The sequence below is a fragment of the Pan paniscus genome, chromosome X (assembly GCF_029289425.2).
Source record: "Pan paniscus chromosome X, NHGRI_mPanPan1-v2.0_pri, whole genome shotgun sequence".
In the NCBI taxonomy this organism is placed as follows: domain Eukaryota; kingdom Metazoa; phylum Chordata; class Mammalia; order Primates; family Hominidae; genus Pan; species Pan paniscus.
The window spans coordinates 68,274,172-68,417,994 of record NC_073272.2 but is presented as its reverse complement, the minus strand read 5'-3'; the positions used below and the strand labels follow the sequence as shown (position 1 = coordinate 68,417,994).

Genomic DNA, 143,823 nt, shown 5'->3' with positions numbered 1-143,823 from the left:
TTTTAGATCAATGCATCTGATTTGCCTCCCTAACTCCAGGAAGGAGTGAGACATAAACAGAATACAAAAAATGACCATGATAATGTTCCCTTAAGTTTGTTTTTGGGCTTTGCATAAGCTAAGAGGAGATACTATTTGTGGCTAACGGAAAAGAGGGAAGACAATCCTTCTGTGTCCAGCTAGCCCCCCATAATCCTCACAACAACCCTGCCAGATATATTGTTATCTCCACCTTGCAGAGGAGGCAACTGCGACTCAAAGAGGTAAAGGGCTTTATCTGAGATCACACAGCTAAAACGTGAGCAGCACAGAAAATCAGACCAAGACTAATGAGTCTCTAAGCCATCAAAACAAATCATAGGAATCTCTTCAACAAATGGTACCAGGAAAACTGGATAACCACATACAAAACATAAACTTGGCCTCCTACTTCACTGCAGATGCAAATATTAACTCAAAATGGTTCAACGGCCCAAATATAAGATCTATATTGCTTGGTGGCTCACACCTATAATCCCAACATTTTGGAAGGCCAAAGCAGGAGGGACACTTGAGGCCAGCAGTTTGAGGCCAGCCTGGGCAACATAGTGAGACCCCATCTCTACAAAAAAACCCAGAAACATTACCGGGCACGGTGGCACGCACCTGTAGTCCCAGCTACTCAGGAGGCTGAGCCCAGGAGGTTGAGGCTGTAGTGAGCTGAAATTGCACCACTGCACTCCAGCCTGGGTGACAGAGCAAGACTCTGTTTCAATTAAAAAAAAAAAAAGAGCTAAAACTATTAGGCGGACACATAGGGGCATATCTTCATGAGCTCAGATTTGGCAAACAATTCTTAGATTTGGCACAAGAAAGCATGAGCAACAAAAGAAAACTATAGGCCAGGCACAGTGGCTCATGCCTGTAATCCCAGCACTTTGGGAGGCTGAGGCGGGTGGATCACAAAGTCAGGAGTTCGAGATCAGCCTGACCAACATAGTGAAACTCCATCTCTAGTAAAAATACAAAAATTAGCCAGGCATGGTGGTGCACTCCTGTAATCCCAGCTACTCAGGAGGCTGAGGCAGGAGAATCACTTGAACCTCGGAGGCAGAGGTTGCTGTGAGCCAACATCACGCCACTGCACTCCAGCCTGGGCGACAGAGCGAGACTCCATCTCAAAAAGAAAAATATATAAATTGCACTTCATCAAAATTAACTTTTGTACATCAAAGGGCACCATTGTGTAAGTGAACAGACAACCTACAGAATGAGAAAATATTTGTGAGTCATATATCTGATAAAGATTTAGTATCCAGAACATATATAAAGAACTCTTATAATTCAACAACAAAAAGTCAAACCAATTCAAAACTAGGCAAAAGACTTCAATAGACATTTCTCTAAAGAAGCTATACAAATTCCCAATAAGCACATGAAAAGATGTTCAACATAATAGATCATTAAGGAAATGCAATTCAAAGCCACAATGAGAGATACAACTCCACACCCACTGGGATGGCTATAATAATAAAAAAGGAAAATAACAAGTGTTGACAAGGATGTGGAGAAACAGGAACGCTTGTACGTGGCTTGTGGGAATGTAAAATGGTACAGCCACTGTGGAAAACACTTCGGTGGGTCCTCAAAAAGTTAAACAAGGCCAGGTGAGGTGGCTAAGACCTGTAAACTCACCACGTTGGGAGGCCAAGGCAGGCAGATCACCTGAGGTCAGGAGTTTGAGACCAGCCTGGCCAACATGGTGAAACTCCATCTCTATTAAAAATACAAAAATTATCCAGGCGTGGTGGCGGGTGCCTGTAATCCCAGCTACTTGGGAGGCTGAGGCAGGAGAATTGCTTGAACCTGGGAGGCAGAGGTTGCGGTGAGCCGAGATCGTGCCAATGCACTCCAGCTTGGGTGACAGAGCGAGACTGTGTCTCAAAAAAAAAAAAAAAAAGTTAAACATAGAATTACCATATGAGTCAGCAATTTTATTCCTAGGTATATGCACTAAAGAATTAAAACAGGTACTCAAACAAGTACTTGTTCACAAATCTTCATAGCAGCACCATTCACAATAACCAAAAGGTAGAAACAACTCAAATGTCTATCAATGGATGAATGAATAAACTAGTTGTGGTATAACCATACAATGAAATATTATTGAATCATAAAATGGGCATGAAGGACTGATACACACTAGAACCTGGATGAACCTCAGAAACATTAAGTGAAAGTAACCAAACACAAAGAGCCATATATTATATGATTCCGTTTATATAAAATATTCAGAAAAGGCAAATCCTAGGGACAGAAAACAGGTTAGTAGTTTCCAGGGAACTGGGGGAGAAGGGAATGGGGAATGACTGCTTAATGGACATAGGGTGTTCTTCTGGGGTGATGGAAAAATTTTGAAACTGGAGAAAGATGGTGGTTGTACAACATTGTGAATGCACTAAATGCCACTCAATTATACACTTGAAAATGGTTAATTGTATGTTATGTGAATTTCACTTTTAAAAAAATCATGAGAGATCACAGCTGCCCATCTCTACACGAGACATGCCACCTGAGTAGCCAACTGCTAGATCTAGTATCATGTGACCTCTGCTGCATGAGAACACATTTTCTATACGTTCAGAGCTTAGCTTGATAATCAATAGCAGCACAAAGTGCAAATAGTGTCCTTTAGTTAATCAACTGGCTTATATTCAATTCACAGTAGGAAAACTAGGGAATCCCTCACTTCATGACTTTCACTTTCCTATTGGAGCCCCAATTTTGTTGAGGTACCCACCCTCCTCTGTTTGGTCATGTGTTTCAAAGGTAGGTTCTGATTGTTCTAAGCCTACTGCAGAGGAGTAGGCTTAGAACAACCCCTGGCCTGTGATTGGCTTCAGATTGGGCATGCGACACATTTTAGGCTAATGAGCCAACAAAATGCTGATCCTTCTGCAGTAACAGCAGCCAGTCTTGAGTGGTGACAATATTATTCTGCTTTGGGACTTGAACAGAAACCTCAGCTCTTCTCGAGTCTCGAGTCTACTGGCTTTTAGACTGGAGCTTACACCATGGGCTCTTCTATTTCTCAGGCCTTTGTACTTGGACTAGAACTACATATTAGCTCTCCTGGGCCTCCAGCTTGCCAACTGCAGATCTTGAGACTTCTCAGCCTCCATAATCATATGAACCAATTCCTTATAATAAATCTCTTTCTTTCCATACGTACATCCTGTTGGTTCAGTTTTCTGAAGAATCCTGACTAATACACTTGGAGGACACTTATTTACTCCAAGACATAGAGTTCCTTTCACCTTGGCAGTCTCAGAATTTAGAATCAGGAGACTTGGATTCAGATCCTGGCTCTGCCACCCTTGTGAGGTCTGGGCAAGTCATTTACCGTACATCACTAGCTTCAGTAGTTTGGTCCGTCCGTAAAGAAAGAAATAACAATACCTGCCCTGAAATCTTGCTGGGTTGTCAATGCAGCCAGCCATAAGATAACGGTAGACTCATAATAAAGGAAAGTTTCCACCTCTCTATACCCACCTTTTAATCAAGGGAGAAATTGTTTTTTCCTAGTAGAACAAAAAAAGCCTTGAAGCCTTGAAGCCAGATGCTGGAATCTGGCCCTTCCTCTATTACTATCTCAGTGGGTGGCCTTGGGCTGGGACATTCCCCACTCAGGGGTTGTCTTGTGGATATAGTTAAGAGGGTGGTCAAGAAGAATTGGACCATTCTAGGAACCTAAGAGACACTGAATCACAGAAAGGGCAGAGCCATTTCCACAGTAGATTCCAAGATTCCTTTCATAGAACCATCTCCCAGGGACTTGGGCCCAGAACTCTTTAAGCTTCAGCTGCCAGAAGATTGTTTAGCTTTGGGTTTGGCAAGCAAGCAGCTCTGATCCTGTTTTCCAAATCTCTCTCTCTCTCTCTCTCTCTCTTCAGAGAGCACATTTGCTCAGCCCTGCTGTTCAGAATGAGCCAGGCAGTCCAGTCTTTTGACTTGCAAACCTGTGAATGCAGAATATTTCAGGCAGCCTATTTGTTAATAGTCCTTTGTGCAAGGTTGTTCTTAGCTTGTAATTGCCAAGATTTCTTATCTGGCTATTTCTTATTAAAGAGACAGGTTGTTTGACACCCAGCAAGATCTGGCTCCCATGAGCCTTGAAGGTATTTCTAACACTCTGTTCTTCTCCTTCTCTTCCCTTCTATCTCTCTCCCTTTTTCTCTTCTTTCCTGGATCCTCTCTTCTATCCCTTGTAAAAGATGTCCTTGGCATCCTTAAAACAAGAAAGTCAAGCTGCCCCAGAGTAGCAAGTGGAAGGAGACTCCCCACATGAAGAGAAGTGGCCACATCTTCTTTGCTGAGACTCACTTTCTCCTTGGGGACCTCTCACTAATTTCTGCTGCCTCTACTCTCCCCAGACTCCATATCACATTGGCACTACCCATTTAATGCTTTGGACTATCGGGGGGACCTAGGGCCTTTTGCTTAATTTCCTGCCCTTCATTTGGAATGTATAACTAAGATGTTCTTATGCACACATGAATAAATAAAAGGGAAACAAACACAGAATAACGTGAAATTACATCTTCTGGCTTACAAAAGAAAACATCCTCAAGGTCCATGTCAGTCCTATCCCAGCTTGTAGCCTACCTCCACTGTGCAGTTGCCACCCAGAAACCCATGTCTACATATCTGGCCTTTGCCAAGTCTAGACCCCAAGAGCCCAGGGCTCCAACAGAGATAAAGAGGTTATTTCCTACCAAAGGGCAACCTCTCTCAGTTTATGTTTCTGTGTGAGGTCCTGCCTCTTCCCTAGGGAAGGGCACACCCACACACAGAGTGCCTGAATGCAACTCAATAATCCCACCACTCATACGCACAGTGTATGTATTCAGTAGCAGAGAGAGATGTCCTTGCATTTCTTTCCTTTCTTTCTCTCCTCTGTCCCTCTCTTCCCTGCCACCTCTTTCCCCAATCTTCATCCTTCTTTCCTTTCACAACACAAGATCTTTTCTGCTTCTGGTTTCTGATGGCCTTCCCAATGCCAGGGTGCCAAAGTCTTCCCTAATGTTCTCTTCTGCCCTCAGTGGATGGCCCAGGTGGGATGGTTGCGTGCACCCCTTTTTCCAGGGCCACATTTCTGCCCTGCTTAGCTGATATTTCCAGTCATTCATTCAACAAGCATGGGCTGAACCCCTCTCGGGCCAGGCCCTGGCTAAATACTGGAGACTCTGGGAGAAAGAAGTTGTGGTTCCTACCTCCCAATGATACATAGTTAGTTGAGAAGACAGCCACAAAAATCAGTGATGAAAATGCAGTGGTGTCAGTGCTACGTGAGGAAAGCACAGGGGCACCGACCACAGACTGAGATTGGGGAAGAAGATCAAGGAAAGTTTCCTGGAGGAATTGAGGTCTGACTTGAGATCTGAAGGAGGATAAGAGCTAACCAACCAAAAAGGAAAGGGAAAGACATTCCAGGCAGAGGGACCTGCACATTCAGAGTCTAGGAAGACAATGACATCATGGCACATTCCAGGAACTGCAAGAAGTCAAATCTGGCTGGAACAAATGATGTAAGGGAGTGTAGCGATAGACAATGCAGCACAGGGGCAGGAGCAGGTGAATGTGAGATTTTATTCCTAAGGCCTGAGGCAGACTTTGAAGGGCCAACTTTGACTTTGGTCCCAAGACAGAGAGAGGAAATGGCCCTTGAGAGTTGCACAGCCATCTCACATGGCAGCATGACCTAGAGATTAAATATTGGGGCTCTGAGGCCAGACTGCCTGCACCTGAAACCCTGTTCTGCCAGTTCGTACATGAGTGATCTTGGACAAATTCTTGAACCTCTCTAGACCTCAGCTCCTTTGTCTATAAAATAGGGATAAGTATAGTACCAACCTCAGAGGGCAGTTATATTAAATGAAATAATATATGCAAAGCACCAGGTGCCTAGTAAATACTTGATATAAAATAGCTATTCTTTTTTATTTATTAAACACAGAAAGTGGGCCAGGTGCAGTGGCTCACGCCTATAATCCCAGCACTTTGGGACACCAAGGCAAGAAGGATCACTTGAGGTCAGAGGTTCAAGACCAACCTGGGCCAAAGAGCAAGACCTTGTCTCTACAAAAAAGTTTTTTTAAAAACTTAGCCAAGCATAGTGGCCTACTTGTAGTCCTAGCTACTTGGGAGGCTGAGGTGGAAGGATGGCTTGAGCCCACAAGCTCAAGGCTACAGGGAACTATGATGGCACCACTGCACTCCAGCCTGGTCAATAGAGCTTAGACCCAGCCTGAAAAAAAAAAGAACACAATAAAACCAACACACACATAACACACACAGACAGAGAGAGAGAGAGAGAGAGAGAGAGAAAGCTCTCACTATGTGCCAGGCAGTGTTCTAGTTGTTAACTAAATATTAACTCATTTAATCCTCACAATTTCCCTATGATATGGATGTTATTATTGCCATCCCCATTTTACAGATGAGGAAATTGAGGCATGAGAGGTTAGGTAATTTGCCCCAAATCATGCACTAAGTGACAGAGACAGGATTCAAACCCAAAGAGCTGGCCTCTAGAGGCCGAACCCATATCTACTAGAGGATACAACCTGGTGTCATTATAATCATTATTATTTTTCTCCCTTGCTGCATCTTACTTTAAAGCCATTCTCAGTGCCATCTAGGGAGCTCCATAGAGATATTCACTTTTAGTTCTGTGTTTACCTAGCAGCCTGAAATACCATCTCCCTTCAGGAAGCAGAGCCTCCCAAGAAGAGCTAGACTTAGTTTGCACTGGAGTATGGGTGAAGGCAGATCCAGTGCTGAGCAATACTTCAAAATGTTCAATTGATAACATGAACAATCTGGGTAAGACATCACGAAGAACTTCCTGACAGAGTTGTGAAAGACAAATGACAGAAGCTCATCTGCCTGGAGACAGAAGGAGGTTTGGGGTTTTTTTGAGCCCAACCATTGGAGGAGACACTAAATGGACCCCAGAGGTAGCTTACTGGTCATTGGCAGTCGGGGGGCAGAATCTGGGAGCCTTCCTCTCTGACCTTAGGGTCTGTGCTCTCCTGCAACCTCTCAGGGCTGCGTCTCTCCCACCCCAGCAGCAGCACTGGGGAGATCCTCTTGACTGCTCTGCCCAGAGCCTCAGAAAGGTCCCTTGGGTCTCAGGCAGCGTGACAGTTCTGAGAGTACCCGGACCCTGCAGAAGCTCCTGGGAAGTGGCAGATGTCTGGGTAGAAAAAGCCACCAAAGCCTCTGAGAAAAGAAGACTGAGAAGCACAGTGGTCAGCCTCCCTCAGCAGAGTTCTCACAGGCATGGGAGGCCGGGGGTAGTGACACACTCCCTTGAGAATAGGAGAAGGTTCTGGTTGAATCAGTGGTGTGTGTGTGTGTGTGTGTGTGTGTGTGTGTGTGTTGGGGGAAATGGGGTGTAAATGAGAGACAGTGCCCTGTGCCAGGCCAATCCCCTCCAGCTGCAGAGCCAGCCTGGCTTGTGGGAGCCCATGACCCAGGAAAAATGAGAGGAGCTGTGGAAGGGTCTAGTGCGAAGACTTTTGAGCTCTGGCAAGAAGTCCCCTCTATACATAAACTGGCAGGGCCTGGTCTGAATGAGGGGGGAATGTGCACCCCTAGCCCCGTCCCCTTTTAAAGGGGTCAGTTAAGAAGGCCCAGCCCGGGGAGCTGTCTGGGCCAACACCTCATTTCAGCCTGGAAACCACTGCCCTCCCATCTCCTTCTCCTCTACAGCTGTCAGCAGATGGCATCTTCAGGGTAGGCTGACCACAGAACTGAGCTGGAAGACCAGGCTCCATCCCTTCCCCTCCCAGTCAGGCTGCCTTCTTCCCTTACATGGCAAGTTTCTGAGGACAAAGACACTCCCAGGGCCATGCAGAGGGCACACAGAGCAGTGCCAGCCTACCATCTAACCCCACATAGGCCCGGTTGCCCCTGCCTGTGGGGCTGACTGCCACATGTGACTCAGCCCTGGGTGGTCAGTGGCTGGGCGCAGGCCCAGGTCTTTCCTGCCCAACTCTAGGAACCTCCTGCATGATCAGCACTCCCAACTCCCAGACAAGCAGTTCATCCCATCTCTTGATTTTGTTTGTTTTTTTGTTTTTGAGATAGGGTCTCACACTGTCACCCAGGCTGGAATGCAGTGGCATGATCACGGCTCACTGCAGCCTCAACCTCCTGGTCTCAAGTTGTCTTCTGGGCTTAAGTGATCCTCCCACCTTAGCCTCCCAAGTAGCTGGGATCACATGTGTGTGCCACTGTGCCCAGCTAATTTTTATTTATTTACCTTTTTGTAGAGACAAGGTCTTGCTATGCTGCCTAGGCCGGTCTTGAACTCCTGGACTCAAGCGATCCTCCCACTTCAGCCTCCCAAAGTGTTGGGATTACAGGATTGAATCTACGCACCCAACCTCATCCTGAATTTTGCAGAGCTGTAAATGCCTGCAGGCCTTTGCCCTTGCTGTGTGACTGGTGGGCCTCCTACATCGCCAGATTCCAGCAGAGGCTGGGTCACCAGGATACCCCAACAGCCAAGGTTACACAGCCACTAAATGAGACAGGGAAGGGATGTATGCTAGAGACTCCTGCATGGCTGTACATGTGCACCTGTGTGTCTTTGTGCCATGGTCTGGATACATGCCTTTGTGCCCCGGGTCTCTATGCACAACAGTGAGAACATTTTCAGGACCATTCTGCTGGAGCCACTGCACAAACTATGCCCAGATGGCTGTGCTCCAATGTAAAATCATCGTGTTCTTATTATCAGATGATAGGCTCCTATGACAGCCCTGAACAGCCCCCCTCACTCCTAAACTCCTCCATCAATCTCCATCACATCCAGGGTCACCAATAGAGTGAGGTTAAGTGGGGGAAGTGAAGCTGTCCTTTTCAAATAGCCCTAGATAGTAATACTCATTTTTTTCAAAGCTGAAAGTTTAATGGTTTAATTTTAGGCCTATAAAAATCTCTTTGTGTCAAAACCACCCCATTAAAGCAATCAGAACAAAATGTTCCTGGTGTCCAAATGGATGCATCAAAGTTGCCAGGTCAAAATGTCATGTACTCGTGTGTGTTAGCACGCCTCTAATTGAATATACAAGGGCCACTAGCTACATGTTCCCTTTTATGAGCATTTTGGCCAGCCCAGGTCTCTGTAGGCCTGCGGCCTTTGTTCAGTCTACATTGTATGTACCTATGTGAGAAAAGGTGCCCACCAGCATTGCCCACAGAAATGGCTTGGCAGGGGGGTTGCACCTGTGACCTTGACCCCACACTTTACCCGGGTGAGGAAATGAGGCTGATCCATGGGAGAAGAGCTGCTATTTGCACCTTCCTCTAGCTGAGACTTCTCCCTATTCCATTTCACTGCTTCCATCAGTCTAGCTAGCCTTTCCAATGAAGTCTCTCTAGTGAGAAATCATAAAATGCTTCATAAAAGAAGAGGAAGCCTGGGGGCAGGCCCGCCCAGGCTGCACATCCATTAGGGAGAAATGAATTGAGGACTGTGGGCTTCATGGAACCCCAGCCTTTCCAGATTTCAGGGTGGAGAGAGGGCAGGAACCCAGCCTCCTCAAGTGCCAGTACTGGCATCACGGTCAGGTTGGAGAAGCGGGGACTGGGAGGCTGGAACAGATCTGGGCTGGGAGAGTGCAGGGACCAACCTAGGGTGAAACTGGCCTGATCAAGGGGCTCAGTTCTTGAATATGGGCAGGCTTCAGGGTGCATTGACTGAGCCCAATTCAAAGACGAGACAGGCTCCAATGCCATGGCCACCCATGCTGCACCCTTGCTATGTGCAGGACTCTCATTTCTCCTGCCTGGACAATGGCAGTAATCTATTTCCCCATCTACCTGCTGCTTCTCTCTCCCTCTCCAGTCCACAACCCACACAGCATCCAGAGGGAGCCTTCCGAAACATAGGCCCAATTGCATCAGTCCCAGCCTAAATCCTTCTGCTGGGTCCCTAGTGTTTATAGCAACATTTCTCAAACTATGTGGCCTGGGATGATCACTGGGATCCGGTGATAAAGAGTTCCCAGGGCAAATAAGTTAGGTTAATGCTGGGCTCAACAAAGTAAAACAGGTGTCTTGATTGCAGGACATATTAGCATCTTTACTATACTAATGTGCACTGGGGTTTGCCAAGAAGAAGGTCAATCACAAGCCTGTTGCCCCACTTATTTGACACCAGACCCTCCTGCATCCTGTCTTTCTCCTAGAACATTAGCCTTCAGCAAGACCCTGTTTGGGAAACACTGGCTTGATATGCCATATGCGACTCTTTAGGACCTGGTACCTCCATATAGCTCCAGTTCTTCATCTTCCCTCATGCTGTCCCTTCAACAGGAATGCCTGCCTTACTTCTCCCCATTGCCTGCCTCATTACTACTGACTTTTCAATACTTTTTTTAAAACTTACTTTTCTTTTTTGAGACATAGTCTAACTCTGTTGCCCAGGCTGGAGTGCTGTGGTACGATCATAGCTCACTGCAGCCTTGAACTCCAGGCTCAATTGATCCTTCCACCTCAGTGTCCCTAGTAGCGCGGACCACAGGCATATGCCACCATGCCTGGCTGATTTTTGCATTTTTTGGTAGAGACAGGGTATTGCTCTGTTGCCCACGCTGGTCTCAAAGTCTTGGGCTCAAGCAATCCTCCTCCTTCAGTCTCCCAAACTGCTGGGATTACAGACATGAGCCACTACCCCCAGCCCCTTTCAGGACTTTTAGACTGTGCCTCCTCCAGGAAGCCTACCCTGGCTTCCCCCACTCACTATCAATCCCTTACTTTCCAGGGTGGACTCAGGTGTGTGTTCCTCTCACACTCTGTGCCTATCTCTGACTTGTTAGTTAACACCGTGTATTGAAACTATTTCAATATTTGTCTTCTACGTGAGATTTTGGGCTCCTTATAAGCAAAGTCTGGATTTTATTCAGCTCTGGGCCCAGAGCCCAGGACTGGGCCTGTCAGTTCTTAGTGAATGCTAGATGGAGAGATGGAAAAGAAAGGAGTAGGAAAGAAAGAAGGAGAAAAAGAGCTTAAGAAAGAGAGGGATATAGAAAGAAGAAATGAAACAGAAAAGCAAGTATATGGAGGCTTTTGTCAGGTATCTCTTAGAATGGCCTAGGTTCTAGGTGTCAAGCTATGGACTTGAAATTGAACAGCTGTATATTATGCAAGATACTCTATATAGCTTCAGTAGGAATGGCTGAGCTCTTGGATTATTGGCATACAGGCTGTAGCCCACACACAACAGCGAGGCAGGCACATTGGGCCAGGCCAGCCTCCAATTCAGAAGTGCTCCTTAATTTGATAGAAACAATGTGCTAAAAAGCTCAGATGGCCCAACCTCTAAGCCAGGTGGCCCTCCTGTAGCCCTCATGCAGCATGTGAAGTGTCAGGGTTCTATTATACTCCACTGGGCCCTGCCCCTGGGGTCAAACTGGGAGGTAAAGGCCTGGGGACTCACCCACGTTCACAAGAGGGTGCTGGGGTGTCCTAGCCCTGGTCGGCCTCCACCTGGATGATGCACCTCTTGTTTCCCTTAGTCTGTTTTCTTCTTCCCTCTGATGCTCAGAGTTGGGAAATCGAGAAAGAAAGAAGCTAGAGAGAAAGGCCAGGGTTAAGGTTTGGATGGGCTTCCTTGAGGGCAAAATCCTGGCACTCAGCATTGAACCTGGCATATAATAAGTGCTCAATAAATATTTGTTGAATAAAGGAACTTGGGGTAGGGAGGGTGAGCTTGGGGGCTGGAGTGTGACTCAAGTGGTCCCTAAAGCCCTACTTGTTCCGGAAGAGTAGCTCTTGGAGCCTGCTCCACGCCCTGAATTTTTATCAGCACAGTTTCATCCTTGGGGTTGAAGCACTGCATCTTCAGGGGACTCCTTTGAAATGTAAACATGGGACCACTAAGGAGAAACCAGTATTTGGTCACCTTATATGTGTCCACCACCTCGCCCTAGTGTCTGTTCATTGAACAAACACTGACACCTATGAATTGCCAGACCCTGCATCAGTTGGGGACAGCCCTTGCCCTGTTGGACTCGTGGCCTATGTTGGAGATTCTCCCACCTCAGCACCAGCCTAACTGAAGAGGGGGTAGAGTTTCCCAGAATGATTGGAAGGATTTCCCCGCTGACTCATTCAACGTTTATTCACTGAGTGTATACTAGGTATCACCCACTGTGTTTTAGATGCTGGAGATACAGCAGAGACCAAACTTGTCATGAATCCCTACCCTCGTGGAGCTTCTACTCTAATGCAGGAGATGCAGATAATGATCATAAATACATACATTACATAGTAGGTCAGAGGGTGATAAAGTAGGAAGATGGCATAGGGAATGCAGGGCTACGGATGGGGGTATATGCTGCCATTCTAAATAGGTGGTCAGGGAAAAAGCCTCACTGACTTTTGAGTAAGAACCTTAAAGAGGTTAGGGAGCAAGCTGTGCAACTACATGAGGAGACGAGCAGTGCAAAGACCCTGAGGCAGGAGTATGCCTGGCATGTCCCAAGAATAGCTAGTGTGGCCAAAGCAGACAGTATGAGGGAGGAGAGTGGTAGGAGATGTAGTCAAAGAGGTGGCAAGGGGCGAAGTTGGGTAGGGCCTTGGAGACAGTCATAAGAACTTAAGTGAAATCAGAAGCTATTGGAAAGTTCTGAGCTGGGGATTTTTCTGCCTCCTATTTTCAGCGTGGATTGTGAGTGGCCAGAATTGGAAGCAGGGAGGTCAGTCAAGAGGCCGCTGCAATCATCCAGGTGAGAGATGATATTAGCAAGGACTAAGATAGGAGCAGTGGAAGTGGAAGGAGTGGTAAGGTTCTGGGTGTATTTTGAAGGGTGAACAGAACCTGGGCAGGATGCGTGGTATGAGGGAAAAATAGAAGTCAAGGATGGCTCCAAGGCTCTTGGCTTGTGCAACTGGAAGGATGGAGTTGCCACTTACTGTTAGACACCACAGATGATCAGACCCAAGCTTCACAGCAAGGAAAAAGCTGACCAAGTTCCTCCAAAGTTAATTAACTGCCCCCCTCCTCCTTGCAGGCCCCCAGTGCAGGTCCCACTTAACTTGGAGAAGCCCCATGTGTTTTGCTGGAAAGAAGGAAATGAGGTCTCTGGCTGACCCAGGTAGAAAGTCTGGAACTTGGGAGAGTCAGTGGGGCCTAGGACAGCTTTGAGAGACCTGGTTCTTTCCTTGGGTCCTGGGCTTCTCTGGTGCCAGAGAGTATGGGACACTATGAGGTGCCTCAGCACCCTTCTGTGTTCATAGCTTCCTTTAGACAATTCAATCCACTCCATCACTTCCAAGGCTTTAGAGGGCTTGTGGGAACTGAGAAAGCCGTGAGGGCTAGGTTTTCTGGAAGGAGCCTGGGGCTGGTGGGTGGGGTGTAGGGATGAGGCTTAGGGTTTGGAGGATAGATAAACTTGGAACTGCTCAGCTTTTTGGCTGGGGAGTGGGACAGATGGGGGCCATTTACAAAACCAATAGCCATTGATAGAATGAGCACCCAGCCCAGAAAGAACTAGAGTTTGAGGTGACCTTGGTATTTTCTTTGGAACCCATGCCAGTTGGCCACTGGGTATAAGCTCTGGTTGGGGGTTGTTCAGCTCCCAGTTGTAAATGACCCTATATCCAAGATTACCCTTGTGTCCGGTCCCTGAGATCACTGGTCAGGCCTGGAGTGACGTCTATCACCTCTGTCTACCCCAGATCCTACCAAGTCCTCCCTTAACAAAGATGACGAAGGCATTAGTCCCCACTCTTGCTCTAAGGACCATGACTGTGAGTTGTGTCTCCAGGAAGAGAATATGCTGCCAGAACTATCTCCACCCTCGCACCTGCTGGCCTGGCAATCCTGGGCACCAGTGAGTTGGCTGGCCCCTTTGGGGGAGTTGTTCTTGTGAGAAGGCAATAGGACACTGTAGAGGCTACAGCAACTCCATCTAGGAGTCTCATCCACCATGTTGACTTCTCATTAACCCCAGTTCCAGGAATGCCTCCAACATTTCTATTTTATCTTCTGTTCCTGATGTAAGAGAATGTACTTACCAAATCTTCGCTTAAGTCAAAACAACCCTGATGTTATTGTACTTACCATAAATCCTGCCCTGAAGCAATTGTCCTACATATACATTTGAAGCACGCTTACCATTTTCCTATAGTATATGAGCCCTGAGGCTGAGGGGGTAACAGTAACAACATGGAATGTGTGTGGGCGGGGCATCTAGCATCTCAACTCACTGCTGTCTGAGACATGGCTTCTGTTCCTAAGTCCCTATTAAATATTTATTTCTGAAACATTGAATTTGTCAGCCTCTTTCTTCTGCCTCTTAGCTTCCTTGGCCTTTGAGCTTAGGTTTGCATAGACCTGTTCACCAAGCAGCAGACACTTTAAGGCAAAGGGAACTTTTACAAAAAGAACTGTTTCACAGAAGGACTCACCAGAGAATGAGGTCTGCGTGTTTCATGACTAACTGGGAATTTACCGTGTGTTTCTCTCTTAAGTTAAATTCACTCTTCAGAGGTTGCTTTTCCACTCAAGCCAGCCCTCCTGGAGTCTTCAGAACACCCACTGCCTGGGTAAACCCCAGGCCCAGCCCTGTCCATGCCCCTAACTCTGCTCTGTCCTTTTGGGCCTTTCTGCTCCCACAGCTTCCACAACTCCATCTGCTCACTGACTCCACAGCTCTTTCAAGACCTTTCCTGCATGGAGTGGCTGTGAGTGGCTTCTTTCCCTCTGGGGGTACAGTGGAGACGAAGGGGAGTCAAGAAAGGGACTCTGAGCATCTTAGTCCATTTGTGTTGCCATAACAAAATACTACAGCCTGGGAAATGTATAAATAATAAAAATTTATTTCTCACAGTTTTGGAGGCTGAGCAATACAAGATCAAGTGCCAGCATGACTGGTGTCTGGTGAGGGCTGCTCTCTGCTTCCAAGATGGCACCTCGTTGCTGCATCCTCCCAAGGGGAGGAACTAGCCCACGTCCTCATATGGTAGAAAGGGTGGAAGGGCAAGGGGGCGCTCTTTTCAACCTGAAGCCCTTGTATGAGGTGCTAATACAGAGCCTGGATCTTGTGCACACTCTGTCTCTCTTGCTGTAAGTAAACACTGTGCCACTAGAGCCTGATGTACATGTTGTCTGTTCTCACGACCTTGACTCATGCACTGGTCTCTTCTGTGGGGGGTACTTATACAACTTTTAACCTTGGTCATACAGCCTGAGTACTCAGTGAATGGTAAAACAATAAGACCAGTTCACACAGCAGTTGCTGGGAGTCAACCTTTGTGTTTGGATAAATGACAATAATGCAAGGTTGAAGGTCTGGCAAGGCCCAGGTAAAGAGACTTTACCTTGGATGTTCACAAACTTTTTGGCCCCATTGTCAGGGCAACTCTGTGACACCTTCCTGAAGGCTGTTCAGGATGAGAGCAACAGTCTGGGGAAAAGCAGATTGGAGACCATACCTCTGGTCACTCCCCATCGCAGAGCTACGGCTCTTGCCTGGGTAGTTCCCACCTGCTGTTCCCTCTTTGCTGAGTAGTCTTCTCACAGGGTGCTGGACAACAATAATCTCATCCAGCTGCTGCTGAACCCCTTTCTGGGGCTGAATTCCTTGTACTTTCTGTGAGTTCTTGACCCTGTCCTCTCTTCTCTTCTCCTCACATTTGCTCCAGCCAGGGAGCAAAGGATCTGAGCTCTATGTCTGTCTCTGTATGTGCTCCTCTGTCCACACATGAGCATGCATATATGGTGCACATGTCTGTGGGTATGTGTGTGTATGCATAGGCCTACTTGCACACAGGACAGGGACAGAGGTTTCTTCCAGACAACAGGGGCCAAGAACTCCCCAAGTCCAACCCCTGGGACTGATGTGGGATGTGGACAACTGGCCCTAGTTCCACTCCCTAGACCATGTCTCCACTTCCACTGGATGGACTTTGGGGAAGAGCAGCGTAGGGGATTTTGCTCTCAGTTCACAAGCAACAGAGTTGAGACAGGATCCCATGGCTCCTGATTCTCAGATAAGTATTTTTCCTAGTGCCCTAAAGAATAGAGAAGAACCTTCATCCTGCCTCTCATGGAGCATTCGGGAAGCCCATGTAAGCCAATAAACAGAGCAATGCTTGGTTGGGTGTAAAGGGCCATGCGGCAGTGAGGAATGATTCTTCAATATTTTGTCTCCTTGGCATGGCTGGCATGATGTTGAGCCCCTGGAAGGAGCTCAGTCCTATCTGCTTGCTTGCCACCCTCTGAGTACCTGCTGAACAATTCTCTCAGCCACATGCCTGCCTTGTCTGTCTGTATCCAGATGCCCAAGCTGAACTGGCCATGAAGCCCTCTCCTTCAGAGCTCTGGGAATATGGCTGTAGTGTACATAGTTCCTCATATTCCTTGTTTCTTCTTCCTTTGCCTTCTCACCCTTGATCCCTGGCTTGAGGAAACTTGGTCCTATTGGTCTTGGCCAGTTAACTTCAACTGCAGCTGGAAGGATATGAGTTAGACCAGGGTTTTTCAACCTGGACAGCTGTACCCATGGACTGGTCCCTAGAAGAGGAGCTCAGCACTGCTGTTTGCCAAGGAATTTGAGTCCTTGCATGTTCTCCCCAAATTCTGGCGCTACCTCCTGGCCTTATGGGAGTTATTTTAGATAGCCCTTTGCCTCCAAGCAAGATGCTGCCAGATAAGTTTGTGCTTTAGTGATCCATAGAATAAGGAAGTTCTTCCTAATGTTTACGTCAATTTCTCCAGCTGCTCCCTAAACCTACCTTTTCTCTTTCCTCCATGGACATGGAAAACCACTTCTCAACAGCCTCTGGGTGAAGACTAAGTTCAGTCTTTTGTTGCTATGTCTCTGACTATGCTCCATTTTCAGTTCCTCTAACTCTGTTGAGTTTATCCCACTGGTTCGAATGCCCAGCATCCTGCCCAATCCCAATCTTTCTTTGGTGTTTGGAGTCTGCCAGACCAAGCTTCAAATGCAGCCTCCCTCATTTGCTAGCTCTGTGAAGGTAGGTCCCCTCATCTCTATGGGTTTCAGTTTTTCTCATCCATAAAATGGAACTACAATCATGTATCACTTAACCACAGGGATACGTTCTGAGAAATGTGTCATTAGGCGATTTTGTCATCGTGTGAACAACAGAGAGTATACTTACACAAACCTAGATAGCTTACTATATACCTAGGCCCTATGGTATAGCCTATTGCTCCTAGGCTACAAACCTATGCAGCATGTGTACTGAATACTACAGGCAACTGTAACACAGTGGTAAGTATTTGTGTATCTAAACATCTAAACATAAAAAAGGTACAGTATAAATATGGTATCATAATCTTATGGGGCCACCATCACATATGAGGTCCATCATTGACTGAAATGTTGTTATGTGGTACGTGACTATGTTAATAATGGGGTCGTTGCAAAAGGAAACAAGCTGATGAATAAAAGGCACTCAATCTATGCCTGGCATAATAAGTGCACAATAAGTGTTAGAGCACTGGTCCCCAACCTTTTTGGCACCAGGGACAAGTGTCGTGGAAGATCATTTTTCCACAGATGAGGCCTGGAGGTGGGAGAAAGAGGGGTGGTTTGGGGATGAAACTGATCCACTTCAGAAGATCATCAGGCATTAGATTCACATAATAAACGTGCAACCTAGATCCCTCGCATGCGTAGTTCACAACAGGGTTCGTGCTCCTATGGGAATCTAATGCCACTACTGATCTGACAGGAGGCAGAGCTTAGTCAGTAATGCTCACTCGCTGCTCACCTCCTGCCGTGTGGCCCGGTTCCTAACAGGACATGGACCCCTACCGATCTGTGGCCTGGGGGTTGGGGACCCCTGCATTAGAGGAGGAAAGGCATGTGAAGTTGGTAAGCAGTGATTGGTATATTGTAGGCACTAAATAAATGTTAGCTACTATGCTGATACCCGCCCCAGGGTCATTTGGACACAAATCAAGTGCACTTTTTTGGAGGCAGTGCAGAGACTGACCTGGCTCCCAAGATGGGTGAAATCATGAGAAAAGGCACTCTCATCTCACTCGCCTCTGACCTCGCCACCATCACCTCACTGACTGGTCTTTTCCCACCCACCCAATACTTTCAAGTCACCCAGACCTAATTTGTTTAAATCTAGCTTCATCACTAACTAGCTGAGTATAACGTTAGGCAATTTCCTTCCTTCATCTCTTGGAGCCTGTTTCTGCACCTCTAAATGGGGAATTCAAAATTCTACCCACCTGCAAGGTTTTGTGAGTATCTAATGAGAAAACAGGTGGGCGAACTGTATCAACCACTTTGGAGAGTTTTTATTTCTGTGATTCCTCCTCTTTTTCCTGGGCCCAGCACCCCGCCTCCCTTCTTAGCACCTTGCCCTCTTACCCCCTATCTCATTCCCCATCTCTACCTCCTCTGCTTCCCCTCGTCATAAAGTTGTGACAAGCCAGGACATGGTAATTTCCTGCGCCTACACAAGCAGTGGTTATTTATTCTGGTGTTCTTCCGTGACCTGGACAATGTGTTCCACTCTATGGACAAGCTGGAGCCACAGATTCAGCTGCCTATCTCTCCACCCCCACCCCAGGGGTGCTGATTGAAAGGAGGCCAGCCTCAGGCTGGGCCCAACTCTTCTTCTTCCCCTGAGAAGAAAGGAGGCTGGGAGCCCTGGGGATCGCTCTCCCTAGAGCCGCCTCAGGCCTTGCTCCATCCTTTCGCAGTCAGTAGCCCTGTGCCATAAATGGCTCTCATTTGACAGTGATAAGCTTGCCCAAGGTCATAAGAGCCAGTTAGAGGGCCTAGCAGGAACTTGCTTGCCTCTCTGGACTAGAATATGGCTGCAGTGGAGTTGAGAAATGAGGAGTCTCTACACTCACTCCATCAAGGGAGGCAGCAAGTGTTGCTGTGGTCACAAGTGTGAGCTGCACTGAGTGTACAGACAGACTTCCAGCTGCCCAGGCCTTAGTGCCTCTCTCCCCTGGGCAGGAATGTTTTCACTCTTTTGCAGTCTCTGTGCTGGCCTCTGCCAGGGCTGATTTATCATCATTAGGCATAGTAGGCCCAACACCTAGGGCTCACAGAAATGTTTTAATTTTAATTTATTTTAATATTGGAAGAAGAAATAATGAATATATTAATAATATATGATGATTGATACAGCCTGGACAATATTTGTCATTATATCAATGCAGTCATATAATACAATTTTAATATTGTTTATGGAGGAAGGGGCCCACTAAAGCAAAAGTACTTAGGGCTTATGAAAATTCATATGCAGCCCTGATTTCTGCTCAATCCCAGGCTCATCACCATCGACCTGTTTTACAGGTGCTGCAGCAGCCCAGGGCTACCCTAGTGCAATTCCTGACCATGGCCAGAATCCCAGAGGCAGGGCAGAGAAGGCTGACTCCCAGCAGGCCATCAGAGTGGGCTGAAGTGGATGAAAGCAGCCTCTATGGACTGCTGTGAATCCTAGCAGCCCTGCCCCACTTCCTCCCTCCGGCTCTCACTTCTCTTCAGCCAGCTTTCCTCCAGCGCCCTTATTCAAAAGCATTTCCTCGTTTGTTCAACAGCTCTCACACCTACCACTCCTGCTTCCCTCTCGACTCTCTCCCCTACTCCTGAAACCATCAGCAGGAGGTAAAAGTCGCCTCTCCCTTTGCACTGGGCTGCCATGGAAAGAAGACAGGCTTGGGAGTCTGGGTTGAAATCCCAGTCCTTTGCCTCTCGGGCTCTCAGATCTCCATCCAGGAAAAAGGGGTGCTAACACCTTATGGGGGATTTTTGAGGTTCACATGACATCTTGTCTGGGAAAGTACATGGCATGGTGCCTGGTGTACAATGTACACTCAGTATCTATATGCACTCCCTCCATCCCCAGGGAAGGGAAGGGTTTTTGATGTCATCCTCACCCACCCTTCCCCAGTTTCTTTGGTGTTCCAGTGTCCCCTTCCATCTCCACAACCCCTGCCTCGTATCCTCTCATGTCTCCCTGTTCCTACACACAAATATTTAACTGCATCCAGTGCACACTCCTTGACCTCCTTAAGCAGTGGCTCTTCTAGACCAGACCCTGTGATGTACACTGGGGCCAAAGAGATGACTCTCACCTGGCCCTGTCCTTAATGTCACAGCTTAGGCCAAGAGACTGGCTTATATATTTGAGGTTAGTTTGATGTGACAAAAATCCAGTTGAAAAAGTGCTTCACAAGGCCAGGCACAGTGGCTCAAACATGTAATTTCATTGCTTTGGGAGGCCAAGGTGGGAGGATAGCTTGAGCCTAAGAGTTCAAGACAAATCTGGGCAACATAGTAAGACCCTGTCTCTACACACAGTTGTTTTTTTTTTTAACTAGCCGAGCATGGGTGGTACACACCTATAGTCCTAGCCACTCAGGAGGAACTCTTGAGCCCAGGAGCTCGAGGCTGCAGTGAAATATGATCATGACACTGCACTCCAGCCTGGGCAACAGAGGGAAACTCTGTCTCTTAAAAAATGCTTCAGGAGCTCGGGCGGGGGTGGGGGTGGGGGTTAGTTAGGGAAGGGCGGTTGAGGCTTGAAAGGTGTGAATTAACTCAAAGAAGGGAAAGAAGGGCTTGCCAAGTGGGGCCCCAGAGAAAATGAGCCAACATGATGAACAGTGATTAAACACTCATGTTATGCCTGTGACTTTACTGGGCACTGTGATAAGTGCATACCACACATTTTACAGGATCTTCTCAACACTCTAGCAAGGTAGGCACCTGTATTAGTCTGTTCTCATGCTGCTAACAAAGACATACCTGAGACTGGGTAATTTATAAAGGAAAAGGGTTTAATTGACTCACAGTTCAGCGTGGCTGGGGAGGCCTCAGGAGACTTACAATTATGGCAGAAGGGGAAGCAAACACGTCCTTCTTCACATGGCAGCAGGGAGAAGAAGAATGAGAACTGAACGAAGGGGGAAGTCCGTTATAAAACCGTCAGTTCTCATGAGAACTTATTGACTATCATGAGAATAGCATGGGGTAAACCACCCCCGTAATTTAATTACCTCCCACCAGGTTCCTCTCATGACACATGGGGATTATGGAAACTACAATTCAAGATGACATTTGTGTGGGGACACAGCCAAACCATGCCACCAACCCTGCACCCATTTCACAGATGAAAACACTGAGGCTCCAAGATTGAAGTGGTTTGCTCAAGATCATACTGCTAAGAAGTGGCAGAGCCAGGGTTTGAACCCACCTCTGTGTGACTCCAGATGCTTTTCATTAGGCCTCCCTACCTCCCTGAGCTGGACACTAAGAAGGGCTCAGAGATGAACCCTGTGAGGATCGTGACCCCAGATGCTCACAGAGTAATGGAAATGCTGGTAATGTGATTGTTATCCAAAGGACTCTAAGATGAGGCATAAACAAAATGGAGGCCTTGAAAGAGATGCCAAACACAATGACAACTCAGAGAGACAAATGATATCTTGCCGGAAGCTTTCAGGATGAGTGATTTAATGATGGAGGCATATTAGAGTTGAGTGTTGTCAGACCAGTGGGGGGTTAAAATATAGTAAGCCCTGGGTAGGGTGATAGCACTTTGCAATAAATAATCTACATTGCTAAGTAATCCATACATCTCTCTGAGTCTCATTTTATGCATGGGGAAACTGAGGCCCTGAAAGGTTAAATAATTTGCCCACAGCCCCATAGACAAGAACTGGCAGAGCTGGGACATGGAACCTGGGTTCTCTGAGCCCAAGAGCAGTCCTACCTCCACTCCTGGCAGAGGGACCTAAAAGAGCATATTCAGGACATGGCTGGAGAATGAATATGAAGGAGAAGAGAAACTTGCTGGATAGGCCAAGGCCACATAGTGAGGTCCTGAATACCACAACTTAGTAGTCAGTTGGGGGAGGTGGGGGCATTGATGGGCTTTAAGCAGAAAGACATACAATGATACTTATCGTTAGAGAGATTCACCTGGCACCAGTATAGCTGGAAATGAGCAGGAAAAGACAGAAAGGAGGTAAGGGCCTCTCCCTGACATCCAAGTGGAAAGGAATGAAATGGGAACTAGAGTGCTGGAGACACTGGGGCAGAGGCTGGGTACAGGAGATGCTGCAGAGATGGAGTAGACAGGACTTGAACAGTTCCTTATTGGGGCCTACATGATCTGGTCCTACCTACCTCTTCCACCCCATCTCCTACTGCTCTTCACTTGTTCCCTGCACTTCAAGCACACTGACTGCTCACCCTTGAAAATACTAATCATGTTCCCACCCCAGTGCCATTGCACGTGCTGACTATTTAGATCTTTGCATAGCCGATATCTTCTTCTCATTCAGGCCTTAGCTCAAATGTTACTTCCTCAGAGAAGGCCTCCCTGACCACCCGATTGAATAACCACTCAGTCGCTATTACTTCATCCTGCTTTGTTGCCTTCATAGCTCTGGGAATGGTGGAAGGTAGCTTGTATGTGTGTTTATTTATCATATACCTCCCTCAGCTCATCCATCTACTAGAGGGGGCTTGAAAAGAAGGTAGGAGCCTTGTCTGTCTTGTTCACCTCAGTATTCTCAGCACCTCAACAGAGTCCGGCATATACTAAACATTCAATAATTACTTGTGGAATGGAAAAATGGATGGAAACATATATGCATAGGTTGTAGGGGAAGGCAAGAGGGACTGAGGAGTTATGGTTGATTTGGGGATCTGAGCTGAGCAGCTGGGGAGATAAGGGCACCACCAACAGAGACAGAGCAGGGGAGCAAATTGTGTGTGGGATGAGCTTGGCTTGGGTCTGTTGAGCTTGATATGCATGTGGGGCCTCCAGATGGAACTGCCCACTCATGTAGTGGGAAATACTGGTCTGAGCTCAAAGAGATGGAGACTCTGGGTAATGATGTAGGAGGCATCAGCACAGAGGCATAAAACTGAAACAATGACTATCAACAAAGTCCTTAATGAGCAAGGTGAAGCAGGGAGAACAATAAAGAAGAACTTTGAGGAATTCCTGAGGTTGGGGCAAGGCTGAAAGAGAAGAGAAGTGACAGGTAGCAAGGAAAGAAGGCCAAGGAGCTGTGATCAAAGAATTGAGACAAGGTCTTGGAGTGTGGAGGAAGGAAGGGTTCAAGAAAGAAGATATGGCCATGGGGCTAAATTCTCAAGGAGGAAGTAAAGTGAAAAACAATTCATTAGTTAGGGTGCAAAGAGGCCACTGGGATGTTTCAGGGCTGGGGAAGAGGTAGGTGTGTCCAGTATGGTGGAGGCTGAGGCTGTGGGGGTCTGGGGGACGAGAGGGTAGATAGAGCCTTGGATGCCAAGCATAAAATGATATACATAGTTGCACACCCAAAGTGGGAGTGCACACCCTAAGCCCTGCTTTTCTTCGAACACCCACTCTTCTTTTTTTAAAAAATATTTTTTATTTCAATAGCTTTTGAAGTACACATTTTTTTTGTTACATGGATGAATTGTATAGTGGTGAAGTCCAGGACTTTAGTGCACTCATCACCCAAGTGGTGTACGTTGTACCCAATAGGTGGTTTTTCATTGCTCACCCATCCCACTCTCCCTATCTCTGAGTCTCCAATGTCTATTTTACCGATCTGTATGCCTTTGCAAACCCATAGCTTAACTCCCACTTATAAGTGAGAACATGTGGCATTTGGTTTTCCATTCCTGAGTTACTTCACTTAGAATAATGACCTCCAGTTCTATCCAAGTTGCCACAAAAGAATTTATTTCATTCATTTTTATGGTTGCATAGTATTCCATTGTGTATATATATATAATGAATTCCATATATATATATGGATTCCATATATATATATATATTCCATATATATAATGAATTCCATTATATATATATATATATAAAAGAAAAAGTATATATATGTATATACTTTTTCTTTTTCTTTTCTTTATCTATTCATTGGTTGGTAGGCATTTAGGTTGGTTCCATATCTTTGCAATTGTGAATTGTGCTATGATATACATACATTTGCAGGTGTCTTTTTGATATAATGACATCTTTTCCTTTGGGTGGATACCCAGTAGTGGAATTGCTGGATTGAATGGTAGACCTACTATTAGCTCTTTGAGAAATCTCCATACAGTTTTCCATAGAGGTTGTACTAATGTACCTTCCCACCAGCAGTGTATAAATGCTCCTTTTTCACCACATCCACTCCAACATCTATTTTTTTTTGTCTTTTTAATAATGGCCATTCTTGCAGGAGTAAGGTGGTATCTCATTGTGGTTTGAACTTGCATTCCCCTGATTATTAGTAACATAGAACTTTTAAAATATGTTTGTTGGTCATTTGTATATCTTTTTTTGAGAAATCTTTATTTATGTCCTTTGCCCACATTTTATTTTATTTATTTTTTATTATTATTATTATACTTTAAGTTTTAGGGTACATGTGCACAATGCGCAGGTTAGTTACATATGTATACATGTGCCATGCTGGTGCGCTGCACCCATTAACTCATCATTTAGCGTTAGGTATATCTCCTAAAGCTATCCCTCCCCCCCCGCCACCCCACAACAGTCCCCAGAGTGTGATGTTCCCCTTCCTGTGTCCATGTGTTCTCATTGTTCAATTCCCACCTGTGAGTGAGAATACGCGGTGTTTGGTTCTTTGTTCTTGCGATAGCTTACTGAGAATGATGATTTCCAATTTCATCCATGTCCCTACAAAGGACATGAACTCATCATTTTTTATGGCTGCATAGTATTCCATGGTGTATATGTGCCACATTTTCTTAATCCAGTCTATCATTGTTGGACATTTGGGTTTGTTCCAAGTCTTTGCTACTGTGAATAGTGCCACAATAAACATACGTGTGCATGTGTCTTTATAGCAGCATGATTCATAATCCTTTGGATATATACCCAGTAATGGGATGGCTGGGTCAAATGGTATTTCTAGTTCTAGATCCCTGAGGAATTGCCACACTGACTTCCATAAGGGTTGAACTAGTTTACAGTCCCACCAACAGTGTAAAAGTGTTCCTGTTTCTCCACATCCTCTCCAGCACCTGTTGTTTCCTGACTTTTTAATGATCGCCATTCTAACTGGTGTGAGATGGTATCTCATTGTGGTTTTGATTTGCATTTCTCTGATGGCCAGTGATGATGAGCATTTTTTCATGTGTTTTTTGGCTGCATAAATGTCTTCTTTTGAGAAATGTCTGTTCATGTCCTTCGCCCACTTTTTGATGGGGTTGTTTGTTTTTTTCTTGTAAATTTGTGGGAGTTCATTGTAGATTCTGGATATTAGCCCTTTGTCAGATGAGTAGGTTGCAAAAATTTTCTCCCATTTTGTAGGTTGCCTGTTCACTCTGATGGTAGTTTCTTTTGGTGTGCAGAAGCTCTTTAGTTTAATTAGATCCCATTTGTCAATTTTGGCTTTTGTTGCCATTGCTTTTGGTGTTTTAGACATGAAGTCCTTGCCCATACCTATGTCCTGAATGGTAATGCCTAGGTTTTCCTCTAGGGTTTTTATGCTTTCAGGTCTAACGTTTAAGTCTTTAATCCATCTTGAATTAATTTTTGTATAAGGTGTAAGGAAGGGATCCAGTTTCAGCTTTCTACATATGGCTAGCCAGTTTTCCCAGCACCATTTATTAAACAGGGAATCCTTTCCCCATTGCTTGTTTTTGTCAGGTTTGTCAAAGATCAGATTGTTGTAGATATGCGGTGTTATTTCTGAGGGCTCTGTTCTGTTCCATTGATCTATATCTCTGTTTTGGTACCAGTACCATGCTGTTTTGGTTACTGTAGCCTTGTAGTATAGTTTGAAGTCAGGTAGCATGATGCCTCCAGCTTTGTTCTTTTGGCTCAGGATTGACTTGGCGATATGGGCTCTTTTTTGGTTCCATATGAACTTTAAAGTAATTTTTTCCAAATCTGTGAAGAAAGTCATTGGTAGCTTGATGGGGATGGCATTGAATCTGTAAATTACCTTGTGCAGTATGGCCATTTTCACGATATTGATTCTTCCTACCCATGAGCATGGAATGTTCTTCCATTTATTTGTATCCTCTTTGATTTCCTTGAGCAGCAGTTTGTAGTTCTCCTTGAAGAGGTCCTTCACATCCCTTGTAAGTTGGATTCCTAGGTATTTTATTCTCTTTGAAGCAATTGTGAATGCGAGTTCACTCATGATTTGGCTCTCTGTTTGTCTGTTATTGGTGTATAAGAATGCTTGTGATTTTTGTACATTGATTTTATATCCTGAGACTTTGCTGAAGTTGCTTATCAGCTTAAGGAGATTTTGGGCTGAGACGATGGGGTTTTCTAGATATACAATCATGTCATCTGCAAACAGGGACAATTTGACTTCCTCTTTTCCTAATTGAATACCCTTTATTTCCTTCTCCTGCCTGATTGCTCTGGCCAGAACTTCCAACACTATGTTGAATAGGAGTGGTGAGAGAGGGCATCCCTGTCTTGTGCCAGTTTTCAAAGGGAATGCTTCCAGTTTTTGCCCCTTCAGTATGATATTGGCTGTGGGTTTGTCATAGATAGCTCTTATTATTTTGAGATACGTCCCATCAATACCTAATTTATTGAGAGTTTTAGCATGAAGGGTTGTTGAATTTTGTCAAAGGCCTTTTCTGCATCTATTGAGATAATCATGTGGTTTTTGTCTTTGGTTCTGTTTATATGCTGGATTACATTTATTGATTTGCGTATATTGAACCAGCCTTGCATCCCAGGGATGAAGCCCACTTGATCATGGTGGATAAGCTTTTTGATGTGCTGCTGGATTCGGTTTGCCAGTATTTTAATGAGGATTTTTGCATCAATGTTCATCAAGGATATTGGTCTAAAATTCTCTTTTTTTCTTGTGTCTCTGCCTGGCTTTGGTAGCAGGATGATGCTGGCTTCATCAAATGAGTTAGGGAGGATTCCCTCCTTTTCTATTGATTGGAATAGTTTCAGAAGGAATGGTACCAGTTCCTCCTTGTACCTCTGGTAGAATTCGGCTGTGAATCCATCTGGTCCTGGACTCTTTTGGGTTGGTAAGCTATTGATTATTGCCACAATTTCGGAGCCTGTTATTGGTCTATTCAGAGATTCAACTTCTTCCTGGTTTAATCTTGGGAGCGTGTATGTGTCCAGGAATTTATCCATTTCTTCTAGATTTTCTAGTTTATTTGCATAGAGGTGTTTGTAGTATTCTCTGATGGTAGTTTGTATTTCTGTGGGATCAGTGGTGATATCCCCTTTATCATTTTTTATTGCGTCTATTTGATTCTTCTCTCTTTTCTTCTTTATTAGTCTTGCTAGTGGTCTATCAATTTTGTTGATCCTTTCAAAAAACCGGCTCTTGGATTCATTAATTTTTTGAAGGGTTTTTTGTGTCTCTATTTCCTTCAGTTCTGCTCTGATTTTAGTTATTTCTTGCCTTCTGCTAGATTTTGAATGTGTTTGCTCTTGCTTTTCTAGTTCTTTTAATTGTGATGTTAGGGTTTCAATTTTGGATCTTTCCTGCTTTCTCTTTTGGGCATTTAGTGCTATAAATTTCCCTCTACACACTGCTTTGAATGTGTCCCAGAGATTCTGGTATGTTGTGTCTTTGTTCTCGTTGGTTTCGAAGAACATCTTTATTTCTGTCTTCATTTCGTTATGTACCCAGTAGTCATTCAGGAGCAGGTTGTTGAGTTTCCACGTAGTTGAGCAGTTTTGAGTGAGTTTCTTAATCCTGAGTTCTAATTTGATTGCACTGTGGTCTGAGAGACAGTTTGTTAAAATTTCTGTTCTTTTACATTTGCTGAGGAGAGCTTTACTTCCAACTATTTGGTCAATTTTGGAATAGGTGTGGTGTGGTGCTGAAAAAAAATGTATATTCTGTTGATTTGGGGTGGAGAGTTCTGTAGATGTCTATTAGGTCCACTTGGTGCAGACCTGAGTTCAATTCCTGAGTATCTGTGTTAACTTTCTGTCTCGTTGATCTGTCTAATGTCGACAGTGGGGTATTAAAGTCTCCCATTATTATTGTGTGGGAGTCTAAGTCTCTTTGTAGGTCACTAAGGACTTGCTTTATGAATCTGGGTGCTCCTGTATTGGGTGCATATATATTTAGGATAGTTATCTCTTCTTGTTGAGTTGATCCCTTTATCATTATGTAATGGCCTTCTTTGTCTCTTTTGATCTTTGTTGGTTTAAAGTCTGTTTTATCAGAGTCTAGGATTGCAACCCCTGCCTTTTTTTGTTTTCCATTTGCTTGGTAGATCTTCCTGCATCCTTTTATTTTGAGCCTATGTGTGTCTCTGCATATGAGATGGGCTTCCTGAATACAGCACACTGATGGGTCTTGACTCTTTATCCAATTTGCCAGTCTGTGTCTTTTAATTGGAGCATTTAGTCCATTTACATTTAAAGTTAATACTGTTATGTGTGAATTTGATCCTGTCATTATGATGTTAGCTGGTTATTTTGCTCATTAGTTGATGCAGTTTCTTCCTAGCCTCGATGGTCTTTACAATTTGGCATGATTTTGCAGTGGCTGGTACCGGTTGTTCCTTTCCATGTTTAGTGCTTCCTTCAGGAGCTCTTTTAGGGGAGGCCTGGTGGTGACAAAATCTCTCAGCATTTGCTTGTCTGTAAAGTATTTTATTTCTCCTTCACTTATGAAGCTTAGTTTGGCTGGATATGAAATTCTGGGTTGCGAATTCTTTTCTTTAAGAATGTTGAATATTGGCCCCCACTCTCTTCTGGCTTGTAGAGTTTCTGCCAAGAGATCCGCTGTTAGTCTGATGGGCTTCCCTTTGTGGGTAACCCGACCTTTCTCTCTGGCTGCCCTTAACATTTTTTCCTTCATTTCAACTTTGGTGAATCTGACAATTATGTGTCTTGGAGTTGCTCTTCTCAAGGAGTGTCTTTGTGGCGTTCTCTGTATTTCCTGAATCTGAATGTTGGCCTGCCTTGCTAAATTGGGGAAGTTCTCCTGGATAATATTCTGCAGAGTGTTTTCTAACTTGGTTGCATTCTCCCCGTCACTTTCAGGTACACCAATCAGACATAGATTTTTTCTTTTCACATAGTCCCAAATTTCTTGGAGGCTTTGTTCATTTCTTTTTATTCTTTTTTGTCTAAACTTCCCTTCTCGCTTCATTTCATTCATTTCATCTTCTATCACTGATACCCTTTCTTCCAGTTGATCGCATAGGCTCCTGAGGCTTCTGCATTCTTCACGTAGTTCTCAAGCCTTGGCTTTCAGCTCCATCAGCTCCTTTAAGCACTTCTCTGTGTTGGTTATTCTAGTTATATATTCGTCTAAATTTTTTTCAAAGTTTTCAACTTCTTTGCCTTTGGTTTGAATTTCCTCCTGTAGCTCAGAGTAGTTTGATCGTCTGAAGCCTTCTTCTCTCAACTCGTCAAAGTCATTCTCTGTCCAGCTTTGTTCCATTGCTGGTGAGGAGCTGCATTCCTTTGTAGGAGGAGAGGCACTCTGCTTTTTAGAGTTTCCAGTTTTTCTGTTCTGTTTTTTCCCCATCTTTGTGGTTTTATCTACATTTGGTCTTTGATGATGGTGATGTACAGATGGGCTTTTGGTGTGGATGTCCTTTCTGTTTGTTAGTTTTCCTTCTACCAGTCAGGACCCTCAGCTGCAGGTCTGTTGGAGTTTGCTAGAGGTCCAATCCAGACCCTGTTTGCCTGGGTACCAGCAGCGGTGGCTGCAGAACAGCGGATTTTCGTGAACCGCGAATGCTTCTGCCTGATCGTTCCTCTGGAAGTTTTGTCTCAGAGGAGTACCTGGCCATGTGAGGTGTCAGTCTGCCCCTACTGGGGGATGCCTCCCAGTTAGGCTGCTCAGGGGTCAGGGGTCAGGGACCCACTTGAGGAAGCAGTCTGCCTGTTCTCAGATCTCCAGCTGCGTGCTGGGAGAACCGCTACTCTCTTCAAAGCTGTCAGACAGGGACATTTATGTCTGCAGAGGTTACTGCTGTCTTTTTGTTTGTCTGTTCCCTGCCCCCAGAGGTGGAGCCTACAGAGGCAGGCAGGCCTCCTTGAGCTGTGGTGGGCTCCACCCAGTTCGAGCTTCCCGGCTGCTTTGTTTACCTAAGCAAGCCTGGGCAATGGCAGGCGCCCCTACCCCAGCCTCGCTGCCGCCTTGCAGTTTGATCTCAGACTGCTGTGCTAGCAATCAGTGAGACTCCGTGGGCATAGGACCCTCCGAGCCATGTGCGGTATATAATCTCCTGGTGCGCCGTCTTTTAAGTCCATCGGATAAGCGCAGTATTGGGGTGGGAGTGACCCGATTTTCCAGGTGCCGTCTGCCACCCCTTTCTTTGACTAGGAAAGGGAACTCCCTGGCCCCTTGCGCTTCCTGAGTGAGGCAATGCCTCGCCCTGCTTCAGCTCACGCATGGTACACTGACCCCACTGTCCTGTGTCCACTGTCTGGCACTCCCTAGTGAGATGAACCCGGTACCTCAGATGGAAATGCAGAAATCACCCGTCTTCTGCATCGCTCACGCTGGGAGCTGTAGACCGGAGCTCTTCCTATTGGGCCATCTTGGCTTACCCCCCTTTGCCCACATTTTAACGGGATTTTTTTTCTTGCTGATTTGGTTGAGTTTCTTGTAGATTCGGGATACTAGTCCTTTGTCAGATACACAGTTTGCAAATATTTTCTCCCATTCTGTGGGTTGTCTGTTTACTCTGATGATTATTTCTTTTGCAGAAACTTTGTAGTTCAATAGATCCCATTTATTTATTTTTGTTTTTGTTACATTCGCATTTGGGGTCTTCATCACAAATTCTTTGCCTAAGCCAATGTCAAGAAGAGTTTTTCCTAGGTTTTCTTCTAGAATATTTATGGTTTCAGGTCAGATTTAAATCCTTGATCCATCTCGAGTTGATTTTTGTATAAGATGGGAGATAAGGATCCAGCTTCATTCTTCTACGTGTGGCTTGCAGGTTTGCCAGCAACATTTATTGAATATGGTGTCCTTTCCCCAATTTATGTTTTTGTATGCTTTGTCAAAGATCAGTTGGTTATAAGTACTTGGCTTTTTTTCTTCTTTCTCTGTTCTATTCCATCGATCTATGTAACTACTTTTATGCCAGTACAATGCTGTTTTTGTTACTATGGCCTTGTAGCATAATTTGAAGTCTAGTAGTCTGATACCTCCAGATTTATTATGTTTGTTTAGCATTGCTTTGGCTATTTGGGCTCTTTTCTGATCCCATATGAATTTTAGGATAGTTTTTTCTAATTCTGTGAAAAATGATGTTGGTATTATATTTTGATAGGAATTACAATCTGTAGATTGCTTTGGGCAGTATAGTCATTTTCACTATATTGATTCTTCCAATCCATGAGCATAGGATGTATTTCCATTTGTTTTTGTCATCTATGATTTCTTTCAGCTGTGTTTTGTAGTTCTTATAGAGATCTTTCACTTCATTAGCTAATATATTTCTAGGTATTTTTTGTAGCTTTAGTTCTTAATTTGACTCTCAGCTTGGTCATTGTTGGTGTATAGCAGTGCTACTGGTTTGTATACATTGATTTTGTAACCTGAGAGTTTACTGAATTCATTTATCAAATCTAGGAGTCTTTTGGAAGAGTCTTTAGGGTTTTCTAGGTATAAGATCATATTATCAGCAAACAGAGATAGTTTGACTTCCTCTTTTCCAATTTGGATGCTCTTTATTTCTTTCTCTTGCCTGATTGCTCTGGCTATGACTTCTACATCCACTCTTCTGTCCCCTAACCTGCCTTCCCTATTTCCATCCCACCCATGGGACCTTATCACACTTCCCAGAAGACCAGGAGCTGGATTAAACATGATAGCAAACTTTGGAGTCAGATAAGCCATCCATCTGCAGCTCTATTCACATGCCTCACACTGAGTGTGTTGGAAGGACATGAAGGTTTCATCCATGTCGTGCACCTGTGTAAATTGCTTCAGTTTTTTTATTAAAAATAGAAACAGGCTGGCCAGGCACAGTGGCTCATGCCTGTAATCCTAGCACTTTGGGAGGCTAAGGAGGGGGAATCACCTAAGGTCAGGAGTTCTAGACTAGCCTGGCCAACATGGCAAAACCCCGTCTCTACTAAAAATACAAAAACTAGCCAGGCATGGTGGCTCATGCCTGTAATCCCAGCTACTCAGGAGGCTGAGGCAGGAGAATCGTTTGAAGCCGGGGAGCTGAGGTCGTAGCGAGCCAAGATTGTGCCACTGCACGCCTGGGTGACAGAGCGAGACTCTGTCTCAAAAAAAATAAAATAAATAAAATAAAATAAAATAAAATAGAAACAGACTGGGGTGTAGTGGGACAGTTATAGCTCACTGCATCGTTGAACTCCTGGACTCAAACAATCTTCTCACCTCAGCCTCGCAAGTAGCTAGGACTATGGGTGTGTGCACCACATGTAGCTAATTAAAAAAAAATTTTTTTTTAAGAGATGGTGTCTCACTATGTTGCCCAGGCTGGTATCAAACTCCTGGACTCCGGTGATCTTCCTGCTCCAGTCTCCCAAATCGTTGTGATTACAGGCATGAACCACCACCCTTGGCCTATGCTAGTTTTATTGAGGCTGACTTCTTCCTGGCAGTTGAGCACTGCCTCCCAGTTTCTGCTCACTAGGATGGTCTTCTTTATATCTGGCCCTCCAAGACCTGACACACTCTGTCTTCACACAGCTCATGTCTTCACCTACTTCACCTCTGTCAAATGTCACTTTCTCTATAATCTCCCTATTAAAATGACAGAGAGCACTCCCAATCCCCCTTCCCTGCTTAATTTTTTTCTAAAGCTCTTGTCACCTTGAAACACATATGTCATTGAATTATGTTTGCTCCTCCCTCCTGAATGCTAGCTCAATGAGGGTAAGGATTCTTACTTATTTTGTTCACTGCTCTATCCCTGGTATCTATAACAGTGCCTAGCACATAATAAACACTCAGTAAATATTTGTTGAACCAATAACTGGCCCATTAGAAAGGATACCCTTGGATCCAAACAGACCTGGGTTCCATCCCAGAACTGCCTCTTCTCTCCTAGTGACCTTGGGCAGGTCTCACTGATGGTCTATGTCTTTTTTCTTTTCTTTCTTTCTTTTTTGTCTTTTTTTTTTTTTTGAGACAGGGTCTCACTCTGTCACTCAGGCCAGAATACAGTGGTGCAATCATAGCTCACTGTAGCCTTAACCTCAGTAGCTAGGACTACGGGTGCCCACCACCATGCCTGACTAATTTATTTTATGTTTTGTAGAGATGGGGTCTCGCTTTGTTGCCCAAGCTTGTCTCAAACTCCTAGGCTCAAATGAGCCTCTTGCCTCCCAAAGAGTTGGGATTACAGGAGTGAGCCACTGTGCCTGGCCACACCCTGTCTTCATTTGTTCAATCAGGAGATGAACTAGATAGTGAATCTCAACTCGGAGAGAAATTCTCCCACCCCAAGGGACCAGTGGGAGGAGGAAAGGAGACAGAATTTTTAGGGCTCTGTAATGGAGAATGGCAAGATCTGAGGGGTGAGGAAGCTGAGGGAACAGGGAAAGGAACAAGATCTGGAAGACCCTGTGAAGGAAAAGGGGCAGAAACTGGGGAACACTGAGAAGACTTGGAGGCGGGGGCAGATGCTGGGGTTGAGTCCCAGTAGCTTCCTGTTGCCTGTGGCCCATCTTCCCACACAGAGCAACAGTGCCCCCTTGTGGGCCCTGCCAGGGCCTGGCTGTTTTGGGGTTGACGCTTCCCCTCCACGCTCTAGCGCCAATTCTCACAAGGGCTTTCTTTATCCCAACAATTTGTTCTAGTGCTTCCAAAAGTGTGCACAATGGCAAGCCCACCATAGACAACATCTCTTCCTTTGAGAACCTGCTGCTTCACATATGTGTCTGGGTTATCGCCTGTGCCACTGATATAGTTAGGCTTTGTGTCCCCACCCAAATTTCATCCTGAATTGCAATCTCCAGGTATTTAGGGAGAGACCTGGTGGGAGGTGATTGGATCATGGAGGCAGTTTCCCCCATGCTGTTCTTGTGATAGTGAGTGAATTCTCATGAGATACGATGGTTTTATAAGACAGTTTTCCCTGCTCTTGCTCGTTCTCTCTCACCTGCCATGTAAGACATGTGTCTTCCCCTTCTGCCGTGATTGTAGATGCGTTTTCCCCTTCTGCCATGATTGTAAGTTTCCTGAGGCCTCTCCAGCCATGAGGAACTGTTAGTCTTTATAAATTACCCAGTCTCAGGTATATTGTTACAGCAGTGTGAAAGCAGACTAATACAGCTACCTACCTGGGAACCTTACTCAGGTGTGCATGCACACCTGCTTAGTGTCCGAGCACAGCCCACATGCCATGGTCTTCAGTGCCTATTCTGTGATGACAGGGCAGCACTGGGGTGGGGAGGGGCTGGCATATGCAGGAACTGAGCCCAAAAGTGATGGGATCCCTGGCCATAACCCTGGAGGGAAAGTCACATTTTGTAAATGTTGTTCTAGAGTAGAGGGTGCAAACCAGTTGGCTATTCATGTGTGCATGTTGAGCCTGTTGCATGTTATGTTAAAATCTTTTCACCAACATTTTTTTTAATCTTTATTTTTTTCAGAGACAGGATCTCTCTCTCTTGTCTAGGCTGGAGTGCAGTACTGTGATCCTACTCCCAGGCTCAAGCGATCCTCACCTCAGCTTCCTGAGTAGCTGGGACTACAGACACATGCCACCATACCCAGCTAATTTTTTTTTTATTTTTTGTGGAGATGGAGTCTCACTGTGTTGCCCAGTCTGGTCTTGAACTCCTGGTCTCAAGCAATCCTCCCACTTCAGCCTCCCAAAGTGCTGATATTACAGACGTAAGCAACCACACCTGGCCACCAATATTTTAAAAGGGTAGATTTCACATAAAAATCTGGATTTGGGCAAACGTGGTCGTTCATGCCTATAGTCCCAGCACTTTGAGAGGCCAAGGTGAGAAAATTGCTTGAGCTTAGGAATTCGAGGCTAGCCTGGGAAACATGGTGAAATCCCATTTCTACAGAAAATACAAAAATTAGCTGGGTGTGGTGGTGTAAGCCTGTAGTCCTAGCTACAGGAGGCTGAGGTGGGAGGATCACCTGAGCCTAGGAGGCAAAGGTTGCAGTGAATTGAGATCATACCACTGCACTCCAGCCTGGGTGACAGGGCCAGACCCTTTCTCAAAAACAAAAACAAAAAACAAACAAACAAATCTGGATTTCTGGATTCCCTGGAAAAATCAGAAGATGTAGCTATCCATATCTGGACCCACATTCCTGCCTGTCCATAATAGATGAGAAGGGAATAGCTGCTGCCCTCTTTAGATGGGGTACGAACTCTGCAATCATTATGATCTTTACCCAGTATGCTTTGCTTATCTGTGCTAACTGCCTGGTTCCTGTAGGAATTTCAGTTTGAGATTCCTGTAGTTTTCAGGAAGAGAATTGACAGCATTGTTAAAATGAAACACAAGCCATCAGGGTCTGAGCAGTGGAAGATCTTGAAAGGAGAGTCTCAGAGGGGAAGAGCCTTAAAGTCAGAGACCAAGTAGTGATATAGCTTGGAGCCAGAGGATGGTATGGCAGAACAGGCAACCTTTCTGTCCTCTTCCACAGACCCTCCTTCCCGAGCTCATCTCTGCCTAAACCTAGCAGTGGGCTCTGTACTGCGTAACAAAAGAAGATGTGCAGTATTACTAACAAGATGAATAGCAGGTGATTTGCCACTTTGAAACTACCCACCAAATGCTAGAAACAATCAAGTTGACTACTCATAACCTCCTTATAAGGTAGTATCATTCCCATTTTAAAGATAAGAAAACTGAAGTTCAGGGAGTATAAGTAAGCCATGCAGCTATAATAGAAAGTGGTAATGCCTTTGAGCCCTGAGTCCCTGGTCTGCAGGGACTGAGGGGGAGTTCAAACATCTTCTGCTTTGAATTCAGTTGAATGAAATTTATGTCATCATAATCAACCTCCTCACTCTATAGATCACTGGTTTTCAAAGTGTGATGCCTGAACCAGCAGCATCACCATCACCTGACATCTTGTCAGAAATGCAAATTCTCAGGCTTCTCCCCAGACCCGTTGAATCAGAAACTCTGGGTGTGGGGCCTAGCAGCCCATGTTTTGACAGTCCACTAGGGTGATGCTGATGCCCACTGAAGTTTGAGGCCCACTGGAGGAGTTAGGAGCACACACTCTGGTACGAGGCAGACTGAGTAACTAGCTATATGGCCACCTGGGTTACTAGCTACATGACTCCTTGAGAAGATGACAGAGTTACAGAGATAGTAAGTGATGGTGCTGAATTTGAATCCAGGCAGTCTGGCTCCAGAGCCCATCCTATACTCTTGTGATGTGATGGATCCTAACTTGGGCTTCCTGATTCCTGAGATGTGGCAAATGTAGTGGTCTGCAAGCTGTTTTTTTTTTTAAACTTTCAAATGCCTAAGGGAAAGCAGGTTTTTATGTCCGGTGCCTTCAACTGCCCCAGATAACAAATTCTGGTTGTTTCATGTAATGAATCCCCAAGGGCCCCTTTGAATTTTGCTCTCTCCCCACCAACCCCAGGTTTTAAGTGATCCCATCAATAAAACAAACAAAAACATTCTTTAAAATTTTTTTAAAACTTTTGTAGGTACATAGTAGGTATATATATTTACGAGGTAATTGAGATGTTTTGATACAGGCATGCAATGCCTAGTAATTGCATGAGGATAAATGGGGTATCCATCACCTCAAACTTTGATCCTTTGTGTTACAAACAATCCAATTATACTCTTTTAGCTATTTTTAAATGTACAATTTAGTTGTTACTGACTATAGTCACCATGTTGTGTTACCAAATAGAGGTCTTATTCACTCTTTCTATTTTTTTTTTGGTACCCATTAGCCATCTCTACCTCCCCCCACCCACCCCCTTACTACCCTTCCCAACCTCTTGTAACAGTAACCATCTTTCTACTCCCTCTATCCATGAGTTCAATTGTTTTGATTTTTAGATCCCACAAATAAGTGAGAACATGTGATGTTTGTCTTTCTGTGCCTTGCTTATTTCACTTAATATAATGATCTCCAGTCCCATCCACGTTGTTGCAGGTGACCGGATCTCATTCTTTTTTTTATGGCTGAATAGTACTCCATTGTGTATAGGTACTACATTTTCTTTATCTATTCATCTGTTGATGGACACTTAGGTTGCTTCCAAATCTTAGCTGTTGTAAACAGTGTTGCAGCAAATATGGGAGTCCATATATCTCTTCAATATACTGATTTCCTTTCTTTTGGGTATATACCTAGCAGGAGGATTGTGGGATCATATGGTAGCTCTATTTTTAGGTTTTTGAGGAAACTCTAAACTGCTCTCCATAGTGGTTGTACTTAATTAAATTTCCACCAACAGGGTACGAAGGTTCCCTTTTCTTCTCATCATCACCAGAATTTGTTATTGCCTTTTATATATAAGCCATTTTAATTGGGGTGAGATGATATCTCATTGTATTTTTGATTTGCATTTCTCTGATGATCAGTGATGTTGAGCACATTTTCATACGCCTGTTTGCCATTTGTATGTCTTCTTTTGAGAAATGCGTATTCAAATCTTTTGCCCATTTTGATTAGTTTTTTTTCCTATAGATTTGTTTGGGCTCCTTATATACTCTGTTTATTAATCCCTTGTCAGATGGGTAGTTTGCAAATATTTTCTCCCATTCTTTCGGTTGTGTTTTCACTTTGTTGATTGTTTCCTTTGCTGTGCAGAAGCTTTTTAACTTGATGTGATCCCATTTGTCCATTTTTTGCTTTGGTTATTTGCTTTGGTTACCTGGGCTTCTGGGGTATTACTGAAGAAATCTTTGTCCAGACCAATGTCCTGGAGAATTTCCCCAATGTTTTCTTGTAGTAGTTTCACAGTTTGAGACCTTAGATTTCAGTCTTTAATACATTTTGATTTGACTTTTGTATATGGAGAGAGATAGGGGTCTCATTTCATTCTGCGTATGGAGATCCAGTTTTCCCAGCAGCATTTATTGAAGAAACTGTCTCTTCCTCAGTGTATGTGCTTGGCACCTTTGTCAAAAGTGAGTTCACTGTAGGTGTGTGGATTTGTTTCTGCATTCTCTATTCTGTTCCATTGGTGCTGTGGCCCCTTGGGCAACTGCCATGGCAACAATGGCATCTGCTTTCCTCTCCAGCTTGATGCACGTGCAAGTTCAGCTGCCCGGGGCTATTCCACTCTACCAGTTTCTTGAGTGAAGATGGGGACATAATGGGCAGGGGCCAAGCTGCCAGCTTCCTGACCAGTTTATCTGGCCCTTGATGAAGCGGAAAGTGTTGCTCTGATTGCCTCCTTGGCACCTGGTGGGTAGCTAATATTCAGACCCTGCTACCAACTGGCTCACGAGTGATTTTCTCCCCAGAAAGCATTGCATTGGTTGCCAGCCCCAAGCCACTTTCTGAGACATTTTTCCCTATTGACTGCAGCTTCATGCAATGGAGTCCCCATGCCCGTCTCTGAGTTCTACTGTTTGCCTGCCCTGTTGATGGCCCTGATTGCTGACTCCTCTCCATCACTGGGTGAGGGCCATAAGCTATTGAAGTTCCCTGGATCTCCATAGCCCCAGCCCTATCCCCTGTGTTATCTCCATGCCAGACTGCCCTGGGCTTTTTTTCATCACCGCCCCCCACCCCCCCAGGCCTTGAGCAAGGAACTCGGAAGCTTTGTTACGAATAGATGTAAAGCTCCTGGCTGTCATTGCCATCATCTTTGCCTATACCAGTATGTTCTGCTCCATCCACACCACTGGGGCCCACTTGCATGGTGCTGTCCCCCCATGAAGTCTCCATTGCAACATGCTTCTTCATTGTCTTCACTGACAATGGGCAGATGCTGGCTGCTCATCTTTGTCCTGATGGGAGAAGAACCCACCCACTCCTCACTATCTTGGAGCTGGAGATCCCAGATGAGGGGACCAAGTTCTCCCTATGGAGTCTCACTGGCAGGAAAGACACGGGGCAGGCGGGGGGCTGCCATATTTTGATGTCTGCTATGTGCAAGGCACTGTGCAACCACGTTCACAACTATTGGCTCATTTAACCTTGACAACAACCTTACAAGATATAAATGATTCTTACCCTTATTTTCTGAGAGGGAAATCAGAAATGTTAAATGTGCCACTTAAGGTCACACAGCCAGGAAATTATATAGCTAGATTTGAGCCTGGGTCTGACCACCATCTACCCTCAGCCACTCTGGCAACAGGGCACTGGAGACTAGGAAACAATAGTCGAAGCTCACAGGCAGATTGTTAGATTTCTATGCAGGATTCCCCTGCGGCCTGGCTTCTTTGAGGCAGTGGGTGAGGGAGAGCACAAGAGTAGACTATGGGCAGCAGGGCTGGGAATTTGAAGGCACGTTCTCTGGCACCAGGGCAATGAAGCCTACTTGGGGTGGGCAGAGGTACAAGACTCAGGGCTAGAAATGGCCAGGGGTGGTGCTTGCTTTGTGGGTGGGAATGAGAGGCCTGGGCAACCTCATCATGAAACTCATTCCTACATCTAGAGGCACAGTAGAGTAGGCAGAGATGAGGGATGGGAGCTCTGCTTCACACAGGATGATGTTAAGGCCCAACAGAAGCTCTCCTACTTGGAGCTACCTCTTCCATAATGCCAGACACTGGGCTACTGGGTCAGGGTAGCAGAGTCCAGAGCTGCAAGGTTGGGGGAACTCTCTGGCCCTTCCAAGAGCCTCCCTCCTCTTTATCCATCTCCTAGCAACCATCACCTGAGTGCTGAGTCCCATCCTCTGTACCCTACCACCAACCTCCTTCCAAAAGAAGGTGGGCAGTGCTTGGGCCAGAAAGCCCCAATGCCTTCCTTAGGAACTACTGGCCAGAAAATCACACTGGTGTCCCTTAAGCCCAGCACCACCAGAGTGATCTCCCAGCCCATACTCACACACAAGGCACCTCCATTTAGTTTTCCCAAAGGTAAGGGGCTGACTGGGTCCTCTGCTCTACCTCACTCACTTCCAGGGCTAGCCAAGACCCCTAGGTGGCAGCAGTGAAGAAAGGACAAGGCATGTAGGGACAACTGAACCCAAGAGAGAATGGAAGGAGGCGATAGAGCAGCGGGACTGGACAGGCACCTCACTGTTCAGGCCGGGTCGGAGTGCAGACTTGGGTGGTGCAACCTGAACACTTACTGAGACAGGCTTGTGGAGAGGTATGACTGGCCTCGTTTGACCCATGAGGAGGTTGAGGTACCCAGAGAGCAGGGCTTCCCTGCCCAGGCTACTGACAGCACTTCAGGGATGCAAACGTCCAAAGCCTGGACTTTCTCTCTAGCTGCTCTTCGGAGCCTGGGAATTTTATGGCCATATAACATGATAGAGGAAAGCCCCTTCCTTTGGGGAAGTCAAGATGAGAGGGTCTCTCTAGCCCCCTGGGCTTTGCTGGTCACTGGAGCCAGACCAGAGGCTGCCTTAAGGCACTCCGACCTCTTAGGTTGGCTTACAGGTGGCACAGGGCCCCCTAAGCCTCCTGGGGCTGGGACTTCACTCTTCATTCAAGCTGTTTAGAAGGGGAAGGAATGGCCGCTTAGCCAGGCTCATCTCTCCCTAGGATGCCTGAGGTCATGCTTGTGGCCAGGTCATGAGATGGGGTTTGCAGCTTCTGCCCAAGTTCTGGCTAACTTTCCACCCCTTCTCTGCCCCACCCCCCACCACCATGCCTGGCTGCAAATCCCTCTCCAAAGAGAAGAGCTGAGGCCCTCCCCATTCCTCTTGTGGACTCACCCAAGTCCTGCTGCCGGTAAGCTAGGACTCAGCAGAGGGTGGGGTGAATGCTTAATGCTCTGAGCCCTAACACTGAAGCCTCAGTCACAACCCCAGTCCCCAGTCCCTAGCCCATTGTCAGCAAAGACAGCCACACAGTTAAAGTGCATCTCTGGTAATGCTTTATTGATCTGAGGGATCCTGCTGCACCTGGCTCCCTATCTCTCCATTCTCATCTGAAGTGCCCCTCAGGCCTTCCAGACACTTGCCCCCACCAGAGATTATAATACACTCATGAGAATTGATATATGTGTGTGTCTGTGCAAATGCGTGTGTGTATATATATGTGTGTGTATATATACACATACATATATATGTATGTATATATGTGTGTGTATATATACACATACATATATATGTATGTATATATGTGTGTGTATCTCTATAAACACACATACACACACACACACATATATATATATATATATATATATATATATATTAGCTGTACAGTATTTACAGGTACAAATAAAATAGGCTTGAAAATTACAGTGGTGGTTGGGACCCATCTCATTTCAGTTTACTCAGCAGACAGAAAAATAAAGCACCAGTGGCCTTTGAATGGCATTTGAATTTCCACGTGAGCAAAGATGGCTGGCCAGTGGGACAGAACAGGTTTGGCTTAAGCTCCAGCTGGCTAAGATAGGCCCTTCCATCTGGCTGGCCCAGGGGCCAGGTCTCTGCTTGAGAAAGGGGCTGTTATGTTAGCCCACTATCATAAGCAAAAGGGATGATGACATAGACCCTTGTCTCTTAACCACACTCTGCTTTTGCTTGGCCTGGGCAGTGTCAGTGCGTGGCCAAAGGCTACACAGGACCCCATGGGGTGGTCGATAAAGTGTGAAACCCAAGTCAGGGAATACTGGTTTCACTGGCATCTCGAGACTTGAGAAAGGAAGGTACTCCACTCTCACATCCCAATCTATGCCAAATCGTCATGTCACATATTAGGGGCCCGTCAGTGCCCACTCTTAACTCAGCCTCATAAAATTCAGCATCGTATTTACACAAATGAAACAGCTCGTGGTGACTGGGGCTGCCCTGCGCTCCACCCCTGTGCCCATTCACTCCAGTCCAATTCCTCTGAAAAAGACACTTCAGAGCCAGCGTTGGCCCCAAAGGCAGGACCAGAACCTCCTGTCCAACCTCAAAAGCATCCTTGCAGCAAACAAGACAGCTTGCCCTCTCAGTCTGGCAGAGAGCTGGGATCACACATTGCTGTCGACCTCTTTGCCCCTGCAGGCGGGGAGCTGTGGAGGCTTCATGCCAAGTGGCGGCCTCACAAGCAGGTGGCTGGTGGCAGCAGTCTTGCTACTCATGCGATTCTCTTCTCTCTTCGGGAGAGTAGAATACAGGGTTGGGGGTGAAGGGGGAGTGGAGTTACCTAAATTCTCTTTTTCTCCCCTCTATGTGCAGAGGAGCTTTAGGAAAGGGGACAGGACAGGCAGCTGGAGCCACCTGGGCCTGGCTCTGCTCCTGACAGCGGCACCCAGGGGGCTGCCCTGCTCTTATTCCCCCTCGCTCCCTTGGTGCCCAGGGGGCCTGGGTGGTGCCACCCTGGGACCAGCCCAAGGCTCACAGCTTTGTTTCAGGGCCCGCTGCCTGCAGGGTGGGGAAGGAGTCCCGGATCTTTGCCACTTCCATGGCACACAGGTGTCCAAAGACTTTGTTGTACCAGTCAGGAGAACGGCCCCTAGGGAAGCAGAAGAAACCAGGCATGAGCAATGGATTTTTCCCCAGAGCCCTCACCAGGGAGAAGGAAGAAAGGACTTGTCCCCAGCCCCAGGAATCAATAGCATGGGGCAGAAAGCAGGGGCAGAGGCAGGGGAGGGGGTCAAGGCCAAGGGGGTCGAGCAGGCTGTCCCAGGCCTGATACCTGAGGTCAGCCCGGCAGATGTGTGTGAGCCGAGAGCGGCCCAAGCCGCAAGGCTCCATGAGGTACTGGGACGTGAGCATGAGGGCTCGCACACCCGACTCTGGCACAGGTTGTTCCGGATCCAGGGACTGGGAGACAAGCAGGCAACCCCCACGAGGCAGGTCAGAGCGCCACATCCTATTGGAGAAGGGACACGTAGGCTCAGATTCCTAGTGCTGGTTTCCACCCCACTTCTCCGGCCCCCCAAGCACAGAAGGGTAGCAGCTGCAGCCCCTCACCGAAGCACCACAAAGTCGCGGCAGGGATGGGGTGCCATGCTGTCGGTGACATAGTGGTACAGCTCCACACCCGGCATCAGGGCTTCCAGCACCTGGGCCCGCAGCAGATCCTCATCCCAGAGGGCCCGCTCCCGGAGAACACGATGCAGCACCACAGCTGGGGGGGCTGCCACCTCTGTGGATGCCTTCCATAGCCGCAGGGGGTGCCCATCCGGTGCCTGTGAGCCACAGGAGTGGGGATGGAGGCAGCTGTCAGGGCTGGAGAACTCTGACTCCAGCCCTAAGTCCAGGCCTCAAACTGCAGGGCCTGAGGCTTAATAGGGTAGGCTGCAGAGCTCCTCTGCTAGCGCTGGCCAGACTGAGACAGTGCTCCCATGCTCCCTGCCCTCTCTCTCTCTTTTCTGGATGTCTGCTTTTCAGTCTGTTAGACAGCATAAAGAGATGACGGGGCGCACATTCTCAGAGGCCTCTCAGGCCCTACCATGATGGGCACAGTGCTTGGAGGTGCAGGAAGATGGTGATTGTCAAGGAGCTCGCCATCTAGCACAGGCAGTAAAACACATGCACAACAAAAGCTGCCACTTACAGAACCTTTAGTATGTATCAGGCATTCACACTCACCCTGATCCTACATGGAAGGTTTTGTTATGACCGTTTTTTTACACAGGACACTTCAGGCTTGCAATCTTACTCAGAATCCATGTCCAGGAAAGAGCATGACCAGTGCCCAGAGGGGAACAGAGAGAAATCCCCTCCATCCTGGGGCATGACAGAAGGTTCTGAATGGAGGAGGAACACATTCCGTTGTCGCTAAAGGTGACTCGGGAGACGTAATGCTTGGGGTCAGGGCAGTCCAGGCAGCAGGACCGCACAAAGGTGCAAATGCAAGGATTCAGCTGGACTGCGGGGCAGGGAGAGATGGGAGTTGAGGCTATCAAAGCAGCATCGTATCTGGAACGGGGCTTTTGGAAGGTCATTCTGGCAGGTGGTTCCTGAGAGAGTTCCCTTGGTCTCATTTGGTTCTTGATTCCTTAAGGTACTTTCTTGACTTTCTGACATTCTCCAAGGACCAGGCCGAGGCACAGCGAGACTCGGGGGGCAGCTCCTCCCCGGCTCCTTCCTTTGGGTTCTCTGACTCCCCTTGCCTGCACCATGCTCTCCCAGCCCCATAGCAGCCACCCGTGGTGTGGCACTCACCTTCCTGCAAGCCAGCTCCGTGTGCTGGGGCCCTGGCACGCTCATCCAGCCCTTGAAGCGCTCAGCAGCATCACGCAGCAGGTCCTGGATATTCTCTTCCATGTAGAGGCTCAGGCTTACCCCTGCAGCTTGGGCCTGACGCAGCTCAGCCAGGGCTGGGCCGGGAGGGCTGAGCTCAGCTGCGCTGTAGGAGCTGCACAGCTGCAGCACCATGTCCTGGGGCACCTGAGAGGGCACACACACAATGGGCTGCAGCTCCAGAGAGCAGGAGACCCCATGGGGTCTGTCAGGTTCACGTTAAGGGCAGTGGAGAGGTGCAGCTACCACAGCAAGGTAGATGAGAAACATTGTGGGGGAAGAGTTGGGGGTATAGGCTTGAGGGGTATGTGTCAAATTGGGTCCTATCCCTGACTTGGGGCACCGAGGTCAGGCCTGATGGTTCCCCCAGGTCTGGTAAGTAGGTGCCATGGCCTGGGGTTACTCACCTGGAAAAGTTTCTTGCAGTCACTGATCATGTGCGACAGGCCCTGGGTGGCTGCCATGTTGTCACTCAGGTCCCTAGGGCCTGGCCTGCCAATGAGGCTGCGTTTGCTCTTGATCCTAGATGGAGCAGGAGGTGGTGAGAGGAGAGATGGCACAAGAGCACAAGACAAGATGGCAGACAGGCTGCCTTCTAGCTGCCAGGAAGCCACTTTGCCAAACCTGACCACAAAACAACCTGCTGCCTTTTGGAAGGCCCTGCTCCACAGCATCCCACCAGCCCAGGGCCCCTGAGGAGTCAGGCTCACTCCTTGTGGTGAGGCTGAGACACAGCAGTGCCAGCCATCAAAAGCCAAAAGTCCAGTGGGGCCCAAATTGTCTGGACCCGGCCCGGCCCTGACATGCCGTGCACCATTTCACCTGGGAGAGGGGCTATCCTTCTTAGAGACATTGAGGTGGAAGATGGAGGGCGCCAGGCACACTGCCAGGTTGCCTGCTGTCATCTGGTTTTCCTCGGCAGAGGCAATGTCACTTAAGAAGTAGAGCAGGGTCTGTAGCACCTCTCGGTTCTCATCGGGGAGCAGCAAGGTGGCGGCTTGTGCTGCTGCCAACCACTGATCCTTGGGGAGGACTGTGAGGAAGCAATGGAAGAAGAGCCTTCCTTACTTCCCCAGAGGCCTTAGCAGCCAGCCTCCTGTTTCCAAGGGGGCAAAAGGCACAGCAGTCCCAAGGGGAGCGGTGAGAGGGAAGGGAAAATGTCAGTTCTGTGAGGTCTCTGGGTGCTTGATCTAGCTTTATTACTAACATACAGTGTAACCTTATGTAGTTCTTCCCTCAGGGCCTCAGTCTACCCTTCCATATAATGGGTTTGGGGAAGCAGAATGGTCTCTCTGCAAGGGCCTTTCCAACTCCAGATAGTAACTGTTCCAATCATCAGCTCACAGGTCCAGCTACATTTGCCTGCACCAGGTTTATCTTCCACAAGTTCTGGGATTCAGGGAGGTTGAGAATGGGGCAGGTTGTTGGGGATAGGAGTGGGCGACTCACGCTGGTAGATCTGGAGGAAAGTGGTGGTGAGCTTGCTGGTGAAGATGGGCTCAGGCAGGTCCCGGAAATACTGCTTTAGCAGGTCAGCCACGTCGTAGGCTGACTGGCCCTCATAGCAGACATTGTCAGGCGAGGTCTCATTCATTTGACGCAGGTTCTGGATCCTGGACTTGACCCCAGACTTGCGGAAGATGCCTACCTACTCCATGCAGGGGAGGGAGGGAGTGAGGAAAACATGCATGAGTAGGAGGCAGACTGTGAGGCCAGCCCTGGACTGGGTGTCAGGAGCCTAGGCCATCCCAGAGACTTCAAAGCTTATCAGGCCTCCTGAGGGGCAGGGTAGGAGACAAATGGGAAAACCAAAGAGAAGGATTTTTACAGCTTCAGGACAAAAGAAAAAAGATGCTTTTGTGGAGATGAGTAGAAAAAGGTGGATCTAGGCAAATTCAGGCTCCCAGAAGATAAGGACTACAGAGCCTGGGCCAGAAAGAAGGTAGCACAGAGCTGGGCATAAGGAGTAGAAAGGAGTTTCATCCTTGCTGGTCCTTGCTGAGAACAGCAAAGGCCTCTGGTGGACCAGCCCAAGTGAGGGGGAAGGCCAGAGCAGTTCCTCTCCCCAGCTCCTCAGCCTTCAGCCCAATGCCCACCACCACCCCACCCCTGCACCATCTCCCGGCAGGCTGCCCCACGAGGGCTCACTTGGTCCAGGCACTGGCTGCGCAAGTAGCGCATGGCTTGCTGAATGCTCTGTGGCAGTGGCTGGCCCGTGCGCTGCACGTGGATGAGGGGTGGCACCCCAAATACGTGCTGTCCCCGGTAATCTGGGGTCTTGTTCCTCCTCATGAACTTGGGCATTGACCTGTTTGGGAGAATGACAAGTGATCAGATAGGGGGAACACAGTTTGGAGACTCTGCCTGCAGTCTCAGAGGATCAGGTGGGGTGAGGGGGGTAAGGCACACACCACTGCCCCAGAGTCAACACTCATTGAGCACCTGCTTTGGGCCCAGCCCCAGGGAGTCACAGAGGAACACAGAGAGCTCTCAGTCTGGCCAAGGAGATAACTGTGTCAATAGGCAGTAACAACTCATGTGGCCAGTAGGAGGCCAAGAACTTAGGGGAAGACCCACTGAGGGAGGGGAACTGTACCTAGCGAGTTAGGGAAGGCTTCGGAGAGGACATGGTAACTCAGCAGGCTCTTGAGGGATAGGAAGGCATTGTCCCAGAGGAGAAATGGGGAAAATGCATTCCAGGCAGAGAGCACAGCACAAACAAAGGCAAAGAGGCAGGAAAAAGATCATAGCACGTTCACGGAAGGATGACTGGTCCCACTGGTCTGTAAGGTGGGGTTGCTTAGGAGCGGTAGGCTAAAGAGCCAGAAGGATGGAGCGGGACCAGAACAGGAAGGAGTCATGGTGGGAGGGAATCTGGACAATGGGGAGCCAGAGAAAAGTGTTTATCTGGAGAGTGACAACCACAGCTGCATTTTAGGACAATCTCACTAGTTGCAGCACAGAGATTGGGATGGAGAAGATACAGCTGGAGGACCTCAGGTCCTCTGCCCCATACCCAGCCTCACCAAGCCCCTCCAGCCTCCTGGCATATCTCACCGCTCCCCTGGCCTGTGGGCCCTGCCTGCCTGCACCCACCTCCTGGGCTGACCCTGCCTGGGGACGTGGACCTGAGTCAGCAGTTCCCCACCCTCCATGGCCCAGGAGCCACTCACCAGACCCAGCCCTGCTTGTGGGGCATAGTGTACTTCTCCATGAACGCGGTAAGCCGCAGCAGCGAGCCCTTGTGCAGGAGGTTGATCTGGCCTGCAAACTGCCGGTTGATCTCCAGCGACTCTGAGTTGAGGCTGGGACGATGGGAGTTCTGGAAGCTATGCCAACGGAGCTTCCTGGTGGGGGGCGGTGAGAGGGGTGGAGAAGCCCAGAGGAGCAGGTTTGGCTAAACCTTAGAAAAGGTGTTATTGTGGTCCCCTTTTTTCTCCCCAAAGAAAAAATGCGGGGAGCTGGGAACACTTTCTAGTGCTGCTGCTGAGGCCCCAGGGTAGAAAAAGCTTGGACTCAGCTTCTTAGGGGCCAAGAAGTTCTTGGGGAGGGTGGCACAGAGCTCAGGCCCATCTAGTGCCAATAAGCAGTGAAGACCCCTGCCCATCCCAAGACTACCGTGGAGGGGCTGCTCCAAGAAACCCTGAATGGGCAAAGCTGGGGACCAGAGACCATCTCCTCTAGCATCCTCCCTCACTTTACAGATGAGGAAACTGAGGCCCAGAGAGGAGAGCATCATTTCCTCAAGGCCACAGCACAGGCAGGTTCTGGACCTAACTTTCTGGATTCCCAAGTCCTGTACTCTCTCTCGTGAGCTGGCTGTGAGGGGATAACGCAGCCCCCAAGCACTTAGCCCTGGGCCTCATGACTGAGAAATCAGCTTCAGAGACAGAGAGAGAACAGGAGACCCTGCGTCCGCCCCATCCCAACCCAAACTCTCACCTGCAGGGTCTGGTAAGTGAGGCCCCAACACCTGAATCGCGCCGTTCACGGGGCATTGATGCCTGGAGTCCAGCCAGGGGCCCCGCAGCCTCAGCCTCATTCATGGAGTTCCCACTACTGTCAAGTTCGCTGGAGGAGGCCACAGTGTCAGAAATGGAGTGTCCTTCTTCCACAGACAGGCTAGAGGCAAAGGTGGGTTCCCCGCCTGAATGTGCCTCCTGCTCACTGTCCTGGGCTGGGGCCGGGGCCGGGGCTGGGGCCGGGGCCTCAGCCTCTTCCTGTGCCAATGGTTCAGCCTCAGCTGGAGCCTGAGCCGGAGCCAGGACTGCTGGCTGGACTTCAGCCTGGGCCCAGGCTGGGGACTCTCCATGGGCCGGAACCTCCATCTGGCTGAGAGCCTCAGCTTGGCATTTGACCTCAACTGTGGCTATTTCTACTGATGAAGTGGCCTCCTCCTCTTCCTCATCTCCAGGCCCCAGGTCTGGGTACATGGCCCGAGACCACAGCTCTACTCGTTGCTGTAGCCCCCACACGTGCTGGAGGATGTCGTCTAGGTGAGCATAGCTGCCCCCACTCTCCTCATCATCTTCATCTTCAGCCTCAGCCCCAACCATTACAGGTTCAGCTGGGTATAGCTCAGGCAAGTTGTCATACGTGCTGGCATGGCTGCCCGTTGAGCCACAGGAGCCCCGGCGCCCCTCACAGCCCCACCGCCTACCTGGCTGCCAGTCTGCCAGGCGGTGTCCATCCTCAGGACACAGGCTCTCAATGGACAGGGAGCGAGGGAATGTGCCTGGTTTGTGGTCCCCAGGAACGTGCACCAGGCAATCACCCCGGTGTGTCCACTGAGGATGCCGGAACGAGGCCACAGGCCAGGCCTCCCAGGCCTTCCGAGTATTGGCACCACTGCCACCGGCTGAGGTGGCGGCCCAGTTCTTGGCCCTGTAAAATCCAGCTGAGAGGAAGCCACGACAACTGCGGAAAGATGAGGCTTTGGAGACCTTCTCTGAGGTGGCTGGACTATGCTTGGGCTCTGCTTGCTGGCTGCCACTCTTTTCCTTCCGCCTCAGAGACTCAAGGTGCTTGAGGAAGCTACGGTTACGATGGCGCTTCTTGGCTTTGTCCTGGGGACCCTCCTGGCCCTGGGTGGGGCTGAGGAGGGGCCGGTCACTCGAGCTGGGGGCACAGCCTGGCAAGGGCAAGTCTGCTGGCTCGGGTGGTAGGCTCACGGTGATGACTGGCAGAGAGGTGGCACTAAGCTCGGTGAGGACGCTCTCACAGCTTGAGGTCGCTGGCAGGCCAGGGCTCGGTGGGGCCAACAGATCAGAGGACCCCATAGGAGACCAGCACTTACTTTCCTGCTGGAAGGCCCAGTGGCTACTGATGGTACACTGCTCTTCCTCTTCTGAGTCTTCATTCTGGGAAAGGCACTGCAGGATCAGGTCAGAGAAGCCCAGGCCACAAGTCCTTGCTTGTACTCCACTCTCTGCTTCCAAACTCTTGGGGGACTCTGAGGTGAAGGGCCCTGCTTTCTGGCTGAGAACATGGCCTAGGTGGGGAGAGCTAGCTCTGGGAGTGCCAGAGGAAGCCAGCAGTCACAGACAGAGCCCAGATGTATGGTAATGGTAATGGTAATGGTCAACTAATTCATCTAACCCCCCTTTCAATTTTACAGATAGGAAAACAAACCTACAAACCAGAAGCCACTTGCCCAAGGTCAATGATATACATTAAGTCAGTGACAGACCTTCCCAAGCTCTAGGCTGTAGTCTTAGATTAGAATCACAACAGAGCTGGACGGAATTGGAGATTTTCTAGTTCATCTCCTTCTTTGCAAAATGGGGAAACTGAGGCCCAGAAGGGAAGAGGTTTCCCTGAGGTCCCTCAGTAATCAGTGGTAGAGCTGAGACCAGGCCCCATGGGCCTCCTGTCTCACAGCCCAGGGCTTTGGTCACTTGGCTGCCCCACCTGACTATAGGCCTCCGGTATAGAAAGCCCCAGAAAAAAAAAAAAGCAAGAAAGCAAGTTCCCAGGAAAGAATGGGGTCCTAGATCTCCTCCATCTCTACCCCTAGCTGGGGAAAGGCACTGCTCTGGACATCTCAGACTCCTGGGATACTGGAGCTAGTTTTACAAATGGTTTACGTATGCCCTGGGTTTCCTTATGGCACCACAAGACCACAGACCCACGCTTTGCCATGACTCACCTGCTTGCTTTGAAAATGAACCTCCAGTTTCATCGAGGCACAATTATTCAAGGTCATCAGCCTCCTGTAACAAAATGGAAGTGTCCAACCAAGGGTCCCCATCCCCAAAGCCTGGCAGAGCCTACCAAGATGCACCTGCCACTTCACATGCCCAAGCCATCAAAACTTCTCGCAAGCTCCAATATTCGTGAAGGTTTAAGAACCAGACACAATGCTGGGAAGATTATGGCCTCTGCCCTCCAGGAGCTTACACAGAGAGTGGAAATAAACCCTACAGAAATGGGGTGTGTTCAAAGACAGAGCAGACAGAAGGCACAGCAGACAAACACAGGGAGAGACAAGCAACTTCCATGAAGGAGGGATGCAGTCAGAGAAGGCTTCCTGGAGGATGCAAATGGGATTTTGAAGGTGAGAGAAACAGGGACTCTTACCCAAGCTTACACAGGACACTGTAGGTATACAGTCAGCAAACAGACCAGTGTGGGCATGAGACCAATGGGGCTAAGGCTAATGAGCCAGCTCGCAAAGGGCTTTGGGTGGTATGCTAAAAAGTCTTTGCATTTTTATCCTTAGGCAGTGACACATTTTAAGCAGAAAGAACAACCATTTGGAGCTGTTACAATGCGACGCTGGTGGATCTAGATCGATCTGGGAGTAGGGTGAGGGAAGAGGGAGAGGGGAGGGGAGAGATGGGCTATCAAGACTAAAGCCAGTTAGGCTGAAGCCTTGTGATCGATCCAAGGAGAAGCCATGGTTTGGCCTCAAACAAGGGCCAAGCTGGTGTAAGTAGAGAGGGACTGAAGCAGAGGAATATTTGGGGGCTATAACTTTAGGAGAAAAGAAACAAGGCCAGATCTTGGCTTTCTAGCTAGAGTGCCTGGGTGGTTGAGGGTATCACAAACACAAAGAACAGAATGAGCAATGTGACCACAGAAGATGAGCTTTGTTAGTAAGCTGGGCTCCTCCTCTGTTAGAGGGTACAAGGGATGTTTTTTTCCACGAGGAAGCTTCAAGCCAGGCCTTTGGCTTCCCAGGCCTGGCCCTCAGCCCACCTACCTACACAGGGCCCCCAAAGAGTCCTCGTCCAGAAAACCGTGGTTTTTCTTCACAGAGCCAATATCCAGGGGAAACGAACCTTCTGTATGGCAGAGAGAAGCAAAGATGAGTGCAGTGGTATATCACAAACTCAGCCTCAGCAGCCCTTGGGCTGGAAGGGAACGGCCAGGAAGGAGGGGGAGCAGGAAGACAAGAGGCAAAGCAGAAGGAAAAAAAGTCAGGAATAAAGGAGGGTGCCCAGGGAGTTCAGGGAAAGGTCTGGGAGAGGCCTAGAGGGCTGAGCTGGACCCAAGAACTCTGTCAGTCAGTAAGGCAGGTCCATGGGAGATAGCAGGCCCAAGACCCCGGGTGGCTGCCAAGAGCCCAACACGGGCTCCCCCATTCCCCTTTGAATCCTGGGCTGCTCAGGCAGGGAAACTTCTCCTTGGCCCAAGGTGAACTTGGGGGAGTAGGGCGGGAGCAAGGACAGAAGGGACAGGACAGCACAGTAGCCAAACAATACCTTGCATCCCCCTGTGGCCCAGAGCACACTCCCTGGGACTTAGGGAGGGGAGAGGGGAAAGAAAGGAGTTGGGGGGAATGGAAGAGAGAATCTGAGAAGTCTCACAGCTCTCTACCTTACTGGTGAAGCAAGCCCATTTGTTCCTTTACTCATTCAACTAATGAGTATCCAATTGAGCATTTACTTTGTGCCAGACACTTGAGCAAACCATACAGCATACAACAGTGAACACAACAAAAATGGTTCCTGCCTTCTTGGAGTTTACACTCTTAAAGGAAAAAGATAAGCAACAGTACTTAAAACCAAGATGGTGCAGTCATGGAAGACATCAGCCAGCATGATAGTGTAAAGGGAGGCTGGTAGGGGTGGGGGCTGCTTGTAGAGAGGTGGTCAGCAGAGAGCTTTCTGAAAGCAGTGACATCCGAGCTGAGTCCTGAAAGATGAGAAGCAGCCAGCTGTGCAAGGAAACTGCAGAGAGAGTTCCAGGCAGGAGGAACATCAGCATCAAGGCTCTGAAGAGGGAAAGAGCTTGGTGTGAGCAAGTGTAGAGAGGAGCCCTGTGAACAAAAGTAAGAGTAATCAATGGAAGTTGGAGAATGCAGTCTGACAGGCCAGAGCAGAGCGTCTGTGTGTATTACATTCTGAGTGTGCTGGGAGGCCATCGGAGGGTTTGGAGCAGGAGTGACAGTCAGACCTATGGCCAAAAAGAGCCCTCCAGCTGCAGTGTAGAGATGAGAGTGCAAGAGCACAGGAAGCTGCTGCACTAGCCCAGGTGAGCTGTGACACTGGGTCACACCAGGCTGTGGCAGTGGAGGTAGTAAGAAGTGGATTGATTCAAGATACGTTCTGGAGGGAAAAAGGTCTTGCTGAAGGGTTAGAGATAGGAGATGGGAACAAGGAGGAATTAAATTAAGGATGACTCCTGGGTATGGGGCTTGAGCAAGTGGGTAAATGGTGGTACCATCATGAGTTGGTTTCAGACCTGTTTAATCCGAGACACCCATCAGACATCTGAGTAGAGAGATTGAATTGGCAGCTGTGAATATATGAATCTGGAGCTTGGGGATGAGGTCTGGACATTTGGAAGTCATCAGAATATGGATAGTACTTAGACAAAGATCTCATGAGAAAGAAATGTTGAGAGAGAAGAGGGCCCCGGACAGAGCCCTGGGATATCCTAAACTTTAGATATCAGTTAGAGGAAGCAGAGTCAGCTAAGGAGACAGAACCCAGCCAGAGAGGCAGCCAGGAAAGGGGGGCATTCCAGAAGCCGAAGGAAGGAGTGGCCAGTGGCACCGAATGCTGCTGAGAGATGAAGCAAGATGAGGACTGGGAAGTGACCACTGAGTGTGACCACATGGAGGTCACTGGTGAATTGACCAGGCAAGTTGACCAGGCGAGGTGGAGGTGAAGCCAGGGTGCAGTAGGGGTGTGGGGAGAAAAGGGGAAGGGAAACAGCAAGTGTGAAGAACTCTAGAAAAACACGAAAGAGAAATGAAGGAAAACAGAGAAATGAGGCCATCACTGTGGGGCAAGTGAGGCCAAGCCTGGGCCACCAGGGTGTACAACTCCAGGCGGCATTCTTCACACCATGTGTACCTACATGGCATCCTCAGGATTGGTACCACGTGATGACCCTGGTCAAGACAAGGTACTTTAAAGGCACGGGCAACAGCAGAGCTTGTGGCAGTTGTGAGAGCAATCCCTTAGAGATGATGCAGGAGAGAAAGGTGCAACTGCAGGAGCAAAGTCCCTGAAAAAAATCGGAGCAGGGCCAGGAGACACTGCTTGTGTGTAGTTGGAGAGAGAATCTGACTTGCCCCATTTAACAGATGAAAAACTGAGGGCTAGGGGAAGTATGGGAGGGTAAACAGTTGAGTGGCCTTACCTTCAAAAAGCTGCACATACTGAGGGAATCCTGTTGCTCGAAGCCACTCACATGCTCTTTTGGCCTCGGCTTCTGAAACAGAACAAGGGAAAGAAACAGGCAAAGAAATGGGGTTAGGAGGGTGCTGACACCAGGGCCCTAGGTGCATGCTGCCCAACCCCAGCAGGCAGACATGTCTCATTCTGGTGATCTAGCAATGGCAAGAGAAGGCCAGAGGTCCTAGCACATTTGCTCCAAGTCATAGCCAGCCAGGAGGCCCTCTGCTCCCCAAACCCTACTGTCTGGGCATCCTGGCCCTGGCTTTCTTGAGTCTCATTCCCTGCCTGTTCCAAACCCCTCCCACTCTCCCACCCCCTGCCCAGGAACCAGGATCATCTGGGGTCAAGGAGGCCTGCTGGGATAAGAAGCCACAGCTGTGTCCACCCCCGAGCCTTTCTGAGGGACTCACCCCCTTCCAAGGCCCTGGGTAGACCACCCTAGTCCAGGCAGGAAGTAGAAATGTTCAACCATTCCTATCATTCTCTTTCTCATCATCGCATCTAACATTCTTCAGCACTTTGACAGCCAACTCTCATTTCACACACACAATAACTGGTGATGGCTTTGCTATCCCCATTTTACAGACAAACAAACAGGCTCAGCCTATGGTCTCACAGTGGACAAAGCAGCAGTGCCAGGGTTGGAATCCCAGCTGAGTCTGACAGCAGCACCCCCATGCTCATTATAGTCCTCCCTCCTCAGGGAGCTTCCCAGTACTGCCCCAGCCCTCTTGGCCTATTTGTGTCATAGTGCAGTGCTGAGTGTCATGAAGACACAGTACTGGCCTGTCGGGGTCTTGGGGGGCCATGGCTAGGTCAGCCTGTCGCCTCTGCTCTGGGAGTTCTGGCACAGAGCTGAGCACCCCTGCCAGCACCAGCAGAGATGTGCAGCTGGACTAAAGCCACAGAGGAGGCGCTCCTAGTCAGGGTAGGCCAAATACCAGCAGCAAAGCCCTGCACCTGCCTGGGCGGTTATTTGCCTCCCACCCAGGTGATGCCAAGATGAATGGGGCTGGGACCATGGGACCTGGCATCACCGGGTTGGTGGGGGAAGTCAGCTGGCTTCAGCAGAGCTGATCCTGCCATGGAGTCCTGCTCCCAACACGTCCTCCATTTCCTCAGCACCTGTGGCCACAGTCTCGCCTGGCCCCCCTGACCAGAGGACTCTAAGGAGGCTGGTGAGGTTTTTCCAAGACAGGAAGAGCTCTCTCTTCCCAGTGCTCACTCACAAGGAAACCCAGGATGAAATCCTAGTGGCTGGGACAGATAAGATGAAGGACAAAACAGTATTTCAGAGATGCTAGGTGAGTAGACAGTGGAGGGAAGAGTGGGGGAAGTCAGAAGTCAGTCAGAAAAAGTAATGGGCTCCTCAAGGGTCACACACTGATGAGGATTTGAGGGAAAGAAGAGAGGGCTCTGCAGCCCCTGGAGCCCCTGCAGGTTTTGGGGGCAAATGGGGGTAAGGGCAAGGATGAACATCTGTGCATTTCTGTGAGTGAATGCAACAGGTCAGTGCCCACCACAGCATCTGTCTCTACATGTAGCTGTAGCCAAATCTGCTCATGTCCATGACTCATGAGGATCACTGTGGGACCATGCACCTGTATATACCCACAGGCACCTCAGTCTGTGCATGCATCTGCCTCTCTTTCTCTCTCTGTCTCTCTGTCTCTCTCTCTCTCGTCTCTTTCTCTCCGTGTGTGTGTGTGTGTGTGTGTGTGTGTGTGCATGCATACATGTATGTTTTATGTTACTGCAACTTCCTAACCTAAGATAGAGATCTAGGAATCACCAGGACCTCTGAGGGGTCCCTGGAAAGTGTCTGACAGAGCCCTGCTAGCAGTACCTCCACCTGTCTGGCAGGGGGCAATGCAAGCCTGAAAAAGGATCCTGTGCTCCAGGCCAGTGGTGATGTAAGACCAGTCCAAAGGGAGCTGCCCAGGGAGCCTGTGAGGAACATGGTTCTGCTGCTAGGACAGCTGAGCTGGCTGCCACAGCCACTTCCCTGTCCCTGTTCCTGTCATGCCCCTGGGATGAGACCCTTTCCCCATCTCAGCACGCATCCTGGCAGCCAGCTCTGCTTTCCTGTTATTAGGACAAAAGGGAGGTGCCAGAAAATGGACCAGGTTAGGACTTCCAGAGAGGCAGGCGCAGGAGCAGACAGTGGCCCCTAAAGGGTCACAAGTATGGCCACCCCAGGAAAGGGAGCAAATCTCTAGAGTAGGCCTGCATGCCAGGAACACACCCTTAAAATCCCACTGCAGCCCTCAGTTACTCATGGCTAATGGAGAGGGTAGGAGAGGCACCTCCCTCCCCTAATGCTAGGCATTGGCCCTAGCTGGGGGTTGGCAGAAGGGGACCATCTCACTCAGGTCAATGCCAAGTTCTTTCATGACTACCTAGAGCCCTGTAGCCCCTTGTTACTCAAAGTGTAGTCCCAGACTAGCACCATCAACATCACCTGGGAGCTTGTTAGAAATGCAGAATCCCAAGCCCCACACCCAGAACCACTATATTTAAGAAGACCCTTGGGCAAACACATTAAAGGTTGAAAAGTCTTGGTCTAAATCACATTGCTCAGTGATTCTCACCCCTGGATGCACATAAGAATCAGCTAGGAAGTGTTATTTTAAAAAATACCAGTGCCCAGGGCCCCTTCCCCAGAAGGCTGGCTTAATTGATCTGTGGTAGGACTCTCCACATTGGTATTTTTTAAAAGTTACAGTATAAGGCCTACTGAGGCCCAAGAGACTTTTCCAAGGTCATACAGGGTAAAGTGTCACAGCTGAGACTATAACCCTGATCTTTTCACTCCATGTTCAGTGCTCTTTGCCATTGCATTATGCCACCTGCCCTCATGCCAGCCAAGCAAGGAGCTCAGACTCAAAGGAACCAACCCCAGCCCCCCAGGCTGTTTTCCTGCTCCTTCTGGTCTAGTGGAGTCACAACCCAGGGTTCAAATCCTGATGCTGTCAGTCACTAGCTCTTTGACTTTGGGCGAGCTGTATAACCTCTCCAGGTTTCTGTTTCCTTCTTGGTAAAATAGGAGCCATGGCATCCACATCTTTTTTCTATTTTTATTTTATTTTTCATGTTTATGGGGTTTTTTTTTTCTTTTTGAGACAGGGTTTCACTCTGTCAACCAAGCTGGAGTGCAGTGGCGCTATCACAGCTCACTGCAGGCTCAAACTCCTGGGTTTGTGTGATCCTCCCATCTCAGCCTCCTGAGTAGCTAGGACTACAATAGCATCCACCACACCACACCTGGTTAATTTTCTTTTTATTTTTTGTAGAGACAGGGTCTTACTATATTGCCCAGGCTGATATCCATCTCCTGGCCTCCAGTGATCGTCCTGTCTCCCTGTCTCAGCCTCCCAAAGTGCTAGGATTACAGGTGTGAGCCACCACACCCAGCCAGCATCCACATCTTATAGCTACTGAGAGCATTAAATAAAATACTACAGAAAGTAAAAGCCCCTGGCACATAATACCAAGCACTCAACAAATGTGTTCCACCCCAACTCTGACTCTGAAGGGTCCCAAAGAAAAAGAGGAAATTAGAGAAAGAAGCCCAGCTGCTGCGTTCCCCTGTGGGTCTGGACAATGGCTTTGCCCAGACCACTGTCAGAATTGCAGCCAAACGGCTGGGGGAAGTGAGGTAAGCAGCCTTCAAAGAGGCTGCAATTGCTCCAAAGACAAAGGAGCAAAGGAGTTTGGAGTAGGGCTACAGACTGAATTCCCCACCAGCCCTCCTTAACAGGAATCTAGAGAATGTAATGGGTTATTACCAAACAGGATGTCAGGGACATTGGCTCCCCACAATACACCATCTCATGGAGGGCTGGGAGGCCCCGAGGCTCCCTCCCAGATGGATCAGTCAGAGACATATGTCTTGGTGATTAAAGGCTGAACTGAGGTGCTCTGCCTTGTCCCTCCCACTCGTCTCAGCCTACCCAGGCTGAGGCCAGGAGTGACCCCACCCCCACCCCCAGTAGACTCAATTCACCTGGGGCTGAAGCCCAGGTGGCCCGGACTGAGGATGGGCTTATGTATCTGGTGGGGAGAGTGACAACGGGCAGGCTGAGGTGAGTGAGGTAGGAATGTCTGTGGCCCCTTGCCCTACCTCTGTATCCAGATATGCAGATTCCAAGGCATGGCTGCCAGCAGTTTTAAAGGCTATATTCTGCAGGCAGTGCATGCTCTGGCCAAAGCTTAGGTGATGTGCCAGGATAGGTCAGTAACAGCAGTCAGCTGGCACAAACTGGATTCCACTGAGACTTAAGCCCCTGGGGGAGGGGCCCAGATGACCCAGGCTGGGAGAGTCAGGGGAGAGGGCATACTAGAAAGCTCCAGAGTCCAATCAGGCCTCAGAGCCAAACCCACAGGTCTCCTGGAGGGAGCATCAAAGAAGGAAAGGCTGAGCAGCAGCACATGCTTTCTGAGGTCAATGACAGTATCTGCACCTACATTTACACAGGCCACGTCCCAGAGACAGCACAGAGCAGTTTTCTATGCTGAGAAGGATGCAACCAGGAAAAAAGCAGGCCTTCTGGTCTTGAGAAATGCTCAAGCATAGGGCTTATGCACCCAGGAAAGAGGCAGCAACATTTCTCACTGGGAGATGCAATAATGCCCAAAGATGATCACTAAGTTGGAAAAAAAGCTTTTTTCTAATCAAGCCAGCTTCCATGCTTGCCACTAAGTCATTTGAGACAACTCGTGTCATTCTCTAAGCTTTGGTTTCCAAATTTATACAGTGGAGACTAACGACTTTCCTGTCTACCACTGTGGTTACCTTATAGATTTGATCGGGCTTTTGCTGGTTTTGAAAGTGGCTATATAAAAGTTATCATTAACAAAGGCTATTTTTGTTAAGATGAGCTGAATTTTGTACCCATCTAGTCTTTAAGACACAGTTCAGATTGTGTACCAGTTGAAAAGAGGTGAGAGAAAAGAGCCAGGAGGAAGAGAGAAGGCAACAGGCATCTAATCTAGACTACAGGAAGTAAGGCCTCAGCCAGGCAGTATCACCAACCCCACTCTTGGGCTGGGTACCCCCTCTTCACACCACTACTAGGCAACCCTAGTCCTTGTACCTTCTGGTCACTCAGTGGGTTATAAGAGAGCTGCCCCGGTCCTGGGTTCAGCCTGCTCATGCCTACCCATGAAGACAGTATCAGGCATGGGGACCAGGCGGGAAGATACAGGACTCAAGACAAGCAATGGATGGATGTCACAGGGACATAGATGAAAGCATCCTTTATTACTGCTGGAGCTCTCGGGTGTCCCGTCCCATTCCTCCCTCACCTCTCAAATCTGGCTGCACATTAAAATCTCCTGGGGAGCTTTTACTAATGGGCCCCACCCATGACTAGTTAAATTAAACTCTCTGGGGATAGGGTTCATTTTTGTTTGTTTGTTTTTGAGAGCTCTCCCGGTGCTTCTAAAGTACAGCCCGAGATAGAGACCACCGCCCTAAACAGAAAAGGCCTGCTAGAAAGCCACAGATATAGGTCCCTGGAAAATTCTACCCAGAGACCAGTCACAGGCCTGTTCTATTCACAGGCCCACGTTCTCTCTAGACCTGAGTGCAGGAGCAGGGAGAGTGACCAGCATCAGTGTGAATGTCTATGATGGCTGAGGGAAGGCAGGCAGTGGGTGTTTGTGAAGGTCATTGAGTTAGCTGACCTGCTCCTTAAGGTGACTTTAAACACGTGGTGGCCTCCTTTACCTGACTTAGCTTCCTATTTGGAAAAGCATCTCCTCCGTGGCCCTCGCCAGAGGATGGGGGCCTCCAAAACAGGGTCTGGTCTCCATGTTTGTCTTTTCCACCTTCAGTGAGTGCAGGAGGAAAAGCCAGTGTCCTGAGCAGTGGAGAAAGACCTGTGATGCCACTATCTATGTGACAACCCCAGTTCCCAAGGCAGGCTCTGTGAGGCTGGTCCCTCAAGGCAGGGCTAGGAGGCAGGCAAGGAGTCGCCTACCACTGCAGGCCCTGCTACTGCTGCTCAGAAATGCTAGGCCCCGGCAAACTGCTTCTCAGATCATTTCTTTTGGTTGCTACAAGGCCCATTTCCTTTGCCCGCTCTCCAACCCTAGAGAGGGACCCCTCTTAAGGAGAAGGTGCTGGCCTTTTGGCAGAGGGCTTGTATCTCAGAAGCTACCATCCTCAGCATGTGGCCCCAACTGCTCTGAGCAGCTTCTTTTACCCTCCCCTAAGGAAACACTAAGGGACCCAGGCCAAAATAAGCTTGCCCACCAAGGCTTGAGCCCTGGCACAGGGCTGCATCCCTCAGGGGCACTGTTTCATTTGAATTTGCACAAAGCTACCCTCTAGGTTGGCAGTGCCCCTAGAAGAAGTGCTGTAATGGGTGGCTGACTATGCCACCTCTCTCCCTGGGGGACAGTGGGAAAGGGACCTTCATGAGGACCTGTACTAAAAGCTGTCAGGGATTACAGGGCCACCAAGACTTTCCCTCCTGACCTTGAAGCAGACATGCAAGGGGGTCTGCAATGCCCTATCTATGGGGCGGTCCAGTTCACTGGCGCCTCTCTCTGCTCCTGCTGCTCTTCACTGGAATCACAACTCTAACTTGATTCTTACAGAGGGAGGCACAGGGAGGAAAGGAGACAGGACCAAAATAGCTCTCATCCCACATTCCAAACCTCACAGGAGGGGCACCGCAGGAAGGGCCTCTGTATTTCACCCAGCCTAGGTTGGCAGTGCTGGACCCTGGCTGGCCTCTGGCTTGTTAGGTCACCGGGCAGAACTCAGGGCCCTGCTGCACCTGTTCAGATGCCAGCCTCGGTCTTGGCCGGGGCTACAGCTGGATGCCAAGTTCCAGGCCCATGCGAGCAACACTTCTGGAGCCTCCCTGTCACAAATGAGGCACCACCAAAGCAAACAGCCCAGGAGGGGCCCTTAGGACAAGGTGGCAGGAAAAACAAGCCACTGAATCTTTTAGCTGGCCAGTGGTAGGTTCAGGTGTGTGGTTCTACCTTCTATATAACATCCCTCTCTCAACACTGCACACCCCAGAAAAAACTTCTAGTCTCTACCAAAGGGATTCTCAACCAGGGACAATTTTTCCCCCAGGGGACATTTGGCAATGTCTGGAGACGTTTTTGGTCATCTCAATTGGTGGGGGTCAAGGAGTAAATGCTGCTAGCATCTACTCAGTAGAGGCCAGGGATGCTGCTAAACATCATACACCACACCAGACAGCCCCAGACAAAGAAAGGTTGACTCCAGATCTGAAGCAAGAGATCCTGAGGGTTGGCCTCTGCCTTACCTGGGGCCTCCGGCCCCTCTGGGCAGCCCACCCTCCCCCCAGGATGTCCTGGGGGCTGAAGTGAAGAATGGGTGCAACATTCAGTGGTGGTCCCTAGCCTTTGCACACTGTGGACACCTTGCAGGATCGGCCAGGAAAAGGTGGCAATTCTGGTTTGGCATTTTATTTAAAAATGGAAGTTACACAAGAAACCCCCAACTGTGGTTCCCCACTCCTCTCCGTGAAGCAGTGGCCTGAGCTCCTGTGTGCAGCTGTAAATGAGGGAGAGTCACGAGCACCCTGAGGTTAAACCAGACCTCAGGCCCACTGAGGCTGCTGGAGAATTTGGGTCCAGAGGCAGCCCAGCCTGTGGGCTCCTGGGCTTGAGCTTGGTATGGCAGGACCAAAGTAGACAGCTAACATTCCTGCCCGGCACTGGGTTTCCCTATGACAGGGCAGGTCAAAGCTGCCACCTGCTCTGCTGCAGTTGCTCCATTAGTTTTCTTGCCCCCAAGGGGCTCCTGCCCCCACCCCAGTCCCAGGTGCTCTGACAAGGTCATGGTGCCTAGGAAAGAGAGAGTTGTTTTAATGAGCCATGTGCTACTCCACCATCTCCAGTCCCTGGCCTAGAGATAAATGATGCCAGCCAAACCGGTCTGGGGCAGATATTAGGCCAGCGGTGACTGCTCTCCACTGTGGTTTGAGTGGAAAGTATTGGACTACTACGGTCAGGTGAACTACCTTCTGGCCTTAGCTCCATGAGCAACTTGCATAACCTCAGGCAAGCCATTACCTCTGTCTGAACCTCAGTTTCCACATCTCCTAATGGCCGTTCCCCAAAATCTAGAGCTGCAGCAGAGGTGTGTGTGATGCGTAGTGGCTGTCTCAGTGGGGGGAGCTTTCTTCCTTCACATTCTCTTCTGAGGACCCAAGCAAGGAACCTCAGTGGGAACCCAAACCAAACCCATCTTTCTCCACAAACCAGCTCTCTATATGTTCCTGCCTCCCAATACGCCCACTGCCTAGGCTTAAACCTCAAGTCATCCTTGCTCTCTTCTGGCCACATGTATTTAGGCACCAAATTCTACCAACTTTTCCATCAAATGGTTGGGTTTTTTCCTGCCCAACTGTGCTCTAGGTTCTCCTGCCTGGATTACTTCAGCCCTCCAAGTTCCCAGCCTCCAGCCTCTCCTTTCAAGGGGCCATCCTGCCAGCTGCTTCTTCCAAGAGCCCAGCTCTAACCTGGCCGCTCCCCTACTCTACAACCTAAAGAGCTCCCACAGCCTGGGGCAGATAGTCTTGACTGCTCCCTGGCATTCAAGGCTCTGCACAATCTAGACATGGCCTGATTTGAAGCTTCAAACTGCTATTTCTTCATCAAGCTGGAGGTCAAACACCCCCTCCCGCGAAGCCTCCCCTGACCTCTCACCAACCCCCTAACACCCAGTGGCTCAGTTCAATGAAGCAGCCCCCTAACACATTTCCATGATCATCTCGGCAGCATGTGAGTCTATCCCCCATTCAACTGGGGGCTTCTCTGCACTGGGTACTTTTGGTCTTTGTGTTGCCACTGCAGTGTGTTAAGGGCTACCGAATGTTCTGGCAACACACAGACAGGAAGCCCTACTTCCCACTACACAGTATAGAGGCCTCTGACTCTGCTCCCTTGTCTGGTATCACCACAGCACTAGAAATGGAATTGAGCACATGTCTTCACCTCAAAGCCTTGCCCTAGGACAGAAACCACATAGCCAGGAACCAAGGCTCAGAGATGTGAGAACAGAAAATGAACTCTGCTTGATGGTGGAGGTATTATGACCTGAAGGAGCACTTCACTCTGCCAAGCTCAGGGGAGGGCACCCACGTTCACTTGAGAGAAGGGGCATGCCTACCTCCTGCCTCCCTCTCTTGGTCTGGAAAGTCTTGGCACTTGTCTCTTTTGACCCTGTGCCACCACGTCTGCATCCCACCCCCTTGCCTACTTCCCTTTCCTTTCGCTCAGGCCAAATATAAACTCCTGGGCAGGAAATGCCTTGAAGGAGCCTGGCCCCACCCTGAGATCCAGAGAAAATTGTCTCTGATAGAAAGGAAATGGGCCTGAGAGAAGTGGCCTCCCCGGGAAGGGAGCAGACACAACCCCTCCCCCAGCCCCAAGGAGAGCCAGAGGGAGGGCTGTGATGCTGAGCACATAGCAAGGGGCGGAGCCTAGGGCTCTGGGGGCAAGGGTGATGACGTGCATGCTCAGGCCATGGTAGGGCCAAGGGAAGGAGAACCCCAAATGGTGGTCTTACAGCTCTGTAGGGCCTATGGGCGTAGAAGTTACAGGGTACGGTGGGAAGAGTTAACAGGCTAGCCACCTGAAGACGTAGCCTATTTGTCACGGCTCTGTACCTCTTCCTTTTCTTTTTTTAAAATGAGGCCTCACTCTGTCACCAGGGCTGGAGTGTAGTAGCACAATCACAGCTCACTGCAGTCTCGACCTCTCGGGCTCAAGCAATCCTCCCACCTCAGCCTCCAGAGTAGCTGGGACTACAGGCATGCACCACCATGTCCAGCTAATTTTTGTACTTTTTATATTTTGTAGAGATAGGTGTCTCCCTATATTGCCCAGGCTGGTCTCAAACTCCTTGGCTCAGGCAGTCCTTCTGCCTCAGCCTTCCAAATTGCTGGTGTGAGCCACCACCGCCCCTGGTCCTGGCTCTATACTTCTTACTAATTAATGACAGCAATATTTAAGATACTGAATGTAATTATTAATAAAATATAGCAGACACTAATAGTTATACAGTACTTACTATGTGCCCTGAGCCATGGACTTTGTACTGAGCCATTATTATATCCCAGGCATTTCTTTAAGTTTTTTTTTTTAATGTGTATTATGTCATTGAATCTTCACAACAAACCTGTGAGCTAAGTGCTCCAATAATATCTCTATTTTACAGAGGAGGAAACTGAGGCCCAGAGATATGGAGTAACTTGCCCAAGGTCAGCAGCTAAGAAGAGGTGAGCCAAGATGCAAATCCAGGCAGTTTGGCTCTAGAGTCAGAGCTACCAAGTTAGAATCTTCCTCATTAAAGAAAAGAAATTGTCTAGGCTGGGGCCTGGCACACAGCAGACACAAAATCATCTACCAGGGTTTTTGTAGTAAGAGTGGTTAGCCTGAATTTAACTTCCTATCAGCCAGGAAAGCACTTGATCATCCTGTATGTCATTTGGTCCCCACAAGAACTCCTCCAAAGCAGGTAATGCCTATGGTACAAATGGGAAAACTGAGGCTACAATAGGTCATGCAGCTTCTGTTGGACTACAGATTGGGCCAGAAGCCTACCTAAATAACCACAGCCCTCCTTGTTGACCTGTTCCCATTTCAGCCTCCCTCGGCTCTCCCCTTAGAATCCACTCCCCATGGACTGTGAATTTATTCAACTAATAATACCCAAGCACCTACTTGGTGCCAAGCCCTATGCTGGGTACTAAGGTCTGAAAACAGAACAAAAACTGAACTCTCCTGCAGCACTCGGCCAGAGCTGCTGCCAGGCCCATCCTTCTCAGGGAGACAGGCTACCATGGACTTGCCTTCGTAGCACTCCCTGGAGCTTGCTTTGGAGGCAAGATAAAGGGGAATAAGCCCTGAAGCAATGGAGCTGGCAGCTAGTACAGCCTGAGGGAAGGAAGCTTGCAGCCCCCAAGACCCTGAGATGGAAGCACTTCGGGGAGGGCTAGAGCTTCCGGACAACCTCCTCCCACCCAATTCTAGCATGGGACACGCCAGCTAGTGATCATAAGAGCTAATCCAGCCAGCCTCCTGCCAGCCCCTAACCACCCATGCCTTCTAAATAATGCAACCTGGTTGTCAAGAGAGCATATTCAAATGTCTCTTCCTCCCTGATGCCACCCAGCACCCTGTTCTCCACCCCCAGTACTAGAAGGTGCTCATCAGGCAGGCCTGGTGCTGATGTCAGAACCACACTGCCACCCCCACTGCCCAACTCCCTCCTGCACTCCCTCCCCACCCCAATGCAGCTCTGTTTTAGAGCATGAATACCCACTCCTCCATGTCTTCCCTCTATCCATCTGTCCACCTTGGTGATGGAGGGTGAGAAGAAGTGCACAGAGCAGACAGGCAAGGACCTGGGGACTGCCTGTCCAGAAGTGACTGATCACTGGTGCGTGTGATGAGCACTCAGGTGGGGAAGGAGACCCGAACCTCAGCTCTTGCCTCCTGGCCAGGCATCTGGAGAGAGGCATGGCCCAGTCATTAAAGATGTCAGGAGGTGGAGTCAGACCACCTGGGTCCTGATCCCAGCTCCATCACTCCCCGGATATGTGACCTTGGGCAAGTTTATTAAATAAAATAGAGACAAAGATAGCAGTACCTACCTTACGGAATTGCCATGAATGCTAAAGAAGTTAAAATTTGCCAAGAATTTAGAAGAGTTCACTATTATTATTGGTGTCACCATCACTACTATAGCCTGTTGAGTGTCGCGAATGCCACTAAAGAAGGCCAAGGGAAGGGAGCCCTGTGGGTGGGCATGGCCAAAGGGAGCTTTTCTGGGTAAGGTGGACTCTGAAATGACTGCAAAGTCCAGACCGAATGCCCACGAGGCGGCAGGTTTGAGAACTGCCCACCCCCAGGTCAGTGAAAAACAACAAAATGACAGGACTGCAGAAGGTACTACCAAGCAACAATAATGGCAATAATTTTATTTATATTGTTGGATTTAATATTCAACAACCCCATGAGGTGGGTACATATCTCCATTTTAGAGCTGACAAAATGAAGGCTCAGAGAAGTTAAGTAATTTGCCCAAAGTCTCCCAGCACTGTGAACATGAGAGCTTGTGTACAGCTCAGGACGTATTTTACTTCTGCTCCACTCTGACCCCTTTTCCACATTCCCCTCTCTGTTTTTCCCATTTAGAAGGCCCTGCTGGTGTGGGCACTGCTCAGGACAGATGTTTGGGGACAAGCTCTTCCCACAAGCTCACTGCCTCTGCCACAGCCTGACTTGACCTCAGCCTGGAGCAGAAAGGCTGGCTGCAGGTGCCTATCTCACACCTCAGACAGGCCAGCCTTTGGCCAGCCCAGATAAAGGACAGGAAATCCTAGGCCACGTCCCTTGGAGCTCACTCTCTCACAGGAACAGAGTTGCAGCCAGGGCAGGGGTTCCTCTGTGGTGGGGAAGCTGCCGAGTCAGCCCCGGCTGCCATGGCTGCTGGGTGTGGTTTGGGGAAAACAGGGAGGGCTGAGGGTCAGGAGACCTGGGCTCCAAATCCTCCCTCACTGGAGACTGTTCTTCCCTTCCCTGGGCCTCAGGTGGAGACCACCACAGATCATTCTGGGGAAATCATACCATCTACTTTACAGGGCTGCTCTAAGAACACAATGGAATCATGGAAGTGAAAGTGCCTTGGCAACTGAAGAAATGGGAGGACTCATAGTCATCATCATCAAATGCCAGGGGAAGGAATGGCTACGTTGGTATTTCTCACTGTCTGATTCACTCTTCTAGGCCCCACTGTGGGCACGGCTCATACTCATTTCCGGCTTCAGTACTCCCTAAAATATCCCCTTCCCTCCACCCACCCCCGACCAACTCCAAAGATAAAACCGAGTAGCAGGAAAGCAGGGTACGCTGGAAGCCCCCCACATATTACATTGTATTTAACTCAACAAGGGGAACACCTACTAACACCAGGCTTGTCCTCCACTATGGGGGCACCAATAAGAAGGCCCTACCTTCCAAGGGCTCTCCAATCGTGAGAGCTGGCTGGACCTGAACAATAAACAAATCAGTGTTGTCTAAGGTATTTGCACCCAAGATTCTGGGGGTTAGGAGTCTACCTGTTGTGGTAACCAGAAAAGGATTATGGAAAAATCATCTGAACAAGCTCAGACTATAAATAAACTAAGGGGAGTGAGGGGTTTCCAGTGCCCCATTTCCTGCCCCCACATGTTAAGGGGGCCATAAACAGTAGCATGCAGGGAGGACAGAGGACAGTGATGAGGCTGGGAAGGGGGCTGCTCCAGGTCTGAGGAGGAGCGCAGACGCTTGAAGGTTGTTTGGCCTAGAGAAGACACAGGTGTACTTGGGTTCCGTCCTCAGATCCCTGAAGGTCAGAGAGAGCAGACAGGGTCCAGGTGGTCCCAGAGGGCACAGTCGGAACCCAGGGTTAGAAGCCTCAGGGAGGCACAGTTAAGTTCAACATGAGAGAAAACTTTCACACATTCCGAAGACGAAAGCAACTTGCTTGAAACATATCACATTCCCAGGTATTGAACATGAGTGAGCAGGAACTGCACAAGTACCTGTCGGGAAGCCCCAAGCTTCAGAAGGAAAGTTGGACCTAGTGCCCTCTAAAGGTCCTTCTGCCCTGAGCTCTGCCTGCATACCTACCTCTAGAGGGGTTGTGGGAGAGAGCATAAAGGTGACTGGAGCTGGCTAGGCCCTTGGCTGCTTCCCACAGGGACCTAGGATCCCAGGAGCACCTTGGGCTGGTACGACCCAGGGGGAGCAGTTCACTCATTAACTTGTGGCTGAATGGGTCAGAGAGTGGCTGGCCACTAGGGACAGACACAGGCTTGGGGAGGGGCCAGAGAGCAAACTGCAGAAATGCCCAAGCACAAGGAGAACCCAAGCTGTGGCAATTCAGGGCTTGGCCAGCTCCAACTGACCCAGCCAGCTGAGAACATTCAGTGTCTGGGCCTGATTGAATTTGAAGCCAGCTCACCATTGCCTGGTAGATAAGAAAAGGGTCTTGAGTGGGGAGGCATACTTGCATAGCTGAAAGGAAGGCTCACAGACCACTGAGTCTGCCTGCCAACTGCCCTACCCACTTTATAGTTGTGGAAATTGACACCCAGAGAAAGCAAAAATCACTCACCGAGAGAAAGCTATAGAGGGGGCAGAACCAGAAGCCGTTTCCCAACTCTGTAGTAGGCCCACGGAGTGGTTCCTTCTCTTCCTACTGAAACTGCAGAAAACTGCATGTGGTCTGGAGCTTTCTAAATTGGGTCTGGGTCTGGGTCTGGGTCCTGGCCCGACCCTTCCCAAGTGCCACTGCTTGTCCAGATACAGGCTCCCGGAGGAAGGCATCCTCCTCCACTTACAGAGGTCCTCAGCCTCTCAGCAGCAATCATGTGGTTGGCTGTCCCCATTTCCACTGCAGCCTGGTGTGGAGGGACCCACAGCTGTACTGAAAACAGACACGCATTCACACAGCCTCACCCCATCCCCAGCATCGGCAGACCCTTTGGGTGGGCATTTCTTGCTCTTTTAGACTTTCAAATTGAGATGAGGGGATCCACTACTCCTAGAAACACCCCCCTACCCCTTTTTAACTCTGATGCTGGACCCCACTGCCCATCCAAATCCCCATCAATTCACTCCGCTCCCCTTCTCAATACCATCCAAGCTGAACCCATGTCCTTCAAACGGTGTGAATAACTGCTTCTGTTTGCCAAGTAAAGGACGGAGGGGCAGACTTTTCACTGGCCCCAGAAGTTCCCGTGAGTGAATGTTTGTCAATGTTCCCTTGGGGGAAGGTGAGGGTTCAGGATATGGTCTCTTTAAGGCCTGGGGTAGACAGGGAGTTAGTTAATGACCATCCCCTAGAGATGACTTTCCAAGGTGGTTATTATGTGGCTCAATGATTAACCAAGCAGTGGCAGGACCCCAGGCTTGTTGGAAGGAGGCTGCTCTTTTCCCAAGGACAGCCCAAGAGCAGGAGCCTGCAGTCAGGGAGAACATTCCTGGGGTCTTTCTCTCCCTCTCTGACAGGCTGTGGTGAGGTGGGTGGGGGCAGAGGCCTGCACTGAGGGAATCTCTCCCTCAGCCCCGCATGGGGGTAGAGGGCTGGCCCGGATATGGAGGAAGTCAGCACACCCTTACTGGGGCGGAAGGGAAAAGAGAGACAGTGAGGGTTTTTATCATGAATGAGAGAGGAAGCTCCAAGCTGGGCCTTGGTGATTAGATGACAAGCTGGGAAAGACGTTCATCCTGAATGCATCCTGTTTTGCTCTGAACTGGCCTCAGGGGCCAGGCGCAGGGGAGGGGCCTAGGTGGAGAGCAGCCTCCCAGAATTCTCCCAGACCTGCGTACCCCAAACTCCTGGGTGCCCTGGACTGGGGAAGCAAGTGTGAGAGTGAGAACTGTCATTTACTGCTAGAGAAACAAAGGCAGTAAGTCTCTGCAAGAAGCCTCCATGGGTCAGCCTCCAGATCTGGAGCCCTAGAGGCGGCTAACATCTGGGCTGGACCTTTCCTGGGCCTCTCTTCCAAGGTTCAGCTCAAATGCCACTGCCTCTGTCCGTCACCTTCCCCTCAGTCAAAAGCAATCACTCCCTGGAATGGATTTCCCAGGGCAGAATGGACGTCCAGGGCAAATAAGTCCTTCTCAACAATTGGAAATATGAACACTTACCGGTTATTTGATAATATTAAGAAACTATTTTAGGTGTGATAATGGTTGTTTTTATGAATCCTTATCTTTTAGAAATACGTATCGAAATATGTATAGATGAACTGATAAAGTTTCTGGGATTTGTTTCAAAATAACAAGGGCATGATGTAGATAAGAGTATGGACAGGGCAGGATTGGCCATGGGCAAATGGCTGTTGAAACTGGGTGATGGGTACATGGGGTCTTAGTACACTAATTATCTCTATTTTTATATATGTTTGAAATTATTCACAATAACTTTTTTGAAGTCCTCACCAAGGTATTATTATTTAATACATAAATAATTAGTGGCATGTATTATTTATGCCACTAACCCCCAAACTAGACGGTACATTCCCTGGAACTGGGGGTTTTTACTCTGTGTCCTCCACAAGACCTAGCACCAAGCCTAAACTTAATGACTAATAATTTATACAGCACGTGGTAGTTTACAAAGCACTTAGCTATGGATCCCCTAGTTTAATCCAGTGAAGTGGAAAAAATGAGGAGAAACCCAGAGTCGGAGAATTTGAGGGGGGCGGCAGAGCCTGGAGTTAAAGCTCCCCATGTTCAACTCCCAATCCCCTGTTCTTTGCTCCACACCACCCTGAACTCCTAGGGAACTTAACATTCAGTTCTAAAATTCCTGTGTGTGGTCGAGGTAAACAGGAACAGCAACTGTTTAGCATGCAAGTTACCAACCTGCAGGGCTGGGGAAAACGAAACTCCACCCACAAACACAGCACTTCAGACTTGTGACAAGGGCCCAGGCTGTGGCCTCCAGTCCACTGATTCCTATCTACCAGGACCCTTCCCGAATGCATGCCCATGCACACGTGCGCACACACAAACCAAGACCCCTTAATAAACACCTGACACCAGCAACTGTGTGCCCAACCCAGTGCTCAACTACCCTGTTGTGGGGTGGGGAAGAATGTAAAACTCACCTAGATCTCCGGGAGCTCACACTTCCCACCCTAAAGCCCTTGTATCTTTGAAATCTGCTGTCCCTATTTTATCTGCTGAACAGCTTTCCCAAGGCCCAGGGCCATGACACCTGTTCCTAACCAAACTGGGAGCCTAAGGCAAAAGGTCCTTCTCTTCTTTTCAAGGCAGAGGCAACTCTTTCTTCTAGCCAGAAAAGAGGTGAGGGCACAGCCTGCACGTGATAAACCTGCCATCTGTTGAACCTGAACTTTCCATGGCTCAAATAAGGAGCTCCAGGAGTCTCCTAGCAGCAAAGCAGCTGCAGCTGTGACAGCTTCCCAATTGGAGACTCCATCCCCTCCTCCCTTTGGGACCTTCTTGCCTTTGTGTCCCTGTTGCTATCCTCTAAACCTAGACACAGGGGTCTTCTGCTCCCTCTCCAATCTGTAGTCCCAATAACGGAATTTTAAAACTTTAAGAGGACAGAGAGGGACAACATTCGAGTCTTCTTGGTGCCACTTTCTTTGCTTCTCTGCTGGAACTCAGGAGGTATTGTGTTTGAATAAGGAAGGCTCTGCCATCCTCCCCACATGATTCACTGCAAGCCCCGTCTCAAGCAAGCACACAGGGCACACAGCCCCTTTGCTTTGCACACCTTCAGTTCAGCCCTTCTTGCTCTAAACACCTCCAGATATCATCTGTAGGCAGCTTCTCCTCTCTAGGTGGGGGAGGGGAGCTGTAGATGCACAGAGAGGTTTAGCATACTTCTCCAAAAACAGGAGAGGCAGTGTCCAGTGTGGTGTTTCCTAGCACTAAATATAGAGGTCTAGGGAGCAGAAATCCAAAATCCAAAGTCCAACACATTAACAAAAGGCCACGTCCCTAAAATGAAAACCAGCCCAGAATGTCCAGCTAGATGGCAGCTGTACCTTTAGAGTGAAAGAGTTTCACTACCGACCCCTATGCCCTTACAGCAAAACACCACCCTTCCCATCACACTCTTCCCACTGCGAAAGCCACCCAGAAATCACCTGCAGCCTTCTTCTCCATGCCTTTGGGCTGCCCACCTTCCCATCGCATCCGCAGACAAGATTTGTCCCCCTTTCATTCCAGGAGGATGAAAATGAGAGGAAAACTCAGAGGGCAATAATACAGGTGTAGGGGGGCGGGGGGGCGGCAAACCCTAGAGTGGGGAGGGAGCAGGTCGCACAGGAGGAGTCAGGGTTTGAAAATAGCCCTGGGTGTGATTCATTAACCCCTCCTCCCCGCTTAGGCTCTGACTGGGATAGAAGCCAGGGCCCTGGGACTTGGGGGTAAGCATAGGCTCCAAGCCAGCCCAATCTCTGAGGCCCCCAACCTCTGGGGCCCCAGGCTCTGGAAGAAAACTCCCACCTCTCCCTACCTTGGTCTGGCTGCTGTCGCCCACCCCTCCACGCACACTCTAGTTTTCCAGCTGGCTTAGCTGCATAATCACCACAAAGCTCTCCGTGTGCATAGTTGCTGCCACCCCGAGCGTCTCAGAGACAACCTTTTACCTGCCAGTTAGGAGCCTGACCCCAGGTACCAAGTAAACAAATGTCAGGGTGAAAGAGACCGGGCCCTTTAGATACTGAAATCAAGCTGCCACCTGAGGTGTGGCTGAAAACACTATGGCCCACACAGTAGTATGACTCGCCTAAGGTCACATGGACTGGCTGAACCCCAGTTTCCTGAGTCGTAATTCAGCGCGCAACTTTCACAAGTGTCAGGAGGAACGTGGAGAGAACCCCACACTACCTAATTTGGAAATTCCAAAAACTTCCACTAAAAGCCTTTCCTCTAATCCAAACCCATTTTGGACTTTATGGGAAAATGAGGCCTATGAAGATGAGACGTGTCCAAACGTTTTCGCTTGGTCCCCGCAGCTACCTTAATACCAAGAAGTCCTGGGCATTTCTCAGGAGAGAAAGCAATGAGGCAGTGGCCGACGGGAAAACCCATACAGCCGGACGGGGGCTTCCTGGAAATGCCCTCGAAAGCAGAGAAAGGAGAGGGCAGGAGATCTGGCGCGACCCGGCAACAGAGCCTGAAGCTCTGCCGCCCCCGGCCAGCTGCAACGCCCCTCCAAAGCCCCAGCGCGACGGCTGCGAGACCCACGGGCCCGGCGGTAACAGGCGGACAGCTGCCTTCCACCGCCCCACTCGCGAGGCTTCGCTGGAAGACGCGCGGCTGGCGCGCTCGGGGGTCCCCCAATTTCGGCGACTCTGACCCCCCAATCCCAGGGGCGGGGGTGGCTCGGCTCGCTTCCTCCCTGTCTCTTGCGTACGCCGCCCGGCAGAACCGCTAGGAGAAGGGCCGAGCCGGAGCGCGCCAGAGAGGCAAGGCGGGGAGAGGGAGCCCCAGGCGCCCCCGTTTGTCTGGATCTCCCCCTGCCGTCGCCCAGACTCCTACCTGGAGGCCGCGTCCACCCCTTTGGGTTCGGGCGCTGACACAGAGCGAGCGGGCAGGAGGCGAGCCCAGGAGGGACTGCTCCGTCCGGGACACACGCGGGGCCTGGGGTCGGGCAGGGGTGACGGTGCCAGCCAGAAGAGCAGCTGCCGCGGCTGCTTAGCCGTTGTCAACCCGAGTCCACTCAGCTCAAGTGGGGAGGGAGCGTCGGCGAGTAGAGCTGTAGGGACGCCCCGCCCACCTCCCCTCGGCCAATGGGGGCGCAGTCTGGCCCACCGGACTCGCGGGAAAGTCACCCAAATCTGGGTGGGCGGGGCACTGCCTGCAGGTCCTCCAAGGCCCTCGCCGCTGCCTTTCCCTCCGGTCACACCGCTGCCAGGGAGGAGGTGCAAGCCCAAAGACTGAGGCTGAAGGAGTGACTTGGCCAGGCACACAGGCTAATATTTATTGAGTTCTGAATGAGTCCGGCACTGTTTGGGGGATTTAAACACATATGCTATGTGCCCGGGAGGGTTCAGTGACTTGCTCGGATAATTTATGGGATGTCCAGAAGACACAACTTCGGTGAAATCTCCAATTGGTAGGGGAAAACCAGATAATTAGGAATTTGAGCAGGAAGCTGCCATCCCTACGTTGCTCAGGCCCCAGTGGCTCTGCAACTTCCCCAATACCCCAGGCTTCTGTCCCCTACCCCAAGTCCGAACTCTACCTCCGCGGAGAAATGCATGGAGAATTTGGAGCACGAACATTAATCGTGGCAGGGGAGGGCTTCCAGGAGTTCTGATAGTAAGCACCACCAGAAAGTCTATTCAAATTCAGTAAGAAACAAGAGCCTTCGGCTTTGATTTCTCTCTGGCCTTTCATCACAAGGGTCCAACACAAGTTCACAACCTTGATTTCATTGTTGAATTGAGGACTCCTATTAGTCAGGTCTGAGAGTATCCAGGACCTCATGCAGTTCAACTGCTATCCCTCACATTTACAAAGACAGAAACTGAGCAGAGGTGACTCACTTAAAGCTACCCAGCCTGGAACTCCTGTGGTCAAGAAAATCTCCTGCCTCAACTTCCTGAGTAGCTAGGATAACAGGTGTGTGCCACCATGCTCAGCTAATTTTTACATTTTTTGTAGAGCTGAAGTCTTGCTATGTTGCCCAGGCTGGTCTCACACTCCTGGCCTCAAATGATTTACTCAGCAAATCCATGGCAGGGTCAATACCTGTACACTGGTTATTTTCTCCACACCATTCCTAGAAGGCAGGAACTGCATCCATCTAACTTGCTTGTTAGAGTATCTGATACAGATGAGAGCAAAAATATCTGTCTCTGAGGGCAGCAACTTTATCAAGGTCACCCAGGGAAAGACAGAGCCATACCTAACCCAGCCCCAAGTGCCCCTCTCCTGTCTAGCTTTCAGTTCACTAGGCCAAACTGAAATTCTCCCACATTCCTTCCCTGCTGGCCCTGATGAGAGTCAGAGGAGCAATGATAAAGTGACACTACCACCACTGTGTGTCCCATGTATCCCTCTTTTCCTCTTGATGGCAGGACTGCCGCTCGTATCCTCTAGCAATTTGTTCAAGGTGCGCCAAGTCCCTGTGGGTCTATGGATGAGGCCTGCACACCAGAAGTTACTCCCAGAAGCAAAATCCTTCTGGTGGGTGGGAAGGGATATGACCTCCTTCCTGAGGCTGGGCTTTAACAATTGTAAGCATCCTTAAGGCTCTGAGTTGAAGCCAAAGGCATCTTGCCTGTGCACAGTGCTAAAAAGGACAAAAAGTGGGGTCCTGCAATGATTTTATCATTTCCCTAAGGGCAAGAAACCTTGTCAAAGCCAATTCCATCCACTCCAGGGCACCAAGCACAGTGCTTACAGTACTTTCCTCACTATTGTTTGTTAATGAATGAACAAATGTTGAAAGATATTCAAAGCACAACCAAAAATAAATGACAATCATATGACTAATGAGCAAAGTCAACTTATCTTTTAGTAGATACATTTAACTGAATCAGATATCATGGGTTCTGAGACACCAGCTGTATTTTTTTTAAAAGCCATCAAACCAGGAAACAAAAAAGGAGGAGGGTATAGTATGAAAACTACCAAAAAATGGGGCACTGCTATAAATACTTAGAAGGAGAACTTTGCAGTGCCTGGCATAGAGTAGATGTTCAATAAAAATGCTTGTCGAATGACAGTGAACACAATTGTCAGGGTAAGCTACAATCATGATATTTGCCATGCACATTGTGACATTTTGAAATGGCCCAAGCGATATCAGGGCTATTTCTTTTGGTCTTTTTTGATCTCCCTCTTTTATTCTGGCCAGGAGAGCTCAGCCTGTTCAGCAGGGCAAAGATAGCTCATCCCCTTCAATACCCCTGCCAACCCCTGCTCCCTGCCCCTGAGTCTTGCATGGATTAATAGTGCCTGGAATGGATGAGAAAGAGTATCTTTTCACAGGCCCATTTCTAGGTTGCAGCCTGAGTGGCTATGGAGGTAACTGGAGGCTTTAGGTTCTTGACTTTCCCTTTTCCTCAAGCCCTCACTCTTGCCTGTGTGTCCTATAGTACCATTGCTGTTGCTACCTTGGATGCCAGCTCAGTCATCAGGCAGGGGAATGTAGAGTGCTTGAAGCAGGCCAAGGCCTGGCAAAAGAAAAAGTCTCCGTGTGTATGTTTGTGTGTGTGTGTGTGTGTGTGTGTGTGTGTGTTTCTGTGCCCGAGGCATGGGGCTTTCCTCATTCTACCATGCCCACAGACCATGTAAGCCCCACAAGAGGGAGTATAATGAACACTGGAGCAAGATGGCCTGGGTACAAATGGCCTCTGCTACTTACTAGCTGTGTGACTCTGCCTCAGTTTCCTCATCTGGAAAGTGTAGATGATCATCACAACCCTGACCTTCAATGGCTGCAGAGCAGATCCACTAGGCTAAGTAAACACTTAGAGTGATGGCTGGCACATAGTAAGTGCTTATAAGCGTCAGATATGGTGAGAAGCACTGAGCAATAGTAGAATGAGCCCTGGATTAGGAATTAGCAGAGCTAAATGCTGGCCCCAGTTCTACCACTTTCTTGTTATGCCACCCAGGACAAGTCATTGTGCCACCCCAGCCATCAGTTTTTTCACCTATAAATAACAAGACTAGAGTATAATACCCACTGGGTAGAGTAGAGACAATAAATGTGAAAGTATACTGTAAAGGACTGTGGCAGGTGGCAGGATGACACTGAAGGTGCTATAGAGCTAACCTTTGGAGGACCTATCAGCCCTTTTCTCCTAGGCTGTGGCAAAGAGCAGTTCCATATACCATTCCCCTGAGCCTCACTCTGAGACCCTTGGGTCCCAATAAGGGCCTACCTGAGGACTCCCAACAGTCCCCACCCCCTGCCTGCCTGGGAATGGGAGTTGCTCGAGCTGCTGCTGGCAGACCCATGCCCCGACTCTGGAATGGCTAGGTTAATATCCAAAAGGAACCAGATAGACTCTTCTACTACTCTTTTCCATAGGAGCTAAAGAAACCGCAGCAAATCACTTCAGGGAATTCAGCTGGGAAGTTTTTAGAAAAGGGGTAGGAGCAGTGAGGGGAAAATGAATTACACTCAGACCAGCCCCACCAAGTACATGAGTACGGGTGGCCTCACACACAGGCTCTGACACTTGTACGCACATTCCTGCATGCCTCAACGAAGCCTGCTCCCTGGTGGCTTGGGGCCCCCGCCCAGCCTCATGAAAGGGGGCTATTGATCAGGTCCCAAAACAGAGGATAGTCATGGTTCATTAAAACAAACAAACAAACAAAACAAAACAAAACAAAACAAAACTTCCTGAGGAGCCATGGCCATAGGAGGGAGATTTGCACTAAGAAGACAGCCCAAGCAGAGGCAGATGTGGACAGAGGGAATACAGTGGTGCGGAGGGGTTTGAAAAGGTGAGGGCCACACAAACACCTCACTGTCTATACATTGCCAAGTGTGGACAGAGGACAGAAAGCTACATCCTGGAAGGAGCACCCCCTCTCAGCCCACCCCCTAGGGGACTATCACGGTTGCCTCCAGCCTCACCCCAGAGCACCCTGGAAGGAGGAGCTCTGTGCTGAGCTCAGAGCCCTGGGCTGGCAGTGAGGGACTCTGGAGCACAGGCCCAGCCAGGCCCAGGCCAGGGGAGATTCAGGGGTCACCTAACCTCTCTGCCCTTGCCCTCCCTAAGCTCTGACATACAGGTGTGGGGCAGCTCATGACTGCCTCCAGGCACTTGGACTGGGCAGGTGGAGCTGGATAACCCAGCCCTGGCTCTTTCCCAGACACGCGGGGGCCTGTCATCTCTCCTCAACCAACACCAGTCAGTGTGCCAGCCTGATGGAAGGCTGGGCCCCAGCATCCACTCAGTAGACCCCCCGGGCCATGACAGTGCCACAGGTACCATTTGACACCCAGGATGGGTCTCCGGACTGACCTTACTGGCCCATCTCAAAGGGTCCCCAGAGGTTTTCTGCTGCAGGCAGATGGAGCACCCCACTAACGCCTCGGGGAGGTCTACCTGCCCAGCCCTAACAAATAGGTGGGGTCACCGTGGACAGAGCACTTGGTGACCGTGGTGGCACAGACACCCAGAGCAGGATGTCCACCCCGGTGCCCCACCCCATTCCTGCCCTCCAGATTCCAAAGGTCACAACATGCAGAGAGGAGATGAGCAAAGGCAAGCCTGCCTCTGACACAGCCCCACACCCCACACACAGCAGGCGAGGACAGGAGTGCTCCCCTCTGCCCAGCTTAGTCTCAGTCCTCAGCCCTGGAGCTTGCTCCTCCCTGGCTAGGCCCACTTTCCTCATCTGGAAAAACAGGCTGGGCCCTGGTTCTAGGGTCCCTTCCTTCCAGAACGCTCTGCTTCTGTGAGCTCCTCTGTGTGTTCCCATGGGGGTGGGGCATCTGCAAGTCCAGCATGCACAGGGCTTCTGCAGAGCACGGGGGTGGGGGTGGCATGATGGTCCTCTGAGGATGGGGGGGTACCTGGGGCCAGGGGAGGAAAGTAAGAAAAAGGAAGGGTGGGGAGCGTGGGGTAAAGGCAGGGAAGGGGAGGGCTGAGGCTAAGCCGCCCCACTCCTGGAGCCCTGGTCTTTGCCCCCAGCGTTGCTCCCAGCTCACTCTGGGGCTATGGGTACCCAGAGTCCTTGAACAGCCCTCATGATTCTGACTCCTTGCCTGGGATCCTTTCCAGTGTCCCTCCAGGGCTGCAGCTCCCAAAGAAAAAAACTGGGAAGGCGAGGAGGAGCCGGGGAAGCAGAAAGAGAGGCTCTTCCTTCCCATTCACAGGTTCCATCGTCAGCTGCCACGGCCTGACCCCACACTGCCACCAGACGTGGCGCCCTGGAAGCTGGAGGGCTGCTTGTGGAGAGGTGTGTGGCTTTTATACACCCTGCCCCCAGCCTGGCCCAGCCCAGCCCTGTGAAGAGGGGTCTCTAGCGCTTGACAATGTCAATTCAGACTGGCTGAGCCTGCCCCTGGCCAACCACACCCCTGTCTCCTGACCTTGAAGGGCAGCCCTCAGAGGCCCCAGGATGACATCGGAGAGGGCATGGGATGTGTTCGGATGGTTGAGGGCCACTCAGCAAAGGGCTCTGGGCTCAACTTGGCCTTGGAGCTCGTCTACCCTCTCAACAGGCCTTTCCTCAAGCACAGCTTCCCCCTTTCCCCTCCATACATACACACTTACTAAGCAGGAGTTCTGATTTGCCCTCAGCCAGGGCTGGAACTTCCCCACACACATGCATCAGCCATTCCCATAACATGGTTACCCAGACCTTGTCTGTGCCGGGCACTGGGCAAGGGACAGGGTCAGAGAGTGGGGCGGGCAGGCCCACAGCCTGGGTACCTGCCTTCCTGGAGCTCCCATGTCAGTGGGGGAGGCAATGGCAGCCCCTGACAGAGAACGCCCATCCCAGGCAGGTGGGTAGCCAGGTCAGTTCCCAGAGGACAGGGAGGGAGGGGCAGCTAGGCTTCCAGGGTGGATGGGACCTGATGACTCTATATCAACAGGCCCCCAAGGAAATGATCCTGGCCCCCAACACCCAAGGCTCCTGGGTCAGGGCCAGGCAACTGTCACTCTGGCTTCTACTTTGTTTCTACCACGGAGGAACTGTGTGACCTGGCTGAGAGTCTTGCCCTCTCTGGCTCTCAGTGTCCCCATAAGTACAATCAGAGAGTCTGTTCTCAGAATCTCCAAGGATCCTGTGTTTCAGCGTGTTCAATTCCATGTTAAATCTATGGTGAGAAACCCAACCCAGTTTGCTATTTCCTCCCTGCCCTTTAAGTGGAATCAAGAGCGAATTAGAGCTGGGTGCAATAATCCCAGCTACTTTGGAGACTGAGGAGGGAGGGTTGTTTGAGCTCAGAAGTTCGAGTCTCGAGAGAGAGAGTGAGTATGAGAATTACTCAGAAGTAGTAGCCTGGAAATATAAGTACCCCAAAACTTTTTTTTTCAATTTTTAAAAAGACAAAATGCCAGAGACTTTGGGAGATCCCTCAGAGACCCATTCCTTGGTTTGGAGCTCCCAGGCAATGCGAGTTGATTATAAAGGTGCTACCAGGGTTGCTGGGCTGTGTCCTGCACCTGGGGTACAGAGTGGGAAGGTAAGAGGACCTTGGAGTGATAGGGGGATGTAGGGAGCTACTGTGTAGGTGATAACACTTAACGATCTGGAGACCAAAAAATAAATAAATAAATAAAAATAAAAGGATGAAAGGACAGACGGACAACTCAATGACAAGGAAAAAATACAGGTTGAGGGTTAGACATATAGTGGGACAGGAAGACAGGAGGGTGAACAAGCAGACACCAAAGGCAGAGACGAAGAAGGTGCTGGAGGAATGGGTGTAAAGGGACATACTGTTTACTGAACGCCTACCACGTGTTAGTAACCAAAGTGGTGTTCTTTTTGAGCGGAGGATGTAGACAGTGGTGGGTGGGGACGAAGCCGGATAGACTGCTGGGATAAGAGGATGGGGCACCCATAGGGCGGGGCAAGAGCTGCCTAAGAATTAGAAGAAAGAAGGCGTGCGGGGTGGAAAGCCTCAAAAGGGGGCACTGCCGGCCAGGGGTGAGGTTTTAGACAAATGGACATAGGACTCAACGATGAAAACCGGGCTGGAACCAAACAAGGAGGCAGAGGGAGCAGGGAGCTTCGAAGAGCCGGTGCGGGAAGCTCTCCGAGAAGCGCAGCTCAGCCCTGACCTCCCCGCCTGGGGCTGCCTGGCTCTCAGTTCACCTGGATCCCAGCGCGGCGCGTACCACCGGGTGCCCTTCACACCCCACGGAGTCCACGTCCGTGGCTTCGGGAGCCGCAACGCCGGACCCCAGCCCCGCGCCTGGGCCATGTGTCCGCGGGCGCCGCGCGGTGCCAGGCGGCTAAGCAGCCCAAGAGCTAGCTGGCGAGCCGGAGTGCTGGCGCCTCGGGTAGTTTTGCCCCGGGACTGAGCGAATCCGCGGGGAGCCCGGGGAGGGAGGGGCTGAGCGGATGATGGCTGTGTTTCCCCGCCCCCTCAGTCGCAATTAGAAAGTTCCACGCCCCCACCTTGAGCAGGAACTCCCCCTTCTCTAGCCTCCAGTCATCTACTCAACTATTCCGCCTCCCCATCACCATAGGAAGCCTTCTTCCAGGTTGGAGTCACCTTCTTTCCAGACTTTTCCAACTTGGCCCCCATCTGAGAGTTTTCTCTCCACTGATTCCTCTCCTTTCTGTTCTCATACCTCAGTGCAAGATAGTGGGGGTGTCTTCCTAGTTATGGGGTCAGCCCCTCCACCTCCTGTCTGCCCCCAAATCTCACCAACCATGTGACATGGAGGAAGGCCTTGTGCAACAGCCAGATGGAGAAGGAAACAATGGCTCTGGCCATCTTGACAGACTGACTCACTCCTCGGCCTCCCTTACCGCCCCCTGCTTTTCACTCCTCCCTGCAACCACATTCTCTGACTGGCTGGCCTGAGCAACCGACCAGCTGGGTTCCACCAACGACACTTTGAAATCTTTCTAGTACCAGAATATCCTGAAGTGGAATCAGTCCTTATAGACTCCCTTATGTTACAGATGGAAAACTGAGGCCCAAGAATGCAAATGACTTGGCCATCATCTAGGCCGGGGTAGTTATCTCTATGTTGCAGGACTGTTGTAAGGATCTGAAGGACTGATCATGGTGCCTGGCACGGAGTATAGACTTCATTAAGAAAGATTAGCTTTTATTTTCAAAGAGTTTAGCCCCTGGCATGTACCACAAAAAAAGCCTGGACTAGGACTCTAAGGTACATAACTGTTTTTTCTAATACGTAATCCCCACCACCGCAAGCAAACTTGCATTACCTGACTTGGGGATGGTGGGGGGTCCTGGTTAAATTTGTTTTCAATGGAGATAAGGCCAAAAGTTACCAACAGCTCTCAGACCAGGTCATTTCCATTCTACTTCTGTTGGTGGCCAGTAAAGGGACCAACATCCTAATAGGGCCTCTGCTCTAACTGTGGCATAACCTGGGTGATTTCTCCTCTCTGAGTCTCAGTTTCCTCATCTGTAAAATGAGGGCAGTATTCCTATGACACGATGGGAATAATGAATGTGCTTTGTGAACGATAAAGGGGTACATGGGTGAAGGTCACAGCCCCTCCCCCCTACTGTCTCCATACCTTGTTCCTGGAATCTAGAGCTAAGCTACTCCATTTGTGAGGGATAAGCTAGAAAAAGGAAGTGCAGTTTCCAGTTGATATGTGCTTATTTGCATGATATTTGCACCCACTTTTCATGAACTCAGTGTCAGAGCTAGAAGGAAATTAGAGGTTAACATGTTGATCTTCATGCCATGCATCCCTTTTCCCCAGGGCAATGGTGGCACATAGTAGGTGTTCACAAAATATTTACTGACTGAATGAATGCATTCTTCATGTGGGGAAGAGGACTTGTCCAAGGTCACACAGTGAGTTTGTTTCAGAACCAAGGCAGATCTGACTCTGCTCCTCCTTCCACTAGGCCATTTCTACCTCATGGAGTTATTTTTCTTTTCCCTTCAAATGACCATAAATCAATGGGAAGCCCGTCTCTCCCAGCACCCTCTGGCCTATCAGCAGTCCCCATTCTGGACTAGCCCAGGCAGGACAAACAGCCACTGGGATGCCCCTCTCTGGGCCCAGCTTTCTGCTGCCACCCCGTTGACTCCTGAGTTTCGAGCAGTCCCTGCACTGCGCCTCTCACAGGGGCAGCCCCCTCCCCCACGCCGCCCACGGAAAAGGAGGCCTCAGTCAGCTTCCTCCAAGCAGAGGAGTTTCCCTTTTGCTCTCCGGTTGGGCGGGAGTGTGGGACATAGCCCCCGGCAGTGGCAGCGGCCTAGAAGGAAGGGCGGCAGCAGTCACTTCCCACCCTGCTAAGGCATCTCCCGCCCTGTCCAGTCCCACCCCTATTTCCTGAGTTCTGCTGCTTCAGCTCCAGCCAGAACAGTGATATGAAAGAGCTCCGAAGATTCGCTTGAGTCACAGAGCCCTGTTGCTGGGAAGGACCTTCGAGGTTATTTATTCCCACCACCTCCCCACTCCAGGCAGGAATGCCTGCTGTTAGCAAAGAGGAGGAGAGGGGGCACCTTACTGAACCTCCACAGCTTCAAGTTTCTCCTCCAGATAATGGACATAATATGACACACAGCTGACAATGGTGCTGTGAGAGGAGATGCAAGAATGGATCTAATAAAAGCTGATGTGGATTGAGCACTAGCTATACCAGACATTGTTCTAAGTGCTTATTTAATTCTTACCACAATGCTCTGAAGTATATATATCATCATCATTACCCCAGTTTACAGTTGGAGAAACTCAGGAGCAGCAAAGGTAATCCAAATTGCTCATAAGTGGCAGTGGCAGGATTGGGACCTCGAGCCTCCATCTTCACCCATATATAACGGTGGTAATCATCCTTACCCCCAGAGAATGATTGGACCCCCTTGAGAGTTACTTGAATTCACAAGTGTTTGTTTTACTGTAACTTTTGTATTCAAGTACCCCTAAGGGCTGAGAGGGAAGAATGTGATGAAACCCTGGGGGGCTGATGATGTAAACCTGAAGTGTTGGCTCCAAGTGGGAATGTCTTTGAAGTCCAGCTTTTATCTTAAACATCCACTTGAATTTTCAGTTAACTCTAGTATGCATCCTTGTTTTCTTATTAAAATTCATCTTTTCCTTCCTTAAGCCTTTGAGGAAAATGTACACTCCAGGAAGAGGAGACATACCGGTCTAATACCTTCATATGCCTCCAGGCCATGGCCTTGTACCCCAGGGGTAGCAGGCACCTGGTTCAGTAAAAGATAGGCCCTTAGTCACTGAGAATAGCTAAGGTTTATGGAGTGTTTGTCATGTGAGCCAGCATTCTAAGCACTTTCTATATATGATTTAATCATCATATATAACTCTATGATAAGCTGAACTATTATTGCTACCATTTTCAATGGGAAAACTGTAGCATAGAGAGGTTAAATAATTTGCCCAAGGTCATACAGTTTGGACTGTCAGCTTTAGCTAGTAACCACTATACATACTGCCTCTCAGGCCACATGAGAGTTTCTCTTACCCACCACCTACCTCCACCACTTCCCACCAGGATGATTGATTTGATTATTGGCAGAAGCAGGCCTTATTCCAATTAGAAGATCAGCTCCTTGAGGGCAGTGACAAGGGGGCTCCCTACTGCCCCTTTCCCTATATCGATGCTAATCCTGGGGCTGGGCCATGCACAGGGCTGGTCCAGCGTTCAGATTTGGCAACTGACTGTTTCCTGGCTGGTGGCAGTCTCTTGGGCCTAGCACCTGTTGAGCTGGTGGATACAGCACTAGCATTTCACACAGGAGTCCTCTGCCACACTCTGTGGCAAAGATCTAGCTTTAGAAATGGCTGCCCATCACCTACAGGGACAAGTCCACACTTCTAAGACTGGCATTCAAAGCACCCACAAGACTGCCCGGTTAACGCAGGTGGCATTCCCAGAACACACCTCCTTAACCCACCAAATGTGTTACATGTGCACTTCTCTCTCACAAGAATGCTCATCCTTATTTCCTTTACTTATTTCACAAACATTTATATGGTGCTTTCAATGTGCCTGACTCTATCCTCAGCTCTTTGCACATTTTAACTCATAAAGTCCTTACAGAAACCCTGTAGGTACTATTATCCCATTTTACAGATAAGGAAATGAAGACACGAAGAGGTTAAATTATTTGCCCTGTCTCCTATACTTGGTAAAGTCCAACATACCAGTTTAGTACAGTATCTCCTATGAATAGCATAAGGTGTTCCCTTTCTGGGTGACTCCACAGCTCAGTTACATCAGCAATCATTCTATATTGAGTTTAATTATCCATGTCTTCCTGCCCAATAAGGGTTTGAATTCTCTCAGCCAGGGGCTGTATTTTATTATTAATGGCATATCCATTGCTCAGGAAGGGATTTGGCGCAGCATTAGTACTTGAGAGGATATTCATTAAAAGATTGAATGCACTGGGCGCAGTGCTTCACGCCTGTAATCCCAGCACTTTGGGAGGCCAAGGTGGGCGGATCACTTGAGGTCAGGAGTTTGAGACCAGCCTGGCCAACATGGTGAAACCCCATCTCTATTAAAAATACAAAAATTAGCCAGGCGTGGTGGTGTGCGCCTGTAGTCCCAGCTACTCGGGAGTCTAAGGCAGGAGAATCACTTGAAACCGGGAGGCGGAGGTTGCAGTGAGCCGAGATCATGCCACTGCACTCCAGCCTGGGTGACAGAGCGAGACTCTGTCTGAAAAAAAAAAAAAAAAAAAAATTGAAGAGTAAGTGAGTAGGTGGGTGGGTGAGTGGAAAGCCCAGGAGCAACCTTGACCAAACCAAATTGTGGCTGAGAGATTTGAGGTTTTCTTTCCCCCATGTTACTGAGGAAAAGAGCATAAAAATGACTCAATGACCAAGCATGAAATGCAACCACAGGTGGTGAGAGGGGAAGAGAGAGAAGACCTTCCCCCAGTCCCACCATTGGTGTGGCTGGACCAACCCTGGCACCCTGACCACAAAGCCATTGGGCCGATGAGGCATCTAGTTAGCCATGAAAGCCAGCAGCTCTTGGGGTCTGCTGTGGAGAACTGAGCTCATTGGCTTCTCTGTTTCCCCTTCAAAGGCTGCAAGCCTGCCTCTGCAATTCAGAGGTTCATATGGAAAAGAGAGAAGGGCTTAGATATCTCCCCAGGGAGTTGGGGTTTGTTGCTTTTGGTCTCAAACATTATGGTTCAGTGAACTTACTCTGTCCTTCCGTTGCTGGCCACATGCACTTGGCAGAAAAGTAAAGGGGAGTTTGGACACAACTCTGGTCTCAAGTCCTGACTCTGCCATTCAGTAGCTGTGTAACCTTTGGCAAGTAACTGATGCTCAGTTTCTTCACCTAGAAAATGGAAGATTTTTTTTTCTGCCCTGTAAACCTCAAGATAATGGATTTGAGAGCACTTCGTAAGTGGAAAATGACCAGACACAGGTGGAACCACAGTGGGAGTGCTACTTGTAGCAGCGTACGGCAGCTTTCCATCAGAAGGCCCCCCAGTCTCAGCCTTTTGCCTGTCTCTACCTTGCTATGGATGACTAAGGCCCAATCATTCACCTTTTCTGGGCTTTAGTAAAATGGGAAGGATAATTCCTAGCCCTTTGCGGCCAAGTCTTAGAAGGGTTGCTGGATGGCAGAAACAGTGTATATGTGTGCACATTTTACCAGCTCCAGAGAAGGGGCCCCTAAGAACTGCAACTCTCAAAACAGCCTTAGATGTGAACATCAGCTTCAACACTTACTAGATGACATGTCATAGAACTCCTCTGAGCCTCAGTTTCCTCACTTGTTAAATGGAGACAGTAACACCTACCTCCCTGAACTATTAGGTGGAAAGAAGTGTTTGTCAACAGAAAAGTCACCACTTACCCCTTCACCCTGCCTCGCTGCTTTCTTCTTGCCCTTGTATCACGTAGGCCACTCAGATCTGATGCTCACTAATTCCTTCTGCCTTTATCTGGGAAGTAGTCACAGTGCCCACCTACAGCGGCCCCCACCCCCACTTCCTGGCCTTAGTACACACACCTTCCCCTCAGTCAGAGCTTGCATAAGCCCCTTTTCCTCTTCCTGTCACCTGGCAGGGCACAGCACCAACACACAGTAACACATGCCTTGCAGTCTGGCTCAGGATTCCAGGGCTCTGTCCATTCATGCAAACTGGCCTTGCCAGAAAGAAAAGCTGCTTTGGTGTCAGAGGAGCGTTTTGCAGCTTGGAGGTCAGTACTCTGCCTCCTGTGTCCTCATCCTTGCCCTCTTGTGACTAGCCGGGGGCCCTGTTTGTTTCCATCACTTGGTGTGTCCCCCTCGGATTCTAGGCCAGTGCCTGAGAGAGCACCGAGTGGTCAGGGCTTCCACACAAGCCCAGCCTGGAGCTGGTGGGTCCTCAGAGAGCATCAGATCCATGCCCGCCCCACGTGGGACAGATGGAGATCCTGAAGCCCATCCAAACAGAGGCAAGGAACTCAGGGCCTTGCACTTGAGCTTTGTCTTCCAGCATTTGCCCCTCTCCTGCTCGGCCCTGCAGATTGTCTTCCAAGGCTTGCACGGAGCCTAAGTAGCTCACGAGATCAGGTCAGAAGAAGGGATTCCAGGGAAGTCCTGAGTTCCCGAAGAAGTTCTCTGGAAAAATTTATCCTATAATTTCTCCTCAGGGCGGTGTCCCCAGGTAACCCATGCCAAAGTCCTAGAGACAAAAGTTGGCAACGCACAGGTTCTTAGATAAACAGTGTTGGCAGTGGCATGCCTTGAACAGATAGGGGCGCACATACATGGAAACTGTGAAAAGGGCGGAGCGTCAAGTCTACCCCTCTTACCTCCCCCACCCCAACAACAATGGGTTGGAAGTCAAGCTGCCATCCCAGAACCCTGGAGGAGAAGGAGAGTTGTGGTAATGCCAGCTCAGGCCAGGAGCCCAATCGGAAGGCCTAGCTGGTGGGATTTGGCCCCAGTCAGCTGCATCCCACAGAACGGACACCTAAGGGAGAGGAGGCTACATCCCTTGTCACAACAGAACCCCAAACCCTGTGCAATGAGAGGCCCCATGTGGATAGGGCTTTGTCTCATCTTGACGTCTGCATGGCCCCAGCAGCATATGAATAGTCAGTGGGGCTGCTCACATCGGGGATCCCCCTTCCCTCCTGCTCACTCTCCTTTCCTAGCTCTTCTTTGCCCAAGCTTGGGATGTTCTGTGTTCTAGTTTAACCAAGGGGGCTGCTCTCTTTGACCAAGTGATTGTCCCTTCATGCCTGGTACCCCACTCTGCCTTTGACTTGTTGTTTAACCTTGGGCATGTTATTTGCTCTCTCAGAGTTACAATGTCTTAATCTGAGCATAAAAAGTTTAGATGGACTAGATCAGTGGGTGGGGAAGAGCCTCAAAGCCTATCATAGGGAGGCTGGGGGAGGGGAGAACAGGGAACACTGAGCCAGGAGTCTCCAGGTCCCACCCCTACCCCACCTTGCTTCAATCAGAGCCATGCTGTTTTTATTTGTTTTGTTTTATATATTGGGGTGTCACATAGGATTCAATTTTGGGGGGTAGAAGTCTGCATCTAACGAAGTTTTAAAAGCCAATGTACCAGATATATTCTTCTTGCACTTGAGCCTCAGTTGCCTTGTGAGTGATGATTGCATGACATAATACAGATAAAACACTTAAAACAGCATCTGGCACATACTAATGACAATGGCAAGAATAGTCGCCATTTATTGAGCACCGACTATGTGCCAGGCATTGTTCAAAGGTTGTATACTTGGATCAACTCATTTGATCCTTCCAAACCTGCACAGAGAAATTTGGCAACCTGTCCAAGATCACACAACTAATGAGGGGCAAAATGGGGATCTGAATACAGGCCGTTTGTCTCCAGCACTCTCATTCTTAATCAGTACGTGTATTTTTTCCCAGTATATATTTAGGTTTATTCTTATTGTTGTTGTTTTCATTTGAAAATTATTGCACCTCTCATCTGTAAAATGGGCTGAGTTCAACTCATAGTATGACTGTGTGACTAAAATCAGATCATGACTGTGGAGTGGGGGATCTAGAGCCTGCTCTGGCAGCCAGGCCAGGCTGCACAGTGCCCTTGTGTTGGTGTGCCAACTCTACTGAAGTAAAAAGCCTACAGTCTGGAACTGCCTCTCCAAACAGTGGACAGTGGAAAGGGGCTGAGTTTGCTAAGAAAGTAAGGACTGGCTCATGTGCTTGGAGCCTAGAAGAAGAAACCAGGCAGCAGAGCTAGTGGTAACTTATAAGGTAGCTGGATGCCCCACATGGGACAGGACTCTACTGATTTGCTGTGTTTAAGCACTCACTGACCCTATCACTCTCAAACTCCTCCATTCGTCTGGTTTGGCCTTCCTCCTTCCCTTTTTACTCCTCTTTGGGCCCCCTCTACTTTTCTCTTCCTCTCTCTTCCCTCTCTTTGCCCAGCAAGGCTCATAATAACTTGCTAAACCACAACCCTCATATTTCTTCTATTTCCACTTTCCAGGGGAATTTTGCAGCTGGTCCTGACTGTTTCTCCTGATTGATCCTCCCTTCTCTGGCCACACTCATCTCTTCTTTGACCCCACCCACCTTCCCCAGGCTAGTTTCCTTGACTTTAACCCTTTCAGCGGTGCATTGGTAAATTGCAGAGTCTCGCCCCTTCCCACCTTTACTTGGAGGTCAGAGCCACAAATTCCCTGCATAAGTCCCTTCCCTTTTCTGGGTCTCAGTTTCCCTTCTGTCAAAGGTTGAAGGGGAGTGATGCAGGTTGGACTAAATGCTATCTGCAGAGCTTTCTAGCTGTAATTTCCAACAGTTTTACATCTGATCCATTCAGAAAATTGAATTTTCTTGGCCACATCTTTCTACTTCCTCTCTCTCTATATATATGTATTATACATTGGGGGGGTGGGTGGGGGGCATGGGGAACTTTGAAATCATTACTTGGAGCCAGAATCTGAGGAACTAGGAGCTGAAGGAGGTAGAGGGGGTGAAACAAGAGTTGCAGAATTTTCAAAGTAATGAAAGCACACTGGGGCAGTGAGGCTGGGCCAGTGCCCACTTGGTGGAGGAGCAGCATTTTGCAAGCCAAGTAACTTTAGAAAAATGGTCCTCTCAGCTGGGTTTGGCTTCAAAGGAAGGTCAAGTAGCTGTGTACCCAGAACCAGGGCAGGAGCAGAGCATCAGCATCTCCAGGTGTAGCACGACTCTGGGGATTCAGTTCCATACCCCCGGCATCACCACCTTCCCATTCTGGACAAACTGCAACAAGAGGCAATGGGGACACAGCCCTCGAGGGGCCAAGTTTCTGTTTCAAAGATGCTTACAGTCAAGTTGCAGTGACAAGCATGGAGATAAATAGGGCCCCCCTTACAGTTTCCAAGGTGCTTTCAATCTCTTTTCTCGTTTGGCCCTTACACCAACCCTGTGAGACAGGAGAAGAGGACATGTCTATCCCATTTACAGAGCAGACAACTGAGGGTCAAAGGGGTGATAGAATTTGCTGAAGCTGATCTGACCAGCAAGCAGAGAGCTGAGACTTAAATCTAAGTGCTTAGACTCCAGAGCCAACGCTCTGTTCAAAACTTTTTTTTTTAATTTTTTTGAGACAGGGTCTCACTCTGTCACCCAGGCTGGAGTGCAGTGCCACGATCACGGCCCACTGCAGCCTCAACCTCCCAGGCTCAAGCCATCCTCCCACCTCAGCTTCCTGAGTACCTGGGACTACAGGCATGTACCACCACACCTGGTTAATTTTTTTTTTTTTGGTAGGGGCGGGGTCTCCCTATGTTGCCCAGGCTGGTCTCAAACTCCTGGACACAAATGATCCTCCCACCTTGGCCTCCCAAATTGCTGGGATTACAGGCATAAGTCACCAAGCCCAACCTCACATTTTCAATAGCTTTGGCAATAGAAGATTTCTGGAAAGCAAAAACAAATAAAACAAACAAAAAACAACAACCTTTTCAGAGCGGCTAACTCTGGAAAGTGAGAGTGAAAGATTATAGGTTGGAATTTTCACTCAGAACATGTATTTTATTTTTAATCCATATGTGAAAGGAAATAGCTCAAAACACAAGGCATGATTCATGCTATAAGACAGATATACAGTATGATGGGGATTTGAAAGTGGGAGGGAACAGTATTTGAGCTGAGCTTCAGAGAATGGCAGAGGGCTAAACAGGTTGAGATGGGGTTTGGGGGGAGCCTAAGAATCTCAGAGATTGCACAAGTTAGCCATTCCAACCCAGCAGCTGTTGCTGATTTCTGAGACAACGGGCTTGCCTAGAAGGAATTCTTCCTAAACAATTAGTTGCATACAGTGGGTAGGATTTCCTGTTTTCTTTCCTTTCCTCATTTTATCTTGTGAGGTACCTGAGCCGGATCCCAGGGCTTGGGAAACACCTGCTGTATCCACAAGCCGTCTACCTGGGCTACAACCTCGGCTTGCTCTGAGATGTTCAGGCGAGCTGGGCCAGTTTGGCCAGACACAGACACATACAGAAGGAGCCACAGGAACCAGCAGACTTAAAAACAGAAGAGGGCCCCAGCCAGGCCCGTCTCCTGCCCCACAATTGCTTTGAACTTTTTCACCCATCCATGATTCAGTGTCCAACTATCAGATGATCAGACCAATTATATTTTTGGCAAATCACATTGTTCACATTTTTAGAAAATCAAGGCCCAAAAAAGTCTTAAATACAGCGTGTAGGAGCTCAAAGGACCTGAGGGACAACCCGATCCAATCCTTTCATTTTAATGATAGGGAAATTGGGGCCCAGAGAGGAAAAAGGACTTACCCAAGGAGGCAGAGTCTGTTAGCAGCCAAGTCAACACATTATGCCTGGTTGTATTTCAGCCCCAGTGATGAATGACCCTTGCTGCAAACCGGGCCTCAAAGGGGCTCATTGGCAGACATGAGAAGGAAAGCACATCTGGTCTTTGGAGACCTGAAGTGTATGAGGCACATCTGATCCTTCCATCACTCCACCCCAAGTTCCCCTCTGGCCTGCGTACTGCCTTCCTGGAGTGGGGGTGGAGCTGGAGCTAGGATTCAACATCTGCCCTCTCCATCCCAGAGGCCCGGGGGCTCATTCCTGAGGTCTCAGCTCCTGCTTTCTTATTCTCAAATCAGACTTCTGGCTGGAGAAAACATCTTCCCCTCCCCCCACCCCACTACTGTCTGGGCTAGTCATGGTGGTAATTTGATAGTCATGAAATAACTATAATTTCTGTATTGTCTGGGATCTTATAGAGCACTCCCACTCCCATTATCACACTTAAGGTCCCACATCAACTCAGGAGTTGGGTATTTGGATTCTTATTTTAAAACTGAGAAAACTAGGGCAAGGCATGGTGGCTCATCCCTGCAATCCAAGCACTTTGGGAAGCCGAGACGGGTGGATCACCTGAGGTCAGGAGTTCGAGACCAGCCTGGCCAACATGGCAAAACGCTGTCTCTACTAAAAATACAAAAATTAGGCTGGGAGCGGTGGCTCACGCCTGTAATCCCAGCGCTTTGGGAGGCCGAGGTAGGCGGATCACCTGAGGTCAAGAGTTCGAGATCAGCCTGGCCAACATGGTGAAACCCCGTCTCAACTAAAAATACAAAAATTAGCCAGGCATGGTGGTGCATGTGTGTAATCCTAGCTACTCGGGGAGGCTGAGGCAGGAGAATAGCTTGAACCCGGGAGGCGGAGGTTGCAGTGAGCCGAGATCGCATCATTGCACTCCAGCCTGGGCAACAAGAGCGAAACTCCATCTCAAAAAAAAAAAAAAAAATACAAAAATTAGCCGGGCATGGTGGTGCGTGCCTGTAATCCCAGCTACTTGGGAGGCTAAGGTGGGAGAATCAACTAAACCCAGGAGGTGGAGGTTGCAGGGAGCCAAGATTGCACCACTGCACTCCAGCCTGGGCAACAGAGCAAGACTCCATCTCAAAAAAAACAACAACAACAACAACAAAAAAAACCTGAGAAAACTGAGGCTTAGAGACGTGATGAAAACTGAGGCTAATAAGTGACAGAGTCAGAATTCAGACCCAGAGGTTTATGAATTTTCCAGAAACTGTATTCTTTCCACCACTCTAAGGCTACCTTTTTTGCTTGTTTCTTGGTAAGGATGGATAGATAGATGAATGGATGGATGGATGGATGCATGGATGGAGCAAATAGTTCCCAAGCACTCTGTGGGTGGCTCTGTTTCAGATGTGAGGATACAGAGAAAAATGAGACGTTTCTACCCTCAAGGAGCCTACTGTTTTACTTTGTGGCTCTCAGACTTTTGCATCCCCAAAGTACCTCCAATGAACAGAAAGAATTTATTCCCCACAGAGGCCCGAGGAGCTGGAGGAGAATCTCACACAGCCAACCACAAGTGAGAATTTTTTTTCAAGTCTCCACTTTTATCTTATGAATTCATGTGAAATTTTTTTTTTTTTTTTTTGAGACGGAGTTTTGCTCTTGTCGCCCAGGCTGCAGGGCAATGGTGCGATCTCGGCTCACTGCAACCTCCGCCTCTGTGTTCAAGCGATTCTCCTGCCTCAGCCTCCCGAGTAGCTGGGATTACAGGCACCCATCACCACACTTAGCTAATTTTTGTATTTTTAGTAGAGATGGGGTTTCACCATGTTGGTCAGGCTGGTCTCGAACTCCTGACTTCAGGTGATCCACCCGCCTTGGCCTCCCAAAGTGCTGGGATTACAGGTGTGAGCCATCATGCCCAGGTAATTCATGTGAACTTTTTATGCTATTCCACAACAATTATATGCTTGTTTTAATATGAAAATTTTGCCTCCAGATCTTTTTGGAAAAAAACAAGCCATTCTAGGCAGATGCTCTTGGAAGCATCTTCTAGGAAGAGGTTCTGCTTACCCATAACCTCAGGGGAGACAATGGTATGTTTTTGTATGGTGAAGGCCTTGTTATTCCATGAAACTAAAATTTTGGTAAATAGACTATGTGTGTGTTTGCACACTACACATGTGACACATGTACATGTGTACCTGTAGAAGCTCCAGATTGTAGGCAGAGCTGGTTTCCTTCCAGGGCTATATGTTTCTTTGGCACCCCAAAATGATCCACACTTTTACCCTGGCAACTATCTGTGAACTAACCATGTTCCTCAGCCCAGAAACTAGAACTGAAAAGAACAGTAGGGGTTCTGGAAGGTTGTTTTGTTGTTGTTGTTGTTGTTGTTGTTGTTGTTGTTGTTGTTTTTGGTAAAAGACCTGTTGTATTGCCCTTCTAGCAACAGTAGTAGGGAAACAAGATGGCATCTGCCTCCCAGTGACTGACAGCTGAGAGAGGAAAAAGCCAGGCAAACTTATGGCAGCGTATCTGGGACGATGAAGTAGTTATCCTGGGAGATATTTGGGGACTGACAAAGCACTTCCCTGCTTTTGCTGGGCTTCTTAAAACAAAAAGCACGTACTTGGCAAGGCCTGAATGTTGTTCTGCTGTTTGCGCATTGTGTAATTAATTACTGTCTGTTTTTTCTTGGTTTTAATTGAAGATTCTGAGTGCCAGCCTACTTTGGTCATCCTCAGGGAAACAAGAAAGGAGACTTGGACTCTTTCTTGGGCCATAGGTTAAAGGGAGCAGGACATCTCTGGGCAACAGATGTGCTGATAATGGTAGTGAGATCAAAGTATGACAGCTCCAAGTGGCCAAGGGGGTGAAGGGCTGGAGATTATAAAACAATTGCCCCTCCCCTCCTTAAAAGTCTCCTTTTGGCCTTTTTCTTTTTCCAAACCTTCAAGGGTTTTGTGTTTTGTTTTTAATAAGGGAGGCTGTTCCCTTCCCCTGTGGAATGTATTCCCTGAAATATCCTGCTCCAGGGACAAATGAACACAGAGTTGGAAGCCTCTGTTCTCAGGAGCCCTACTTCCTATGTTTTCATTTTTCTTCCCAAAAAGCAAACCAAACTAACTCTTCCTGTTTCTGGGCTTGGGATGTGGAAGGTCACACAGCAGGAACCCTTTAGCAAACAGGTCAGAAGGGGCCTCTGAAAGCTGCCCCTTGGCTGCCCTGCCATGGGGGGAGGGCTGTTTGAATGGAATTTAGTTTTATGGAAAGAAGAGAAGGATGAGGAGAATGACTTTCAGGCTGTGGTGAGGGAACGGCTCTGCTTCTGGCACCAGTTTGTTCTGCTTTGTCTCTGCCCTCTCCCCAGGCAGACCAAGGCTTGGGAGCCATGGAGCTTTCGCAAGCTCAGCTGCTGATCTTCAGCCATTGGTCACTGTCAGTCAAGAGTACGTCTAGCGAAGAGTGATCAGGACTGTGAGAAACGATTTTAGGAGCTAGGAAAGGACAGATTCTGGGGAGCGCATTATAGATGAGTAGAGACTTGGGTTCTAGTCTCAGTTTTGCTGCCAACTAGCTCTATGCTGTTGTGCAGATCACTTAGTTTCTCTGGGCTTCATTCCCCAGCTGCAACGAAAACATTGGACTGTATGAGCTATAAGATCTCTCCTACCTTAGACTTTGGGAGATTCTAAATGACAGCAGATTGGCCTTAAGGAAGAAGGAACACACTACTTCCAAGGGGTGAAAATAGGACCACTGGGTGGAAGTTGTTGTAAGGCAGATTCTGGCTCAATATAAAGAACTTTTAACAGTATACAATGAAAAAGGATGCTTCACCATACCTGAGGAGTTTGGTCAAAGCTCAAGTTGGGCATGTAGCAGGAAAGGTAAAAAAGGGAAAATTGAACACCAGATTCGAGCTATGATCGCCAACATTTAATGCAGCCAACTACAGTCTCCAAATGAAACTTTAATGCCGCCAACTCCAGTCTCCAAATGAAATGTTCATGGAACCTTCAAAAAGTCAAATAGGTTTAGTTGAATGAAGCAGGAATGAGATATCCCATAACTCTGTCTTCCTTTCATGTCCCCTAAGACACTAGGGGACACTAGGGCTCCTCAGTACTCAGTTTCAAAAGCATGGGTTAATATAGTCCTTAAGTGCCCTTCCTGCCTTGAGATGTGGGCGACCTCCAAATTTCAAGAGTTTGGTGAAAATGTGTTTTACACGGATCTGCACCATTGGCTGGAACCACTGGATCCTTAAGGCCCTGTCTCAAGAGGTTTTGTCATCTGGAGCCAGTGGGGCTCTATGTTGATCTGTAATAGCTAGTTCAGAGCTGAAATGATAGGGAAGAAAGTCTGCTGAAAGGAAGAAGTCACCAGTCTGATTACCAGAAGTTCTTTTGCTATGCCATCAAAAATAAAAGCCAGTTCTTGGCAGACTCATTGTTTATGTGAGGCCTTATGCTTAGTTCTGGGAATCCAGGGGTCAGTCAGATATAGCCATTGTACACCAAGAGCTCATGGTCTATGGGAGAGACAGGAAAGAAAAGAGGCCAATGCAGAACAGTGTGATGTTTTATCATGTAATAGCTACGGACAAGATGGAAAGGGAGGCCAGAGTGTGGCTTGACAGGCCAAGAAGGGGGCTGGCAACAACACACTCAGTGGAGAGTCCAATATGAGAATTCACTGTCTGTCTAGGAAATAGCGAGTTGTCCCATGGGGCTCAGAAATATAGGAACGAGGTGGGAAAGGAAGCAAGAAAGATAGGCTGTCTAAGCTTGAGAGACCTTGAATGCCAGAGCAAAGAAGTTGGACTTTGACCAAAGGTAGGAAATGACCAAAGATTTTTGAGGATGCCTAAGTTTTTCTTTTAAAGAGAGAACTTTGGCAGCAGTATGGAGGGTGAACTGGAAGGGCGAGCATGGTGGCAGGAAGACCAGTTAGGTAGCGGTTGCAACCATCAAGGCCAGAGCTGCTAGGGCCCAGATGGAGGGCTATGCTAGTGTGAGTGACAAGAAAAGGCGGTAGATTTAGGAAGCCTTATGAAGAGGTCCCCTGCACACAACTAAATGGCAGCAAATTAGAAAAATGGAGTCCAGGTAACGCCCGTGATTCTTGCTGGAGTGGCTGGGTGCATGGGGCTGCTTTAACCAAGAAAGCGGATTCTGGAGAAAGAGGAGGTTTCCAGAGAAATGGTAAAGAATTATGATCTTTAGTGTTGAGTTTGAAGGATCCACAGGACCTTCTGGTGGAAGTGTCCAGTAGCACTTCCCAGGTCCTTTTCAGACCTGTCTTTCCACCTGAAGTTCCCATGCCCTCTCCAGCTCCTGATTTGGAGTGGCCTACATTGTGAAAATGGTCATCTAGGCTATACCTAGGGAGATGTACCTGACCTGACTCTCTAAACCTAGACCTAATTCTGTCTTGCACTCTTGAAAACAGCAACTGAGAACCTGGGCTTCCCAGCCCCTTAGGCCACAAAAGAAGCCCTTACACTCCTCCACAGGCCTGGAAATCCTTCCCCCCATCCCAAAGAACACCTTGAAATTGCCCTTTCCACTGACCCTACCCCCACCTCCCCTTCCTTTCAGCCTGACTTCTGGAGGAGAGGGGGTCAGGGTGCAAAATCAAAATCTTGAGACCCTCTAGTTCAACATTCTCATTTTGCAGACAAGGAAACTGAGGCCCAGGGAGCAGAGGTGACTAACTCAAGGTCGCAGAAGGAGTTAATGATGGAGACGAGACTAGATCCTAGGTCTCTCAAGTCACATCCCAGCATTTTTACCTTGGCTGAATTCACTGTGGATCATGGTTAAAAGATTTCCTGTCTCAAATGATAATAAATTCCAGATGCTCCCTAACTAAGTAGATCTTTATACTATTCCAAGTTGCTGGGTAAAATATCTGTCAAATGTTAGATAAGCCATGCCCTGCAAATGTTCTTTGTAAAATAACAAATGTTAAATGACCAGATCTGTCAAGACTCCGTTATAAAAATGATTTGGCCATTTTCAAAAGAAAGGATGTGGATTGAATTATTATTATTCTGATGACTTTCATATGCTTAGTATGTTTGTCTACTGCCCTTCTGAGCCTTGGAGGTGACAGACACCCAATAGCATGTTAAATAAATGTATTTGTTTCCATTTTCTACTGTTCAAATCTGTCTCAGAGCTTGGGGGAGGGGTCTGGGGGAGCTGATGGATGAGTCTGATGCTGAGGCCAAGCCTGCAGCCAGACTGGAGCCAGTTGGGTTGCGAGCAGGGGCTCTTGTTACAGGCAAACTATTACCCCACCAGGCCACCTCAGCCACTTCAGCAGGAGCCTGGAGTGAAGCCCCGAATGGCTCCAGGCAACAAAAGGAGCTTTGTGCACTGGGAGCAGGGGGCCTTGGGGAAGATTTGGTGCAAAGGCGGTGGGAGGGAAGGTCAGCAGCCTCCTCACCTCTGTGGGCTGCTGGTAAGCGAGCTAATGAGCTCCGCGGAGTGTGGGGTTTGTAAGTCAAGGAGTCATTGAATTTCAGAGCAGCAAGATACCTTAGAGGTCATTTAAAGCAAGCTATTCATTTTATAGTTAGAGACACTAAGGCCCAGAGAGGGAAAGCGACAGGCCCAAGGACACACAGCTGGCAAAGGTCACAGCCAAAACTGGAACCTGGAGCTTCCGGCCCCAATCAAGTATTCTCACTTCAGCACTTAAGAGGCAGTTTTGAATTGTGGGTTTTATTTGGAGGAAGCGGGTTCCTTTTAGGCTCCAGGACCTTTCCATCTTAGGAGCAATTTGTGCTCAAGCAACAGGGTGTGTGGGTCTGGAAGAAATATGAAGTGATGCTGGGAGCCTGAGAGCATGTAGCACGTCTTGGAGTGAGTCCCTAAGGCCTGAACCTCCTCCTGAGCTGCTGGTTTTACTACCGCTAGCTCTGTGTTTCTCAGTGTTTGATATATATGTTGGCATAGGATGATTTGGGGTGGTACATTGGCATCTGCATCATGATATATATTTAATTTACTACATATTAGGAAAAATGTAACTAGTGCCTCAAAACCTAATTTCATAGATATTATGGCTTAGGGTGAGGTTATTATTTAAAATCAGGTTGATTTAAAGAAAAATATTAAGTACTTAATGGCATGGATGATGTGATGGCAAAAATTCTGAAGTTGCTTCACAAATAAGTGACATTTGGGAAACACTGTGCTAGTGGCTTCTTGGACTGTGATAGCAGGGACTTCAAAGGTAATTCAGGTCATTCTTTTGGGCCTGGGCAGCACCACATGTGTTGAAGCCAGTTGGACATTCCTAATGCTCTCCTATAAGGTGGTACCAAGTGATCCTGTGACAGCCCTTACAAGGTTTCCTCTGTCAGTGGGACCACTAGAACAAAAGCAATGATGTGTCAGATAAATCTTTGCTTGATTCATCGTAATAGAAGGAAGATGAGCTGGGCGTGGCGATGCACTCCTGTAGTCCCAGCTATTGAGGAAGGAGGCTGAAGTGAGAGGATCCCTTAAGCCCAGAAGATTAAGGCCGCAGTGAGCTATGCTACACCACTGCGCTTCAGCCTGAGTAACAGAGACCGTGTCTCATAGAAAAAAAAAAGAAGGAAGGAAGGAAGGAAAGAAAAAAAGAAGAAAGAAAGAAGAAAGAAAGAAAGAAAGAAAGAAAGGAGAAAAAAGAGAAAGAAGAAGGAGGAGGGAAGGAAGGAAGGGTAGGTAGGAAGGAAGGAGAAAGAGAAGGAGAAAGAAGAAAGAAAGAAAAGAAAGAGAGAGAGAGAAAGAAAGAAAGAAAGAAAGAAAGAAAGAACGAAAGACAGACAGACAGACAGAAAGAAAGAAAGAAAGAAAGAAAGAAAAGAAAGAGAGAGAAAGAGGGAAATTATTATATACAACTGTCAGCCCGGAGTCAGTATTTTGGCTTTTTTGTCACTAAAAAGTCCCTGGCTGGTCCTCTCCTCTACCACTTCTGTTCTGCTCTGGTCACACTTGGGAGAAATGGCTTAGGAGAATGGGGCAGGCTCAATGTACAGATGAGAACATTGAGGTTCGGAGAGGGGAAGCCTCTTACTTGTTATCATTCCACCACGAGTGGCACAGTCAAGACTGGGTCCCAAAAGAATGCTGATTCTACCACCCCATATTTCCTGCCCCGAGATTCCTGCTCCACGACCCTTTCTGCAGCTCCCCTCAGCCCCACCCCCAGGCCAGTCAGGCAGTGCCAGCCCCCATCGCAGTCCCATCTAGCACAGCTCACTTGATTCAGACCTTCTAAACTCATCGAGGGCCAAGAAGCTGCTAACACTGATCACCTCTAAGAGGACTGCTGGGTGGTTGGGGACTTGGGGTGAGAAGAGACTTTGTATTTTTGTACCTCTTGAATTTTGAAACCTGTGAAGGTATTACCTATTTCTCAAATAATACGTAATAAAACAGATGAAGCGTTCTGCTCACCCCCTGACCTAAATTTCACAATCACATTTGTTCAGTACTTTGACATTTTTAATGCGCTGTCTATTGTGATCCATACAAGAGTCCCATGCAATAAGCTCCATTTTGTAGATGTAGACGCCAGCCCAGACAGAGGAAGCTACTTTCCTGGGCTCACACAGTGAATCTATAATGAAATTTGGGCTAAAATCCAGGTGCTTTGATTCCCAGTGCCTTGCTGCTACCATTTCCACATCCATATAAACTCATAACTTATGCCAGATTGTTTTTGAATCAGCCTGAAACAATGTGTTCCCATTTGCCTTTAAATAGACATTTTCAAACTTTAACCTAAGAAATAGCAGAAAGACCAGTCCCATCTCAGCTTTGTAGGTGGCAACCTCCTCTGCCTGACCCTACCCAGTAAAAGATAGTCCTGGCTCCTCTGGAAGCCACAGACCACTCAGCCACTTGGTGCCCACCCTCCCAGAGCTCAGTGCTGGCACCTCTGCCTGGCACAGATATTCTAAAGAAGTAACTTGGCAGCTGTGGGTGCATTCATCTAAGGGGGTCACTATTTCAGGGCCTGAGGGGTTTCTTTTAGCCTTTGCAGCTGGTGTCTCTGAAATGGAGAAGTGTGTCCTTCCCCTAGTATGGGCAGTGCACAGACCTTGTGCCCTCAGAAGTCTCTGTTGCAAAGCAGAAACTGCGCAGCAAGAAGCCTTGGAATGATGATGACGGGGAAAGGCAGGGTGGGGAAGTGGAGAAGCAGATGTATGCTGTATGCTGATCAAAGCAGTGTTCCTGTTTCAAAATAAATCCTCTCTTCTCTGCTGTCATGGCAATGCAAATAAACCCCTCACCTATCAGTTCTTGTTTTGTAGCAGCCACCACCCAAAAACTCAGAGCCGTAAGATGGAAACATCCTTGGGAAGTCACTAGAATCCTCTCTCTGCATCCTGGCGTGATTCGCCCAAACCAGCTCCAACTACTTTGGAAGGTCCTTATTAGTAAGGGTTCTGGTTGTCTCTTCCAACGTCTTCCCAAGATGCCTTGCACAGGCCCTTAGCATGCCACTTGTTAATTGATGCCTTTCTGTTTTGGCAACCCCAATCCTAACTGTCTCCTAGAAGCTATGCTCATTCAAGTCATGAGCTCATCCTGATGAAAAATTGGAGCCAATGGGAATGGCTGAAGTCAGGCTAGAGCCAGGAGGATGGCCTCGATGACCTTAGCAAAGCCCAGCTGATACCAGGAGTTCAGGCTCCAGCACCAAACTCTTCCCTGGCCAGTAGCCTTCTTTCTCTTCCTCCACAAAGCTGTTATCCCTCTCTAGACAACTGTATCCTTCTCAATGGAAGGTAGTTGCTCCCAGTATGCCATCCACTTATCCACACCCAAGTAGGACACCAGAGGCACCAGGAAGATGGGAAGTTGGGCTCACAGAAACTTGTGAGAGAGCAAAAGGAAAAGGCTATATATATCACCTCAGTCTAATGAACTCCAAAGCCTTCCTGCTGTTGGAAGCCTTCTAGATAAAGCAAGTGCTGGGAATATAACAGACACTGAACCCCAAATTCCAAGTCTCCTTTCTTTACCCTCCACTTACCTGTTTTCTCTCCTGAGGCATCTCTCACCCCTAATACACTTCCCAGTGGAAAGAAGGCATTTGAGAACAAGGGAAGTATATGGGTGGCTGCCACTTGCTGAAAGCTCTGGAGGGAAGTCCTCCCCTGGCTCTCTGACAAGAGCAAAACCTCCGGCTGAGAAATAAAGAGGCTCTGCACGTGAGCCAAAAAGCAGGGCCCGAGGAGGACAGCAAATGCCCAGTGGAGGGAGACAGAGAGGATGTCTCCGGCTTTTGCATCTCGGCCATTGGCTCTGCTGCCCAGGGACCTGATCGGCTGCCCCATGAGGACTACTGAGAAGCTCAGTCTCTTTGTATGCCACTTGCAATGCCCACCTCGTGTACTTACCAGCATTCTTCTTCACCTGCAGCAATGGGAAGCACTGCAAAAGAAACAGAGAAGAAGTCAAGGCATTGCAGAGATGCAATATCCGAACTGAAAGCGATCTTAAAGTTAGCAAGTTCGATCTACCCATTTTACAGAAAGACACATGGAGGTCCAAAGAAAAGGAAAATGAAGTAAGGAGCAAAGTGGAGCCCAGACCCAGACTCCTGGCTGCCCACTCCATACAACTGTACTTTCTGCTACCCCATGGCTGATCCTGCTGGTTCACTTCACTGTCCCTGAATGGAGAAGGCCCCCAGGTCAGGGGATTGGAGACACTCTGCCACAGCTCACAGTACTGTTCCGAGGCCTGATAAGAAAGATTATTAAAGAATAAGTCAACATTTGCTTGGCACATACCATCCTTGGTATAGCATCAACAAGGCTAGAAACAGGATGTGTTGGTGGCAAGGGCAGTATTCAGAATTGGAGAACCCAAGTTCAGGGTCACCTTCCCCTGCTTACTGATTATGTGACATTGAACATCACTCATAACCTCTTTAGCTTCAGCATCTGCATTCATAAGACTAGGAAAGCAATAATCCCGACTTCACAGGCTTTGTGACAAATTAACGTACATAAAGGCACTTTTAAAAATGATTAAGCACTCTATAAATTCATGCATTCAACAAATATTTATACAGTACCAGTGCCCTTCAGAGCACTATACTAGATGCTAAGGATATAGCAGTGATCTAGACAGATGAGATCCTTACGCAGCTGAACTCTTAGTAGGAAGAGACAAACAATAAATAAGTAAACAAAGAAATAAGGAAATTTCAGGCATCACTAAGAACCAAGAAGGAGAAACTTTTAAAGACAGGATGAGGTAGAGAGTGATTGAGTAGGGGGGATAGAGAGGTGGCCTGAGGGGTCTCTCTAAAGAGCTGAACTTTGAGCAGAGACCCAGATGGCAAGAAGTTGTCAGCAATGTGAAGAGCTAGGTGAAGAGCATTTCAGGCGGATGGTGAAGAGAGAAACGAAGGCCAAATTATGAGAGGCTAAGGCCAGGGTAAGGATTTGGACTTTGATTCAAATTACAGTAGGCAGCCATTGATGGATATAGAGCAGGAGAATGACAAGATCTAATTTCTACCTTCAAAAGGTCACTCTGGCTGCTGGGTAGGAAGTGGATTGTAGAGCCAGGGTGGAAGTGGGGAGATCTGTTAGGAGGCTTTTGCAGTAGTTCAGGCAAACAATGTCAGTGGCTTGGGCTAAAATGGTAGTTGTAGAGACATTCATTCAATAGTTAAGGAGGAGAGAAAAGAAAGAAGGAAGGAAAGAAGGGTACCTCTTAGAGGTAGAAGGGTCTTCTTGCCTGTTCTCCTTTTACACAGCCAGCCTCTAAACCAACCAAGTGGTTATCAGGAAAATAGTTGCCATAGTATGTGTCTATCTCTTACCCTCCGCACAATGACTGCCATACCAGGTGCAGACACTTGACCACAATGCTTCCTAATCCTAAAAGATTTGTCTCAGCCTTAGATTACCCTAAAATGACTAAAGGTCTGATCCACCCTCGTAGCCCACAATTGGCCACAGGAGAGAGGAGGGATGGGGGATGTCCTCCCGAGTGTTCACTGGCAGGACCCTCGAGGGATGTTAGTGTGAAGGAGATAAAAAGTTCTAGAATAAGATCGGCATGACCAGAGGAGAAAGACCAATAGCAACAGATATGAAAGTTTGCTACAAAGCTACAAAGTGGAACTATGATTAAGCAAGTCAATATAATTCTCAGTGTAGACAAAGGGGGAGGAAAGAAGAATGAGAAAGGATGAGAGAGTAGAAGAGAAGGAGAAAGCAGGCCCCTGTGAGGTCTTAAATGTGACAGTTCTTGGAAATTAAGAGATGAACTGATGGGTGGGACAGACTGTACTCTATGCTCTAGTCCTATTAAATCTCCTACTCCCCCACTCCACCAGCCTAACCCATCATAGTTTTAACAGAATTACAGATAGTTCAGGAGATAAGTAGGCCTTAAATTTAGGGATTTATAGGTTGCAAATGAGTGACCTTCTCTGGCCATTACAACCATCCTGCATGGTAGATTTTATTATCTTCATGTGACACATAAGGCAAATGGGGCACAGAAGTGAAATGATTTGCTCAAGGTCAAGGTAAATGTCAGAACCAAGTCTGTGCTTGAGATCAATAGGGCTCCCAATTTTATGGCACTCTATTTTTTTCTCTCTGAGGTCCAGAATAACCTGGATTGGATCAGGCCCATGAGTCCCACTCTGCTTTTGACCTTAATCTTGATGCTATTTTGGTAGCTGAAAGACTTACAGGGGAAGATAGCATATGAACTTTTGCATCAGAGATTTCTGCTACAAAGTGAAGGCCCTTTTTGTTTCCTTGTTGTAGAACATATCCCTCTGATTTGGAGGTTCTGAACCCAGAGGCCAAGAATCCAAAAGTTATAAAGACAGCCACTCTAGAACAAGACCAGGATTAGTGGTGACAATCTTCTCATCCAGTGGGTCATTCATTCATATATTCCTTTATTTATTCACTCATTCATTAGATACCTCCTCAGAGCTAAGTCCTGTGCTAGGTACTCAGGGATTCATATAGATCAGACATATTCCCTGCCCTTGATGAACTCTCAGCTCAGAGGGGGAGTCGATTACATGCACAAATCATCACAATTCAATGTGAGTGCTACTGGAAAGTATAAAGCCTTGTGGAACTGAGCAGAGGGAGTAATTTGTTGCTGGGAGTGGGGGCACATTGTCATAAGGACCCTCATGAAGGAAGTAGTGTTTAGAACAGGTCTTGAAAGCTAAGCAGTTGTTCATCAAGAAGACAAGGGGGCAAAGAGCCTGGCAGGTAGAAGGGAGAGACTAGAAAAGGATGAGGATGTATCAAAGCCTGTGGTTTGTCCCACCCATCTGTTCATCTCATTTCCCAGAACTGTCACATTTAGGACCTTGGTCTAGCTGGAGAGCAGAGTGCCAGACAGAGAGTGGGAAATGAATCTGAAGCAGCAGGTTAGGGGCCAGATCACGAAGGGCCTTATAGGTCATCTTAAGAACTTGAGACTTTATCTAGAGCCCAATGGAGAGCCATTGAGGGGGCCTAAACAGAGAGGTAACGTAGTCAGATTTATGTTTCAGAATGTTACTCTAACTGTTGAGTGAAGGATGGATTGGAAATGGGGGGCTTAGGCAAAACTAGAGAAAGGGAGACCAGAGACCCGGCACAGTGGCCTCCCAGCACTTTGGGAGGCCAAGGCGGGTGGATCCCCTGAGGTCGGGAGTTCGAGACCAGCCTGACCAACATAGAAAAACCCTGTCTCTACTAAAAATACAAAAAATTAGCTGGGCGTGGTGGCACATGCCTACAATCCCAGCTACTCAGGAGGCTGAGGCAGGAGAATCACTTGAACCCGGGAGGCGGAGGTTGCAGTGAGCTGAGATCACGCCATGGCACTCCAGCCTGGGCAACAAGAGCGAAACTCCAAAAAGAAAGAAAGAAAGAAGGAAAGAGAGAGAGAGAGGAAGGAAGGAAGGAAGGAAGGAAGGAAGGAAAAGAAAGAAAGAAGGAAAAACAAAGGGAGACCAGAGTTAGTGGTAAGGTTCTGGGTTGGGCAGTGGTCTTTAGGATAGGAAGAAGGGGACCAATATATAGACAATTTACATGGTAGAACCAAAGTAAATGATAGGATGTGGGAAGAAAAGAGAGGAGTCAAGGATGACCCCAATGTTTCTGGCCTGGCAACTGGGTGGATGGTGGTGCTATTAACTGAAGTCAGGAACAGAGGAAAAAGTTATTTGGGGGTATACGGGGGGAAATCTTCCTGTTGTAATGAATTTCCCCTTAGACCTGTTGAATTCAAAAAAGTCTGTGCAGCATCTGCTCTGAGCAGTCCACTAGGCACTGGGGTAGACCTGCAGATGCAAACATGAACAAAAGCAGATGTGATTCCTGCCCTGGAGGAGCTCTCAGTCTAGTGGGAGATACAGTTGCCAGGCAAAAATAAAAGGCAGATCATGAGTTTTTTCAGAGAAAAGGGAAACCCGTTGAAAGAGTGCAAATGCGAAAGCCAGAGCCAAAAGGAGGATAAAAACAGAATGATGGTTGCTGGGTGAGAAGTAGGGAGGTCTGAGAGGTGTAGTTTGGAGACAAGCTGCAAAGGCTATGGACAAGCTTTGTCCAGAACCGGGCCATCCTCAGCCACAAGTGGCTGGGATGGAGCTCACTCTCCCCAGCATACTCTTCGCTCAGCCTCCAGGCTCTAGGACCAGCCCTTGCCCTGGTATCTGAGGAGATGTCTGGAGAGACTTTTTTTCCTTGCCTTGCCTGGTTTCTCTGCCCCACCTCTCCCTTCCTTCCCTAACCACCTCCAACATCCCCACCCCTCACTCCTAGCCAGTCCTGTGCCATAGACCCAGGCCTAGGGCCGCAGTCATGAGAGCACGTTCTTCACATTCCAGCCTCCCCCAGCCTTCTCAGCCGGGCCACACAGAGCCCTATTCACAGCTTGGCCCTCCCTTCTTCCAGAGTGGGCTCTCACCGCCCCCAGGCCTATCCTGAGTTTTGCCAGCACAGACCACGGCCACTGTGGAAAGCAGGCTCTCATGAGCCCTCTGGAGCTGACTCCTCTCTCTTGGGGTCTCTCAGCTGGAAGGTGGGTGCAGTGGCTTTGGCCACTTGTATGTGCATGGGAGTCCATGTGTGTTCTATGCACTTGGCAAACTTTCTCTAGGCTAGGCCTAGAATAGGGGCTGGGTTGAGCCAGGTTGTCGCAGGACACAGGGGTCAATTAGACACAGGCTGGTTTCTTAGAGCAGCTCACAGTTCAGAGACAGCTGAGTAGAGATGGAGGATGGTATGTGGGCTGAAGCTCAATTGAGCCTGCCACCAGGTCCTAAGTTGGAGCACTGGTGTCACGGTGCCACTTTTAAACCCCATGTCAATGACCTGGAGACATATGCTCATGTTCGGGATGTGATGTCTGCTGGGGATGTGGTGCTACAGCCCTGGAGGATGCCAATCTTGTCCCTGAAAAGGGCAGAGGAGAGCTGGTTTCAAGAAGGACTGACTGACACAGGCATTCTGCGCTTGACCCTGTACCTTTGACCAATTCTTTGCTGGGCTTCAGACTTGTTACCTAATGAGAGGTGGGTGCCTGACAATTCTTAGTCTTCTATCACAAAGGAGAGGATGAGGAACAATCCCAGCTGGGAAAGAGCAATGGAAGCAATAAATTCTAGAAGGCTTTTATAGAACTCAGAGTCTGGGACAGCCTCCTGAGGAACCCCCAGAACACCTACCTCCCCTCTGTCTCCCCCCAAGGGTGCAAGCTGTCCCACACTGGCTTGGAGTATGTGGGCCTCACAGAAGGCCTCTCAGAAAGCCTGACTTTCCATCTCTATCCACCAGGATGACTGTGATCTAATACCTACTCATCCACCCCCGAAAAGGGCCCCCAACCTATAGCCGCAGGAATGCTGATGGTTTTATAAGTCTCCCCTTGGCAAAACTTCCTACTCCCTCGGACGCTTTTCCCCTTAATTCCTTCCTGCCAGTGCTGCCAGGACATCCTTTCCTCCTGCCCCATCCTGACTCCTCACCTGGCCTGCAGGGCTGCTCCAGGCCTGACTCTTTGCCTTTGAGCCTTTCCCCCAATCTTTCTCCTGCCTTGGGCCCTACAGTCCTCACGTCCACAGCAGGCCAAGAGTAGGGCCAGGGAGGAGAGTCAGCAGCAGCTGCAATCCCCAGGGGTTCTCTGGATAATCTCAGGAATGTAATATCCCAAAGACTTGACTTTCTCACCAGTCAACAGGGACCCTCCTTCCTGCCCAGAACTTCAGAGTCTTTCCGGGAGAGGCGCCCTATAAGGGTGAGTGTAGGAAGGGGCTGGAGGAGAGAGACACGGGGATTCCAGTGTGGGATGCAGCTTCTTTTCCAGACTCTAAACTAGTCTGACCAGGGGTGGGAGCAGGGGCGGGAATAGAAGGAATGAGGAAATTGCCTAAACAACCCACTTCCTGACCCTGAGGGTAGTCGCATCTGTGTTTTCTACTGTCCTTTCACTTCCACAGGATGTCCCCAATTCTAGGCTCTCCTCAGCCAGGGAATGAAGGGAATGGCAGGTAAAAATGTTTCCTCATTTTATAGATGAAAAAACAGAGTCCAAGCTATGGGCCCAGGGTCACCTAGAGCAATCAATCAACTATCTTTACATTCAACTCATATTTACTGAGCACCCATTGTGTGGCAGGCCTTTTCACATAGGTCATCATCACAATCAATTATGAAGTGGGGAATATTCTCCTCATGTTGTAGGTAAGGAAACTGAGGCTTAGACAAGAGAAGAGGAGGCAGAACCTGGGCTGTTAGATCAGTGTCCTATTTCCATCTATGACATTATATCATCATACTACATTCTTCTCTCCAGCTCCCAGAAGGCAACCAACCCAAGGTAGAGGAAAGGGCCAGGGAAAGTCAGCCTGCATCCATTTCCAGGGCCTCAACTCCCATTCCCCAAGTGCAGGACTTCCTTTCCCCTGCCCCTTGGCAGCCTCAGCCTTGGAACTGCTGATTGACCTGGACTCTAAGGGCCCTGACAGCAGCAGCAGCAACAGCTCAAGGGCTGCCCAGAGGGATGGAGTTGAGGAGCTCTGTTCCTCCACCCACTGTGAAACCTCTGACCCCAAATCCCAGCAGAGGCTGCCTGAGCTGCTGCTCCTTGTTATTGTTACAAGTGACTTGGAAATGCAGGCCAGGCCCTGGCTCCCAGAGCTTCCCAGGTCCCCAGCTGTTCTCAGGCCCTAGAGGCTGCTGGGAAGACCAAGCTCCAGTGTCGGCTCTTTTCCCTGAGCCTGGGCTCCCCACTCTCCTCCCGAGGGACTTTAGTGGAAATCACTGACATTTGGGAGCAGCATTTTTTTTTCATTTGGCCTGGAAGTTCATAGAAGTACATGTGAAATATAATGAGACTGTCAGAGCTGGAAAGACTCAGAGATAAACCAATCCAGCCTCCTCATTTTATAGGTGGAGAAATGCAGCACAGATTACATGAACATAGTGGACTTTGAAACTAGATTACCTGGGTTAAAAATCCCCAATTCACCACTTAATAGCTGTGTAATCTTGGATAAATTTCTAAACCTTTCTGTGTTTCAGTAAAATGAGGATGATGACAATGATAGCTTGCCTTGCAGGATTATTGTGATGGTGAAATGAGTTAATATATGTGGAGGGTTTCGAACAGTGTACACCACATAGTATGTGCTCTACAAATATTAGCTAGTATCACTTCCTGACCTCTTGGCTAAGATCAAGTGCAAATATTAGCTAGTATTAGTTCTAACTTTCTCTAGTCTTTGGGGGTAAAAGAGAAGTCTGGTATTGCCAATCTGCAGCCTCTTCCAACTCATTTTTGCCTCCCCCAACCTCCACCATAGCCATAGGAAGTATATCCTCCACCCCGCCGGGACCTCCCACTTGTACACCTTTTGGCATCAAAGAAGCTAAAAGCAAAGTAAGAATCTGTATCTGAAGAGACTTAAGTCAGAGTTGAAGCCTTGCTTCCTACTCCCCATCTCACCTTCCCAATGCTCGTCCCCATCTCTTCCACCCCCGAGAACAAATATTATCCAATCTCACATGACTCGAGTAAATCACACCAGTTGTGCTGATGGGGCAAGGGTTAGGAGCTTCGGATCAGGCAAATTTGGCAGAGGGGTCCCCATCCCCATTTCCGGGCTGAGCCTAAGATTGTTCCAGACTTTGCTGTTGCAGGAATTACTCACACTTCAGCATGGCTATCCCTTTGCCTTAAGGACTAGGTGGGATGGCCAATCACAGGTTCTAGATTAACTAAAACTGTTAACGCATTGAACAGTTTCATATACTGAAATTTTCTGGACTAAATCAATCGTGCCCACCAACAGGGCACTTGGGGGTTGAGTGTGAAAAACTCATTTTGTATCCACTAGACAGTAAGCTGCATGAGATGAGGACCTACAGCAGTTTTGCTCACCATTACCTATCTCCTCAAGACCTAACACAGTGTCTGGCACATAGTAGGCCCTGAATAAATATTGCTTGGTTGAACTAGTGAAAGAATGAATTACTTAAGGCTATTCTCAGCCTAAGGAAACTCCCCCCCTGACATTTTGTCCAAGATAACAACAAATAAACATCTCAACAGGCTTTGGGATCATTCTCATTTGATCCTTACTACAGCCCTATAAGGTAGGAGTTATCATTCTCCCCAGTGTACAAATAATAAAAATGAGCAATGCTTACTATGTGCCCCTTTTCTAAGAGCTTTATACATATTAACTCATTTGAGCTTCATAATAACCATGTAAGTTGGGTACTATTATCTACATTTTTTGGAGCAAGAAACTAAGGCTCAGAAAGGCGAAGTAACTTTTTTTCTTTTTTAATTATACTTTTAAGTTCTAGGGTACATGTGCACAATGTGCAGGTTTGTTACATATGTATACATGTGCCATGTTGGTGTGCTGCACCCATTAACTCATCATTTACATTAGGTATATCTCCTAATGCTATCCCTCCCCCCTCCTCCCACCCCACAACAGGCCCCGGTCTGTGATGTTCCCCTTCCTGTGTCCAGGTGTTCTCATTGTTCAATTCCCACCTATGAGTGAGAACATGCAGTGTTTGGTTTTTTGTCCTTGAGGTAGTTTGCTGAGAATGATGGTTTCCAGCTTCATCCATGTCCCTACAAAGGACATGAACTCATCCTTTTTTATGGCTGCATAGTATTCCATGGTGTGTATATGTGCCACATTGTCTTAATCCAGTCTATCATTGATGGACATTTGGGTTGGTTCCAAGTCTTTGCTATTGTGAATAGTGCCACAATAAACATATGCGTGCATGTGTCTTTATTAGCAGCATGATTTATAATCTTTTGGGTATATACCCAGTAATGGGATGGCTGGGTCAAATGGTATTTCTACTTCTAGATCCTTGAGGAATCACCACACTGTCTTCCACAATGGCTGAACTAGTTTACAGTCCCACCAACAGTGTAAAAGTGATCCTATTTCTCCACACCCTCTCCTGATGTTGTTTCCTGACTTTTTAATGATCGCCATTCTAACTGGTGTGAGATGGTATCTCATCGTGGTTTTGATTTGCATTTCTCTGATGGCCAGTGATGATGAGCATTTTTTCATGTGTCTTTTGGCGGCATAAATGTCTTCTTTTGAGAAAGGCGAAGTAACTTTCTCATGGTCAACACAGCTAGCAAGTTGTGGCTCAGATAGGTGAAGGGCTTGACTCCATGTAGATGTTTTGGTCTTTTCACTGCATCAAGAACATGAAGTTCAAACTCCCACAGACAAATTTCAAAGTCTCTTGTTCTTCCTCCTCTTCCCATTTCCATTCACTCCCAACACCTCCACTCAGGACAAGTCCCTTGGATCTATGACTCTTCCCTCACATGTCTCCAACCTCACTCTGCCTTGAAAACACTCCTTGCCCTTTTCTTCCAAAGATCATCCCTTCAGATTCAGATTCAATGGAGCATCTACCTTGTAACAGGCTTTTACAGACATCATCTCGCTGGCAACTCCATTAAGTCTTATCCACTGAAGAGAGGTGACAGGCCCAGGAGCACTCAGCCTAGATGTGGCAGAGGTGGACGTAATATCCAGGTCAGTCTCACTCTGTGTCCAGTGCTCCTTTGGCAACACTAAGCTGCCTTCTACTCTGGTCCCAAAAATTGCTCCCAGAAAGCTTCCTAGATCACCCAGAAGCCACCTCACAACTCTCTTGAGCTCCATCTATGCCAATAACCTTACCACAACTTATTATTTTGCTCTAGCCCATGGGCCTGTGCCTCAAAGATACACAGCATATGTCCAGCATCTAGGCATCTTACAATTAACCATGTCAGGGACAATCCACGGTCTGAATTTTTCACACATATAGGCGGCCAATACCTATCACCCAGCTGACAGGTTATTTGAGTGGGCTGTGGAACTCTGCAGAAAGGGCCCTGCGAGTGAACCTTCCTTCTATGGAGTATAGGCCCTTGCCTTTCCCCCTCTACGTGGTTTCACCATGACCTGAGAGTCTTATGTCATAATTTATTTCTTTGGAACAAGTAATTAAGACGTGGCTAGCTGTATATACTGTCTCATATGTGCACATGTACATTAGTACTTCTATTCACAGACAGACAGACACACACAAACACACACACACACATCAGACTGACGAAGGGATCTGCAATAGTGTCCTGAGGAAGCGGTGAGCTCCACATCACTGGAGGCGTGCAAGTGTCTGGCCATTCTTTTGGTAAGATGTGATAGAGGCAACTCTGTAGTGATGGCATCAAGGAGTCTCTGAGGTCCCTTTCCAGCCCCAGGAGTTTGTATACATTCATGTGCACCCCTGAATTCTCTATACTCCCCCTGCCCCTTCCACAACAAATACACACTGCATGTGGCAAATCGGACTTACTTGGGATGACAAGGGCAAAGGAATGAAAAAGGAGAGACATCCTGGAGGCTGGGAGTGAAATTGCTGAATCACCCTATCATCGTCACACGTTCACCCCATATCCTGCCAGGCTGCTCCTAGGCAGATTGGGAGGCTGAGAGCTGGCCTGGGGGCAGAGAGGGGCTGGGGTGTGGGCAAGCACACATAAGGAGGATGCATGCTCACCTCACTTGCGAGCGTGTGTGTGTGTGCATGAATGTGAGCCTGCACAGGGGGTGTGAAACCTCACACCCATATGAACAGGTGCCTGGGAAGCCAGGTATAAGAGCAGCCACATGGAAGTCTCATGCATACTTGGATGAGCGCATTCACAGGAGATGGTGCTTGAGAATGTGTGCCTGGGCGAGCTCAGGAAAGCCCTTGTGCACATACACACTCATGTGCGTGACCTAAGTATGTGAGTATGGTGCCTAGTGAAAAGCATGGGATCCCATGTTGGCCCACGACTGGGAGGTTCACCTCTATGAGCCTTCCCAGTCCACACGACTGTCTGTCCATGATTTGCTTTAACTCCCATAGAAGCCTTGTGGGTAGGTACGGCAGGGTTGTTAACACATACGTGCATGTATGCATGTGTGTGTGTGGCATGTGTAGAGACATTCCCCCAGTAATGCTTTTAGATTTTACCAGAGACAAGTTGTGTTTGGATTTTGCCACAGAACGAGTAGGGAGATTATGGTGTATTACACAGACCACATTGGAATCCGCTGTGTCCTGATGCCCTCTGAGACCTTGGCCACATCTCTCCCCTCTCTGGGCCTCAGTTTCCTCACTGGTAGTTTGGAGAGAGGAACAGAGAAAGAGGAATAGATGACCTCCAAGGGCCTTTTCATCTCTGATATTGCATGATTATCTACCTATAAGAGGAGGGAACTGAGGGACAGGAGAGAGAATTGACCCTCTCAAGGTCATCCAGAGGTCATGGTTGAGATGGCGCTCCAGGCAGATTTCCCACCTCCCAAGCCAGTGCCCTCTAGGACCTGATATGCCCACCTGAAGCCGAGTAACATGAGGGAGGATTTGTGTTCCGGGCACCCCTTATGTGCATAACACCATGCTAAAGTGCTGGAAGGGGGCAAAAGAATACATCAAAGAAATGGTTCTGTATGTATGTGGTGTGTGTGTGTGTGTATGTGGTGTGTGTGTTTGTGGTATGTGTGATGTGTGGTGTGTGTGTGTGTGTGTGGCGTGTGGCATGTGTGTGTGGTGTGGTGTGTGTGGTGTATGTGTGGTGTGGTGTGTGTGTGGTGTGGTGTGTTGGGGGTGTATGTGGTGTGTATGGTGTGTGTGTGGTGTGTGGGGTGTGTGTGTGTGTGGTGGGGTGTGTGTGTTTGTGTGGTGTGGTGTGTGTGTGGTGTGTGTGGTGTATGTGTGCTGTGGTGTGTGTGTGCTGTGGTGTGGTGTGTGTGGGGTGTGGGGTGTGTGTGGTGTGAGGTGTATGTGTGGTGTGTGGTGTGTGTGGTGTGGTGTGTGTGGTGTGTGTGGGGTGTGTGTGTGTGTGGTGTGGTGTGCGTTTGGGGGTGTGTGTGGGGTGTGTGTGTGGTGTGTGTGGTGTGTGTGTGGTGTGTGGGGTGTGTGTGTGTGGTGTGGTGTGTGTGGTGTGTGGTGTGGTGTGTGTGTGGTGTGTGGTGTGTGTGTGGTGTGGTGTGTGTGTGTGGTGTGTGTGGTGTGTGTGTGGTGTGTGTGTGTGGTGTGGTGTGGTGTGTGTGGTGTGTGGTGTGGTGTGTGTGTGATGTGTGTGTGCTGTGTTGTGTGTGTGTGGTGTGTGTGTTTGGTGTGGCGTGTGTGGTGTGTGGTGTGTGTGTGGTGTGTGGTGTGTGTGTGTGGTGTGTGTGGTGTGTGGTGTGGTGTGTGTGTGGTGTGTGGTGTGTGTGGTGTGTGATGTGTGTGTGTGGTGTGTGGGGTGTGTGTGGTGGTGTGTGTGTGGTGTGTGGTGTGTGTGTGGTGTGTGGTGTGTGTGTGTGGTGTGGTGTGTGTGTGGTGTGTGTGTTTGGTGTTGTGTGTGTGGTGTGGTGTGTGTGTGGGGTGTGGTGTGTGTGTGGTGTGTGTGGGGGGTGTGTGTGTGTGGTGTGGTGTGTGGGGGGGTGTGTGGGGTGTGTGTGTGGTGTGTGGTGTGTGTGTGTGGTGTGTGGGGTGTGTGTGTGGGGGAGTGTGGTGTATGTGTGTGGTGTGTGGTGTGTGTGTGGTGTGTGGTGTGTGTGTGGTGTATGTGTTTGTGGTGTGTGTGTGGTGTGTGTTTCGTGTGTGTGGAGTGTGGGGTGTGTGGCTGTGTTGCGGGGGAGCGGGTGAGAAACTGACTCATGCATGCTTGGTTGTACCAAGGGGCCATGGATGCCTTCCGGGCCCTGACTGGCCTCCAGGGGAAGACACAGCAAACACGTATTGGACTATTTATACTGGGTTCATCTCACACTTAAACGTCTTGTCCCTTGGCTGCCCCTAACACAAGAGCAGCTCAAAGCAATCCTGAGCCCTGGCCTGGCCTTTTGCCACCTTCCCACCATCCCTGGCTTCTGGGGTGTCAGCCTTCATCTCCCAAATGGATCACTTCTGTTCCTAGACCCAGGCATAGTCAAAGTAGAGGGCTGAGGAGTTGTGGCAAAGGAGCAGACTGGACCTGAGACCCTAACCCTGGAATTTTCAAATATAGAATAACCCTCATTCTTTGCTGTGGTGCCTCTAGTACACAAGTTTCGGAAGCTGCTTCCAACAAATCATGTGTATTGACCACCTACTCCATGTCAGGCACTTTAAAGACACAGCCTTGCCGAGCGTGGTGACTTACGCCTGTAATTCCCGCACTTTGGGAAGCCAAGGCGGGCTGATCACTTAGGGTTAGGAGCTCGAGACCAGCCTGGCCAACACGGTGAAACCCTGTCTCTACTAAAAATACAAAAAAAAAAAAAAAAATTAGCTGGGCGTGGTGGCGGGCGCCTGTAATTCCAGCTACTCGGGAGGCTGAGGCAGGAAAATCGCTTGAACCCGGGAGGTGGAGGTTGCAATGAGCAGACACTGCACTCCAGCCTGGGCAACAGAGCGAGACTCGGTCAAAAAAAAAAAAAAGACTTAACCCACCCACCAAATGTTCGTGGCATTTCTGTGAGGCAGGCACTGATTAGTGTCATTCTGCAAACAAGGAAATTGAGGCTCGGAGAAGACTTGCTCGAAGGCACACAGCTAGTATGTGTGCCTGTGGGTGTGGGGTGGAATTGAAACCCAAGTTTGTGTGCTTCACCCCTCCTCATACCTCTTCAGCTGATGGAGGGCTCCATATGGTGGGGGAGGGAAGGGGCTCGGTTTCCCTATCAGGACCATGAGAAGTTTGAATAAGATGATCTGAGAGGGCCCTTTCAGCTCTGACAGGATCTGTCCCGGCCATTCAAACCCCTCAGTCTCCCGCACTCAGGGGGCCTGGCTCAGAGAGGGAGGGTGGCTCACAGCAGCCTGTGCCCTTGACTGAGCTCCCGAGCCCAGAGAGCCTGCCTTTCTGACTGGGGCCTCAAAGCAGCAGCATTGGAAAAGGGAGCACGCAGTCCAAGTGTGTGGATCTGGCAGGCTGCCTCTTAGCCCTGAGATCCAGCCATGTGTTGATTCACATCTGCCAAGGACATGAGCAACCACAGACCTGTGCATATGCATGTGCATGCACGTGGACCTTCACGCCGTGTGCATGCTTTTGTATGTCTACAGGCTTTTTGGAGATGTGCCTGGCTGTGTCTCTGTGTGTCCCTCATGCTTGTGCATAGGAGGGTATGTATCTGATGTGCCTGTGTGCTTACCTCTGTATATGCATGCATGCATATGTGTGTGAGTCTACATCATGCTAGGAATGTGCACTGTCTGTGTGTACATGTGCATTTGCCTGTTTGTGCCAGGGTATATGTGTGTTCGTCTCTATGTATGTGTGTATGCACACTTGAATGGTGTGCCTGTGCATATGTGTGTGGGGTTGAATATGCACAAATGCACGTGTATGTCCTCTGTGGACACACTCATAAGTGAATGTGTGCAAACGTCTGGGACCCATGATAGAGATCCTCAACCTTCTCTTGGGGCTGTCCTAGCCCACCAGTTTTGTTTTGTTTTGTTTTGTTTTGTTTTGTTTTGTTTTGTTTGAGACATAGCCTTAGTCTGATGGCCAGGTTGGAGTGCAGTGGTGCGATCATGACTCACTGCAGCCATCCTCCTGCCTCAGCCCCACAAGTAGCTGAGAAAACAGGCATGCATCACCATGCCTGACTAATTTTAAATTTTTTTTCTAGAGACACAGTCTTACTATGCTGCCCAGGCTGGTCTTGATTTCCTGGACTCAAGTGATCCACCTGCCTCGGCATCCCAAAGTGCTGGGATTACAGGCGTGACACCATACCTATAATTACTATTCCTCCTCCTCCTCCTCCTCCTCCTCCTCCCCTCCTCCTCCTCCCCTCCTCCTCTTCCTCCTCCTCCTCCTCCTTCTTCTTCTTCTATAGGATCTTGCTCTGTAGTCCAGGCTGGAGTGTAGTGGTGCAATCATAGCACACTGCAGCCTTGAACTCCTGGGCTCAAGCAATCCTCCCAATTCAGTCTCCTAAGTAACTGGGACTATAGGTGTCCATTATGCATCACCATGCCCAGCAAATTTTTTTAATTTTTCATAAAGGGTCTCATTATTGCCCAGGCTGGTCTGGAACTCCTGGCCTCAATCAATCCTCTCGCATTGGCCTCCCAAAATGCTAGAATTATAGGCATGAGCCACCGCTCTTAACCTAGCCCAACAGTTTCTAAGAGGCTGACAGGGGTTAGGACATGTTTTCTGGGCATCTGAGAAGTTGGGGTAATGAGTGCAAAGAGATTTAAATCCATGCCAAGCACCTAGAACAGTTAACTGGGGTAGGGGACAGAGGTGCCTCTCGGGCGTCAAACCTCAAAGGCACTTTAATTTTCCCTTCCCTCGTCGTTATCGTTCCATCCAGCTCTCTATCATTTCTTCCTCTCCCATCCTTATTTCCACTGCAGCTGCCTCCTTCCTGGCCTCTGCATCTCCACTTGGTCCCTTCCACACCATCCCTGCCCACTACTGCTGGAGTGCTTTTTCTAAAACCGTCCACTTAATTATATCCCTATTATACTGAAATCAGCCCCTTATTCCCCAAAACAGTAGTCACCAGACTTTCAGATTTCATGGATGAGGAAAGCGTTCTTAAATAAATAAATAGGGAAACAATCAGCATGTCGCAAACTTTGTAATTTTGCTGAGGGCAGACATTTAAAAAATTTCTCACTCATATTTTGTAGGAGAAAGATCATTTGAATCCCCACCCCCACAGGAAGGACACAACAGTCTCCAAATAAAGAATAGTCCTTTGAGTTGAATTAATTTAGTTTTATGAACACTGCACGACATTATCCCTACTTTTCTCTCATTCCACCACAGATGGTTGAAAAATCTCATTCAGGACCCCTACTAGGTGAGGACCATGAATCCACAGATTAATTCCAAACCCTTTGGGAAGTAGTCTCTGCTTCCCTTTCTCAAGCTCCTATCCTCTCTAACCCTACATTTGAGCCACATCACGAAAGAAGCCTTTCCCCCAGCCCACTACCATTTGACTGCCTCCAAACTCTAGCTCACGAAGTTCCCTCTGCCAGGCATGCCTGGAATGCCCTTCCCCCACTTTTGGACTGACAAACTCTTCTCTTCCTTTAAGCCTCAGGCTCAGCCCAAATGTGACCTCCTGTGAAACCTCTCCAAGTCCCTCCCGGTGGAATGGATCTTTCCTTCCCAAAGGTCCCAGCATTCTTTCATCCTGTCTTACAGTCAGGCTAGTCGTTTGAAAGTCTTCCTACTGGGTTGGACTGTGGGAAACCACAAAGCGTCAAGAAAGGCATGGACTTAGGAGCTCAGATCCCAGCTCTGCCAGTCATATCTGAGCAACCTTGTAAATATTTCTTAACTATTCACAGTGTCTTTTCCCTATCTATAAAAGCAGGAAAACAATGGGTTGTGCTGAAGATCACTGCCACATGAATGAATTAAAAGTGCCTAGGTCTGGTACATAGTGGATACTAAATAAATATTAGTTTCTTGGTTCTTGAGAGTGGAATCATGCTTTACACACACTTGTGGGTTCGGCTGTGCTCATGTATCCCCCATGGCCAGGATATAGTAGACACTCAACAAATATTTACTGACAAACTGACTATTTAGCACAATGTCTGGCATATAGTAGGTGCCTGGTAAATATTTGTCACTTTTCTTATATTCTCTTTGAGGACAAAAGCCATGTCCTTCTTTGTCTTCTTTTAAAAAATGGAGATGGGGGTCTCCTTATGTTGCCTAAGCTGGTCTTGAACCCCTGGTCTCAAGTGATCCTCCCACCTCGGCCTCCCAGAATGCTGGGATTACAGACGTGAGCCACTGTGTCCAGCACTTTTTTGTCTTTGTGTAGCTCCAGTGGTGCCTAGCACAGAGTATGTGCTTTTATATATATGGATAGAAATTAATAATAATAATAATAATAGATACCATTGTTTGTGTGGATGCTCCACACCAGGCATCCTGCTAGGAAGCTTACACACATTATCTCCTGGATTTGCATACATTTGCTATGTAAACAATAACACCAACCTCATCACCCCGTAAGGTTGGTGTTACTATGGTCCTCATTCTAAAGCTGAGAGGAAACTGAGGTTCAGAGAGGTTAAGTATCCTGCCTTTGTGGCAAGATCCAGGAAGCAACAGAGGCGAGTTTTATTAAAAAGAGCCAACTAGCAGACTTGTTTGTATGGGAATGCAACAGAAGGTCACAGAACTGGTTAAGTGACAAAGGTGAGACTTGAACCCAAGCCTTTCTAACTCCGAGAGCCTCAGGTAGTCTCAGAAGCCCGTCTGGTCCGTTTTCCCAGCTGGTGCGCAGTGGTCCACATCTGCCTCCTTCCCCCCTGAGCAGCGGGATGGGCTGGGGCTGGCCAGTCACTTACCTTCACCTTCCTGAAGCAAGACCAGAAAACGTCCAGCAGAGGCATGGTGGCGCTTGGGGAGCTTCTAGGGCCGGCGGGGCTGTGCCGGGCACCGGCTCCTCCCTCTCTGGGGACGAGGCTAAAAGAGGCCCGGGGCTCGGCGAGAGCCAGCCCGGGCCCTGCGCTCCATGAGCCGGCCCCGCGAGGGGAGAGGTGGAGAGCAGCGGTTGCCGGGGCTCAGCTGCCTCGACAGCGGGCGCCTCCCGCCTCCTGGAAGGCCACCGAGGGAGGGAAAAAAGGAGGGAGGGAGAGAGGCCGGCTAAGGAGGAGGGACCAGGAGGCGGGTCACTGATTCAAACTCGGCACCGTTAGCCAGTTGGCTGGAACGGGACAGCAATGCCAATTGAAATTCCCTGAACATTACAGTTCCCCGGCTCCGGGTGTCCGGCCCTCCTGCCGGCTCCCCTGCCGGCTCCCCTGCCAGCCCCGCCACCTGCATGCTGGCATTGCCTGCCTGCTTGCTTCTTGGCTGACTGACACGCCAGCTCTCCTTGGGGACCTCTCGGTAGAGCCCAGACCACACAGGGCCTGTGGAAAGAGTGCCAAGGAAAAGGGGCAAGGAAGGAGAGCCCCGGCCCCAGCAGGACCGAACAAGGTGTGAATGCAGTCCACGGAAGGGGAAAAGCTTGCAGCCTTAGAAGCCCCTCTCAGACAGGCGCCCTGGCCCTGCCTCAGTAGATTATTCTCCAGCCCTCTAAAGTGAGGACTCTTGACTCACCGTGGCATCTCGGAGAGGCCCCTTCCTCCTGGGTCTCAGATTTCCCAGCTGTACAATGAGATGCCGGGTTAGAGGTCTCTAAGTACCAAATCTGTTTGGGGTTAGGTACAGGGCAAGTCTCAAAGAAACTCCACTCTGGACAATCACAGTTCCTCTCAGAACTCCCCTGCTGCTCCTGGGAGTCCATAGGAAGTCAGGTCTTGCTCCAAAGAGAATCTGAGCCCTCAAATGCCATTTCATCCATCCCCCTGCCCCAGGGCATAACAGCAGCTCTCTCCCAGCTCAGATAGACTGGGTGTATGCCCTTTTCTGAACATCTGAAGAGATGATGGCTTCCCTCCTTTATCCAGTCCCATGCTCAGGACCCTCTAAGCCCAGAAGTTTAGCCTGAAATCTAAACTTGAACCCTCTGGATGCCCTGAAAGGAAAGAAAGTCAGCAGCAGGCAGTTCTAGAGGCTTTCTGGGCAGAAAGTCATTAAGAAGCAGTGACCCTCCCCCTCTCTCAGCCCCTCCCCAGACATCAGAAGGCAGGGTGCCATGGCTGGTAGCCAGAAGGCTCCCAGGGACCCCATGGCAAAAGGCCAGGCTTGGGTCTCTGGAGGCACATGTCATCATGAGGCCCAGAATAACTAACTCTCCCTGGCCTCACTTCTGTTTCAGAGACCCAAGCTAGTCAGGCAAACAGCCAGGTCCTGGGACCCTGGAAGGTCCTAGGTTGCTTTAAGCAAGCCTCTACCTGCCTTCGGGGACTTTCTTCATCAGTGGCTTTGTCCGGAGGTTTGTCCAGAGGCTCTGTGAGGGTCCCCCCAGCTCTGTTTACAACTTACTCTGTGACCCTCAGTTTCCTCGTTTGTACCAAGGAGGCTGCAATCACTGACCTCACCCTCTCTCTAGCTCCGACCTCAGGGGTGTCTCAGATGTGAGTTCTGTTGGGCTGTGTCGGGAAGATGGTCAGCAAGAGCCAAGGTAAGTGGCTTCCCACCCACCTCCAGCTGAGCACAGGCTTATAAGGGGAAGCTCTCTGCATGTGGGGGAGGAATAACACGAGGAGTCAGAGCCCAGAGAGTTTTCTCCTTTGAGCATATGCCCTCCTGCCCTGCAGCCAGAGGCCTGAGGATGGAGAACTGGGAAGCAACTATTACAGGAAAAGCTGCCTGCCCTCCTAGGATGGCCTCATAGTCTTTCACTCTCTGGAGTTCACCTCCTTCTTTCCATTCCAGCCCCTGGGAGGAGATGTGTCAGCCGTGCCTTTGGGCATTCATTCAGGAGGCATTAGTGCGCAGCACACCACATTAAGCTAAGAAACCAGGAGACTTCAGTTTCAGTTCTGGGTCTCTCACACCAGTTTTGTCTTGAGGTGGTTTTAAGCCATGAACTCGGAAGTTGACTGCCTGGATTCAATACTAGTTCTGTTACTCTTTAACTGGTGACCTTGGGCCTGTTACTGCCTTAGTGTGCCCATCCGTAAAATGGGGAATAATAATAGTACCTACTTCCTTTGGGAGGTTTAAACAGAATGAATTAAAGCATGTAGTATAGTGTCTGGCATAAAGTAAGTTCTCAATATATGTTATTTGTGGCTCATTCTCCATCAGCCAGGAAGGATGTTGGTGTTGAGGTTGACATACCTGTCAAGGATAATAACTACCATGGCTTCCAGTGCTTTGATGAAACCTCAGACACATGGGTTTCATATTATTGGAGCATTTGTTGCTTCCCTGAGGGTTGCAGCTCTCTATGTTTGCTCTGACCAAACCAAGGAAGAAGGCATGTGCAGATTTTTACAGAAATTATGATTCCATAAAAGATTTTGAGGAGATGAGGAAGGCTGGTACCTTTCAGAGTACAAAGTGATTTTGGAATATAAAGAATTTCTTTGGGTTGAATTACATAGAAGTTGGTCACAGACCTGTGTTCCTGAACTATGAAATATGAATATGTGGGTTAAGAAATGGTTTCTCTTCATAAATAAACAATTAACAAATAAAAATAAATCTCATTTGGTATTATTGAAGAAGCAGAGGCTTTGGAGCCAGACAGACTTAGATTTGAATCCTGGTTCTGCTACCTCCTAACAGTGTACCCTTACAAAAGCCACTTCCCTTCCCTAAGCCTGTTTCCTCATCTGTAAACTGAGAGTCACTGCTTACATAAGGGGACTGCTGTTAGGAGTTAATGAGATAACATATGCTTGGCACATAGTAAATGTTCAATAAATGTTAGCTCCCTTCCTCTCTCGTCTTGTCCTGAACGCTCCTGGCTCTCCCTGCTTCTGGTAAAGCAGAAGGAGCATTGATTTGACATTATTAGATATGAATTTAGATCCAAGCCCAGCTACTTTTTTGGTTGCATAACCACCTTAGACAAGTCACATTACCTCTGGGACCTTCGGTTTCCATGGCTATAATAGGAGAATAAGGATAAAGATCTCTACTCACCTCCCAGGTTTGTCATTAAGAAAGAAGGAACAGGCCCGGTGCGGTGGCTCACGCCTATAATCCCAGCACTTTGGGAGGCCGAGATGGGCAGATCACCTGAGGTCAGGAGTTCGAGACCAGCCTGATTAATATGGTGAAACCCTGTCTCTACTAAAAATACAAAAAATTAGCTGGGCATGGTGGTGGATGCCTGTAATCCCAGCTACTCAGGAGGCTGAGGCAGGAGAATCGCTTGAACCCAGGAGGCGGAGGTTGCAATGAGCCGAGATCACGCCATTGCACTACAGCCTGGACGACAAGAGCAAAACTCCGTCTCAAATGTCTAAAAAAAAAAAAAGAAAAAAGAAACAAAAAAAAAAAAGAAAGAAAGAAGGAACATGCAGGACCTGATGTGAAGTGGGTTCTCTCAGTTAACACAAGTCCTCCCTCCTCATATCCCTCTTCCCCATATACCCCATGGGGGATCTGAATCAGGCAGGTTCTCCCTTGCCTCACACTCAAGGCCTGACACAACTGGCATAGCAGTAATGAAATCTGCTTTCTTTGGGTGGCGGATATGGAGAGTGTATCATTCAGGGAAGCTGGAACCCAGAGGGGCTGGGCAACTGTGCACAGGCAAGCAGGGAGGCTAGCACATCAAGCCTCGCCTGATCAGCTGCTTGATTTCTCCACCTGGGAACTGGCACTGCCCACAAGAGGGTGTCTTGTTTAAGGCCCAAGTCACTGGTCTTTGCCAAGGAACCCAGGTGAAGGAGAAGACAGGCCCGTTATGGCTGAGGCCCATGAGGAAGGAAGAATGGCCTCCCTCCCAGAGACACTGTGTCCATTCCTGTGCCAGATATTGAGCAGAGCACATCTGTGACCATTGGGGGACCAGAGAGAAAACTATATGGAATGAGAAAGGAAGTCAGACCTACTAAACGGGACCGCGGTACACCATTAAAAGTTATGAAGGATTTGATGGAGTTTTTATTTACGTGGGTTACATCTATCCATGTTAACTATATTAGAAATTAAGATGGAAACATTTAAGGAATATTGCTTGATTGATTCGTTCGTTGTCAAAGTCATGCTTAAAGATTAAATATGTTAATATAAATAATATATTCTAGAATATATTTTTAATATTTTATGAAGTATAACAATATTTTACAAAACAAAAATAAATTTACCGAGAAGAGTGGGTAGATTTTACATTTGTTGTTATTCTCTTTGATGTTTGGCTGGATTCAGAAGCTAGCTGCTTCTGTTATGTATTGAAGTATGTAAAGAAAATTCTGCCTCCTGCAGATATGTTAGTTTGAAAAGACCTCCTTGACCTTGACCTTTGGAAAGATTCTCAGGGACCTTCAGGGATTCTTTTCTTTCTTTCTTTTTTTCTTTTGAGACAGGGTCTCACTCTGTCACCCAAGCTGGAGTGCAGTGGCACGATCATAGCTTATTGTAGCCTCGAACTCTTTTGCCTCAGCCTGTTAAGTAACTGGGACTACAGGTGCACGCCACTACACTTGACTAATATATATATATATATATATTTAATATATACTGTATGTAATTTAATAATTTAATATATATTCTATATACTATATACAATAAAATATATTCTATATACTATATACAATAAAATATATTCTATATACTATATACAATAAAATATATTCTATATACTATATACAATAAAATATATTGTATATACTATATACAATAAAATATATTCTATATACTATATACAATAAAATATATTCTATATACTATATACAATAAAATATATTCTATATACTATATACAATAAAATATATTCTATATACTATATACAATAAAATATATTCTATATACTATATACAATAAAATATATTCTATATACTATATACAATAAAATATATTCTATATACTATATACAATAAAATATATTCTATATACTATATATAATAAAATATATTCTATATACTATATATAATAGAATATATTCTATATACTATATAGTATATAGAATATATTCTATTATATATAAATATATTTAGAGATGGGGGTCTCACTATGTTGCCCAGGCATTCCAGGGATTCTTGGACCACAATTTGAGAACCACTGCATTAGAAGATCTTAATTAGACCTCATTAGAGAGTCCTGGAACATCTGAGCTGGAAGAGTCTTGCAGAGCATCCTGTTTGAAACCCCCCTCATTGTGCAAAAAAAGGAAACTGAGGCCCAAATAAGGAAGGAGAATACCCAAATTCACACAGCAAGGCAGTGGCAGAGCTCAGAGTTGGATCCAGGTTTCCTGCTTCCTAGGAAACTTATTTTCCCACCGCCTTTGAATAAAATACAGCTATATATTCTAAGGGCGGCAGCTGTGATACACTGGAGAGTACCTGAGTCTGGATGATAGAGAGGCTTGCGTCCTAGCACTAGACCGGTAATTGATGCAGCAGTCAGATATTTTTAGAGCATCCAAGAATCATAGCATGGATGCCAATGAGGTAGTGAGTTTCCTGTCACTAGATGCATACTAGAAAAAGATTGGCTTAGCTAACCACTTGGGTTCCTAATAGCTTCAAGAGTCTAAGAGAGGTGACTATAAATGGTATTTACTTACACCACAGTTCAGGCAGGGTTCCCATGGCAGGGCCAAATCAGTCACTTTTCCACATTGAGACAGGGACATGGTAGGCAGGAAAATATTAGAAGAATTCTTCCTCATTTATTTTGTTAAAAATGATTTATTTATCTATTTACATTCTACTTTTCATTCAATGATATCCATTCATCCATTCGACAAATATTTATTTGACATCTACTCTCTGCCAGGCAATTTGTTGGGTGCCTTGTTCCAATAAAAATCATAAGTGATTTCAGATGAGAATAATACATCTCATTGCACTAGAAAAGTACCTCTCTCATCTCCTTTTATTTCAATCTCTACCTGTTTATTTTATGCTCATTTAAGCTCTCTCTCTCTCTCTCTCTCCATATATATATATATATGAAGGGATTTATCAGGAGAATTGGCTCATGCAATTATGGAGGCTGAGAAGTCCCACAACAGGCTGTCTGCAAGGTCTGCAAGCTGGAGACCCTAGAATGCTGGTAACGTGCATGGCTCAGTCCAAATCTGAAGGCCTTAGAACAAGGGAAGCTGAGGTGTAACTCTCAGTCTGAGGTTGAAGGGCCTGAGAACCCTGGTGTTGTGGAGGAAGCACTGGTGTAAGTCTAGAGTTCAAAGGCTGGAGAACCTGGAATTCTGATGTCCAAGGACAGAAGAGGAAGACTGTATCCTAGCTCCAGCGGGTAAATCAACATATTTGCCTTTTCTGTTTTTGCTCTCTGCAGGCCTCCAGCAGACTGGCTGGTGCCCGCTCATATTGAGAGTGGATCTTCCCCACCTAGTCCACTCAGACTCACACCCTGATCTCCTCCAGAAACATCCAAAAATAATGCTTTACTAGGTTTCTAGGTGTTCCATAATCCAGTCAAGTTGACACCTAAAATTAACCATTACAGGAGTAATAGTGAAGAATCAGAAAAGTAAACTTGGACAGAACTTGGTGTTTGTATTTCATCATTTTTTTCCTGGTTTCTGAGCATATGCCAATCTTTCAATTAATGCATTCCACTATAACAGAGGGAAAGAGCTAAGCTTGGTGGAAAGAAAATAAAGTTTCTAGCATTCCACAGGAAGGCAGGGACTTGTGAAAGGCACAAGTCTTGATTTCCATTTCCAATCATTACCTTAGAGAATAAAAGCATAGAAGTGCTCCTACGAGACAAACATTTGTGTAACAATCTCCAAACAACAGCTTATTCTCCTAGAGAGAAATGTGGTATTTTACACAGCTCCTCAAGGGCAGAAACTTTCTTCTGAGGGAACATGATTTTCCAAGGCATGTGTATTTTCAATGCAGAGCTATACACATTAGCATCTAGCGCCTTCTGCTAATAGGTCACAGGATCTTATATCCAGGCCTTTTATTTTCACCTATGTGTTCATTCAGTAGACCTTACTGATTACCACTCTGTGCTTGGCGCTGAGGATACAGAGATGATGATGATGATGATGATGATGATGATGATGATGATTTATAACAATTGCTAAGATTTATTGGGCATTTTTTGTTTCCTCTTTCCATTCTAAGCACTCTCATTTAGTTTTCACAGTAACATTATGAAGAAATTATTCTTATAATTTTCATTTCATGGATGAGAAAACTGAGTCCCAGAGAGGTAAGAAATCTTGCTCAAGGTCACACAGCTGGTAGGTGACAGAGCTGGGGTTCAAGCAAAAGCCATCCAACTCCAGAACCCATTCTTTTACACTTTGCCATCTGTTCAGATATGACCCCCACCCTGGCAAAGGGCTGACTCATGCTCTACAGGAGAGTTAAGCCAACCAGACAAAGAGCCTTGATCCAAAATACAGCATGAGGGGGTGGAAGCAGAGAGTCAGAGAAAGTGTTATTGGAGGCTAGATGAAGGTCAACTCAAGGAATAAGAAAGCTTGAGGGAAGAGGTGGCATTCGTGTTGATGAGCAGGTTTTGGGGAAGTGATGGGATGAGTATTCTCGACAGAAGAAACAGCATAAGCAAAGGTCTAAAAGTAGGAATTCAGAAATTACATATGAAGAAGTTCATTCAAGATGTCTCTAGTATAGGGTTCATAGAATCGCAATACGGAGCAAATAACAGTACAAGGTGCCCAGTTAAAGTTGGACTTCAGATAAATTTTAATACAAGTGTGTCTGAAACTCACCTTTAACTGGTGTCCTATATTTTATACAGCAACCCCAAGAATGCATAAATGGGAAACTAGAATGAGAAAGGGCAGATTAGAATCAGATCACACAGGACCCTCAACATCAGGTTAGGTCATTGCCGGATGATCTTGCAAACTTGCCTCTCTAAGCCTCAGTTTTCCCTATCTGTAATGTGAGAGCACTGGACTAGACCAATGGTTCCTAAACCCAGTGCACAACTATATTCCAAAGTGTAGATCCCCAGGCTCTTCCCCAAATTTCCTGAATCTGAACCTTAGGGAGAAGAATCTGGTTCTCTGGTGATTCTGATGAATATCTAAGTTTGAAAACCAATGGGCTATGTGGCTCTAAGTATCCTTCTAGCTTCAGTATTATTTGTGACTGGTTCAAGAGTGATTATACCAGAGAGGTAGGCTATACCTTTATACTATTAAGTCGCTGAGTCCCTTCCTTCCCTCAGCTTTCCTCACCAGTGAGGCCCAACCATTTCTATAAAAGACTTTGGAACTCCCCTTCCATTCCTCTCCCAGCTTCCAGAAGGCTCCATGTCAAATGCCCATACTACAGGGAGTTCTGGCAGATAGGAGGCAGCTGATCATTTTTGTGTGTGCGTAAAATGTCCCTTGCCTTGTAGGAGTTTCTTGGGATGGGATGGAGACTGGTGTTTGGTGTGTCACAGGACCATCAAGGCCAACGGCCTGACACTGAGGCAGGCCTAAGCATGATCTCTAGAAAAGACATGAGATACCCCTTGGAGAAGTGAAATTCCTGCTGTTGGAAAGTCTGGTCTTCCACTCAGCAGGGCCTGAGGTGCGAAATATCGACTTCCCAGCTCAGGAACACAAGGCCCCTGCCTCCCGCCACAGTGGCTACTGCCCATAAGTAGGTCAACTCAGCACCTCCTAGCTCCAGTGGCTTCTACTCCAACCAGCTTGGTGTACTGAGAATTAGAGTCAGGGCAGGGGATATGAGATCCCCAAGGACCAGGCTCTGCTATGTTTCCTAGCCAGAGCTGGCAGCCTCCACCCTGGGCCAACCCACTTTACCTCTCCAAGAGGCCCACTTGCCAACAGGCCAATCCTGCTGGGCCTCACAGGAAGTGGTGGCAACTGGAGGCTGAATCCCATAAGCATCTGTCAGTAGGATTGTAGGTTATCATCAGCCCAGCAATTTATGCACAAGGTGGTGGCACCAAATGCTCTGGTATCAGGGCTGTCGCCTTGGCTCTAACAGGTCAGCCAGAACCTGGCAGGGCTGAGAGAGCAGGGTTGGGGGTTGGGGGGAAGGGAGGAGTCAAATATTGGGAGAGGGGGACCGAGAAACGGGGTGGGAGAAAGAAACAGACTGGCTTAGAGCAAGGTCTGGGTCAGTGACACTCTGGGCCTCCACTTAGGGCCCCTGGATGGCCCAATGGCATGTCTCAAGGCCTAACAGAGCTCAGGGAGAGCCCAAGTTAGTGTCAGCTAATGCTGGAAGCCCCTGCTAGGCTTGGTGGGTAGTCAGATTTCCTATTATGGGTTATCATGGCCACAGTTTGCTGAAGCAAGCCCAGATGCCCTGAGAGATGGAAGGACCTGGGCAGGCTTTGCTATACTTGCAGTCAGGCAGGCAGAAGAGACAGAACAGACAGAACAGGCTCTCTAGAGAGCTGAGGCAATAGCCAGAAGTGGGGATGCCCAAGGGAACAGCAGAAGTCTTCAGTCTCACACAATGTCTTGGGGAGGACACAGCAACTGACGAGGAGTCCAGGGATGGGTGACGCCAAATACTCTAGGGGACAGTTGGGGTGGGCAGGGGGGTGGGGGCGGGTGGCAGCAAGACCTTGCTGGGGGAAAAGGGGCCAGATTTAAGTCTGTGAGGGGATCAGCAATAGCAAACCAGAGCTCAGCTATCACTTTACCAAGGATGGAACCCAGGGATCAGAGCTGGCGTGGGCAAGGTGGGGACTTGGTCTTTATTTCCAGTCAAAGCCCAGTGACTAGAACATGGGCATAGGGCCAGGGCCAAACCACGGCAAGAGTCTGATGTGGAGGCCAGCAGGTGGGCCCAGGGCTGCCCAAGTGTCATCATGGGGGCCAGAGATGGAGCTGGGCCTGAAGGTGGGGTCAGAAGGTCTCAGCTATGGGGGAAGGAGATGAGCAGCAACTGGGCACCAGGCAAGGTTAGATAGTAGACATCCCACAGGGCAAAGGCCAGTCCAAAAGTGCCTGCCCCCCTGTATTTGACACAACGCAGCTTGTACAGCTCGACTCAGACCATGCTATAGTGGCAAGAAGGCTTCCCAAGAGGCCCAGCCTCAGCAAAAGCAAGCCCTGAGCTGTGAAGTTGTGGCCTTCTTGGTGACTTGGTGAACCATAAGACCTGGAACAAGCAGCCACTGCTGGGCTGATATGCTTCCATTTCTCTATATACCATCAATCCATAGAGCTGGAGGAAGAAAAATGCATGGAATATGTGGAAGGAGAAAAAAGCAAACTAAGAGTAATAAGAGCAATGATGAGATGGTGAAAATAAAATAAATAACAACAGAACAATAAGAAGAAAGTATAATGATGAATTCTAACAAAATAACCACAACCACGGCTAACATGCATTGAGCACTTACTATGTGCCAGACACCACTCTAAACACTTTCCATGTGGATGACCTCAGTTCCCCAGACTACTGAGTGGCCTTGGGGCTAGGCCCCAAGGGGCTGAGCCAGGCCTAGGGGCTCAGCTTGTGGCCAAAACCAGAGCTTTCCTCTATCAAAGGCACAGTGGCCTTTCTCAAGACTGCAATAATTGCCATCAGCTTGTTGGCACTGGGACCTGACCACCAAGCCTCTTGCCCCTCTTCTAGTGTCCTGGCCCCCAAATCGACAGAGAGTAGTTTTAGAGCTAAGTCCTGACCCCATGCGAGCAGGGAAAGCACTGTCCTGGCAATTAGGAGGAAGAAGGACATAGGGTCCAGTCTTGTCTGAAGCAGCACCTAGCCATGGGATTTGGGACAAAGCACTTCTTTGTGGAGTTCAATTCTCGCATGTATACCTTTCATTTATTCATTAAACAAATATTTATCATTATATGCCAGACACTGTTCCACTCACTGAGGACACAATAGTAAATGAGACCAACACAGTCTCTGCCCTCCTGAAGCTTACATTCCAGTGGGGAAGACAAGCTATATATATATTAAAAAAAAAGGTAAATATGTAGAAAATCAGACCCTTATATCAGAAGGGAAGGAAGACTAGGCTGAGAGGCAGTAGGCATACCTCATAGTCCTAGCCCAGCCCCTTATAGCTGGGAAATCTTGGGCAAATCTCTGCATCACTCCAGGCTGCATCACTCCAGGTCTCCTATTCTGAAAAATCTGGATAAAAGTCTCTGTCCTGTGCACCTCCTAAGTGGTTATTTTTATGATGAAATGATAAAAAGGATGTCAGAGCAACTGAGGCTCTGTGAGTGCTATGCAAATGGAGGGGGGATTTATCATAGTCCCAGTAGCTAAGCTGGCTGTGGGAGAGGTGAACTGAGACAAGGAGAGCATTGTGCTTTTCAACCCATTTATACCTTTTTCAGAAGACTGGAACTCTATGAGAGCAGCTTGGCTTTAACATCAGCTTCTACTAAGTTAAACATTTAAATCAAATGAAACTCACACATGAGTTTTAAATATACAAACACCTGGGTACAATTCAGTACTGTTCTCGCTGGTCTTCAGCTGTTCTTAATCCTGAGGATTAAACAAGTCAAAGCCTCTAATTTTTTTTTAATTGAAAAACACCATGGAAATGCATTATTTCCTCCTAGAATCCTCTAATTTGGAATTATGCACTCCAGTGGGGCCTAATTGTCTGGAAGGTCTAGTCATTTGGGCGTCAAAGGTGAGCATATATTGCCACAGTGTTGGGATGGGATGGGTTCCTTGGGTCCACCTGAGGTCCTCAGAGAAGAAGGCCAAGCTGCACTAGGTCGAGCCACTAGTGGGGAGAGGGGCTTACTGCCATCTCACACAGAGAGAGGCCCTTGGGAGGAGAGGGACTTCATCTGGCAGCATAAAGAAAATAAGCCGTTCAGTTAAATATTGCAACAGCCTCCTAACTCTTCTCCCTGCCTCCAGCCTCCACTCTCTACCCCTCCAATCTGCTTTCCAACATTGCTTACAAATTGTGGGTAAGGCAATTGTGCTTTTAAACATTTTAAAAACATAAATACTACATGAGTAGCTTTTTGTAGCAAACAATATTAATAATAAAGAAGTCTATAGACTTCTTTAGACTGGGGTTTTCGTCCTCAGCACTATTGACATTTGGGACTGGATAATTCTTTGTTGTGAGGGCTGTCCAGTGTCTTGTAGGATGTTTAGCAACATCCCTGGCCTCTGCCCACTAGATGCCAGCAGCACTCTCCCAGCTGTGATAACTAAGAAACATCTACAGACATAAGAAAATATCCCATGGGTGGCAAAATCTCCCCCCATTGGGAATAATTGCTAAAGAGTAAGAAGTGCACGTCCCCCTTCACCTCTGCCAAGCCCACTCCCCTCCTCAGAGATAATCATCATTTGACATTGATCATTCCAGGCCTTTTCTATATATTTTCACGCATATGTATATACCTAGCAATATGATCTTTCCAAAATGCAGATTTGAATGTATTACTCCTGTGATCCAATTTCTCTCCAATAGCCTGCATAAGAAAATGCAAAATTCTTAGCCAGGCAAACAGGGTCTTCAGGACCTGACTTCTTCAGACTTTTGTCCTGCCATCGCTTCCTTGCGGCACAGCTCCCCACTATAAAGACTAAAAATGCCATAAACTCACCTTTCTAGCCTTTCTTGCATTTAGGGCATGGGAAAGGAATGTCTGATGGGGAGCTTCCGGGAAAGGTTTTCCTGCCTGCTATAAGAACACACATGGAATGAAGGGGTCCTCTCATTCTTCACTGTATGTGGTTGAGCCTGCATGCAACACAATAACCGTCTTGCAATCAAAAAGAGAGATCAAAGATCATGCCACTGCATTCCAGTCTGGGTGATGGAGCAAGGCCCTATCTCTAAAAACTTTTTTTTAATTTAAAAAAGAGAGAGAGATGTCATTGACAAATCAATGATGATTGAATGGAAGGATAAGAAAGCCTCTGAATCCTTGATGACATCATCATTGAGCCACTGAACCTGCCTGGGAACCTCCTACCTTTGGACTACTTATCATGTGAGATAAGCCAATGTGTTCATGTGTTCATAATACTTTTAGTTGGATATCCACTCACTTGCGGTTGAAAGCATCCAAACTAACACATACCATATTCCACCTATTTATGGATGCCTAACACACTAGTAAATGCCTTTGTGCATGCTGGTGCCTCTCTCTGCCTGGAATGTATTTCCACTGTATCTGCATGACAAATACTATTAAATCAAGTCCCATCTTAAGTATCACCTCCTACCCTATGAAGCCTTTCTAACCATCATCCTATACCCAGAAATGGTAAACATCCCCCTTCTTCATGAATCTGTTTCATCTTGTTAATATTCTATTATAAAATGTATCATACTGAATTGCAATTTATTTGTTAGTCTGTGAGCTTCTTGAGGGATGAGGCTGTATCTGATTCATTTCTGAATGAATGTGCTCATCACAAGGCTTGAAATAGAGTATACTTAGTAACTTTTTACTGACTGGGTGTCATGTCAGACCCCTATTGATTCCAATAGGGATGGCACTGTGTCTGAGAGGCCACAGAAGAGAGCTGGATCCAGTAAACAAGACATAGGGTTTATTGGAGATTTACATACAGGGTGGTCCAGGAGGGATGGGCTCGACAGGAAAACCAATACCATTTGTAAAAAGCATGCAGTTTATACAACATTTTTACTTAGCACTCTCCTCCTAGCAACCTCCATCTAACCCAAAACAAAGGGCCTTGGTTCCTTGCATGTCCTGTGTTCCAAGAATTGGGCCAGGGGTTCAGATGTTCCTCATAGATAAGGAATGAATCTCCGGGTTGGCCACTCCTGGATTCCTTAGCTTGGAACTCTGAGCACACATTCTTCTTAGACCATTCTCAGGTCATTCTCAGGGTACGCTTAAGTTATTACTCTCAGGTGCATCTGCCATACAGGGGGGTGGATGGTTAAATGGATTAGTGAATGAATAAGGAAATGAATGAACTGACCAAGTCAGCTGGTAGGGAAATGGTAAACAGCCCATTTCTCTGAGTGCCTTGCTTCACTTCATGCTGGCTGGAACCCTCAAAGATCAGGAAAGGGCAGATTACCTGAGGTCAGGAGTTCGAGACCAGCCTGGCCAACATGGCAAAGCCCCATCTCTACTAAAAGTACAAAAATTAGCTGGGCGTGGTGGCGGGTGCCTGTAATCCCAGCTACTCAGGAGGCTGAGGCAGGGGAATAGCTTGAACCTGGGAGGCGGAGGTTGCAGTGAGCCAAGATCGTGCCACTGCACTTCAGCATGGGCGACAAGAATGAGGCTCCATCTCAAAAAAAAAAAAAAGAAAAGAAAAGAAAATCAGGAAAGGGGAAGATGCCATGGATAGGAGAGGCCCTTATAGATAGGACTTCACTCCATTCATATTGCAGCTCTGTAACCACTCCTTTGTCCTTCCCCTTTCTCCTCACTACTAGGCTCTGCCTTTGAGTTGAAGAAGAGAAACAAAGGTTAGCACTCAATTATTTGTTCCAGAAAGAAGTAATCATCTCAGGGTACATGGTCCCAATGAGGTAACCTAGCCACTTGTTCCTCAATATGCTAGGGGCTTGTTATAAGTGTGGAATCTCAGGCCCCAACCCAGACCTTTGAATCAGAACTTGCATTTTTACAGGATTCCCCGGGTTCTTCCCATGCACATGAAAGTTTAAAGAGCATGGCTGTTTAGCTCTCTATGGAAGGAGCATGGCATTTGCTCAAGTACAAACAAGTGGGGCTTCTCCCATTCGTCAAAACCTCATGGAAAACCATCCCAGAGCTTGTCTTCATCACAATTTTAGATGTCTTTTCAACTTTTTTGTTCAGAGTGTTCATATCTCACTTAAGACTGTGGTTTGCCATCCTCCAACCTAGCTCTGTTAGGGACTGCCTGACAACCACAGAGCTTGAAGGAGCACACATGCTCGGCAATTGCTCTTTACCTGTTTCTGAGCAAGCCCTTCTGGAAAGGAGGGAGGAATAGCTCAAGCTTGACTCCCAAGGTCTTGGGAAGGAGGGTCTTCCAAGTTTTTCTAAGAGGGTGGCCTTCTAGAAACCCTGGGTAATAATAATAATAATGGTAATAATAATAATAGTACCACCGGAAAGTGGTACTTGAAATATTTCACAGCTGTGGCACAAGCTCTGACCAATCAGAATGGGCCCCTACCAGAGTGTGGCTGCTGAATATCATACTTGACCATACGGGATATTTGTAGAGCAGTGAACACTTTCTTAAGCCCTTTCACTCTCACTTGAACTCTCCAACATCCCCCAAGGCATGTTTTGACCATAAGTAAAGCAAGGCTAAGAAAGGTTATGTGACTTGCTTAAAATCACAACAGCTGGGAAGTGGTGGAGCTAGATTTTGAACCCATCTGTCTTCCTCTCCATTCTGCAGTTCCCACACTATGCCATAATTCTTCCTCCCTTTCTGGCCTGGACACACCCACACCCCATTCTTCTGGAGTTCTCCCTCAGCTTCAAGGACCAATTATTCAGCATGGTGCCTCATGTAGGGAGCTGGTGAAGGAGACAGGTGAGCCAGGAATGTCTCCTCATCTCAGGCCGCAAATGAAAGAACTGGTAGGGGCCTTCAAAGTAATGTAACCCAATGCTTCCATTTTGTAACAAGTAAACTATATTCTTGATAAAAGAGACAGGCTGAGCATCACCTACAGAACCAGAACAGACTTTTAGGATTACTTAGCCTAACATCTCCCCCTGTCACTCCCATTTCACAGATAAGAGAATGATGACCCAGAGGGAACTGGCCTGGCTAACAGAGCAGGTTAGTGTCAGAGCTAGAGCTCAAATTAAGGCTTCCTTATGGATTAAAGACACAGCTCATTCTATCATTCCATTCTGGTCTCCCAGACATTTCTTCTTCAAAATAAAACAGGAGAACCCCTCTATACTATAAGAAGCACCTTTAAAAGTATCCTTTCTCGTTGCACAGCATTGATTTGCAGGGAAGATTGATGGAAAGCTCTTGGTAGAAGGAGAAAACGAAAGAGAATCACTTCATGGAGCCTTCCACTTTCTAACTTTTTGGAATTTTGAATCCATTTGAGCCTGTTTTGTTTTTATTACTCATCTGGAACTTTTCAAAAAGGCATTTGACATTGCAGTAAATTATTTTACACTACAGGCCACCTTGTGTAACAATCAGATCATTCCATTTTGCTTACCCATGGAGGAATGCTGCCTTTTGGACTGTTTGCAGCTTTCTTCCATGATTTGTTTCCCATTCCACCTTTTCTATCCTGTTTTCATCCCCAGAGTGTAAGAGCCAAAGGAGAAGAACAGAGGAAGGGTACAGTCCTGCAGCCCCAACCTGGAGCCCTCTGCCAATCTACACCACAGGATGAGGAAATCTCATACGGAGGGAGCAGAGGAGTTCACAGACAGCTCCAGCAAACCATACGCTCCCCATCTCCCTCTGGCTCTGAGCCTGGAATCAAGTTTGCGTGGCCTTGGGAGTCATAGCCCAGCTTTGCCATTCACATTCATGTCTCTAAGCTTCAGTTTCCTCAAGTACAAAATAAAGATGAAAATACACACAAGGTGCCATGTGGAGACCTGCCTATAGTGTACGTGAAAAGTATGTGGTGAATAACATAAAGGAGTCACACTTTCATGAGATGTGCCGCATGTTCTGGTATATGCCCATGCCCACTGATGTTACGGGACCAGCTGATGCATGTGTGTGGGGAAGTTCCAGCCCTGGCTGAGGGCAAATCAGAACTCCTGCTTAGTAAGTGTGTGTGTATGGAGGGGAAAGCGGGGAGCTGTGCTTGAGGAAAGGTCTGTTGAGAGGGTAGACGGGCTCCAAGGCCAAGTTGAGCCCAGAGCCCTTTGCTGAGTGGCCCTCAACCATCCGAACACATCCCATGCCCTCTCCGATGTCATCCTGGGGCCTCTGAGGGCTGCCCTTCAAGGTCAGGAGACAGGGGGGTGGTTGGCCAGGGACAGGCTCAGCCAGCCTGAATTGACATTGTCAAGCGCTAGAGACCCCTCTTCACAGGGCTGGGCTGGGCCAGGCTGGGGGCAGGGCGTATAAAAGCCACACACCACTCCACAAGCAGCCCTCCAGCTTCCAGGGTGCCAGGTCTGGTGGCAGTGTGGGGTCAGGCCGTGGAGGCTGATCGTGGAGCTGGCAGATGGGAAGGAAGAGCCTCTCTTTCTGCTTCCTCCCGCTTCTCCTCCCCCTCCCAGGTTTTTTCTTGGGAGCTGCAGCCCTGGAGGGACACTTGTAAGGATCCTAGACAAGGAGGTAGGATCCTGAGGGCTGTTCAAGGACTCTGGATACCCATAGCCCCAAGGTGAGCCGGGAGCAACGCTGGGGGCAGAGACCAGGGCTCCAGGAGTGGGGCAGCTTAGCCTCAGCCCTCCCTTTCCCTGCCTTTCCCCCATGCTACCCACCCTTCCTTTTTCTCACTTTCCTCCCCTGGCCCCAGGTACCCCCCATCCTCAGAGGACCATCATGCCACCCCCACTCCCATGCTCTGCAGAAGCCCTGTGCACGCTGGAATTGCAGATGCCCCACCCCCATGGGAACACACAGAGCAGCTCACAAAAGCAGAGCGTTCTGGAAGGAAGGGACCCTAGAACCAGGGCCCACCCCATTTTTTCCAGATGAGGAAAGTGGGCCTAGCCAGGGAGGAGCAAGCTCCAGGGCTGAGGACTGAGACTAAGCTGGGCAGAGGGGAGCACTCCTGTCCTCGCCTGCTGTGTGTGGGGTGTGGGACTGTGTCAGAGGCAGGCTTGCCTTTGCTCATCTCCTCTCTGCATGTTGTGACCTTTGGAATCTGGAGGGCAGGAATGGGGTGGGGCACCGGGGTGGACATCCTGCTCTGGGCGTCTGTGCCACCACGGTCACCAAGTGCTCTGTCCACGGTGACCCCACCTATTTGTTAGGGCTGGGCAGGCAGACCTCCCCGAGGGGTTGGGGGGGTGCTCCATCTGCCTGCAGTAGAAAACCTCTGGCCCCTTTGAGATGGGCCAGTAAGGTCAGTCCAGAGACCCATCCTGGGTGTGAAATGGTACCTGTGGCACTGTCATGGCCCAGGGGGTCTACTGAGTGGATGCTGGGGCCCAGCCTTCCATCAGGCTGGCACACTGACTGGTGTTGATTGAGGGGAGATGACAGGCCCCCACGTGTCTGGGAAAGAGCCAGGCCTGGGTTATCCAGCTCCACCTGCCCAGTCCAAGTGCCTGGAGGCAGTCATGAGCTGCCCCAGACCTCTGTGTCTGAGCTTAGGGAGGGCGAGGGCAGAGAGGTTAGGTGACCCCTGAATCTCCCCTGGCCTGGGCCTGGTTCGGCCTGTGCTCCAGAGTCCCTCACTGCCAGCCCAGGGCTCTGAGCTCAGCACAGAGCTCCTCCTTCCAGGGTGCCCTGGGGTGAAACAAAAAGTTGGTTCTCTGAAGGCCGAAAATAATGGCAAACCTTTAACTGGACAGATTAGGGAGAGGGGGAAGCAGAGAGAGAACACTAATAAAATCAGAAATAAAAGAGAGGATGTTACTACCAACTTTACAGAAACAAAAGGGATTATAAGGTGTATTAGTCAGGGTTCTCTAGAGGGACGGAACTAATAGGATAGATGTATATATGAAGGAGAGTTTATTAGGAGAATTGACTCACATGATCACAAGGTGAAATCACACAATAGGCTATCTGCAAGCTGAGGAGCAAGGAAGCCCATCCGATCCCAAAACCCCAAAAGTAGGGAAGCCGACAGTGCAGCCTTCAGTCTGTGGCTGAAGGACCGAGAGCCCCTGGCAAACCACTGGTGTAAGTACAAGAGTCCAAAAGCCAAAGAACTTGGAGTCCAATGTTCGAGGGCAGAAAGCATCCAGCATGGGAGAGAGATGAAGGCTGGAAGGCTCAGCAAGTCAAGTCCTTCCACGTTATTCTGACTGCCGTATTCTAGCCGTACTGGCAGCTGATTAGATGGTGCCCACCAGATTGAGGGTAGGTCTGCCTCTCCCAGTCCACTGACTCTAATGTTAATCTCCTTTGGCAACACCCTCACAGGCACACCCAGGAACAATACTTTGCACCCTTCAGTCCAATCAAGTGGACACTCAATATTAACCATACCATAATGGAATACTATGAACAACTCTATGCCCAAAATATTAGGCAACTTAGATGAACTAGACAAATATCTAAAAAGACACAAACTACCAAAAAGAACTGAAAAAAAGAGAAAACCTGAATGGATCTATAACAAGCAAAGTTATTGAATTAATAATAGAAAAATTCCTACAAAGAAAAGCTCAGGACCAAAATGGTTTCAATGGTTAATTCTACCAAATGTTTAATGAAAAATTAACAGCAATCCTTTAAAAATGTTTCCAATAAATCAAAGAAGAATTAATGCTTCCCAACTCATTCTATGAGGCCAGTATTACCCTGATACCAAAACCAGAAAAAGACATCATAGGACAAGAAGTTACAGAACAATATTCTTTATGGATATAGATGCAAAAATCCCCAACCAAATACTAACAAACTGAACCAGCAACATATAAAAAGGATGATTAACAATGAATGGATGGGTGCAGTGGCTCATGCCTGTAGTCCCAGTACTTCGGGAGGCTAAGATGAGAGAATTGCTTGAGTCCAGGAGTTTGAGACCAGCCTGGACAACATAGTGAGACCTCATTTCTAAAAACATCAAAAGGTTAGCCCAGTGTGGAAGTGTAAGCCTGTGGTCCCAGCTACGTGAGAGGCTGAGGTAAGCAGATAGCTTGAGCCCAGAAGGGCAAAGTTATAGTGAGTCATGATTGCACCACTGCACTCCAGACTGGGCAATACAGTGAGACCCCCAACTCAAAAACAAAACAACAAAAAGAATGAGTAAGTGGGATTTATCCCAGGAATGTAAGGTTGGTTCAATGTATAAAAATCAGTACATGAAATACACCATACTGATAAAATAAAGAGCGGAAACCACATGATCACCTAAAAAAATGAAGAAAAAGATTAGACAAAAATTCAGCTCCCTTTCATGAAAAACCATTAAACAAATTAGGAATATAAGGGCTGGTCACAGGGGTTCACACCTGTAATCCCAGCACTTCAGAGGCTGAAGTAGGAGGATTACTTGAGCCCAGGAGTTCGAGACCAGCCTAGGCAACATAGTAAGACCCTGTCTACCAAAAAAGAAAAAAAAAAAAGCCAGGTGTGTTGGTGCATGCCTGTAGTCCTAGATACTCAGGAGGCTGAGTTGGAAGGATTGCTTGAGCCCAAGAGGTGGAGGCTGCTGTGAGCCGTAATTGTGCCACTGCACTCCAGCCTGAGTGACAGAGTGAGACCCCATCTCAAAAATAAATAAATAAATAAAATAAATAAATAGAAATTAAGTACCTAATAAATGAAAAGATAGCTCATGTTTATGAACTGGAAAATTTAATAATGTTAAAAGGGCAATATTCCCTATTGAGCTAAAGATTAGATGCAATCCTTATAAAAATCCTGGCTGCCTTTATTACAGAAATTGACAAGCTGATTTGAAAATTCATGTGAAAATGGAAGAGTCAGAATAGCCAAAGTGTTCTTGAAAAAGAATAAAAAGTTACAGAAGTTGGACTTCCTGATTTTGAAACTTACTACAAAGCTATAGTAATAAAGATAGTATTGGACTGTAATTTTGTATCCCTTGACCAACATTTCCCCAACCTTCCCCCACAACTGCCTCAGCCTCTTGTAACCACCATTCTACTCTCTACTTCTGCTACAAGTTAATGATGATATATTGTATTGAAAAATGCTAAGAGAGTGGATGCTAAATGTTCTCACCACAAAAATGATAACTATGTGAGGTAATACATATTATAAGTAGCTAGATTTAATAATTCTACTATGTATATATACTTCAAAATATGTTATACATGATAAATACATATAATTTTATTTCTTGGTTTAAAATAAACAAATTTTGGAGAAAAATATAATATAGGACTGGAATCAAAATAGATACATAGGCTGGGTGCTGTGGCTCACGCCTGTAATCCCAGCATTTTGGGAGGCCAGGACAGCAGATCACTTGAGCCCAGGAGTATGAGATCAGCCTGAGCAAGATAGTGAGACCCCTGTCTCTACAAAAAATAACAAACAATTAGCCGGGCATGGTGTTCTGTACCTGTAGTCCCAGCTACTCAGGAGGCTGAGGTGGAAGGATCACTTGAGCCCAAAAGGCCAAGGCTGCAGTGAGCTATGATCACACCACTGCACTCCAGCCTGGATGACAGAGTGAGACCCTGTCTTAAAAAAAAAAAAAAAAAAAAAAGATACATAGACCAATGTAATATAATTGAGATACCAGGAATAAAGCCTTCTATTTATGGTCAATTGATTTTAGACAAAGGTGCCAATAATGTTCAATGGAGAAAAAGTGGTCTTTTCAACAACTATTGCAGGCACAAATGGATATCCACATGCAAAAGAATTAAGTTGAATCTTTAGCTCACACCTATGCAAAAATTAAATCAAAATAATCAAAGATTTAAATGTAAGAGCAAAAACTATAAAACTCTCAGAAGAATACATAGATGTAAATCTGAGTGTCCTTGGATCAGGCAATAGTTTCTTAGATATGACACCAAAAGCACAAGGAACCAAAGGAAAACATAAATGAATTCAGTATTATCAAAATTTAAAACTTTTATGCATCAAAAGACACTATCAAGATAGTGACAAGACAACACACAGAATGGAGGATACTAGCCAATCATATTGGATAAGATCTACTATCCAGCATATATAAAGAACTCTTACAACTCAACAACAAAAAGACAAATAATCTACCATAAAAATGGGCAAAGGATTTGAATAGGTGTTCCTTCAAAGAAAATATATGAATGGCCAATAAACATATAGAAAGAGGCTTCACATCATTAGTCATTAGGAAAATATAAATCAAAACCACTATGTGATATTCTTCACACCTACTAGGGTAGCTAGAATAAAAAAGACAATAGCTCCTGACCTCAAGTGATCCTCCCACCTCGGCCTTCCAAATTGCTGGGATTACAGATGTGAGCCATCGTCTAGCCAATATGGTGAAACCCCGTCTCTACTAAAAATACAAAAATTACCCGGGCGTGGTGGTGCTACTGTAATCCCAGCTACTCTGGAGGCTGAGGCAGGAGAATCACTTGAATCTGGGAAGCAGAGGTTGCAGTGAGCTGAGATCACACCTTTGCACTCCAGCCTGAGCATCGCAGTGAGACTCTGTCTCATATAAATAAATAAATAAATAAAATTTTTTTAAAAAGACAATAGCAACTGTTGGCAAGGGTGTGAAAAAATTGGAATCTTTGTATTGTTGGTGGGAATGTAAAATAATGCAATTGCTACATCCAGAAGAATGAAATTAGACCCTTATCTCACACCATATACAAAACTCAACTCAGATTAAAGACTTAAACCTAAGACCTGAAACTATAAAATTCCTGTAAGAAAACAGGAGAAAACCTCCATGACCTTGGTCTGGGCAATGATTTTTTGGATATGATCCCAAAAGCACAGCCAAAAAAAGCAAAAATAGACAGGATAACATCAAATAAAAAAACTACTGTGAAGCAAAGGAAACAATCAACAGCATGAAGAAACAACCTACAAATTGGGAGAATGTATTTGTAAACCATGTATCTGATAAAGGGTTAATATCCAAAATATCCAAAATATATAAGACTCAACTCAAAAGTAAGAACACAAATAACCCTATTAAAATATGTCAAAAGGACTTGAATAGAAATTTCTCAAAAGAAGACGTACAAATGGTCAACAGGTATGTGAAAAAATGTTCAATATCACTAATCATCAGGAAAATGCAAATTAAAACCACAATGAGATATCACTTCCTACCTGTTAGAATGGCTATTATCAAAAAGATGAAAGATCATCAGACCTGTTGCAGAAGAAATGCTAAAGGTAGTACATCAATTAGAAAGAAAATGATGTTAATGAGCAATAGAAAATCATCTGAAGGTACAAAACTCACTGGTAATAGTAAGTACACAGAAAAACACAGAATATTGTAACACTGTAACTGTGGTGTGTAAACTACTCTTAAGAACAAAGACTAAACAATGAACTAATCAAAAATAATAACTACAACAACTTCTCATGAAACAGACAGTACAAAAAGATATAAATAGAAATAACAAAAAGTTAAAAATCAGGGGAAGAAGTAATTCATAAAGTCTTCATTACTTTTCTTCCTGTTTGTTTATTTGCTTATTTATAAAAACAGTGTTGTCACCAGCTTAAAATAATGTGTTATAAGATAGTATTTACAAGTCTCATGGAAACCTCAAAATCAAAAAATATACAATGTATACACAAAAAGATAAAACGCAAGAAACTAAATCATATCACCAGAGAAAAATCACCTTCACTAAAAGGAAATAAAGAAGAGAAGACTACAAAACAACCAGAAAACAAATAACAAAATGGCAGAAAGTCCTTACTTATCAATAATAACATTGAATGAAAATGGACTAACCTCTTGAATCAAAAGAAATAGAGTGGCTGAATGGATAAAAAACAAGACCTTGTGGTGACTCGCGCCTGTAATCCCAGCACTTTGGAAGGCCAGAATGGGCAGATCACTTGACGTTATGAGTTCGAGACCAGCCTGGCCAATGTGGTGAAACCCATTCTCTACTAGAAATACAAAAGATAGCTGGGCATCTTGGTGCATGCCTGTAATCCCAGCTACTTGAGAGGCTGAGGCAAGAGAATCACTTAAACCTGGGAGGCAGAGGTTGCAGTGAGCCGAGATTGCGCCACTGCACTCTCCAGCCTGGGCGACAGAGGGAAACTCTGTCAAAAACAAAAAACAAAAAACAAACAAAAAAAAACCAATGACCTGTTGCCTACAAGAAATATACTTTACCTATAAAGACACATATAAGCTGAAAACAAAGGGATAAAAATTATATTTCATGCCAAAGAAAACCAAAAAGAAAGCAGGAGTAGCTATATTTATACCAGACAAAATAGATTTCAAGACAAAAACTATAAGAAAGGACAAAGAAGGTCATTATATAATGACAAAAGTGTCAATTCTATAAGAGGATATAACAATTTTAAATATATATGCACCCATCACTGAAGCACCCAGATATATAAAACAAATATCGTTACAGCTAAGGAGACAGGCCTCAATACAATAATAGCTGGAGACTTCAACACCCTACTTTCAGCATTGGACAGATCTTCCAGACAAATAATCAACAAAGAAACACCAGAAAATCTGCACGATGCAACAAATGGACCTAACAGATATTTACAGAGCATTTCATCCATGGCTGCAGAATACAAATTTTTTTCTTCAACACATGAAACATTTTCAAGGATAGGCCATACATTAGGTCACAAAACAAGTCTTAACATATTCAAAAAAATTGAAGTAACATCAAGCATCTTCTCTAACCACAATGGAATAAAACTAGAAATCAATAACAAGAGGAATTTTGGAAACTATACAAATACATGGAAATTAAACAATATGCTCCTGAGTGACCAGTGGGTCAATAAAGAAATTAAGAAGAAAATTGAAAAATTTCTTGAAATGAATGACAACAGAAAGATAACATACTAAACCCTATGGGATACAGCAAAAGCCATACTAAGAGGGAAATGTATAGCTGTAAGCACCTACATCAAAAAAGAAAAACTTCTAATAAATAACCTAATAACACATCTTAAAGAACTAGAAAAGCAAGAGCAAGCCAAACCAAAATTAGTAGAAGAAAAGAAATAATAAAGATCAGAGCAGAAATAAATGAATTTGAAAGGAAGAAAAGAATATGAAACTCAATTAAACAGAAAGTTGGTTTTTTGAAAAGATAAACAAAATCGACAAATTTTAGCCAGACTAAGAAAAAAATAGAGAAGACCAAAATAAATAAAATCAGAGATGAAAAAGGAGACATTG

General features: G+C 47.8%; 1 protein-coding gene across 3 annotated transcripts; it reads right to left on the bottom strand.

Annotated features, from left to right (window-relative positions):
- Positions 1 to 40,911: 40,911 nt before the first annotated feature.
- Positions 40,912 to 118,967, bottom strand: STARD8 (StAR related lipid transfer domain containing 8). Of its 3 annotated transcripts, none has more exons than XM_008970005.5 (15): positions 118,734 to 118,967; positions 101,244 to 101,277; positions 53,847 to 53,918; positions 51,457 to 51,538; positions 50,401 to 50,464; positions 48,195 to 49,624; positions 47,426 to 47,599; positions 46,401 to 46,560; positions 45,702 to 45,900; positions 45,075 to 45,285; positions 44,660 to 44,774; positions 44,175 to 44,399; positions 42,978 to 43,195; positions 42,700 to 42,876; positions 40,912 to 42,516 (listed from the first exon to the last, which is right to left on the bottom strand). In XM_008970005.5, the coding sequence occupies exons 1-15, from the start codon at positions 118,776 to 118,778 to the stop codon at positions 42,399 to 42,401; spliced, it is 3,324 nt and encodes a 1,107-aa protein (XP_008968253.2). In that variant the 5' UTR covers positions 118,779 to 118,967; the 3' UTR covers positions 40,912 to 42,398. The 3 variants fall into 3 exon arrangements, with proteins under 3 accessions (XP_008968253.2, XP_054962354.1, XP_008968257.2); XM_055106379.3 differs by having other exon boundaries at positions 48,195 to 49,612; XM_008970009.5 differs by lacking the exons at positions 101,244 to 101,277; positions 118,734 to 118,967 and adding an exon at positions 72,956 to 73,132.
- Between the last annotated feature and the right edge of the window lie 24,856 nt (positions 118,968 to 143,823).

Excerpts from the sequence above, each read along its gene's own strand:
- STARD8 (XM_008970005.5), bottom strand. The coding sequence starts at position 118,778 with ATGCCTCTGCTGGACGTTTTCTGGTCTTGCTTCAGGAAGGTGAAG. Across the intron at positions 47,600-48,194 it reads TCACTTACCAGACCCTGCAG|GAAGCTCCGTTGGCATAGCT; the intron begins GTGAGAGTTTGG and ends GCCCCCCACCAG. Across the intron at positions 44,775-45,074 it reads AAGGATAGCCCCTCTCCCAG|GATCAAGAGCAAACGCAGCC; the intron begins GTGAAATGGTGC and ends TGCTCCATCTAG.